This window comes from Equus przewalskii, chromosome 31 (genome assembly GCF_037783145.1).
Source record: "Equus przewalskii isolate Varuska chromosome 31, EquPr2, whole genome shotgun sequence".
Classification (NCBI taxonomy): Eukaryota; Metazoa; Chordata; class Mammalia; order Perissodactyla; family Equidae; genus Equus; species Equus przewalskii.
In genome coordinates this window covers 28,943,589-29,083,563 of record NC_091861.1, presented here as the reverse complement: position 1 = coordinate 29,083,563, position 139,975 = coordinate 28,943,589, and the positions used below count along the sequence as shown (strand labels likewise).

At 51.2% G+C, this 139,975-nt stretch overlaps 5 protein-coding genes and 1 long non-coding RNA gene across 19 annotated transcripts in view; 1 reads left to right on the top strand and 5 right to left on the bottom strand.

Annotated features, from left to right (window-relative positions):
* The window catches only part of RNPEP (arginyl aminopeptidase), a 17,068-nt gene extending 5,506 nt beyond the window's left edge, over positions 1-11,562 (bottom strand). The window contains exons 1-5 of the mRNA XM_008544136.2: positions 11,016-11,562; positions 7,491-7,631; positions 7,029-7,177; positions 2,363-2,479; positions 1,449-1,684 (exon numbers count right to left, since the gene is read on the bottom strand). Coding sequence (XP_008542358.2) covers positions 1,449-1,684; positions 2,363-2,479; positions 7,029-7,177; positions 7,491-7,631; positions 11,016-11,474 — 1,102 coding nt within the window. The 5' untranslated portion in view covers positions 11,475-11,562. The remainder of the gene's footprint in view (positions 1-1,448; positions 1,685-2,362; positions 2,480-7,028; positions 7,178-7,490; positions 7,632-11,015) is intronic.
* A 7,470-nt stretch (positions 11,563-19,032) lies between these two features.
* TIMM17A (translocase of inner mitochondrial membrane 17A) lies at positions 19,033-35,379 on the bottom strand. 10 transcript variants are annotated; one of them, XR_011535349.1, is made up of 8 exons: positions 35,273-35,379; positions 31,851-31,950; positions 31,656-31,719; positions 28,133-28,261; positions 27,248-27,358; positions 23,997-25,098; positions 22,994-23,124; positions 19,033-20,875 (listed from the first exon to the last, which is right to left on the bottom strand). XR_011535349.1 is itself a non-coding variant. In XM_008537413.2 (6 exons), the coding sequence occupies exons 1-6, from the start codon at positions 35,296-35,298 to the stop codon at positions 25,013-25,015; spliced, it is 516 nt and encodes a 171-aa protein (XP_008535635.1). In that variant the 5' UTR covers positions 35,299-35,379; the 3' UTR covers positions 19,033-25,012. The 10 variants fall into 10 exon arrangements, 4 of the variants coding, with proteins under 4 accessions (XP_008535635.1, XP_070458563.1, XP_070458562.1 ...); XR_011535350.1 differs by having other exon boundaries at positions 19,033-20,423; XR_011535351.1 differs by adding an exon at positions 25,471-25,689 and having other exon boundaries at positions 19,033-25,098.
* Positions 35,380-42,138: 6,759 nt separating this feature from the next.
* LMOD1 (leiomodin 1) lies at positions 42,139-77,345 on the top strand. Its single transcript, XM_070602378.1, has 3 exons — positions 42,139-43,549; positions 74,360-75,799; positions 76,592-77,345. Exons 1-3 carry the CDS (start codon positions 43,289-43,291, stop codon positions 76,616-76,618), a joined length of 1,728 nt encoding a protein of 575 aa, XP_070458479.1. The 5' UTR covers positions 42,139-43,288; the 3' UTR covers positions 76,619-77,345.
* On the bottom strand, positions 73,618-76,697 carry LOC139080653 (uncharacterized). Its single transcript, XR_011535330.1, has 2 exons — positions 76,054-76,697; positions 73,618-75,985 (listed from the first exon to the last, which is right to left on the bottom strand). It is a non-coding gene; the product is annotated as an uncharacterized lncRNA (long non-coding RNA).
* A 4,027-nt stretch (positions 77,346-81,372) lies between the features above and the next one.
* On the bottom strand, positions 81,373-84,569 carry SHISA4 (shisa family member 4). Its single transcript, XM_070602379.1, has 5 exons — positions 84,228-84,569; positions 83,874-84,045; positions 82,956-83,089; positions 82,062-82,229; positions 81,373-81,854 (listed from the first exon to the last, which is right to left on the bottom strand). Exons 1-5 carry the CDS (start codon positions 84,298-84,300, stop codon positions 81,808-81,810), a joined length of 594 nt encoding a protein of 197 aa, XP_070458480.1. The 5' UTR covers positions 84,301-84,569; the 3' UTR covers positions 81,373-81,807.
* Positions 84,570-93,112: 8,543 nt separating this feature from the next.
* On the bottom strand, positions 93,113-139,758 carry IPO9 (importin 9). 5 transcript variants are annotated; one of them, XM_070602377.1, is made up of 27 exons: positions 139,120-139,403; positions 137,144-137,260; positions 135,870-135,999; positions 135,227-135,336; positions 125,405-125,466; positions 125,104-125,190; positions 124,176-124,377; positions 120,319-120,407; positions 119,446-119,532; positions 118,777-118,896; positions 118,585-118,685; positions 118,333-118,391; positions 117,607-117,758; positions 116,806-116,904; positions 115,774-115,880; positions 115,271-115,410; positions 112,023-112,182; positions 100,784-101,010; positions 98,957-99,105; positions 98,357-98,485; positions 97,392-97,667; positions 97,071-97,237; positions 96,141-96,274; positions 95,370-95,492; positions 94,810-94,914; positions 94,530-94,606; positions 93,113-94,103 (listed from the first exon to the last, which is right to left on the bottom strand). In XM_070602377.1, the coding sequence occupies exons 7-27, from the start codon at positions 124,234-124,236 to the stop codon at positions 93,993-93,995; spliced, it is 2,673 nt and encodes an 890-aa protein (XP_070458478.1). In that variant the 5' UTR covers positions 124,237-124,377; positions 125,104-125,190; positions 125,405-125,466; positions 135,227-135,336; positions 135,870-135,999; positions 137,144-137,260; positions 139,120-139,403; the 3' UTR covers positions 93,113-93,992. The 5 variants fall into 5 exon arrangements, with proteins under 5 accessions (XP_070458478.1, XP_070458476.1, XP_070458474.1 ...); XM_070602375.1 differs by lacking the exons at positions 137,144-137,260; positions 139,120-139,403 and adding an exon at positions 139,514-139,745; XM_070602373.1 differs by having other exon boundaries at positions 137,144-139,403.
* Between the last annotated feature and the right edge of the window lie 217 nt (positions 139,759-139,975).

The window sequence follows — 139,975 nt, the reverse complement described above, 5'->3', positions numbered from 1 at the left end:
CAGGGTATCTTCATCTGTCTGTTCCCGTCAGACAAGAGAAACTGTCACCCACAGCTGTTCCAGGGGTCACTGAGTCTCCTCCTGGCTCTAAGGTGGCAGGGAACGGTGGAGGGGAGGGCACCAGGTCTCAAGCAGCAGCTCTGCCCCTTACGATGCTGCAACTCTGCACACCTGACTTAACCTCTCCTGGCCTGTTCCTCCGTCTGCACCCTGGGATGACAACACGGGCCTGCGGGACTCTTGGTGGCTGTTCAGGACATTCACAACTAGGCTCCTGCTTGATACACTTGGGAGGAAAGCGGAAATCTGAACAAACTTTCTGGGAGGCAACGGATGACATGAGCTAAAAAGCCTTTAACATGTTCAGGTCCAAAAACGATGTTTCTAGGAATTTGTCCTTATTGAAATCATCTGAGAGATGTATTAACATTCATACATAAAGACATTTGTCAAAATGTTATTTCATCGGAAAATTGGAAACAACCTATTGATTGAATAAATTACGAAACATCCATACTATGCAGCTGCAGAAGAAAATTCAATGACTTGGGAAAATGCGTAACTTGATTAAGGTGAAAAAAAAGGCAGCTGGAAAACCATGTGCGGTCTGATGACTCGCACACGCAGAAAAACGTCTGAAAGGACATCCATTGATTATCTCCAAACAGCGAGATTATGGATAATTTGTGTGTGGGCCCTCCATTTACACCAAAATAGATTTCAATCAGAGAAATAATAAAAATAACAAATGTTATATTTTTAAAAGCACGTGATGCATGGTGGGTTTTCAATAACGAGAGGGTTGAGAAAGCCTTTTGAAAGCACACCTGGGCTCGACTCGAGGTTGTGCCTTCCTTTGCTAGGTGGCCCGGGCACACTTGTCCACCCTCTGAGTCACAGTGAACTCATATACAAAATGGAAATAGTAATGATACCTGTTTTGTGGGGCTACCGTGAAATTGTCAAATGATGAGTGCTTTCTCGGGTGCCTGCGACAGAGCGGGTGTGCAGGTGTGCAGTGGGAGGCAAGGGCTATAACACTCTCATGATTCACGCAGGAAATCAACGAGCTCTCTGCGTGGACGACCCTGGGCAGCTGACCCCCTGAGGCTGGGCCCGGCTGTAGGGAGAGCAGAGCACCAAGTGTGGGCTCTGCTTGGAGGAGGGGTCCTTTCCCTGTCAGTTCCCCTCGGGGTTCAGTCAGTGAGATCCCTCCCCGACTGCCCTGGCAGATTCAGCAACCTGCAGTGAAGCGGGAAGCATTTACTTAAACAGCTTTTGTCCAGAGTTAGTCCTCTATGGCCTTTCACTGGAGCTTTCTGCATGACTGCCACCGCCCTTCACGCCCACTTGTATTCAGAAACCCCCAAGGGAGGCAACAGTGGCCTCACAGGCTAAGGAAGCGGGGACAGGGTCCTGCGGAGCAGGCAGGCAGAGAGCCGGCTTACCAAACAGCATGGTGGAGATCCTCCGCTGGGCATACATGGTGAAGCCTTCGTTGAGCCAGAACTCACCCCAGTTGGCATTGGTGACCAGGTTCCCAAACCAACTGTGGGAGATCTCATGGATGATGACATCGGCCAAGGAGCGGTCCCCTGCTAGCAGGCAGGGGGTGACAAAGGTCAGACAAGGGTTCTCCATTCCTCCGAACGGAAAGGATGGTGGCATGAAGAGCAGGTCGTACCTGCCAAGAAGGCGAGAGGTCATGGAACGGCTGCCCAGGGTGGACTCTTGCTCCCTTCCCAGCCATGACTCTCCCAGCCTCCTTCCAGCCCCAAGAGATGCCGCCACTGAACAGGCACCGTTCGTCCCTGGGCCAGCACCTCAAGTGACACCCAGCCTCCTCAGTCCCGCTGCCCTGTGGCCCCCCGGCTTGCTGGGACTTCCGTCTCCCAGGGGGCTCTTGCTGTCATGGAGACAGCTCTCCAAAACCTTCTGCTCTTGGTACATTTTCAGCTCTATCACACTGAGCCCACAGGTGGCCCACTTGGGGTCACAAAGACCTTAAGAAGCCTTTGGTTTAAGGTTTAAAGTCTGAAGATGTCAAAGAAGAAAACGGAGCATGGGGCTGCTTCCAGGAAAGATAAGTCAGCAAAGTCCCCTGCCAGCGTTTCTTCAAACTCAGCAACTGCGGGGCACGCGTCCCTCACTCCAACAGCCCCCCCACCCACCCACGGTCCCTCCTCCCCAACAGGGAGCAAGGCCTCACTGATCCTCCTCCTCTCCCTCTGGCCCTCACGTCTGGGGCTGGGGCACTTGGCTCCAGGAGACAGAAGGACAAGAAAGCAGCACCAGAGGGGGGACAGCAGGAAAGCGGGGTCTCCGCTGGACAAGAGACACCAGAGTCAAGGGCATACCACACCTGCCCCAAACGTAGGGTCCAAAAAGTTTCTCCCCCGTTGCCAGAAATTCTTCTATGAGCCCGTTGTACTCCTCCTTGGCGGCCTCGATCAGGCAGGGCTCGGCCCACACCCGGCTCCTGGAGATGAGGACACAGAGAGAGCAGAGTGCTGCTTAGGGACCATGGTGGTGACCGATCGTGAAAGCCCCTGCAGAAAGCTGGCCCCCGTCTCGTATCTGAGCCAAATACACGTGACAGTGTGGCAGCCACAGAGCCAGGAGATGCAAGATCAGGTCACATGCACAGACCCCAGAGACTGCTCATCACCTGGAGACACTGCACCCATGACAGTCCCGGGGAGGGCCCGGGGAGGTGGGGACTGCCCCTGGGCTCAGACCCACAGGGCTACGATTTTATGACTATGACATAGACTGCAATGTGGCAAAAGTTATCCAACCCTCTGAACCTCAGCTTCCTCATCTGTAAAATGAGTGGTGGGGATGACATCACACAGCACAGAAAGCCCCTCATCCAGTGGCTTATAGAGTAAAGACGGTTTCCTGCTCCTGGCTCTCAGAAGAGATTCTCATAATAGAATCTCTGCAATGGAAAGACACTTTAGAGATAAGCCTATTAACGGGAACGTGTTAACTGCCTCCGGTGGGTAACGGGGCGTGGCTCTGAGGGGGAAGGTGTGTGCTGGGGAGAAGCATCCTGATCTGCCGGCTTTCAGACGGTCCAGCAAGACCAAAACCAAACCTACACACAAAGAAGACATACGGCAGAAGGCGTGGACATACAGGTGCTCAACGCATCATCCTTTCCATTTTCTGTAGGAATTTTTCATGATAAAAAGATGGGGAAACAGAGGTGAAAAGTGGGTAGAAGTTAAGCAGATCCAACCCAACGAAGGTCAAGGCCGAGAGGGACGTGACCGGCCCAGGCCGATGGCTGAACTCCAGGGTGACCGGACCCCGAACCCAAGGATCCTGTAGCCAAGAGCACCTGCTGCTCCACGGAGCCGCTCTCCCACCCGACACGCTGAGTCGACAGCGGCGCACCGGGTTCGAGGCAAGGAGGAGGAAGGGCCTCTTCCCACCCCTGCAGAACCTCAGGAGCCGCTCCAGGAGGAGTGGGGCAGAGACACAGTGCCGGGCGCTTCCCAAGCAGCAGATGCAAAGGCCTGGCCGGGAAAACTGCTCGTGCAGGTGCGATGGCTGAGCGTCTGGGCCCTCCTGAGAGCTCACACTCAGATCAAGGCAGGGGGTGGGGGGGGCACAGGTGGGAGGGGCCCGCAAGGCTCAGAGGCTCAGGTCACGAGGGCCTCAGGGGCTTCATCACACAGCTGGACCTGCAGAGCTTCAGGGTGTTCAAAGCCAACGAGTGACATATGTTATCAGACTGACGGAGATCAGAAGAGCTCACTCGGACAGCCGAGCACAGAAAACACGTTAACCTACAAAAGTGCGTGAGCTTCCCAAGCAAAACACACAGGAGGGAAGAGTGGGTCCAGGACGGAAGCCGGGGCCACCACACACGAGGCGCTGGGCAGAGAAGAGTGCACAAAGGACCCCAGAACCAGGACAGTCGTGTCACGAAGCCAGAGGAAGGTCAACAGAGGCCGATGATGAAGAGCAGGATGCTAAGACGAGGGCCGGAAAGTACCCGTGTGTCGTTCGTGTTGAGGCCAATGGGCTCTCTCACGACAGGGGTGTCAACGCATGATGGGGACTGGATCCCAGCCCAGTGCACAGGGCGCGTGTGTCCCCTCCTCTGTAAGGAACGCGGCAGGAAGGGAAGGCGGGAGCTGGGGGAGACTGTGGAGTCAGTGCATCTGGGGTTCAAGCTTATTTTCTGCTTTGTTTTGGAGAGCCTGGAACAGGGCTGGGGCTGGAAGGAGGTGGGGCTGCGATCTGAAGGGAGGGGTGGGCGAGGGAGCAAAGAGCCGAGGATACAGGGAGGGAGTGAATCTCGGCCCGGACTGGCTTTAAACAGAAGGAAGGACCCTCGTCAGGGTCCAGAGGGCCGAGGGAAAGATGAGAGCCCATGAGGATGGCTTTGTCCCTGGAGGATGGGACGCTGACGTAATCCTATCTGACTGACGGATCCAATATTCTCAGTGAGGGAGGAGATGAGGTCATCCTCCTGGAGTGAGGCTCAGCAAGATACACAAAAGGACAGTTGAGTGACGCTGAAAGCACAGCTGGGGCTGAAGACTACGTTTGTTACAGTTTTCTTGAAAACCACCCAAACATCTATTTCAACTTTTCTTTAATTCCAACTTTTCACCAAAAACCCAGCACTGTGTAGCGGTACCAGTGCAGTTTCGTTATTTTCTCCATCTCTTGAAGACCCATAGAAGAGGGGGAGGGGAATTGCAGGACCCAGAGCTGTGTGTCACAGCAGCAGGACACACACAGCAAGGTGGCCTGGGGTGTTGAGGCAGATGTGATCGACACACGCCTGGGCCAAGGAGAGAAGTCGGGCCGGAGAGCTGACCGCCCAGGAGGAGAGGCTCAGCATGCCAAACGGAGGCCTCCAGGAGCTGGAGGAGCAGAAACAGTGGGAGCAAGGCCACCAGAGGGCTGGAAGGTCAGCAGGGTGGGGTCAGAGAATGAGCGAGCTCAAGGTGTCTGAGATTTCCAACTCAGTACAGTTCACAATAACCCTAAGTCCAGCCCTCGGGCCTTGAGTGTGGCCCGGAGTGTGGGAACCCAGGGTGTTAGATGTGTCATCACGCAGAGAAAAAAGTCACCAAAGATGACGCGACAGGGTACCCGGCTGAGAAAGGACCACAGCACAGGAGTCAGTCTTCAAGGAATGAGTCTGTGAACTGTCCCCTCCCCAGCGTGGGCATCATAATTAACAACGTCCTTCCACCCACGGCACCTCAGCTTGCTACAACCAGAAGGTGCAGGCGGGGCTGGATAGCGGACATCCAGGATATTTCCGCTAGTACTGAGATTTCTGTCAGAAGAAACCAGGATGCTCTCAGTCAGGCTGGAATCTCATCGCCAGGATTGCAGTGCACGGAGCACCGGATCTGCAATAGAAATACTTGGACGGGAATTCCAGCTCTGCCAACCATGCGACTTTGCACAAGCCATTTCATGAAACCCTCACTATGCTTACATGTGAGATGGAGACAGCACTGATGCCCTCACTGAGTCTGTCAAGGATCAGAAGACAGTATGCATCAGAGGGACTGCTGCGAGATACCCATTACTCTCTTCTGCCCAGGATTTCCTGCTGGGGTCACAGGCACTGGGACTGGAGCCACACTCTGCTAGGGGCCCTCCCAGTCAACAAACCCCGACAAGACCCTAAGATGTGACCCAGGAGGCCAGGACTGTCCATCTGACGGGGGAAGGAATACACCAGCACCACCAGTTAAATGGATCCTGTCACCTGGACTGAAGTACCGTGTTGTCATTTGACTACATCATTCTCTTTTCTTTTTTCTTTTTTTTTTTTTTTTTTTGCTTTTTCTCCCTAAATACCCCCAGTACATAGTCGTGGATTTTTTAGTTGTCGGTCCTTCTAGTTGTGGCATGTGGGAGGCTGCCTCAGCACGGCCTGGTGAGCGGTGCCATGTCCATGCCCAGGATCCGAACCAGCGAAACCCCAGGCTGCCGAAGCAGAGCACGTGAACTTAACCAATTGGCCACAGCGCCGGCCCCTGACTACATCATTCTCCAGTGTATTCAGGAAACAGGTTCTCTCATCTCCCACTCCTAGTGCGTCTCTCACTAACCCACCGCAGTCAGTTCTCTCCAGGGACATTCTATACTTATCTATTTTCCTGTCAACTGCAAAGTGGACCCTTGTTTGGTTACCCGCTACCCTCTCCGCCAGGAAGGCAGCGCTCCATGAAAGGAGGCACTGGTCTAGCAGGACTGGCCTCGTTTGGAGAGGGCGTGCTGGCAGCAGATGCCGATGGGATCCCAGCCACTCCCTCTGATAGCGAGGAAGCAAGATTCATCGTCCTGGCAGTGCCACTGAGCCTGGTTAGGGGGTCTGAGGCTTGTAACTAGTCCTGGCAAGGACACCACCACCTCCAGGAATGGAGAGCAGGGCCAGAGAGGAAGCACACGGCGGAGCCAGGAAAAGGGTCATGGTGCCACTGTGCAGCCTCTGATCCTCTAGTGTCAGGATTAAGCCATCCTGGCAGATCATATGACAGCCAGCAAGAACCCAGCTAACTGCATGCTCTCTCTGTCACACAGGTTCAGATTTATGCATCTGGAGCAGACAAAAAAAGGAGCTCCCATTGTCCTCCCTACAGAAAAACAATGGGATCAAAGGCGTACTTTCCAGGAATTAAGCACGAGAGAAAATAGGGAGATTTAGTAAAAAAGATAAAAAAGTGAGTATAGTTGCCAGAAGGGAATTTAGACTTAAAGATACTAATAAAGATCAGTCCTCTACAACCGCTGCCTATGCTGCAGTGTCACCCTGCAAGGTGGCCCAGGACCGAGGGGGTCGGGTCGCATTCCCGACAGCAGGGCTAGAACTGGGGGAGGGAGGGAGAGAGGCAGGGAGGGAGAGAGCACAGCCACCAGCTGCAGGAAGACGCAGAGAGGGTCCGAGACCACCCCCAGGACCACCCCCCCAGCAGGTCCTCCAGTCAGAGGCCTCCTGCCTCAGCGGTCAAGCCATCCTTGTCCGCAGGGTCTCGGTCTCCTACCTGGGTCCAACTTCAGCCGAAACCAGGTCTCCAACGGCCAAGGCTATCAGATAGGAGGGGATGGGGTGACTCATCTGGAAGAAGAACTTATTTGGACCTCTCTTCTCCCAGGTGTCAGCGCTCATCACGGCTGTGAAGCCATCCGAGACCTGCCAACAGGGAAAGCTCAGGAGGTCTCCCCTGGAGAGACTCTCCCTCTGAGTAGCTGGGAGCACAGCATGGCCAGCAGCCTGCGTGGTGGTGATCACAACCTGGAGCCCATCTTGGGGAGCACCAGGGTTCCAAGAAACCAAACTTGTGCTAAATGGATGGGATTTAGCACAAATAAGATTTCCGTAGGTGGAGGAATTTTTCAGAGGTGCCACTGGAGGGAGGTAATTATTTACCAGTAGAATGTGACCTGAGAGATCTGAAACTGTCTTTCCAACCCCAACGCAGGTACCCTCGGCCCTACCCTCTTACCTCAATAAGAGCTGAATATTTAGATTTCACGGCAGGGGTGTCGAAGCAAGGGAAGAAGGCCCGGTTTAGGACAGCCTGACCCTGGGTATAGAGGAAGGGCTTCTTCTTTCCTGCCGTCTGCTCAGGAGCCAACCAGCAAACCTAAAAGAACAGAACATTTCAGAACCGACACCCCACAGAGGAGTTCAGCAAACCCAAAAGAACGGAACATTTCAGAACTGACACCCCGCACAGGAGCTCAGCCCAGCCACAGAAAAGGAGTCGGCCAGCAGGAAGAATTTTAGAGAATCCTTAGATCTTGCGGCCGGCCAGTTTGGCTCCGTCTAGGAAGTTCTCTCCTACTGTGTGTTTAATCCATCTGGGAGCCATGCCAAGGCGTGGCAGCCACTTCACAGGGCAGAGACACCTCAATGGGTCCCTTCCTCTCTGAACCCCATGGGTCGTCTCAAGAAGTCCAGACCCGGCCTCTGACCCTGTCATCCCATCTTCTTCCTCCGTGTCCTCCCTGGGGTAGTTTCTCACCAAAAAATAAATACGGAAGCAGTTGTATTTGAATTTGTGATTAATATCACTCGCCTGGAAGGAGTCCATGATGAATACATATTCTCCACCCCCAGAATTTACCCTTTCGGAATAAACATATTTTACATTATAGGCACTGGCTATGATTCTAATTTGTTTTCTGTTAGCCCCGCAGCAATGGCAAATCTGAATAATTATTATAAACCCAATTTTTACCAACAGCAAAAAGAAGTTCACTTATAAGGGATGTGACTGTGGAGGTATGTCAGCATCAAATGCCGTTTGGAATTTAGAGAAGGACTGGATGATTCCAGGAAGGTTTCACAGGGGGAGAAAACTTGCTGGTTGAGCCCTCAAAAGCAGGTAGGACTCAGCTGGCTGGAAGGAATGCCAAGGACCTTCTCAAGGAGCTGGACAGCAGCATGAGGAAGGGCCTGGACAGAGGTGGGCTCTGGGAAGTGGTGGCGGCTTCCTCGTACAGGGGCAGGAGGCACACCTGTGCAGGTGTAACGAAGGGCTTTGAACACAGAGGTAGTTGAGACCTATTTCTAAGAGGCATAAGGAAGTCACATTGGGATGTTGGCTTTTTCTTTGCTTGAGTTTTCGTTTGTGTATGAAAAATTTAGCGAGTCTCCTTCCAGAGAGTACAATGCATATGGGGCAGGAGGGGAGAGCAACTCACGGTGGAGAAACCCGGTGAGCGCTGCCTCAGCCAGGTGGTCAAGGGCAATGTCAGCAGTCAGAAATCAGGCTGACACTATGTACCCTCAACATGACGCAACAAAATGGCACTTTCTCTCTGCGAACTTTTGCTCAATTTTGCTGTGAAACTAAAACTGCTCTAAAAAATAGTCCTAAAAAAACTCCCCGATAACCCCAGTCTACTCATGAGAAAAACATCAAAACAAATTCCAACAGAGGGGCATCCTACTCCTCAAAACTGTCAAGGTCATCAAAAACACAGAAAGTCTGAGCAACTGTCACAGCCAAGAGGAGCCGAAGGACAGATGAAAGCTAACTACACTGTGGTATTCTGGATGGGATTCTGGAACAGAAAAAGACACTAAGTAAAAACTAAGGAAATCTGAAAAAACTATGGATTTTAGTTAATAATAATGTATCGATATTGGCTCATTAATTGTAACAAATGTATCATACTTGTAAAATGCTAGTAACAGGGGAAATAGCGTGCATGTGGAGAGGTATACGGAAACTCTGTACTAACTGCTCAATTTTTGTTAGCCTAGACTGTTTTATTAAAAAATAAACACTTTTGGGGCCGGTTCCATGGCCGAGTGCTTAAGTTCGCACGCTCCACTGCAGCGGCCCAGGAATCGGATCCTGGGCGCGGATATGGCACCGCTCGTCAGGCCACATTGAGGCGGCATCCCACATCCCACAACTAGAAGGACCTGTAACTAAGATATACAACTGTGTACAGGAGGGGTTTGGGGAGATAAAGCAGAAAAAATAAAAAAAAAGATTGGCAACAGTTGTTAGCCCAGGTGCCAATCCTTAAAAAAAAAAAAAGAAGAAGATTGGCAACAGTTGTTAGCCTAGGTGCCAATCTGTAAAAAAAGAAACACTATTAATGAAAAAAATGTAATGAATTGATAATAAGAGCTGACACAGAGCCCTCACGAGGGATCAGGCACTGTATCAGGCACTGAGATAAAGACAGCTCATCTAGCTTCCTTCAAGCACACAGACGAGTGCCTGGCACATCTTAATAAATACTGGCCATCATCCCCTCCATCATAATTCCTTACTCATCATCTTTGCTTGAGTTTTTGCTTTTTAATGACGTGAAGGAGATTGAAGGAGTCTGGCAGTACGTACACTATAGAATCTGAAGTCAGGGAGAGGCTGTTACCCTTGGTGATTAGAGTGACAGCCCTGAATGGATGGTGGCAATGAGAAAAAGGAATAAATACAAGAGCCATTACTGTGGACCTCCTCAGTGCCAAGTGTGGATCTCTGCCATTATGTCTGAAGTGAAAGCTACTTAGTTTTCATATTCAATATGAGGTGCCACTTTCAGTAGGCAAATTAAGGAAGTGATTCATTTTTCCAGTTATCTTATTTAATTTCTAGTTCCTGCCCCAAACCAGGAACCAGAATACAGCAGAGCAGCTAGACACATTCCCAGCAGTTGCATCATCCCTAGAGGGCGCTAGGATTTTCCTTCCCTTAGAGGTCAGTGCCTACGGCTTTGGACTTTCATTTTTTAAAACGAGTTCAATCATAAGGTTCATTTATTCCCGGAATGGCGAACAATGAAAACAGAACTGCCCTTTGAGCCAGTTCTAAGAGCAGAACAGGAACTGCTGGCCTGAAAAGCAGCCTTCAAATGTGGGTGCACAGCACCTGGGAAACTGGGCCCAACCCTGTCCGGGAAATGACAAGCAATGCAGCCTAAGGCCCCTCCACCAATGACTTTCTGGCTCTCACAGAGACAGGCCACATAACCTTCATCCTCTTATTTCTCATATTTGCAACCCCAACTTAAGATTTAAGAGGCAATCAATAGTGAGAAGGTCAGGTGACTCTAAAACCCAGTACACCCTAATTCCAGTTCCCACTCTCCCTCAAATTCTCTTCTCAGTCAAATCTGGGACTTCACAGAGGAAACAACAGCAGTTTTCTGGGTTCAGAGTTGTTTCCGCCCGCGGCACCCGCAGGGCACCTAGAGCAAAGTCCGAGTCAGCATCGCGCTGACTAACCGGCACCGTCCCGGCCCCACTGTCCCGGCTCCGTAAAGCAGTTACCCAGCTGATCACAGGCGCCGAGGCCCAGAGCCCCGCGACGTTACACCCGGCGTGTGGGGCGTTCGTCACCCGGAGAGGACCCTCGGGCACAAGTGGACACTGGGAGGGACGAGGGATGCTCTGGACCGGACAGGCCGCCGGGGAGGAGGGCCGGGGCCCCGGGAACTGCGTGGCCGCCCCCTCCCCTCTCCTCCCGCCCTCCTCCCCTCCCCTCCCCGGGCCCCCCGGCGCTCACCCCCGGGCCCTCGCGCACGCTGTAGGTGAGCCGCAGCCACAGGTGCTGGCCGGCCCGGCACGGCCGCGGGAGGTCCACGCACAGCGCCTCGCCATAGCGCGCGAAGGGCCGCGTGTAGAAGGGCACGACCTGGCTGGACGGCTCGTCCGGGCTGCCCGGGGCCCGCCACTCCGGCTCCAGCTGCAGCTCCGCCGCCGTCACCCGGAGGCTGGGATGCGAGTCGAGCCGCAGCTCGGAGGAGCCCCCGGGCTCCAGGCAGCGCAGCGTCAGCACCGCCGCGCCGCTCAGCCCGCGGGCCCCCGGCGGACCCAGCTCGGCCCGCAGGTCCAGGTGCAGGTGCAGCAGCTCGAAGGCCCGGAAGCTGGACGCCGAGGCCACGTCCGCCGCCCGCGCCGAGTGCAGGGGCCTTGGGCCCGCGCCGCAGCCGCAGCCGCCGCCGGGAGACCCGTCGCTCGCCATGGTCCCGACGCGCCAATGCGCACGCGCGAGGAAGCCCAAGCCCGGGGAGAGCCGCGCAGACCCCGCCCCGGGGAGGGGCAGCAGACCCCGCCCCACAGCGCAGACCCCGCCCCCAGGGGGGAGACCCATGCAGGCCCCGCCCCGCCCCGCAGACCCCGCCCCCACGGGGAGACCCATGCAGGCCCCGCCCCAACACGCAGACCCCACCCCCAGGGAGACCAGCGCTGGCCACGCCCCCTCAGGCCCCGCCCCTCTCCCTTGCCTCCCCTCGCCCCCGCCCCCCCGCCGACTCCTCTTTCTGCAGGTGCCTCAGGACTTTGGAGCAGAGGACTGCGGGATAATTTGGTCCACACTCGCCCAATGGTCCCAGGGGCGCACCCTCCCTCCTGGCCTTTCCCTGTGCCCTCATCTTCCCCGCTGGCCCCAGGATGTAGGCACTGGCCCCTGGATTGGAAGGGTCTGGGTTCCAGTTCTCCCCCAAGAAAGGTGAATCTTTCCGAGCCTCTTTCTGCGCCTGTAAAATAGGAGCAGTGATATCTATCTCACGAGTTAATCGTGAGAACTCAGTCTGGTAACGTGTCTAAACACGTGTGGTGAACAGCCCAGAATTCCATGCAGATCGAGGTCCATCCCCGGGGGCTCCAGGATCTTTCCAGGATCTACACGTCTAATAAAAATACAAAGACGTTTGGCTTCCACTAGAGGGTGAAGGGAGCTATAAAAACCATGCACGGACTCTTTCAAAGAAAAAAGACTAGATAAGCTACAGTTACCAGCCTTTTCAAACCAGTCAGAGAACTGTTGTCCCAGAACAAGCCACTGGCCGAGACACTAAGGAGAGCCAGGAACCCGAAGGCGGAGCGCAGCAGGGTCCCTCACAGGGGTAGCTGCAACCAGACCCCGCAATGGTTCAATCAGGGTAGTTGACAATTCATGAAGGCCGGCAGTGGGCTGCTGAGCTACTGGAGGACCATCGAAATTGGAGGAGTTTGCAGCCTCTTGCAGGTTTTTTCTCTACGTCCTTGTAGAAAAGATCAGAAAGAGCCCCAGGGTTGGGGCTGCAAGGTTGTTGTGGGGCAGACCTGGGAGAAGAGAATGCAGCCAAAGCTGGAAGGGAATGAATTCCGCTGTGATGCTTCCCCAGAGAACATAGAGCTTCACGTGTGGGAGGAGGGCAGCCGCCGCCGTCGTCCTTAGGGCGCTGGTGCCAACTCAGCAGGTGGGGGAAGGGAACAGAAGGGAACTGCATCCCAGGGGAACGCGGCCGACTACAGGCAGGGGAGGGCTCCCCTCCTGAGACCCGGGGACATGATGCCCACCTAGACCACGGCTCAATCAGAAGAGCAAACACTCAACACCACCCTCCCCACACCCCCACCAAGCTAACAAACTTCCAGTAACAAGTAAGAGTGCCACACTGGTGGGAGAGGGACAGGAGAAGAAGGAGAGCCTGCAGAGGCCTACCCTCAGGTGCAGTGCGGAGAGATGAGCCAAAGCTGAGGGCAGACGTCACTCTGGCGAACAAGCACCCACCCTAAACCCCAGCATCCCTGAGGAACTTGAAGCCTGTGGTGCACTGAAGGTCACACAGCAACAGCAAACCTCAAACCCAGACAAGACCCCAACCAGATCAACTCACCCCACCCCCAGTAAAGGCCTAGCAAGAGAAAGGAGTTCCCCTTCCCAGATACAAATTTTATACACCTCAGCGTCCACTATCCTACACTAGACGTCTGGTTTTCAAAAAAATTATGAGGTACACGATAATGCCAGAACTAGACACAAATGTCACCTAGATGTTAGGATAGGGAATTTAAGATAATTATGATTGGTATGTTAAACATTCTAATGGAAAAGGTGAGTAACACATAAGACGGGTAATTTCAGCAGGGAGATGGAAACTATAAAAAAAATAAAATGAGATGCTCAAAATGCAAAACACAGTCTCGGAGATGAGAAATGCCTTCACGGAGCTCATCGGTAGACTGAACACAGCCGAGAGAGAGTCAGATACGTGAGCAGAAATCACCTGACTTAAATACAAAGGAAAAACAACACGGGGTGGGAACGAAGATAAGACATCCAAGAGCTGCTGGACAATACCAAATATTCTAATTCATGCATCATTGAAATCCCAGAAAGACCAGAGAGAGTGGAGTATGAAGAAACAGCCAAGAATCATCCAAAACTAATGACACACATGAAACCACAAAGAAGCAAAGAGACCACCAGGAAAGATAAATGCCAAATAAAACAAATAATTTATGAACACCTTAGCCCATCATATTTTTTTAAAAATCATATTTTAAAAAATACAAACAGGGGCCGGCCCCGTGGCTGAGTGGTTAAGTTCGCACACTCTGCTTTGGCAGCCCAGGGTTTCGCTGGTTCGAGTCCCGGGCCCGGACAGGGCACAGCTCGTCAAGCCACGCTGAGGCAGCGTCCCACATGCCACAACTAGAAGGACCCACAACTAAAAATACACAACTATGTACCTGGGGGTTTTGGGGAGAAAAAAGAAAAAATAAAATCTTAAAAAAAAAATACAAACAAAAAATCCTAAACAAAGCCAGAGAATTAAAGATATACAGAGGGACAAAAATAAGAATTACAGCAAACTTCTAGTCAGAAACAATGCAAACCAGACAACAATGAAGTGACCAAAGTACTAAAAGAAAAACATCTGGTGGCCTAGAGAAAGCATTTTTTAAAATGAAGAGGAAATAAAGACTTTCTCAGACAAATGAAAACTGAGTGAATTAATTGGTAGCAGACCTGCTCTATGAGAAATATTAAAGGAAGTTCTCCAGGCAGAAGGAATGTGTTTATCACATAGAAACTTGGGCCCACACACAGAAAGGAAGAGTGCTAGAAATGGAATAAATGGAGGTAAAATAAAGTCAATCTTTTTCTTATTTTTAATTGCTGTAAAACAGAGGTTGGTACATTTTTTTTCTCTAAAAGGCAAATGCTTTACTTAATTCTGCCATATGTATGAAGGTATGAAAGCAGCCGTTGACGAAACATAAAGAAATGACTATGGCTATGTTCCAGTAAAACTTGACTTGTGAACACTGAAATTTTAACTTCATGTAATTTTCATGTGTCATGAAATATTTTTCTTCTTTTGATTTTTTTCAACCATTAAAAATTTAAAATTCTTAATTCACAGGCCACACAAAAGGAGAAGGTGGGGTGGATTTGGTCCATGGGCCTCAGGTTGCTGACTCCTGCTCTAAAAGATAACCTACTGTACAAAGTAAAAGCAGCAGCAATGTCCTGTGTGTTTATAGGATACATGAAAGTAAACTGGATCACAAGAGCAAAAGGGGGAGGAGGAACTGGAACACACTGTAAAGGGGGAGGGGAGGAACTGGAATACACTGTAAAGGGGGAGGAGGAACTGGAACACACTGTAAAGGGGGAGGAACTGGAATACACTGTAAAGGGGGAGGAACTGGAACACACTGTAAAGGGGGAGGAGGAACTGGAATACACTGTAAAGGGGGAGGAGGAACTGGAACACACTGTAAAGGGGGAGGAACTGGAACACACTGTAAAGGGGGAGGAGGAACTGGAACACACTGTAAAGGGGGAGGGGAGGAACTGGAACACACTGTAAAGGGGGAGGAACTGGAACACACTGTAAAGGGGGAGGAGGAACTGGAATACACTGTAAAGGGGGAGGAGGAACTGGAACACACTGTAAAGGGGGAGGGGAGGAACTGGAATACACTGTAAAGGGGGAGGAACTGGAATACACTGTAAAGGGGGAGGAGGAACTGGAATACACTGTAAAGGGGGAGGAGGAACTGGAACACACTGTAAAGGGGGAGGAACTGGAATACACTGTAAAGGGGGAGGAGGAACTGGAACACACTGTAAAGGGGGAGGGGAGGAACTGGAATACACTGTAAAGGGGGAGGAACTGGAACACACTGTAAAGGGGGAGGAGGAACTGGAATACACTGTAAAGGGGGAGGAACTGGAACACACTGTAAAGGGGGAGGAGGAACTGGAATACACTGTAAAGGGGGAGGAACTGGAACACACTGTAAAGGGGGAGGAGGAACTGGAATACACTGTAAAGGGGGAGGAGGAACTGGAACACACTGTAAAGGGGGAGGAACTGGAATACACTGTAAAGGGGGAGGAGGAACTGGAACACACTGTAAAGGGGGAGGAGGAACTGGAATACACTGTAAAGGGGGAGGAGGAACTGGAACACACTGTAAAGGGGGAGGAACTGGAATACACTGTAAAGGGGGAGGAGGAACTGGAACACACTGTAAAGGGGGAGGAACTGGAATACACTGTAAAGGGGGAGGAGGAACTGGAACACACTGTAAAGGGGGAGGAACTGGAATACACTGTAAAGGGGGAGGAGGAACTGGAACACACTGTAAAGGGGGAGGAGGAACTGGAATACACTGTAAAGGGGGAGGAGGAACTGGAACACACTGTAAAGGGGGAGGGGAGGAACTGGAACACACTGTAAAGGGGGAGGGGAGGAACTGGAATACACTGTCATAAGGTGCTTATCCTACGTGTCAAGTGATATGTTACTATTGTAAGGTGAACTCTGATTAATTACAGATGTATATTGGAAATGCTAGGAAAACCATAAAAAATTTAATAAGTATAAATAATAAGTTAATAGAAGAGATGAAATGGGATCATTAAAAATGTTTGGTTAACCCAGATGAGGCAGAAAAAGAGGAAAAAAATAAACAGAAAAAAATGGAACAAATAGAAAACAGCTTACAAGTTAGTACATTTTAATCCAGCTATATCAATGATCACATTAAATGTGAATGGTCTAAATACACCAGTCAGAAGGAAGAGATTGTTAGAGTGACTAAAAGAGCAAGACACCAATTATATGTCATCTAAAAGAAACTCACTTTAAATATAAAGACATAGAAAGGTTAAAAGTAAAAGAATGAAGGAAAAATGATATGAAACTAAGCAAATACTAAGCAAAATAAAACTGTAGTAGCTATATTAATATCAAAGTAAACTTCAGAATAAGGAATATTATAAGAGATAAAGATGGAATTTACATAATGATAAGGGAGTCAATTCTCCAAAAATACAATCCTAAATGTGTATTTACCTTACAACAGAGCTTTGAAACATGAGGCAAAAACTGATAGAACTGAAAGAAGAAACAGACAAATCCACAATTATAGTTGGAGATTTCCACTCTTGTCTCTCAGTAATTAATACAAGTAGACATAATCAGTAAGGATAAATAAGATCTGAACGACACTGCCAACCAACTACACCTAATTGGCACTTACAGAACAAGATCATAATATATATTCTTTCCAAGTACACACAGAACATTCACCAAAGAGACCATATTCTGGGCCATAAAACAAACCTCAACATATTAAAAAGAAACAATCATAAAAAGTGTTTTAAGATGACAACAGAATTAAATTAGAACTAGAAAAAGTTATTCTAATTATACAATATGAAATTAGAAATAGTTGTATATTTTAGTTATGGGTTCTTCTAGCTGTGGCATATGAGCCACCACCTCAGCACGGCCTGATGAGCAGTGCCATGTCTGTGCCCAAGATCGGAACCAGCAAAATGCTGGGCTGCCGAAGCGGAGAGTGCGAACTTAACCACTTGGCCATGGGGCCGGCCCCTAAACATTTTTAAATAACATACTTTTAAATAACCCATGGATCAAAGAGGATGGGTCAATGGAAATTTTAAAATATTCTTAACTAAATGAAAATGAAAATAAAACATACCGAAATTTGTGGAATACAGCTAACATAGTGCTTAGGGGGAAATTTATAGCATTAAATGCTTATATTGGCAAAGGAAGTTCTAAAATCAATAATCTAAGCTTCCCTCCTAAGAAACTAGATGAGTAAACTAAACAAAGCAAGCAGAAGAAAGGAAACAATGAAGGCAGAAATCAACGATGTTGAAAATAGAAAAGCAATAGAGAAAATCATTGAAACCAAAAGGTTGTTCTTTGAAAAGATCAATAAAATTGATAAGCATTTAGCCAAATGGACCAAGAATAAGAGAGAGAAGATACATATGACCAATATCAGGAAGAAAAGAGAGGATATCAGTATAGATGCCCTAAACATTAAAGGGATAACAAAAAGGAATACTACAGACTCCTCTATGTTCATAAATTTGACAACACGGGTGAAACGGACTGAGTCTTCAAAAGACACAAACGACCAAGAAGAAACTGATAATCCCCCCGAGAAGAAACTAATAATCTAAAAAGTCCTACATTTATTAAACAACAAAGAAAACTCCAGGCCCAGATGGCTTCACTGATGAATTCTATCACACGTTGAAGGAAGAAATAATACCAGTTCCACACAATCTCTTCCAGAAAACAGAGGCAGAACACTTCCTGACTCCCTTTAAGGTTGGCATCACTCTGATGCCCAAACCAGACGAAGGCATCACGAGAGAAGGAACTACAGACCAGTATTCTTCACCAACACTGTGCTGGAAGTCCAGTGCAATAGGGCAAGAAAGAGAAATAAAAGCCACACAGATTGGAAATAAATAAATGTTTCTTTTACAGACAACAAGACTGTTTACTTTGAGATAGAAAATCTCAAAGAATCTACAAAACAGCTCTGAGAACTAGTAACTGAGTTCATTAAGGATCCAAGGGTCCATCACAGGATACGAAGTCAATCTATAAAAATCAATTGTATTTCTATTTACTAGCAATGAACAATGGAATGCGAAATTTAAAAAAACAATATCATTTACATAGCACTCCCAGAAATGAAATACCTAGGTTTAAATCTAACAAAACATATTCAGGATCTTTATGCTAAAATTATAAAACACGGATGAAATTCAATTCTCAGAAATAATCCAGCAGGCTTTTTTGTAGCTATCAACAAGCTCGTTATTAAACTTATAAGATAGGCGAAGGAGCTAGAATAGCCAAAACAATTTTAAAAAAGAGGGACAAAGCTCGAGGACCCACGCTACCCAATTTCAAAACTTACTCTAAAGCCAGTGTGATGCCGATGAAAGGCAGACACACATCAACAGAACAGAGAGAAGAACCCAGAAATAGACCCACACAACTAACTCTTGACAAAAGTGCAAAAAATACTTGCAAATCACGTCTGACAAAGGACTTGTATCCACGACATAGAAAGAACTCTCAAAACCAGACAATAAGAAAAAACAATAAAAAATAGATTGAAAGGTTTGAATAGACTACCAAAAAGATACAGATGGCAAATAAACATATGAAAAGATGCTCAATTTTGTTAGTCATGAGAGAAATGTAAATTAAAACCACAATGAGACATAACTATGCCCTTATTAGAATTGCTAAAATTAAAAGACAAGAACAAAAATTGGTCCTACCAAGTGCTGGAAGGGATGCAGAGCAGCCAGAACTCTCATACACTGCTGGTGGGAGTGCAAAACGGCAGTCAGTTTGGAAAACATTTTGGCAGTGTCTTACAAAATTAAATATACTTTATGACCCAGAAATCTTAGGTATTCACCCAAGAGAAATGAAAACATGTACACACAAAAGTCAGTAAGTGAATGCTTATAGTTTTATTTGTAATTGCCAAAACTTGGAAACAACCCCAATGTCCTTCAGCTGGTGAATGAAGGAACAATGGTACATCTGTACAATGGAATACTATTCAGCAACGAAAAGGAATAAACTGTTGATTCACACCACATCATGATTTTTTTTTTTTTTGGTGAGGAAGATTGGCCCTTAGCTAACATCTGTTGCCAATCTTCCTTTTTTTTTTTCCTCCCCAAAGCCCAGTAGATAGTTGTATATCCTAGTTGTAAGTCATTCTAGTTCTTCTATGTGGGATGCCGCCACAGCATGGTTTGATGAGCAGTGTGTAGGTCTGCACCCAGGATCTGAACTGGTGAACCCCAGGCCACCAAAGCAGAGTGTGCAAACTTAACCACTCGGCCACAGGCCAGCCCCCGTGGATGAATCTTAAATGCACTTTGCTAAATGAAAAAAACCAGACCTAAGACTACATATTGTATGTATAACACTCCTGAGAAGATAAAACCATACAGACAGAAAACATGTCAGTAGTGGCCATGGGCTGGAGGAATGGAGGGGTTGACTATAAAGGGGCAGCATGAGCAGAACCGGGGGTGTGGAACTGTTCTGTGTCACACCGTGGTAGTGGATACTGCCTCTACACACGTCAAGATCCACAGAACTGCGGGCCACGAAGAGTGACTTTTACTGAATGTACGTAGTTATCAGTCAACCAGGATGTGGAGAGAAAGATGGAGTGCACCCTGCAGCAAGCGCATCACGTGACCGCACTGAAGCAGGTGGGGAAGAAAGGAGGGACCCAAACAGCTGGGGGAAGTGTTCTGAGTAGATAAGGAAAAACTAAAAAGAATTGTGTACAAATGCTACTCTGGTTGGCAAATTTGTTTCTCACAGAGCTACTGTTTAGCAATTCTCAAGTTACCTTAAACGTAGGATTGAACAAATCAGTAAATTATTGTAGGTAATGAGGATCAGGTGTCCTGCCGTTACAAACAAGGAAGGAGAGATGGCTGGAAGGCCTCCTGGGGTACTGGCCTGGAGCTGGAGGGACTCGCGGATTCTGTTTTGGATACATATGGATAGATACACGAATACCGAAGTGTAGGCACATGGCTTAGCACATTCCATACACTTCCCAGTTTGACCCACTGCACCGAGGGACTGGCCGCAGCGACACCCAGTAGCAACGAGCATACCTCACAGCCAGCTTTTGGTTTCTAACACCCTCCTCCAATAGAAGGAGCAAGCGCTCCTCGGAGAAGAGGCGGATTTCAGGGCTTGAACAGGAAGAGCAGGTGAGCCTGGACATTGTGGTGCCAGGAAGTCATGAAGCGCTAAAAAACCAAAAGCAGAAACAAACAGCAACGTTGAAAGGGCACAGATCCAACCTGAAAGAGTCCAATGGCCGAAGTTAGAACAGCTCGAGCAAATAAAGAACAGTGTTGGATCACACCCCAAACAACATAAACACCCAGGAGTCCATGCCAATACAAACGAGTAACTGAATAAAGAGGCAAATAAATGAGAAGTGACAACTCTTCCTTACAGCGGAATTCCAATTCTATTACGTGGAAGGATGAGAAAAACAGAAGATGACCATTGGAACACCAGGCAGTGGGCAAAGCGTAAGCAAAAACATGCCATCTGCACAGTTTCGGTCTTTCCTCCCAGGCAACTCTAAGTTACAAACGGAACAGCAGGCATTTCACAGTGGGGAGAGCAGGAGACCCTGCCGTAGTCGAGTGACCAGGGTCGATGCCAGCAGTCACACAGACGCCGTCCACCCCGATGTGACGTACTGAGGGTGCCTCTCTGCGTCGTCCTTCCCAACAACGAACGACTGTATGAGAAAACATCAAACCCAAACTGAGGGCTTCTTCAAAACCCTTCAAAAGCAGCAAAGCGACAGGGGAGGACTGAGAAACCGTCACAGGCTGAAGGGGACTCACGAGACATGACAACTAACGCAACTTGGGATCGTGTACTAGGTCCTGAAACAGGAAAAGGACATTATGCACGGGAAAAACTCGTGAGAGCCAAATAGCCTGTAGTTTGGTTGATGTGAGCCATGTGAATGTCTTAGTTTTGATAACTGTTTTCTGGTCATGGAAGACGTTAACGTAAGGGGGAGCCAGGTGAAAGCTATGATGGAACTCCCTATTTTTGCAATTTTCCTTTAAAGCTAAAATTATCTCCAGCTAAAACGATGAATTACAAATACAAAGAAATACACTGGAAGGGTAAGCACCAGATTCAGGCTAACAGTTAATTCTCGTGGGGAGGCAGCTGATGAAATCAGGGAGCGGTATCACCAGCGGCTTCAAGCATGAGCCATGTTTATTTCTTGTGCTCTGGGGATGGTATGTGGACATTTATTTTGTAAATCACATTTATATGCATGAAATATCTCATAACACCTTTCTGTGAAAAGCTTCAGACTTTATAGAGATGTCTGCCTGTAACTTATTCATTCACTCAATATTATTGAGCACCTCTTAGAAAATGTGGCTCCTGTCCTAACTCAATTTCAGCATCTAGTGGGATTCAGTCCCGCTCCTGTGTCGGTTGTAGGCCATAGTCTTTGTCACAATTACTCAATTCTGCCATCGTAGCAAGAAAGCAGCCACAGACGATACATAGATCAATGGGTGTGGCTGTTCCAATAAGTTACGTACAAAAACAGCCTTCGGGTAGCTTGCTGACCCACGATGCAGCCGACTGAACAGAATTTAGCCTGAGTTTTAATTAAAACACACCACAGGGTGGAGCTCTGACCATGTTTTTACACCCGCAGACATTTCACACATGAAACAGATGTACTTCCAGTAGCAGATGCAGCTGTCCCCACGTCTTCCAAACCCTGACACAGAAATTCACCATCACATGCCAGTTTCACACACAATGTCAGCTACTGAGGAGCACAGCAGATGCGATCTTTCCCGTGGGCATTACAGCCTTCAAACCGAGGAACTGACTCCACTGTTCCAGGGGAGGCCTGGGAACATGTTCCTCTCTGCTTCTTGCTCCTTTCATTTATTTTGATTATTTTACCTTTTATTCTGGGCTCTACTGTAGTAGACCAAAATTAGTTTTAGAATATTTATTAAACATTTCAAATCAGTACTTTAAGAAGATACTTATTAGAATCTAAAACCACTTGATTGTCTACAATTTGCTAAACTTTAAAAAAGTTAATACCTGTATTAGAATCCAGGTGGCGTTCACCACTGGGGAAAAAGGGAAGAAGGGACAAAACAACAAAACCAACCTCACAAGCTCTTCCTCCTATGCGGGTAAGACAGCAGGCAAAGGGATTGGCCCCCCAAGCACCCAGAGAAGGCCGCTGAGGCGATCCTCGAAGACTATGACCGAGCCAGCAAAACCAAGGGGAGCAGGCAGAGGAAAGGGCACCGCAAAGGCTCTTGGGGTCACAGAACACCTGTGCCAGGGACACAGATGGGACTCCGGGTTTCAAGGAGCAACTTAAAGATAAGGTTTCTCCCTCCCCGCACCTTCCCTCTCTTCTTCTGGCTCCCGTCTCCAGACTGGACCCATCGAGTAAAGTCTGAACCAGGCCTTCATGCCAAGCTCTAGCACTAAGGGGAAAGCCTCTCCTAAGGGGAGAGAGCCCCCCCCCAACTGCAGGATAAAGAGCCAGGAGGTATCAACCGAGGAGGCAGAAGCCTGGGAACACACTGGAAAGCCTTTTATCTCATCTAGCGTCCCGCACATGGAGGAATAAAACTTAAAAGTTCTCCAAAAAGAACAGGTTTTCCATCTTTTTCAAGCTTCCTCTTTTCCACCCCATCCCTAATTCCAGAAAATTCATCTGTATCCCAAGGACTGCTTCGGATATGCTGAGCTGAAGACACCAGAGTTAATGAATAAAATGGCAAAAACACACCAGCATCACGCATACACAACCATCAAAGAATCAGAATTTGGAAAAGGAACTTACTTCCCAAACCGAGAGACCACTTGAGAGAAGGAATCGAGGAGACCTTAAGAAATGGAAGGCATTTTCTCTGCAGTTCAACACGTTCTCAGCTTCCAAATGCTCTTCTGACAGACAGCTCCTTGTATTTACGACTGAAAGTTAAAGAGCTATAGACTTAAAAACAGATCTCCAAAGACACACAAACGGCCAACAAGCAGTGTCATCAGTCACCAGAATGTACATCAAAACCACAATAGATACCACTCCACTCATACTAGGATGGCTATAATTTTTTAAAAAAGAAAAATTAGTGTTGGCAAGGATGTGGAAAAATTGGAACCCTGGTGCATTGCTGGTGGCAATATAAAATGGAGCAGCCGATGTGGAGAGTCTGGTGGTTCCTCGAAAAGTGAAACACAGCATTACCGTACGCCCCGGGAAACCCACTCCTAGCTACAGATCCAGGAGAACTGAAAGCTGGGGGCTGACCAGATCCCTGTACACCCACGTTCTCAGCAGCTTCTTCACAATAGGCAAGTGTGGGAACCACCCAAGTGTCCCCCAACAGATAAACGGATAAACAGAATGAGCTAGATACTATACAGAATATTAACCAGCCATCGAAAGGAATGGATGGACCTTAAAACATCGTGCTAAAGGAAATCAGAAAGGAGGACAAATATGGTATGACTCCACTTACACGAGGTACCTAAGAGGCAAATTCAGAGACAGAAAGCAGAACTGTGATTACCAGGGGCCGAGGGGAAGGGACCTGGGAAGTCACTGTTCAACAGGGACCGAGTTTATGTCAGTGAGGATGAAAAAGCTTGGAAATACACAACGGTGATGGTTACACAACATTGCGACCACGTTTAAATGCCAGTGAATTGTACACTTACAAATGGTTAAACTGATAAGCATTATTTTATGCCTATTTTACCACACACACAAAATCAAACCACAGTGAGTAATTCAATGTTTACTACACATATGGCATTGGGCCGAAAGATAAATGTGCGCTCACCATACTCACACAGATTGTATTCCATTTCACACAGACGTAGGCAAATGGGGATTAACAAAATCATGCCTTCTGGAAGGTCTCATGTCATTTCCAGCACAATCAGTAAGTAAAGCGGCCTATTGTGAAAAGCTAATCCATTCTCCAGGCCCAGCCAGACCCCAAAATACACCTCTATGATGATCAGCTCCAGGGCACTCGGAACACATTAGAAACAGCATACGTTTTATTTCAAGCACCCAATAAACATCAGACCTCCAGCGCGCCCTCTCCCTCTGTGAATTCTGCTCATGCAGAAGTGGGTCTCCTGGAAGGAAGTCGTGTCTGCTGAAGGCTCTGTCAGTCAAGAGTCAAGACACAGCAGCCTCAAAGGTACAGAGTTTTGTATCTGACATCATTAACACCAAGACATGGGACATTTTACTTTCAAAGTGAAGGGTGCGTGCTCCACCCTAGCTGTCAATCCAGAAGGAACGCATGTGGAAGGATCCACGTGGACTCGGCACCGATCTTCTCGTACATGATCTACTTCGAGTGAGATGAGAGTCTAACTACAAAACATGCCATTTTCAAAGCACTGGGCATTATTTGAAGTGTGTGAGGATGAAAAGTAGAACTCTACAACTTATCTTAAATGAAAGAGCAAGTTCCGGGAGTTTTTATTGTGTAACAGAACGCGCAAATCCAGGCAGAGAAGTCCCCAAGGAATGACGGGCATGTTTCCCTGTTGTCTGCCCTACGGTCCTTCACCTCCTAAGCACTTACTATATTTCCTTTTAAAGATAGGAGACATTTACTTTGCTCACAAATGCAATCCAAGTGTGAATAAATAAATGTATTATCTCTTAACACCCCCTTCCATGTTCCTTTATATAGAAAAATGTGCTAAATGTCTCTTCACAGCCTGCTGGGCCACAGCTGTCCCACCTATGGTTTTAAAAACAGACTGTAAGTCGATCTTCTGAGATCCTTGCTTGAACTGCAGCTCATTCTGTTGAAGAAATCCTGGGAAGGAAGTCCTATTGATATTGTCGGTAGTCTCCAAAAGGTGAGGACGGTAACTGGGCGGCAGGCAACTGGGAGGGGTCTTCAGCAAACTGAGGACCTGGGATGAGAAAGAAAGGAAGTGTGAAAACCACAGGCACATGACATAATTAGAGTAAATCAACCAACTCACGAAAAATAATGTGCTGCACTGAGCTGTGATCCAAATTTCTTTGTAGGTCTGCCTAATTCCCCTGAGAGCACCTTCAAGAGCAGAGAACAGACGACAGACTGGCTCCCTTGTGCTTCAGGAGGAACAGCTCTCAGACGCTGTGCCAGGGAGGCAGATGGACTAATTACGGCAAGAAGCAATACTCAAGCTTCTAAAGCAACTGCTGTAACAAGCAACCAAATCAAGCCTGGAAGAATCTCTCCCACCTCTTGACATATTTTTCAGTAGCTATTTAAGATTATTTTCACAAAGTTTAAGTACCTTAGTCATGTTTTAATCCATTATACAACCAATTAAGTACGGAATGAGCCATGAACGGGAAGACACCCCTTAGTTTGCCGCAGAACAAGGTCTTGTAATGTTTAGTTTTCAAAGGGTGATAGGGCCTGTGAACTCAGAAAAATGTGGCTCTTTAGTAAAAGACTTTTATGGGAATAATCACTCCTCCCTTCTTCAGGGAAACAAGCAGACTGAAAATACCTGGAAAGGAGAGAAAGAGGGCAGTGATAATATTCCCTGAAGCTTTCCAATGCCTTAATCCAATGCCATTATTTTTTTCACTATAAAAGCATTATCTGTTCATTATAGAAAACTTGAGAAAATACTGGATGAAAAAGATAAACCAAAGATAACCACTGTTACCATTTAGATACAGTTTTATCTCAGTTTTTCACTGTTTTAAGATCTTTTTCATGTATATTAATTGGAAAGACATGATTAACTTTTCAAAGATTTCCCCCCTACACAGATTTTCAGAAACACATCTCCCCTCTAAAATAAAATGACCTTCCTTTGGAGATTACCTCTGAGGAAAAAAGCTTGCAGCAAAACAAGCAAGGCTAACTTCCATTAGACAATGTAACTAAATTTTTGTTACATCAATTTCTGAATTTCTGAAAATATGGAACTTTTCTGATTATAAGTGGCTAAGACAAACTAAAAAGCAAAATTAGAAAGTGACCATCACGACAGAGTGTTATCTCAGAAGTAATGACTGAAAATCAGAGGCACGAGGCGGGCAGGTCCAGGAGGTCATCCGGGGCCCCCCTGGGCCTCGAATGAGCAGTGCGTTTGAAGACGTCAGAGACACCTGCTCTCTCGAGGTGCCTCAGGGAAATCAAACCAAACGGGAGCTACGATCTATTCCTAACTCTATGCTCAATCTTTTCCAAGCTCCAAAAACAATTCCCAACATGCCTCACTATTCTGGGCACTTCCTTCCTCAAACGCCAGGCCAGGTTTCTCTACTGTAATCCTCACGCTATCTTTCTGCTTCCTTCCGACGTCAAGGGATAGCCTCATTTAGACAACTGACGTTTTCTATAGGTCTAGGAAATTGGCTGAGCAGATATGGCATGACAACGTGATGATCACTTAGCCCACAGGTTAACTTTTCCCCTCTATACTGGACAAAGGGACAATTAGCAACAAATTATACTACCAACTTCTCGAACAAACTTTCCCCACAAGTGCTAAAGTGACCCTCTCCAACAGGAGTCACTTCCCACCACTCTGTCTCACTCTCTTCAAAGCCAGCACCACAATCAAGTAAACCCGTGTATCTGTGAATGGGTCCGTTTGTCTCCCCACCAGAATGGAAGTCCTTGCTCACCACTTTATCCCCAGCACCCAGGACAGCGCCTGGCACGTCCACAAGCAACATGAAGCCGTGGGGTGACTGCCATTAATGTTACACATCTGCAAGGACCGTGCTTCAAGCACCTCTAAAATGCCAGCAATTTCTCAGCATGAGTAAACGAGCACTGACAAAGCCTGACAGCTCTAAGGAAAGAGCAACAGCAAGTGACCTAACCAAAGCATTTGGGTTCCTGTGGTTAATTAAATACAGTAACTACCCACATCCACCTTTTCAAACAGAACCAGAGCCTATTGTAACCCTCATGAACCACAGCATATTAATACACAATGCAGAAATCACAAACTACCACATCTTAGCAGACAAACTATGTTTTCTTTAAACATCAGGAAACCATTCCAAAATGTCAGAGCTATGGTATTAGGCAGAAAGAAGACTCACCATTGGGAAACTGTGCAGAGGCAAATCTTGTCAACAAGATACCAGCTCCTTCAATTAAAGCTAGGAGAATGCCACCCACTGCGGCTGACCCGACCATGGCCACTGGTCCATCTGAAAACACAGTAACAGTGAGATGACTCTACTAGAAATCCAGTTTAATGTCAGACCCCGTAACGGCAAGAGCTGTCCATATGGCTACATGTTACCCCCATTCCCAAACCCTCTTTCCCACTGGCCAAGACCAGGGGTCAATGAACCATGGCCACCGGCAAACTTCAGCTCACTGCCCGTTCACGTGAATAAAGCTCTACTGGAACAGCCGTGCTCATTCACTGACGCACTATCTGTGGCCGCTTCCACGCTGTGACAGCAGAGCTGAGGAGTTGCGACAAAGACCTCAGGACCCACAAACCCTAAAATATTTACTATCTGGCCCTTTAGAAAAAGTTTGCCAATCCCTGGCCTAAACTGCTAAGCCCAAAGGAATTCTGGGTTGCTCCCTGTCCCAGAGATCTAGAAGATGGTTCCAAGCTCTTTATTCATAACACTGCTACGTGGCAGGTACGATGATTAACTCGAGTACTGATGAGGAAAATATGGCACAAAGAGTTTGGTGAATCGCCCAGTCACACGGCTAGTAAATGGCAGCACTGGAACTCGAGCTGCTCTTAACCACTGTGCGTGTGGGTCAGACCCTTGCTCTCGCATTCTCAAACATTCCAACTAAACAGATCCCTTACTTTCCCCCCAAATCACCATATATATTCATGTTAAACCAAATTAAGCAATTCTCGGTTTTAGATATTACAGATGTCACTAAATTAAGACAGATGAGGCTTCCCAGAAAGTCTTGCTTCTCCTGGGGCGTCTGTAGCAATCACTTACTTCTCGCGGCCAGGATGGCTCCTGTTAAGGCACCACTTGTGATGGAGTTCCAGGGGTCCTCCTTCCCTCTGACCTGAACCATACTGCAGTCGATCATGGAAAACAGACCTCCCCAAACTGCAAAGCTACCTATTGAAGTTAAAAACAAAACAATACAAATTTATTTTTATCTTACATTTAAAATGTTACAAACATAAGTTTAAACAGCAACACTCACAATGTTCTTAAAACTCTCACACTTCAAACACACACATGCAAGCACATGTCTGAATGAGCACCGAACAAGTCAGAGTGCTCGTCTTTTTAATAAAGCTCGGGCTGTGTGATACCAGTGGGGAAATCAGTGAGGACCAGAGCCTAGCAGAACCGAGCCAGGCCTGGGAGGTCAGGCTAGACACATTCAAGGCCCTTGCAGAACAATGTGTCTCTGCTGAACAAGCCACAGACAAGCCCAACCTCCTGCTCCTCCTTCAGCCTCCTTTCCTTTTCTAGCTCCACCTTACCTTAGTTTTCCTTTTCTTCACTGTCACCGAGTATCTACTCTATGAAAATCACTAAAGGGAATCCAAAAGAATCCAGCTATTCTGGATGTATTACAGGTAGAAGCCAATACATGCTAAGTGGCAAATCAATGACGCAAACATTAGCACCAGGGAACACCTAGCGACAGAAATTACCTTTTCACTCTCCTTTCTATCGTTTGCTCCTCAAGCATGAAACTAAAAACAACCCTAAATCAGATTATTTTGCACTTAAAAATAAACTCTTGCTAAACACAGTAACAATTTAAAACAGAAAACAAACACGCACACATATACATGTACAAGTACACACAAAATCTAGAAAGACAACATCAAGAGTTTAACTGTCAGCATCCCCAGGTGACATAACAGATGATTTCATTTCTCTGTGCTCTCATTTTCAAACAAGTCCTCTAAAAGGAATGCACCTGACTTGCACCGTGTGAAAAGAGCTGCTACATTTACTAAGAGGAAAGAAAGAAGAACTGCACAAAGGAGCCTGGGCCCTTACTCTCTGTCCTCTGACATCGCAGCGGGCGTGTTAATAAGGACAGTGAACTGGGTCCCACCAACGTCTGAACGAGACCATCACCAGGACCCCTTCCCAGTCCTCACATCGTCAACCGAACCCAGCGGATATCACAGCTGAAGGACAGCGTAAGCCCCCTCATTTTTGGTCCAATATTAGATACCACATGCCACATAAAAATAAACGAGCTCTTTCTTCTGACTCAGTAGTTCTATGCCCTGGGAGAGAGAGACGATGCCTAGGATCTTAGAATCACCTCACTAAATTCCTCAGACAAGACGCTCTATCTCCCTCAGAGGGTCTGAAATCTCCCCACCCCCCAAGAATGACTGCCAGAGTCAGCTACAGCTACTGAGTGTCGAGATGTGGAGTCCAAGCAGGGAGGAGGGGTCCACGCTGAAGGGTGGCCTGGTGTGGGGAGCTGGAGCTAGAGCAGGGGGAGGAGGGGTCCACGGGGAGGGCCTGCCTGGCACGGACCATCAGCGTGTTCAGGTGGAAGGGGGCCTGGCGGGGCACCACAGCCCACCAGGTGTTCATATGAAAAGGGAGAGGAGAAGGAGGAACCTGTGCGGCCAGACTGAGATTAGAGTTATCAGTGTGAACTCATGATTTTCAGTATGTAGAGACACACAGAAACATAAATCTGTGTATGTAAATGGATGCAGTCAGTTTGTGTTCATGTACAAGGACACACCCCCAAGCTCCATTACAAAGAAGGCCTGGAGACCAGCACACCCCAACAGCAATGATACACTTGTGCCCAGGTCTGGGCTTCTAAATACCCTTCTCAACTAAAAGGAAGCAGCGCTCCTTGGAGAAGTGGCTGACGCTAGGGCAGGGAAGTACGGACAAGCCTGGAATATCTTGTTCCAAAATGCAAGGAGGTGAACATGTGCACAGCATATCTTACTTCCCCTGTGAAAGCACAAGACTCTGCGGGACTCAACTATGACTCTCCAGGCCGCCTGTCCCTGGGTCTTGATTGGGAGAGCCAGAAAATGGTCAGAGTTAAACTGAAAATGTCATCCCACTATTTTTAAAATTCAGGACACTATAAGGATTTCTCAATAGTTTCCTTAAAAAGGCCAATCTCAAGGATTTGAAACAAATGATCCCAAGTGACTCGTGCTGCGACATACTCTTCTGCTATTTCACCGTGTTTTTAAAGAAACTTCAATTTTGGCATAGTTTGAGAGTCACAGAAAAGCTGTGAAAACAGTACAGAGTTTCCTCACACCCCACACCCAGCTCCCCTAATTTCTACCCTCTTGCATTAGCATGGTGCCTTGGTCACAACGCGTGGCCCAACAGTGATAGTTTATTTACTCAGGTCCACACTTAATTCCGATTTCCTTTGGTTCGATGTCCTTTCTTGGCCCCAGGACATCACATTACATCCAGTCGTTGTGTCCCTTTAAGCTCCCCCTGGCTGTGACAATTACCTGATTTTTTTTTTTTATTCACTGAAAATGCACAACATGCCAGAAGCAGCCTCTCAAGAAACCTGTGAAAACCTGTATGACTTCTGCACATACGGGGGCTCAGGGTGTGGTGTGAACTTTGATACTGCCGTCATTCCTGAACAACACGGTAGCCGTTAAAACAAAGGAAAATTAGTTACCACTTACTTTCCGGGTGTACCATTATCACAGAGGGAAGAAAAGGAAAGAGGCATAAGACCATGTCAACCACAGATCCTCGTCTTTGTTGGGACAACCGGGATAACAGTACTTAGCCCTCGTGCCGCCATGAGGAGAAGATAAAGTGATGCCGTGAACACTCGGCAAGGCCTGGCACCAAGCGAGCGCTGGGTAAGCGGGGCCCCTAGCTCCTGCCTCTGCCGAAGAACAGGCTAAAAGCAAGGGGGGACGCTTTCTCCCAACACCCACAATCTCTCAGGAATGACACTGTGAAGTCTCTCTCACCTGTTCTATCTGGCCTCGCCAACCTGACCATATCTTTGTAAGTGAATATAACCTCCAAGCTCTTCTATCACCTTGCTTCTCCCAGCTTCCAAATAACCAAGTATAAAAGCGTAAGGAACAGAATCTTCTCAAATTCTGCACAATGTGCAAAGGCGAAGCTCGGAGAGGAGCCAATCAGCTTCTCCCAGGAAGCCCCGCCCTCTCGAGCACATGCTCTTCAGTTCCCTGGACCCCAGAAGCTGTCACTCCTGACTCTCACAGACCCGAGCTTTCAACACTCTGTCCACCTTCAGGGTGAGAGGAAAAAACAAAACAAAACACCACTGAGCCTCTGAAGGACAGAGACAAGACTTTCAAATGGATGCAACAATTCCAGCTAACTTCCCGAATAAACTATAAATCAAGAACCTACAGAGATATTCATCTGCAACAAGCTGTTAGACTGAACTAAACCACCAATTGGTATAACCTAAGAGAGAAGAAAAAGAGAGCTTCGTCTTCAAACACACAGGAAGACAGTCTGGAGCACAAACGGAAACACTGCTTACCTCCCAGCTGGGGAGCTCTGGTTTTAATAGCTGTCAAACTCCCGCGCAGTCTGTGGTTCACTCCCTGTAAAGAGGCAACCAGAAATATTTTACAAGTGCAGTATTTCCAGCCCACTGATGGGGCTACCAGTGATGTTAGCAAAAAAAGTTGATATAAGTTCCACAATGATAAAAGAAGATCATTCATTCACTTACCACCGGAGAATTGCGAAAGCCTTTGATTGCTTGAAAGATACCACCACCTATGGTGCCCATCGTAAAGGCCCCACCACAGTCATCCACAATTCGCCAGGGGCTAAGAACAGAGGAAGAAAGATGAGAATGTTTCTCATTCCTAAGCCATCAAACCTCCTTTGCTAACACAGTAGAGAAGGCAAGATTCCAAAGCAGGGTCCAGTGCAACCAGTAAACATGTGGCTCATCAAACAGAGACAAAAATAAAGGGTTCTGAACATATCCGTATTTACTCAGCCCCAAGTCATCTAAGGCAGAAGGAGCGAAACTGGCTCTAACTCCCCACTGAGAACAGCACTTTATCCATTCACTTCACAATGAGCGCGTCTGTCCCAGGTCAGGCACTGTGCACAAGCGCAGAAACAAGGATGTCGGAAATTACATTACAATCCACAACTGATCCAGTCTCCTAGGGATCAAGGTAAGCTCTCCAGCTGCAGTAAAATTCAAAGCTGAGACCCGAAGAATGAAGACTCAAGAGGTACAGGGGAAAACAAATGTCTAAAATTTTAAAAAGCTCGAAATTCTTCCGGGGTTTCTTGAGTCCCAGTCGGCATCTGGAACTGCAGTCTGTACCAGACCCATTTAACGTCCTGGGATACTCTGGGACCCAAGAACTGGAAATTAAATTTGTAAACCCAGCCTCCAAACGTAGCACCCTCACTTACACGACACACTGACATCTGAGTCATCTGATCAGCAAAACAGAACCACTATTGTAGGAATCTAGCTCATGAAAACTTCTGTGAATAGTTAAATTCATTTTCAACCCACTATAAACAAAAGAATTTCTTTTATCTAGTCTCAAGGGTCAAATGCCATAATGAACCCATGGGCAATCCACCTGCTCGAGTAAACGTGTGAACGCAGCACACTGCTGCTGCTGGAGAATGTGACATAATGAGTAATTCTGACTTTGCTAAACAGAAACACAAAACCCAGGAGTCAAAAGACCACGTCCTTTTCAAGTATAATACAAATGAGCACTTCGTACAGAATGACTGTCTCATGAACCAGATACTGCAGTTGTCAGCAAGATGCTTTGGGGCCTTGCCTGTATCCAGGGCTTGCTTCTGTGGTCCTAAAAGCAATCAGCAACACCTGGGAGCTTGTTAGAAATGCAGACTCTCGGGCCCCACCCAGGACCTGCTGAATGAGAGTCGGCCGTTGCACACAATCCACAGGTGACTTGGTTTCACTTTAACAGTTTGAGAAGCAGTGCTTTGAGAGATTAAAAAGGATTAGGAAAATTTCTTTAAAATGATAGAAACATTAAAAGGAAGCAAAGAAGGACAAAGGAGAATGAATTAGTGGCTCCAAGTGGTGGGTCAGCAACTTTAAAAGATCTAGCCTAACTGAGCTTATAATTAGTTACAGCTGAAATTAATGAGTATAAAAAAATCAGTAAAGAACAGCAGGATTCAGATCATAGAGCAGCCAGAGTATTCCAAGGGAGGATGTCCAAAACTAAGGCAAGATGGAAACAGTTCCTGAACAAAGTCTGGCAAAATGTTCCAGCAGAGAAGTGATGGGCCACACAAAAGGAAGGTGGAAGCCAGACTCTAAAAGAATGTGAACGCCAGACAAATATGGGCAACAGAGAACCAGTAACTAACAGTAACAAGATTAAAAGTTATCATTTATCAAGTATCAACTATGTTTTAGGTGTATTATAACGCAAATAAAACCTATGGTTTTCAAGAAGTCTGGATTATTTTCCTATAGAATCCCTCATCTTTTAACTTTACGAAAAAGAGTACTCCTGTCTTCTCTCCATCTCACAGATGAACAGAGGCTCGGACAGAGATGAAGTAACTTGACCAAGGTCATAGAGGTAGTAACTAGCAGGACCAATTTAAATACAAAATCTAGTAGTCCAAGGCCCGCAAATTCCTTCCATACAGACTAAGGGTGTTTGAAAAGAAAACATATTGTAAAAAGAAGCACTTAGGATGATTTTGCCCATATGACAGATTAAAGGGGCATGAGGTGAGGAAAGCAATTAGGAAGCCATTGTAAAAGGCATTAAGACACCAGGTAAGATCCTGACAACAGGAACTGAGAGGCACAAGTTTTGAAAGAATTCGGATGCATACTGGGGGGGTGGGCGGGGGCAGAGGGAGGAAAAAGATGCTTACAGTTTGAGCTTGGATGACTTGAGAAAACGCTCTTACCAAACAGGGCAGTCCAGAAGATCAAAGCAGTCTGACTACAAAACTAACGGGACAACTGATCGTATTGCTTCAGAACACACCGACTAAGAGAAAGAGGAGGGACCACCTAAAGAATTAGCAGGTGAAGACGTTATTCTTAGAGCATCTTTAACTCAACCAAGTTGAATAATTTGCCAATCTGTGTCATTATACCACATCCAGCAGCAGCTGATAACCAGTCTGGAGACAGCGTGCTGAGTCCTGCACATCTGGGCACAGTCCAGGAAGGGGAGAATTGTGTTAGGAGAAGGCACTTTTAGAGAGCCAGGAGGGGCTGACATACAGACCCTGTAACCCTTTTCAGGGGGAAAAAAGGGCACAAAGCAGGCAGCAAGGCCACGGCCGGGAAGGTAAGAGTATGAAGTCCTGGGCACCTTCACGACCCGAGGACACCTTGGTTCCTGCTCTTACACAGTAAAACAGGCGATTAACCCAAGATTTGGTTTTTCACTTGTGACCCCAGAAACCGTATCCTCAGGCGACCTGAGACTGCTTTCTCTCCGACAGCAATCACACCGCTTTATATCCACCTACGTGCCTGACTTAGTCATGCTTTTATTCCTTGAACCTGACCAAACCCCGAGCACAGAGCCCTCCCTCGACAGATGCTGAACGAATGAATGAATTTCGGTTCGAGGCTTTTCGGAAAACAGACGCTACTCGATTTTCCAAATAATTTTTTGTCCCCTCCGCCCCCAAGGGAGAACCCTAAGCACGGAAACGAGGCTCCTGCCCGCAGGCGCTCGCCCAGGCCCTTTGGGGAGATCTACGTTCCTGACATCTGGGATGCTCGGCCCTTTGGACACACCTGACCATACAAACGACGCCTCGAGAGGGGCACCCCTCGGAGACCCAGCTCCCCTGCTCAACCAGAACTGAGCGGGAGGCGCAGGCAGCGCCCAAGGTCACTGGGCGGGCAGAGGGACGAGCGCGGTCCCCGCCGCAGGTCGCCGGGGCCCTGGGCGGGGCAGGCCCGCGGCCCCTCCAGCCCAGCCCTGGACCTCCTCACCCCCCACCGCAAGGTCACCGGAGCTGGGCGGGGCGGCCTCACGCGGCCCGGGGCCCGGGACGGAGGGGGCTGCGGCAGAGCCGGGCCTGCTCCTCGGGGACGGACAGGGCAGCGCGGGGCCGCGGGCAGGCCCGGAGCGGACACGGCCCGGGGAGGCTCACCACGGCTCCCGAGCGTACTCCTCCATCTTGCCTCCGGCGGCGCAAAGGGTGCTGGGAAAGCCGGCGGAGCCTGACCTCACGGCGGAAGTGATCCCGAGAGGCGGGCGTTGACGTCTACGGGGATTGGCTCCTCCCTGCCTCCCGCAGCCAATAGGAGCCGGACTCTGAGGGGGCGGGGCCGCTGGACGGATAGGCCCCGCCCAGGTCCTCGCGGGGGGCGGGTCTGGCCGCGTGGGCGGGGCGTGCGAGCTGCCGGGTGCAGGGTCCCGGCTGAGAGGCACGTGGTCGTCTTGCTCTGGGGCTCACCAGGCTTCCTTCTTTTTTATTGGTTTGGTTTCCAGCTGAACTAATGCTCCTGAGTCGTCCTCCACTACAGGTGGATCCCTAGGGCGGACAGTGTCCCCGTCGTTTATAGTCGCAGGGCCTGGAATGTAGTAGGTGGTCGCTAAATGTGACCTGGAACTACCAGGGCCATCTGGAGTGCCCTGCCGATTTGGCGACGGCGACAACACCGCCTCTCCGGGCCTCCCTCCCTCACCCAACCAGAAGACGTGAGGGGGGTCTAGCCTAGAAAAGAAGAGACCAAAAGGATGGGGACCCATCAGCCCCTTTTAGCCTACAGTCAACCAAACCTGTCATGCGATGGTTGTTAAAGGAGCTCTTCTCCGTTGTGCACTTTTGAGATTGACTTTAAAGTATGTATGTATTTATTTTATGGAACAGTTAGTGTCATAAATAATAAGAGGCTGCAGGGAGGGTGAGGTCCCCTCCCTTGGAAATCTTGGGAATAAGGTGAGTGGATAAATTCGACCCTCCAGAGAACTAAAGATTGTCAGTGAAATGTGTCTCGTGTGTGAGAAGACCAGTTCGAACTAGTCATCTGATTTGGTTGTGTAAGCCGAGAAGTCCTTTTTGAACTGTGTGACTGTAATTAAGAAGGCTTCAATCTAGCTAATTTTACAGGCTGAAGAGAGAATGTGGGAGATGGGCAACATGGAACCCAGAAAGAGTAACTCAGAGCGAGAATGTGATGTTTAGTCCACACTCCAGACCTAGTGGGATTAAATATTTCAGTAACTAGAGAGTTGCATTCTCATGGGGCAAGGATATTTCTTTCTGGTCTCACCAGGACCCAGAGAAATATCCCTTAGCTCTAGCCTTCTCCCTTTGCCCTTATTCCAGATTCATTATGCAGTCTTCTGATTATTATTGGTCTTTGAATAGATCTTCCTTTAGGAAAAAATACCCTGGCCTGTGCTCATAACTGTTCTTATCCACTTGGTAGTTAGGTTGGTTTATGCATCTGCCTCTTGTCAGCTCGGTTCTTTTGAATCAAAGCCATCACCAGGAATGGTAATGATACTGAAGGTCAGCTGTAGGCTGTGGTTACCCAGCTTGCTTCCTTCCACGGTCCCTGTGCTAAAGGAGCTCACTGTTCTGGGAGGTACTGCTCAGGGGGCCAGCAAGCTTTCTTAGACTTCTCTCCCTCTGCTTTCTTTTAACTGCAACAGAGAACAGGGTGTAACAGGACATAGTTGGCTGGGCAAGGCCTAGAACTTAGCCTTTCTGGGCCAGGAGGAAGATGTCACCCCTCCCCAGAAATATCCATTTCCATCTTGGAAGAAAAGAGCTTGGTACTCTAATCTCCTCCTATGAGCCTTTTTTTTTTTGAGTTCATAATAGTTTATATCATTGTGAAACTTCAGTTGTGTATTATTCCCTGTCTGTCACCATATAAGGGCCCCCTGCACCCCCTGTGCCCACTCCCTACCCCGCTTCCCCTGGTAACCAATGAACTGTTCTCTTTGTCCATGTGTTTGCTTATCTTCCGCATATGAATGAAGTCATACGGTGTTTGTCTTTCTCAGTCTGGCTTATTTTGCTTAGCATAATACCCTCCAGGTGCATCCATGTTATTGCAAATGGGATGATTTTGTCTTTCTTATGGCTGAGTAGTATTCCATTGTATATATATATACCACATCTTCTTTATCCGATCATCAGTCGGTGGGCACTTGGATTGCTTCCATGTCTTGGCTATTGTGAAGAGTGCTACAATGAACATAGGGGTACACAGGTCACTTTGGATTCTTGATGTCAAGTTGTTTGGATATGTTAAGACAAATTTTTTTGGTAAGGAAGATTGGCCCTGAGCTAGTATTTGTTACCAGTCTTCCTCTTTTTTTTTTCTCGCCAAAGCCCCACTATATAGTTGTATATCCCAGTTGTAAGTTATTCTACCTCTTCTATGTGGGATGCCGCCACAGCATGACCTCATGAGCAACGTAGAGGTCTGTGCCCAGGATCCGAACCTGCAAACCCCGGGCCTCTGAAGCAGAGCGTGTGAACTTAACCACTCAGCCATGGGGCCGGCCCCTCCTAGTGAGTCTTAACGAGCTGAGGAACTGCAAGGCCCTCCCTGGGGGATGGTCAACGATATGAGGGAATGATAGAAGAAAGGAGTAGGGCTCCTTCAGGGAAAACCTAGCATAAAGGAAGGGGAGTGTGAGCTGGTGGTTCGGCATGCAGGCATGTTTTGGTGAAAGTCAGCATTCTGGGCGCGGTACGAGGTGGCTGCTGCTGGAACCCCTGGGAGCCAGGTCCTCTGGGTATGGCTTTGCGGAAAACAGCTCCAGTGTGAACTGAAAGAGCTGTGACTGCCGGGGCCTGTTTTGCTGAGCGATTTCCCCAGCTGAGCAGGGTGTGGGAAGGAAGACCCTCCCTGGGGCCCCGCGAGTCCGGAGCAGGTGAGCTCTGTGAGCTGGCCGAGCCTGGCAGTGACTCTGGGGCCTTCCTCCCCACCCTAAAGTAATTACCCACCCTTGCCATCCCCCACCCCACAATTAGCTTTTATTCCTCTCCTCTTGGATAGGTAGACTGGTTCCTTTTTTCTTGGGAGAGGGCCCACTGATAGAGGCTAGGATTGGAGAAGGCCAGCCATCGGAGAGAGATTAAAGGGGCATAGGGAATGCTGAGCGGAGAAAATAACTGGAGGGATTAGAAACCCTACATCAGTGGTAAGGCCCTTCCTTTGTGCTCGGGATTGTTCTTAGTTTTAGGATTGAAGTGGAAAGAGAACAAAAACAAATTACATGGTTTCTCCCCTCGGGGTCTTCACAGTGTACTTGGGGAGAAAGAATGTGCTCTTGAGAAATAGTCGTTGGGTCAAAATTATAAAATGCCAACTTGTGTGGCATAGGACGTGATGAATGCTAGAGAGGAGAGAGCCCTGGGGGCTAGAATGTGCTCTCAAAACTTGAGTGATCGGGTTGGCAGTTAAGCTATGGCCTGAAGAATGGTGGGATGTCTGAAGGTGAGGAGGAGAGTAAGATTTTCAGGGTAGAGGGGATGACAGCAACAAAGGCACGGGGCGGGAGGGGATGTGGTGTTGTCACTGGATGGGTTGCTGATCCTGCTGGGAGAGTAGAAAACACTGGAAGCAGAGAGAATGAGGCTGTATCAAGTGATAAAGTTCTAGGCAGAAGTGGAGAATGTCAGAGGCAAGGTTGGAGGAGTCAGCTGTGAGCTGGAGGCCGTTCTCTGTGGATCTCTCGTGTTCCTACACGTCTAAGCATTAGGATCTGACATCCTTCACAGGGTGGCTTCCTCTGGGGCAGGTTTATTTTCATTACAGGATAGTAAAGGTGGAGAGGCCCCCCTTCTCTCCTCGGAGCAGATTTGTTTCCCTTCCAGGGCAATAAAGATACATTAAAGTTTCATCTACTTAGTTCAAGTAGCTGAGGGAGTTTGCTCTAGAAGGAGACGGTCTTTTCAGTAGACAGTGAGGTCATAGGGTGAAGAGCAGCCTTGAAATAGCTTCTGGGGAGGGTGTGTGAGCGCGTGAACCGCAAATGAGCATAGGAGCCAAGAATCCTCCTTTTCACCCAGGCCCAACCTCAGAGGAAGGGGCGGACATTCTTGGAGTCAGCCCCTCCTCACAGCGGTGCTTTCTGCCTTCGAGGCTCCGGGACCTGGCTGGGTTGAGCTCCACTGAGCCAGAGGCTCTGGGGGCCTAAAGAGCCCCATCCATCAGGAGGTCACAGGCCACGTATGTGGCTCCAAACCCCTCAGTCCCACGTCGTCTAATCACCGAGAAACTCAGATGGGCATAGAGAGTGGGGCTCGTTTCACAGCCAGCTCCCGGGTTTGGGGTCCCATCTGTGACTGGCCCTACTTGGTGGGCAGAGGGGTGTTGCCTGGCCGGGGCGGTGGGGGAGCAATCTCTTGTCTCTTTTCCGCCCTCTTTTCCCTCCCTCTGCTCTCCTCGTGGGTTGACAGTAGCCTGGCCTCTGCTCTGTCTCAGAGCTCTCTCTGCCCATTTCTGCCCATCCCAGAAGCGTGAAGCGAAGCCAGTGGCTCACTTCCAGAGCCACATCTGCTGCTCTGGAGAAACTTCCAGGCTCCCCAGGAGAAGAGAACCGGTGAGATTATTTACTGAGTAATGACACATTGATGCTGACCATGTGCCTGAGGCTGTTATGCCCATCCCCTGCTCTGTCTTATTGTCTTGTCTTATTCTCTTATTCACTGTATGTAATAACTCTGTAACACTGTGCATTAGGTACTTTTTTTCTTTAGGTAGCTCTTTGTAAGATCCCCATTTTCCCTTTCCTAAGACTCAGAGAGCTTAAACAACTTACCCAAGGTCGCACATCTCAGATTTGAGCCCAGGTCATTTGACTCCAGAGCCTGTGGCCTTATCTGCTACACTACGCCACCACCCCATATCCCTGAAGATGGCACTTTCCTGGGGTCATTCAGCCTGTTGAGAACCGCCCTAAGCGTTAGTGAGGTTGGTTCTGGTTCCCAATCCCCCACGTATGTTGGCTGGAGCTTGGGGTCTCTTTTCCCTCCTGACTGCCCATCCCTCTGGCACACGTGCTGCTTTTCTCTGGGGAGTCGCCCACACCAGGATCCCGTGAAACACAGGATGAATTTGTTTCCGGTGGAAGTGGATCCTGAGCTTGGATGAGCGTTGCCCCCTGCAGAGTGGGTGGGCGGCGGTCTCATTGCAGGGCCTGGAGGAGGCTGTCCTCTGGGCGCCGGGTTCCCAACTCCTCCAGCCCCGGCCGTGACGCCTTGCAGGGGAAGACTTGCAGAGTCCTTGAGCATTTGCAGGGGGCCCTGGGGACCGAGTTGTCAGAAGAGCCCGCTGTTTGGAATTGTGGGTCCCAAGTCACAGCAGACGCAGGGACTTATGTGCAGAAACCTCTGGCTAGGAGGCCACGAGGCCTGCCCTGCGAGTTTGGAAGCTGTGGGTTTATTTTTTGCGTGTGTTCCTAGAGCGGAGACTGCTGGACCCAGAAGAGAAGGCCACGGGAACCAGACGGCACAGGGCTGACCCCAGGGCGGAAGGGGGGGGTCTTCACATTCACGTCCTGACTCCTCCTTGGGAGGAGTGAACATTTTTGTCAAACAGTCTGAGAAAGCAGAGTCCTTGGAGGCTGGAAAGAGAGCTGACTGGGGTCCTAGAGGTTGACTGGGGTGGCTCCAGAGCCGGGGACCCCAGAAGATGATGCCTCCTCTAGAAAGCCTGTCTGGGCAAGCAGGAGAGTGAAGACGGGCTGACCTGAGGGGCAGGAATAGGGCAGGAGACCTGCTGGTGGGGGCAGGGAGGGCACCTTCCACCGGGCGTGTCTGACTAAGCCCACCCAGGCCAGGCCAGGCCCCCCGGATGCCCCCCTGGCTCCTCGCCGCAGAATTAATGAGTCTGCTCTTGGGCTCTTGTCAATTGCTTCGGCCTCTGCTGCTTCTCTTTCCCTTATAGTAGAGCTAGTTTCTCTCCCATAAATTATAGATTTTAAAGGGAATAACCCTGTGTAATTATTTTTGTCTCTCTCTCCCTCTAGTGCCTGGCAGGGTGTGATATATACAAAGCAGTATCTGAGTCAATGCTTAATGAATGAATGAGTCAGTGTGGGAGAACCAGATGAGAAGGCGTGTGTGTGTGTGCACGCATGCGTGTGTGCATGTGTGTATGGGTGTGTGCGCGTGCGTGTGTGTGTATTGAGGGTGTTGCTGTTGAAGGAAAGAAAGAATTGAGAGAAGAGGTCGAATGGGGAGACAAGAACCCAGAAAGACAGTAAATATAAATAATTACAATAACTGCAGATAATTACTGTGTGTCAACTAAGTGTTTCACGTGTGTGTTGGAATGGAACATTCACAGGGATCCTGCAAGGTCAGTACCCCCGCTGTCTTACGGCTGAAGAAGCCCCGTCTCGGGGGTAGGGTAACTGGCCAAGGGTGGTGTGGGCAGCATGTGGCAGCCCCCGGACCTGAGTCCTGGTGCCAGCCATGAGACCACCTTCCGTCCTCCTCCCCTCGCCCTGTGCTTCCCTTCTGAGGCATTTTGTAGACCTTTACTTTCTTAGTGAGTTATTTGGAATTGTCTGTTTGCTACCCGTCTTCCTTCAGATAGAACGTAAGTTCCAGGAGGCAGGGCCGGCTGATTCTGTATCTTGGTTCCACCTCTTGCTCCGGAACAGCGCCTGACCCCAGCGAGCGCTCAATAAAGTCGTGCTCACTACTCACCGCCAGCCTGCCCTCTGCCCCGTGGGAATGACGACCCCAGGACCCTCTAAGCCCTTCCTCTCAGGCCAACCTGCCTCCCCTCTGCACTCCCGTTCCCGCCAGGCAGCACGCCTCCCCTCCTGCCTTAACCCAAAGCTGGACTAGTGGGCGTGAAATGCAGGGCCAAGTTTTTGTCCCAGATGATCCCTGGACTCAGCAAGTGCTGATCAAGTGACTGTCTCTCTCCGGCTTAGGATGGAAAGACGCCAGGAAAGATCGAAGCACCTACCCCGATGGGTGACACCAGAGCTTCTAGAAGGGATTTTGTGGCCGGAGGGAGGGGCCGGGAGATTGAATGTCTCTGTGGCCTGTGCAGGGCGGTGTGATGGATGAGCCATGGAAAGCCCTGCTCTGAGACACGCCAGACCTGCTGCCGCCGTAGCCCTCCCCGCAGCCTGGGGTTCCAGCTCCCTGAAGACACATGGATTGTGCTCTGGGTTTATCCGAGGGGTGGCTGCCTGGGCTCCTCCTCGGTGATCCTGAAGGAGGCCTGTCTACAGAGGTCCCCCGCAGAGGAAGAAGCAGAGAGAACGAGGGAGGTTTGACCCCTCTTCCCAGGGGCCTTGGCGCTTCACGGGAATTGACAGACTTTAAGAGTTTCCTGGCTCCTACGGATCTTACTTTCTTCCCCAAACGGCCTGCCAGGTTTCAGTCTGGGTACAAAGTGAGGATTTATTTTCCCCCTCTCTCTCTTTCTCAAGAAGTGGCCCAAGGAGCCTGGGGCCTCTGATGCTCAGCTCTCAGGTTCTCCTTGGCAGAAGAGAAGGGATGGGTGGGGTGGGTGGGAGCATCTTGAATCCAGTGTCTTCCCTGGGCTTGTAAACAACTGGGAGTCCACAGCACATTACCAAATAGAGTAGAAAGGAGGCATGGACCACACACTGGCCACACGACCTCACCCCGGGGTGGGGGAGAAGTCGCATACGTGCCTGGGCAGGGCACGCCGGGGCTGGCTGTTCACGAGGCCCCGTGGCCCGGTCCCTACTCTGCTGGCTGTCTGTGGCTCCGATCTGCCTCTGCCAGCCTCTGCATTTTTGTATCTTTTTCTCATTGCGTGGCCCCCTTGTCTTTAAAAGGCTAAATGCTCTGTACTAAATTTGGTCACACAGCGCTCCAAGATTCCCTGGAATGTCCTCAAGTTTCAAACAGCTCTGACAACGAGCCCGGCCCGCCCCCTGCTTGGGGATTGGCTTCTCCCTTCTAGGCCCGGGCGGCTGTCCCGTCTTATTGGCCGCTGGTCAGACCAGCCAGGGTCCGCTGGCCCTGGGCTCCCAGTTTACACTTGAGCACCCGTGGCAGGCGGGGCCGGGAGCTGCGGTCCTCAGCCAGCGGGGGGTCTGCTCCTGAACCGCACTCTGCTCCATCCAGACCAGCTCACCGTCTGCTCCCGGCCCGCCAGGACCTGCATCGCCCGCAGCAAGAGCCGCAGCCCACTCTGCCAAGATGTCGAAGGTAGCCAAGTATCGCCGGCAGGTGAGCGAAGACCCCGATATCGACAGCCTGCTGTCCACCCTGTCTCCGGAGGAGATGGAGGAGTTGGAGAAGGAGCTGGACGTGGTGGATCCAGACGGGAGCATCCCCGTGGGGCTGCTGCAGAGAAACCAGACGGAGAAACAGTCCACGGGCGCGTACAACCGGGAAGCCATGCTCAACTTCTGTGAAAAGGAGACCAAGAAACTGATTCAGAGGGAGACGTCCATGGATGTGAGTCACCGCAGTGCCGGAGGGAGGGGGACCCCGACTCCACGGCTGGGATGCTTCTGTCCTTAGAGGAAATGTTCTTGTGGGAGAGTATGTAATGCTTCAGAGCCCTGTCATCCCCCGCGCTGGCAGGGTGGACCTCTCACCCTGACTTCTGTTTTATAAGGCAGATGCCAGCTGTGTTGGGGGAACTCGACGTCCCACAGAACCAAATAGGGCTGCCGGTGGGATGGGAGCCGAGAGTGCCCTTGAAGTGTTCATGGTCAAGTTGACTCCCTCCCGGTCCCCCAGCACCTGTTTTTTCTCCTTCACATCCATCCCATCCTGCTGTGGGGAGGGGCGGAAGGATAAAGTGATGCTTGCCATCTCTTGCCAGCCACCCAGGAAGAGAAAGCGAGGCCCTCCTCGGGGGAGAACCACGCATTTTTAGGTCCTCTGGCATCTCCTGGCACTTGGACCACTTAAGAGGCTCAGGGGCAGAGGGGCTCTCTGAGGCCATGGAACCGGGCCAGGGGTCTATGGGGCTGAAAGTGTGTCCTAACCTGGGAGCGCCGGATTCATTCCCAGGGGAGGCGAGGGCTGCACTTTCTGGAGGAGCCTCTTGCGGGAGCGTCCCCTCCTTTTGGCAGTCAGCCCTCTGACAAGCCGGCCAGGCCCTTTGCTGGGAGACGCGGATCTGTCCCAACAGGGTTTTGCCACCAGGAGGGGGCCGAGGAGCGGCAGGGCTGGCCGTTTGGGGAGCATCTGCCCACAGCTAGGATGGGCTTCAGCAAACCTGCTTTCTGTTTCCTGGGCTGACGCGGAGCAGGTCTCCGTTCGCCCGGTGTGTCGTATGCGAGATTTCTCGGGACAGGCTAGCCTGGCCTCCCCCGAGGGGGACCCTGTAACAGGCTTTGTCCGCGGTAAATAGTGTTTGGTGGCAAACTCTTCTCACTCTTCGCACCACCTCCCTTCTACTCCGCTCATACTGGCCACGTCTCTTGTACGTTGTCCATCACTTGTGAGTCCTTGCGAGAAAAAGCGTGGTCTCTGTTCTTGTGCTTTGTTTTCCTCCTGTGGAAACTGAGGCCCAGAGCTTCAAAGGACACAGAGGAAATGGCAACGGCAGTGTTTTCAGCTGAAACTTCTGTGAGTTTCGGTCTGGCTGGGTATGGGGTTGTGTCGGACACAGGTCACAGAGCACGACTGTGGATGCGCCGTGGCTCCTGGAGGGGGCGATGGGAGAGCAGCAGGAGGAGGGGAAGGGGCAGAGTGAGGTGGGGGCTGGAGCTCTGGAGTCCCTGCCCCCAGGCCCTTGTTTAAGGCTTCGCCTGGAGCTGGGAGAGTGAGGGGAGCCGGCAGGCTCAGAAACATCTCGTCCTGTGGGCAAGGTTCACTCTGAGGCTGCTCTGAAAATGATGCATAAATACTGACACGGTTACGGAACAAAGGAGCAGGTAATAGGGACTCACCGCGAGGGCCTGGTCCCTCAGGACGGCTGTCAGGAAACAGCGGGAGATGCCCCCCAGGCTTGGGCCACTCTGCAGATGCCCCCATGGACCCCAAACTTTTACTCCGGAGTCAGCTCACCTCCCCCTCGCTCCCAGCCCCAGGATCTGTGCCCTTGGCAACTTCTGTGCCCAGAAAGATACTCCTGAGGCTGAAGGCAAACACAGAACCCTCTGAACCCTGAGGCAAGATGTTTAGGCCACAGAGAGTGTGAGGGGCTCTCATGCTGCTGGAAACTTCATCCTCACAAACCTTCTTGCTCAGCCAGCTCATCCCAGGGCGCACCTCTGCTCCCGGCCCCACCACCCTCGGCCCCGCCGGCACACGCTGGTTTCTGCAAACAGCCCGAGTCGGGGAATGGAGGGGGTGGATGGGGTGTGCACGCTGGCACAGGCCACGCCCTCGGTATAACGAGACCCCTCCAGGGCCATTGTCCCCCGTGGGGATGGGTGTCTCAGGCCACTCACTCTCTCCCACCCAGACCAAGGCACATGCCGGGAAGGTCCTGGCTGGAGTTCAGGGCGCACCCTGCACCATGGGCGGAAGTCATCCGTGTAAATGTGGGCCAATGGGAATGAACCCTAAAAAGTGGCTTCTTTAGCACCCTTAGCAAAATCGTGAGCGTGTGGTGACGAACTTGGATGAAATATCAGAAAAGCCTGGTGTGAGGACCAGCATCTCTCCTGTCTGTGTAACTAGCTCACAAGTCACCAGAGTCTCGGTTTGCTGTCTACACAGTGAGGACAGCAGCACCCACCTCCAAGGGTGGAAGGGTAATCGAGTGCGGCTGGTAGCACAGAGCCCCGTGCTCACGCACGCTCAGGAAGTGGCAGCCGTGAAATCGTTGCTTCGTTTGGGTGGAGGAACTTGGAGGTTGGTGAAGTGAGCAGGAAGCAAATCTCTGTCCACCCCCTCAGTCCCCAGGGGCCGGGCCAGCCAAGCCCGTGTGTCCGTTAGTGCCCGGCGTAAACAAGCCAGCCCTGGATGCCGGGGGCGGGGCATGGATGTCACGGATACAGAGCAGCAGGTGGGGCCCTGGGCCACTGGTCTGCCTGCAGCCGTCTCTGATGGCGCCTTCCGCACATGTGAGGGACTGGAAATCGTCAAAACAGAGTCACTGTGAGCCTTTTTCTCTTGACTTGAGAAGCGCAGCAACATGGGCCTTTCCGAGAACTTTCCATGTGCTCAGCCTTGTATTTCTGCCTCACTGTTCTTGGGAGAGAGGTATTTTATCCCCATTGTGCCAATCAGGGAGTTGAGGCTCAGAGAGATTGAATAGGTGCCCCAAGGTCACACAGCTAATAAGTAGCCTGCCTGGCTGTGAGGATTGTGCTCCCTCCTGTCTGGCACAGCAGGTCTGAAAAGGGCAGTTCATGCCAGTCCTGCCCTGAAGAAGTTAGGATCTAATAGGGTTACAAGACACAGACCTACAGAACACCGCAGAGGTGTCACGGAGCAGAGGTCACAGATTCAACTGCCGTCATGGAGCGGCAGCTGGATGCTCATCCCCGGGCCCCACAACTAGGGACCGGGTGCACACTAGGGGTGAACACTGTTAACAGGAGTGTGGGCTGTTCGGGACGGTGATCCTGGCTGGGTACTGATGGTATCAGGAGTTGTTAATTCCTCTGAGGTGGGACAGTGGTGTTGTGGATATGCTTTTCAAAGGATCCTTACCTTTCACACGTGAGTTCTGAAGTATTTATGGAAAAAGCTGATAGGATTAGGGAATTTGCTTTAAAATGAGGGCAAAGGGCTGGGGAGGGCAGAGGGAGCGAGACTGTCCACGAGTTGATAACCGTTGAAGCTGGGTGATGGCTCCGCAGGGCTGTTCATTCTACTATTCTCTCTACTTTGTATGTAAGTTTGAAATTTTCCATGATAAACTTAGTTGGATTTTTTTTTTAAATAGAAACCAAGAGTGGAAGGCGGGCCTGGTGTGGGTCTTCAGCTCTGGCTCTTCCTGGGGAGGGGGAGCCCCAAGATTGACACTCTGGCCATCATGCTGGCTGGGTGGACACCGTGGCACGGCCTGGGGACAGCTTCTCCCTCACTGGACAGGATGCCCCAGGGATCTCCTGGAACGGTTTCCCGCCTCTTCCGTGAATATCCCCCCTCTCCGCTCCCCCCCGCACGTGTCTTCCAGGTCAACTCCTATTTGTCCTTGGGGTCTCAGGCGTCATTTCCTCCAGGCAGTCTTCCTGGACGCCGGGCAGGGTGAGGGTCCACGTCGGATCTGAGCACTCCAACCCCGTCCTGACATCATGTGGTCGTCACATCTGTCTCGTCTCTCTCCTCACCAGTGTGGGTGATTCTCCAGGGCCTGGCACGCAGTGGCCTCCCTCTGCTTGTTGAATGGATGTTACAGGGGTCTGGGCGAGGCAGGAGGTAGGCCTGGGCAGAGCCAACCCCCGGCTTCCCTCCCTCCCTTTAAGGGGGCCGACCTCTCAGCCAGTGGGTTCCTCCCGGTCCTCGTCCTCACGGGAACTCTCCCTCCACCTTGTGGGAGACAGAGTCCCTGGGCAGGTGTGCGGCCAGTGGGCCAGTGAAACCTTGTCCCTGGCTCGGGTGTCGGGAACCGGATCCCAGCAGGTCACTGCTTGCATTCTCTTTCCTTCCCAAGTGGGGTAGAGACTCTCCAACCTGCCTCCCCCGGCTGCTCCCTGGCCGTCCCGGGGCCGGATTAGCACTGATGCCCCGCCAGGAGCTGGGCAGCTGTGCTGGGCTGGTGGAGGCTCTTTTCGGTCCTCCCCTGGGTAAACTAGAGAAGCTCACCACAGCGCCCCACTGGCCGGTGTCTGCTGGGTCCCAGCCTCCTGACCTTCCCCTCCAGGCGCTAGCTGGGTGGGCCCCATCTCAGCCCAGTGTCCGTGGGAGCCTGGCAGCCATGGGGATGGGGATGTGGGGGCCCGGCCGGCAGCATTGACCCTGAGAAGGCCAGGCCTCTTGGGAGTGTGCTGGGCAGCACGCTCCTAGCTTAAGGAGATTACCCCTGACTGGTGCACACCCAAAATAGCCCTGGAGCCTAGGGCGGAGACGGGGTCTGGAGACCCCAGAAGCAGAAGCAGGCACCCAGCGAGGGCTCCACAAGTTTAACGTCTCTCCCGGACGTTGAGAGCTGCCTCCCAGGTGGTGGGTGCCACAGGCGTCTGTCTTAAGTATTGCTCTTCCCCGTACATTATAAGTTTCCCTCTGGACCTATAGAATACTTAACTCCACGAGCTCTAAGCAGTGCAGCGTCGGCACCTGCTCCCACCCTCAGCGCGGCCCCAGGCACGTACCTTCTCCTTATCACAACAGCAGGGTAGGGCTTGGCCGGAGAGGGAGGCAGGACAGATGGACAGGACCGAGGAGGACTTGGGGAAATGAAATGGCTCAGCAGTGAGGGGGGATGTAGGTGGTCGGAGGCGTGTATGAGTCCCACTGACCAACGGGAGGTCAGGATCCCCAGGCTGAGGCAGGAAGAGGCACCTCTGAGCAGACCCTCAGGGTGGGGACAAAGCCCCCGTCTACCTGTGTGCCCTCCCTCAGCCTCTCTCTCTACCTGAGCATCTCTGCAGCATCTGTGTCCCACGGTGTCAGCACACGGCACCCAGGATGGAGCGTGCAGGGCTGGACGAAGGGCGCTGGGAGAGGGACAAGGACAGAGGACTTGAGAGCAGCGTCCTTGGAGATGGAAGGTCTCCATGCACGTGTGCACACGTGTGCACACACGCACAGGCACACACACACGCACATGCACACTCAGGGGAAGAGAGGTTGAAATTTGAATGCCCCCCGAGTCAGATAAGCAGGACTGTCCTGGACCACAGCACACAGGCCTTTCCAGCCCCGGCTGTGCTCTTTTCATTGGATCTCTTTTGGCACAGCCAGCAAAGAAGAGGATTCTGGGTTCAGAGTGTCAGTGCCCCTCAAGCGCCTGTCAGCATGAAAGCCCGTGGGTGTTTGGAACTGGATAGGGCAGCTTCCTGCTCTGCGCCTTGTGGAGCCGGTGAACTTGAGTAAGTTACGCAAAGAAGGAGGGACGTCAACTGTATCGATACCTTCTGGTGCCGAATGCGTTATCAGTACCACCTCTCAACATGGCTTCTTGAGGCTCAGTTACTCCTCCGTCGAGGGGATCAGCAACACTGGCTTCGATCCAGTGGATCCAGGGGCCAGGATCCAGTGGATAAGGAGCTGGGAGTGTTGGCACATCCTGAGAGGCCTCCGTCTCCTGGCCCTCGAGTCGTCAGACTTCACACCCGCCTACGTGCCAGATCAACCTTTTCTGGTTCTTTATGCCTCATGAGGTTAAAACAGAATCCTGCCGGTGGGAGTGAGGGGATGACAGGAGGGGCGCAGGAGTGGGCAGGGAGCTGACCAAGGAGGAGGGCGCACGGGTGATTGCCCCGCCGCCTGGGTTCTCTGAGCCGCTGCCTAATTTATTTTGTGCCCCAGGCTCCAGGGCCCACGCTTTCCACCCAGCGGGGTAAAGGGAGACTGGGGGAGGCTTTGGGATGGGAGAAATCTCTGTGTGCGGCCTTCTGTGACTCAGACAAGCCGAGGCTGCTTCAAGTGTCTCTGGGGTCGGCTGCGGAAGGGATGAGGCGGGCCGTCAGGACGCTGTTTGTAAACAGCCAGGAATAGAAGGGGCCCCTGCTCCCCAGTCCCCAACCATCATCCCCGCGCCTGCTGTCTCTCCTGAGGACCCCGGGCTCCCTCAGGGGTGTCACTTCATCACCCTTGCTTCCCTGTCACCCTTCCTTCGCCCTGAGGCCCACTGGGGAAATGAGGAACCTCCCGGGGGCAGAGCTTGCAGGAGGCTCTGGGCGCGGTCTGTGTGGGGTCCGGTGCTTAGAACTGAGTCTCCAGAGGCCAGCTGGGCCTGACGCAGCTCCCGCCCTGCCCACCGCCGGCTCCGTGACCCCTCTGCCTCTGAGCCCGAGTTCCCCCATCTGTAAGATGGAAACAGCACTGAGTCATAGGAGAGCTGTGAGGCTGAAGGAAAATCATGCAGATAACGCACCTCCCAGAGCGCTGGGCTGGAAACCTGCTCCAGAGGGCCGGCACCTTCGGTTTCCTCCCTTCCTTTCATGCCTGTCCTTTCACGCTCCCTTCTCCTCATTCTTTTTTGGGCGGGATTCATGCATCATAGTTGGGTTTTCAAGGAGGGAGGAGGACTCCTTAAGTCGTTAATTCTCCAGCTATTTTGTGAGTTCCTGTTGTGTTGGGCCTTTGTTAACCACTGGGTAGGGTAGTGAATCACACAGACGGGTGCTGGCCCTCATGGAGTTTATATCTAACAGGTGAGAAAGACCATGCATGTACATCCATCTATAGATCACGTACAGAACACACACGTGTAACACGTAACATCCCTACGTTATAGAGAAGAATGTGGTTTCAGGAGAGGATATGTGACCGACCTTATTGGCAGGGGACAATTTCCTACAAGGCACTCAGGGAGGACGCCCCAGAGAGCTGGCATTGGAGCAGAGCCTGGAGGGGACCGAAGGAGCCTCGGGAAGGCCTGGAGAGAGAGCTTTTCAAGCAGCAGCCAGAGCTAACACAAAGGCCTGAGGTGGGAGCAGGTGTAGGATGTCAGAGGCCAGGCCAGGCCGATGTAACCGGAGCGCGGTGAGCGCTGAGCGCGGGGCAGGCGGAGCAGAGCAGGCCCAGCCGCAAGCAGGGTTCAGACAATGCAGGGCCCTCGGGGGCAGCAGAGGGAGTGTGGATCATCGCTGTTCTGGGGGTGGTGAGACATCATTGGAGGGTTTCCAGCAGGGCGGAGATATGATCTGATTCGTTTTTCAAGGGATCGATCCTCTGCCGGCTTTAAAATGAACAGACGGTAGGGGGTAAGGCTGGAGGAGAAGGGAGACAATTAGAAGGGTGTCCCTGTAGCTCAGGCAAGAGCTCAGGGATGGTTTGAGGAGAAGTGGTCAGAGTCAGGACATTCTTTAAAGGTAGCACAGGCAGGACTGGCTGAAGTATTGGGGGAAAGAGGACTGGGGGTGGCCAGTCCTGTCGGAGCTGTTGCGCGAACTGCATGCCATTGACTGAGACAGGACGCAGGAGAAGAGGTTTTGAGGAGACGAAGAATTCTGATTTGGGCAAGTGCAGCTCCTTGTACTTCTTAGGCCCCAGGAGGAATTGTTGGGCTGACGGGATGAACGAGCCTGGCACTCGGTGGGGAGGTGGGGCTGGAGATTAAATTCAGGAGCCATCAGTACGTGGGTGGTATTTAAAGCTGTGAGCCTGGAAGAGATCTCCTGGGGAGTGAACGTGGATGGAGAAGAGCAGAGGACCAAGGACCAAGCCCTCCATTCCCGCAACCTTCAGGAAGAGAAGGAGCCGAGGGCAGAGATGGAGACCCAGAGTGTCTTCCCAAAAGCAAGTGGGAAGGGATTCAAAGGAGGAGGGAGTGCCCACCGCAGCCGTTCTTGCTGAGAAGTTTAGTGAGAGAACAGAGAGTCAGCGGTAGTAACTAGAAAGATGGAAGCCATTGGGGCCTTGTCAAGAATAAGCTCACTGTCATGAAGAGGGGACTCAAGAGAGAGTGGCGGACACAGGTTGAGATAGAGAGTGGAGACCAGTCTCTTTTTTGTCTGTTTTATTCTCCTGGGAAGCAAAGAAATAGTGTGGCAGCGGGAGGTGAACATGGAATCCAGGGAGGGCTTTGTAAGACGGATATGGTAGCATGTTTATATGCTAATAGGGATAGTTCAGTAGAGGGAAGCGTTGGCCACACTGGGAAGGGAGGCAAGAAGGGATGGAATGCCCTGGAGTTGAGGGGTCAGCCTTAGCAGCAAGTGATGGCCTCCAGTGTTGGGAGGGAGGGCAGCGGAGACGGGCAAGGATGCCCATCGGGTGGGTACATATGGTGAGGGGAAGATGGAGCTAGTGACTTATGTGTTGACATGTGCTGCTCTGGGAAGACAACACTGACAGCCACGTATAGGCTGAATCGAAGGGGCGAGAAATTTAAGAGGCTGTGACAATTGTCAGAGGTTAAGCTTCAGGTCACCAGAAAAATGCCCAGTGCTCCCTGGGTGAGGTAGAGAAAACACAAAAACCCTTCCAGATCTGAAGTCTGGCCTGTGAACAGTCAGCAGATGACTGCCACAGCTGCTTCAAGGAATGTTGAAGGTTTTCACCTCCGGTGCATCCATCTTCTGTCCCCGAGGCCACACACCACACTTGATAATAATGGAGTTTTTCTCATATGGATATGTTTTACTGAAATATAAATTACATACAGAAAAGCGCGCAAAACACAAATGTCGAGTTTCATGTATTCTCACGAAGTGAACCAGAGCTAGAACGTGGCAGCACCGCAGCCCCGCCCCCAGCTTCCTCTGCATCTCCACTCCCTCTCTCCTCCCACGGGCAAGCCCTCTCCCGACTTCAACCCGCGGGGCACTCTTGCCTGTGTCTAGATTTTACACGTGGAGCATCGCGCGGTGTGTGTTCTTTTGTATCTGGCTTCTTTCACTCAAATTCATGTTTGTGAGATTCCACCGTGGTGTGGTCTGTAGCATTTTCCTTCACCTTTCACTATTATATAGTATTTCGTTGTGTGAATATGCCATACTTATTGACCCATCTCATGGTTAATGGACACTTGGGTTGTTTCCAGTGTGGGGCTGTTACAATCAGCGCTGCTCTGAACATTGGTGTCCACTTTTTGGTGTGCTTGTGACAGCATTTCCGTTGAGTATGTCCCTAGGACTGAGATTGCTGGGTCACGGGAGACGTGTAATGAACTGTTGGTTTCTGCACCTGTAAGTCGAGGTGATGACACCCAATGTGGAGAGTGTCCGTGAGAATCGAGTACAAAGTTTGAAGAAGGTCTGAGAGTTGATTTGCAAGCAGTAGGCATTTCATTGGGTGACTGCCATCGCCATCATTTCTAATGGAGTCCATTTGGAAAGCAAGGAGAATGCCGTCCTGTCCTTTGAACCCGTCCTGCCTGTGGTCTCCTGAATCTCTCTCCTAGGATTTGGAAGTTTCATGAAACCCCACTCAGATCCTCTGCCCAGGACTCCACTCTCCCAAAGATGGCGGCTTCAAGGCGTGTCCCACTCATGGCCTCCCCTCTTAGCCTTCCTTACTCCCAACATGGACAGACGTCTCCATTTTGAGGCCCTTTCCGGCTTTACTCATCTTCCTGTTTGGCTGATATCTCACTTTGGTCATTCCCAACATGATCCTCAGTTCTCCTGCTTGGCCCCCAACCTTTCGTCACCCCCAGCCGGGATGACAGTGACCATTGGGCTTATGTACTCTGCTCCCCAGCTGCTGCTCAGACCAGGAGATGATGGCACAGCTGTAGATGTTGGTGCTGCTAGGGATTAAAACCCTATAACCTCAGCCCAGCCCTGCGGTCTGCCCAGAAAACCTCTCTGTGTCCCTCTTTTATTCCAAACATGAGCCTCTCTGTAAACCCTCCTGTCCCAACGCCTCTCTTCTCTCCCGCGGCAGATGACCTCGTGTCACGTTTCACTGAGAAACTTGAGGCCATTGGATGAGAATACCTTCAAATTCTTCTGCTGCTACCTGAAAACTTGTAAGCATCCACATAGGCAGGCTTTCCTCTCTCTCTCCCCTTCAACATTCCTTTCCACTGCTTCCCTCCTCCTCTCCTTTCCGTCATAGCCAGTATGCAGGAGACAGTGCCTACACTCCCTGTCACCCCGCAGGTGTCTGCTGCTGCACTCGTGTCAGCCCCGTCTCCGAGGGCCTCCTGGTTGCTCTATCCAGAGGGCACTTTTTAGTCTTCATCCTGTTTGTTCATTTTATGGTACTGGACCCCTCTCTCATTCTTAAACCACGTCCCTCGGCACCAGGCCCCACATTCGCCTGGTTATCTTCTCCTCTCTCGCGCCATCCCTGCCCATCCGCCCTCAGAGCAGCTCTCCCTCTAACGCCCAGCGCGGTGCTTTGTCAGGCTCTGCCCTTCCCCTGCGGTCCTTGTGGGCGCCCTCCTCGAAGCCCGGCGACTCGGCTGCCGCCCCTAGGCTCTCTCTCTATCTCTGGCCTAGGTCTCTATTTTGAGTTCTAGAACATTCACTTGCCTCTTGGACTCTTCAAGAGTCTCAGATTCGATGAGTCTAAAAATAAATGAATCCCTGTCACCCCGCGCCACCCCACCCCAAGCCTGCCCTTCTCCACGTGGGTAAACAGAAGCGTACCTGGGTGGGAACTGGCACTCATCCTGCTCCAACCCCTCTCCCAGGGCCTCCAGGCTCTCCTGGTGACCGTCCCGGTGATGGGAACTCTGCGACCTCTCTTGACTCTGGGCCTCCTCTCGTCACTTCTCCTGTCACCCACGTCACATAGCAACTCAGAGGATGCCACGGCCTCCTCACTCATCCCCTGCCTCTCTCCTCGCCCCGTCGTGGTCCATCCTCTCCACAGCTGCCGGTGTCTATCTTGACACTATGCTGTGTAAAAGCCTTGAACTGCTGAAATTCACGCTCCTTAGCGCGGCCGAGAAGGCCCTTGGCGTCCAGCGTGGCCTCCAGCCGCTAGCACCCCTCTCCTTGACTTCCACCCCGAGCTGCAGCCAGACCCGACCACTGCTTCTCAAAGGTGCCGTGCCCCCTCCTGCTTCCTCTGGGCCGGAGCACATGCATCGCCTCGAGCTGGGATGCTGACCCCACCCTGCGCCTGGCTGGTCCTAGTCCTCGTCCAACGCTCAGCTCAGGTGCCAGCTTTCTGCTTCCCCCACCCATCTGGTCCGGGTCGTGTGCTCCCCTCCGTGTCCACAGAGCACCGTCTGCAGCTTCCATCACTTCGTGGACCACATACGTATAACACATTGTTCGGCATTGTCTGTTTCTGTGCTTTTCCCAAACTTTCTGAGTGCAAGGCCTGGCTCGAGTTCACCTCCTCGTCCCCAGCAGTGGGCACAGTGCCTGGCCCAGTCAATGTCTGCTGAATGAGTAAAGGATGAATAGTTTGCAAACACCATCCTTGTCATCCTTGATGGGCTCTGCGCCAGTTACGGATTCATCTATACCCTTCTGAGACTATTTGAAAATATGATTTTGAGTCCAGATCCTCAAATGAAGGGAGGTTTGGCAGTGCCTCGTTTTTTTCTGATTTCTGTAAGGAACCAATTAAATCAGTCCCCAAATCCACAGGGCGGCATCTGAATCGTAGGGGTTCGTCACTGCTGTGTCCCCCTCAGTTTGTCCTGGACTGGATGAGCCTCAGGACTCAGTTTCAGCTGCTTCCATTTCTTCTTCCTTTGCTTGTTTTCCTCCCTCCCAGCTCTCTAGGGATCTGCGATTGCAGGCTGAGACTCCCAGCCTGACCCCATCAAGTTCAAGTGACCTCTGGGGCCACCGTTCTACCCTAAAGAGGATATTAATAATCTGCTCTGTATACAGCCAGCTGAGGCCTGCAGCTCCCATCATCCGATTCTTCCCTAAGTGTCTGGAGAAGTCTGGCAGCTTTGTCTGTAGATCTAGAAAAAGTAATATGCCCCCCCCCCCCCCCCAGAGAACTTGCTCTGAGCAGCCGTCCCTTTGGCTCCCTCAAAGGAGAGCTGCCCCTACTCACAGAGCCCCCCGCTTCGGGAGGCTGGAAGGTCTGGATGTGCCAGTCCTGTGGCCATGTAGGCGCAGACTTGCCCTGCTGGAGCCAGAGTTGTGAGCCGAGCACCGGGGGAGCCGAGCTGGAGGCAGGTCTTTGTGACAATCAGCTTTTCTCAGCCGGAGTTCTGCCAGAGGATTCAGGCCGACAGAAAACAAATCCAGGGACCCTCTCAGTTCTCCTAGGATGCTAAATAACTGGTCCCATTCTCGATACAGAGGAAGGAAATTAATTCATTACGTACAGTGGATGCCTCAGAGCGTGAAGGCCTTGCTTTTGCTCCTGGACTCCCAGGAGACAAGGGCTGACATGGCGCCATCTTGCTTACTCCAAGTTTCCCCAAGATGGATCCCCTCACGGACTGCAGTCGCAGCATCTCTTCCACATGCCACTTAGTGAGAGCCTGTCTGTCCCTGGTCCTTTACTGCACTGAAAACACGACGTAATTTCTAAGTCACCAGGAAGATGCCTCACAACGACCCCAGAGGACTGAAGACTCCAGTGTTCCAGAGGTCAAGGATCTTTCAGACTGGCGAGACTTCCTGTTTCCCCTCGGCGCCCGTAATCCTTGCTGTAAAGGCTGGAGTAGGGGGTGGTACACAGAGCACAGAGGGGCTATTTCTAGATGTACTTTCTTCAAAAAGTAATTTATAATTATAGTGTAATAAGGCTCATTCTAGGCAATATACAAAACATGGGAGAAAAGAGAGAAGATGACCAATAATTCTTTGTCCTGTTAGCTAAAGATATTAGCCATCGTCAGATTGAGTGTGTGCTTCAATATGCGTTTTTTCCTTTTGTGGTTGAGGTCATTTTATGCACACACGCAAAGGTACATAGATTTTATTTCCTGCCTTTTTCTCCTACTATATTATAGTCATCTTCCCATGTCACTAAAAATGCTCCCTAAACATCATTTTCGGTGGGTGTTGTCATAGTCCATCGTATGGCTGGGGTGAGCCATTTGCCTATATTTGGACATTTAAATCGTTTCCAATAAATATACTTTCCAAGGCCCCAAACAGATCCGCAGGGCACGGGCTCCTTCCCTTGGCCTTTGGCGCCCATTCCCGGAGAGACGGAGCCAGCCAAACAAGATGATAAATAGGCCAGTTAGCACGCTGTCCCCAGCTGAGACTCACAGCCTGACGGGTGAAACCGAACGCCGAGAGGAGAGAAAAGACTCTCTGGGCCCTGGACACGAAGGGACTGACGGTCACCCCAGGACCCGTACTCCGCAGCCCGGGGAAACCGAGGCCACACGTGTTATTTTTCAGAGGATCAAGTTCCTGATGTTGGAATATCTGCCCAGCAGGGCCAACCTCACCCCCGTCTCACTGTGACCCTGGGGACTGTGTCTGTTTGCGTGCACCGTGGACACAAAGATGTGCCTGGTCCCTGTTGGGAGGAAAGAGTTATTACTACTTACAAGGAGAATCCAGCCTCCAGCCTTGGAAAATTCCAGGTGTCGGGAGGATGTCAAGAAGGGAAGGTCAATTAGTCCATCCTCCTGCTTTCAGAAGGCCCTGCCCCAAAGACATTTGAAAGTACCATAGCCAGATCCACATGATGCCGGTTATGAGGCAAAGTCAAGAAAAATACAGGAAGAGTATCTTACGCCCAGTAGCCTGTAGGCAACACTGAGTTACTGTCTTGGGACATCACTCCATATGCCCCAGCTCGTCACAGCACCATAAAAATAGGGCCTAATGCCTCGTGTCTGGGTTGAGCCTTGTGGGCTTCCCTGTACGTGGTCTCCTTTGCTCCTCCCTCAGCCTTGTGATGGAGCGAGGACAGACAGCCTTTAACCTGCTTGACAGAGGAAGAAACCGAGACTTAGAGACTTCACCCGCTGGTGACCGAGGAAGGTCTTGAACTCTTTCTTCCGACTTCAAGTTGCAACAAACCTCATAACTTAACAGAAAAAGATCTGTCTCTCCGGCCTTCTGTTTGGCCCTCCACTTGAGCGGCAGATGCATTTTTTCATTCAGCATTTATGCAACGTCCCCCACGTGCCCACTTCCAGGAGAGGTGCCGCTCCGTCCTGGTGGCTGTCCCCGCCGGCATGGCGCCTTGGAGGCCCTCTGCCCTCTGAGGAGGGCGCTGGCCTGGCTCCTCCCTGCCCTCCGAGAGAGCCTGGGGAATGGCTGTCAGGAAGCACCCCTGGCACTCTGGGCGATTCCTTCTCCCACCAGCAGGATCCTCGTGCTCCGGCTCCCTTCACCACCCTCCTCCCTAACTGTAGACCCCAGAGACTCACTCATCTCACTCACCTCCTCTTTGAATCGCCTCCTCTCCCTTGAGGCTCTTCTCCCCGAGCCTGGTGTGGCAGCAGCTGTGTTCTCTCCAGGCTGCCGCTTGCTAATGACACTGGAGCCAATCACCCAAGCCCTGTATGATTCAGGGGTTTTTAATTGCTCATCACTCATGCAGATAAAGAGAGGGAAATGAAACTGGCCCCCACGGGAAGTGACGATCCTTCTAGATCTGTGCTGTCCAGGATAGTAACCACTGGCTACACGGGCTCTCGAGCACTTGAAATGTGGCCAGTCTGAACTGAAAAATGCCGTAAGTGCGAAATTCACATCAGATTGCAAAGACTTGGCAGGCAGGAAAGAAGGTAAATATCTTATTAATAATTTTGTACAGATTACATGCTGAAATAATATTTTGTATAGGTTCAAAACATGAATTCTTATAATTAATTTAGTTTCTTTTTACTTTTTCTAATGTGGCTACTAGAACATTTAAAGTTACATATATAGGGGCCGGCCCGGTGGCGCAGCGGTTAAGTGCACACGTTCCACTTCTCAGCAGCCCGGGGTTTGCCAGTTCGGATCCCTGGTGCAGACATGGCACCACTTAGCAAGCCATGCTGTGGCAGGCGTCCCACGTATAAAGTAGAGGAAGATGGGCATGGATGTTAGCTCAGGGCCAGCCTTCCTCAGCAAAAAGTGGAGGATTGGCAGTAGTTAGCTCAGGGCTAATCTTCCATTAAAAAAAAAACATAAAGTTACATATATGGCTCGCATTGTATTTCCACGGGATAGAGCTGGTCTACAACATGGTGTGTCCAACCATGGTTTCTGGCATATAGGTTTTTGGGGTTTTTTTGTTGATCTTTTTATATTTTCAGTTCTTTATTTAATCTTTATTCTTTAGAAATTAAAGCAAGAGAAGATCAGGACAGTATGTGAAGTGAGATTTTGTTTGTTATAACCCTTCTATCATTGTGTAATTAAGTCTAGGATCTCTTAATTATCTTAAATTCTTTCTAATTGAGATATAATTCACATATCATAAAATTCACTCTTTTATTTATTTAGTTTTTTGCTGAGGAAGATTACCCCTGAGCTAACATCTGTGCCAGTCTTCCCTTACTTTGTATGTGGGGTGCCGCCACAGCATGGCTGATGAGTGGTGTAGGTCCGTACCCGGGATCCAAACCTGTGAACCCTGGGCCGCTGAGGCGGAGCATGTGAACTTAACCACTGTGCCACGGGGCCAGCCCCCAGATTCACTGTTTTAAAGTGTGCAATTCAGTGGTTTCGTAGTATATTCACAGTTATACAAGCAACACCACTACCTGATTCCAGATTAACTCATCACCCCAAAAAGAAACCCCACCCCCATTAGCTGTTACTCCCCAGTGCCCCCAGCCTTAGCCCCTGGCAGCCCCGAATTCACTTTCTGTTTCTATGCATTTGCCTATTCCAGACATGACGTATACGTGGGATCACACAGTCACGTGGTCTTTTAGGTCTGGCTTCTTTCCCTCATCACATTTTCAAGGTTCATCCATGTTGTAGCATGTACTTCATTCTTTTTAGGGCTGAGTAATATTCCTTTGCACGGACACACCACATTTCGTTTATCCGTTCAGCAGCTGGTGGCTATTTGGGTTGTTTCTGCTTTTCGGCTATCATGAATAACGCTGCTGTGAATGTTCATGTGTAAGTTTTTGGTGGACGCGTTTTCAGTTCTCTTGGGCATGTACCTCGGAGTGGAATTGCTGGGTCATGTGGCAACTGCGTGTTTAACTTCTGGAGGAGCTGCCAGGCTGTTTTTCAAAGCATCTGTGCCATTTTACCTTCCCACCAGCAGTGTATGAGGGTTCCAGTTTCTCCATGTCCTCGCCAACACTTATGATTGTCTGTCTTTTATGTTATAGCCATCCTAGTTGGCGTGAAGTGTAGCTCGTTGTGGTTTTGCTGACCTCAGAGGGTGTGGGTTTTATTTTATGAAGTGAGGTGGCAATTTCCCTGCTCCTGGTCCTCACAGCCCTTCCTCTTCCTGAGGACTCGCTTTTCCAGAGTCACTCTGTTTGCTCCCGTGGTCTTCATTGTTCCTTAGACCCCCACGCCACATCACCACATCTCAAGCCCAGATCTCTTTCCTGAGCCTCAGATCCTTATTCACGCCAACTCGTTAGGCGTTTAAACTTTGTGGTGGCCCAAACAACTCACCGTCTCAGTTCCTATCCTCCCCTCCCCCCGCATGCCTCGTCATGGTTACCAGCATCACCATCTATATGGCATCGCCATCAACCCAACTGGAAACGCGGGGTCATCTTCCACTCTCCCTCTCACTCCCCACTTCTCTGGATCTTACTAATTGTGCCCCAGAAGTGCCCGTGGAATTTGTCTCGTCTTCTTCGTGCTCACTGCCCAGCTGTGGTCCAGGCGCCCATCACTTCTTGCGTGGATTCTGTGAGAGCTTCCCAGCTGGTTTCCTTCCCTCCAGCTTCTCCCAGCCCCAACCCCATCCTCCAAACAGCTGTCAGAGCTGTCTTTCTAACGCACGAGTCTGATTGTCACTCTCTGGTTAAAAACCTGCATGCTTCTCTGTGGCGCGTTGGGTGGAGCCCACATCCCTTAGCGTGACATGTGAAGTCTGTCGTGATCTGGCTCAGGGCACAGTTCTGGTCTCGCCTCTCACCATCACTTCCTCTGCCCACCTCTGGTTACAAAGACCTTCGCAACCGTCCCTGGATGCCTGAGCTCCAGTAAACCCCCTGTTTTGCCACCTCTGAGGCTTTGCTCCCACCCGCTCCAGGCTCTCACCTCCCTTGTGTATTCACTGGATCTGTGTAGACGCCACCTGGCATCCCTGATTTAACTGACTGACATCCTTGTTGCTGCCTCTCTTCCCTCTGCATGGGGATTTCCCTTTCTTTCGCCCCAGTGGAATGAGCAGACCCACCTCCCAGCTGTCCTGGAGCTTTATTAAAGGCTCAGCTTAGGGGCTGCCTCTGTGGCATAGTGGTTGAGTTCATGTGCTTCAGCGGCCTGGGGTTCACAGGTTCGGATCCCAGGCACGGATCTACACAAGGCTCATCCAGCCATGCTGTGGCGGCATCCCACATAAAAAATAGAAGAAGATTGGCACAGATGTTAGCTCAGGGACAGTCTTCCTCAAGCAAAAAAGAGGAAGATTGGCAACAGATGTTAGCCCAGGGCCAATCTTCCTCACCAAAAGAAAAAAAGAAAGAAAAAGAAAAAAGACTCAGCTTAAGGCTCGGGCTACTCCCCAGCTCTGACGGACTCCCCAGGGCACCTCTTCTCCCACCCAGCAAGGGGAATTCCTGTCTCCGTGGCCTCGGCACATGAAGAACCCGGGCCTCCCTGGGCCTCAGCCACTGGAAGGGAGCTGCACTTGGAAGTTGGGAATGCTCTGCAGAATGAAAGGAAGAACTTTCCAGAACAACTTGCCAGTGTCTGAAACCTGGGAAGTGGTGGCTCAAGGTGGATCATTTACTGGGGTAAAAGTCCCCAGGAAGAGTCAGCAGTGGGTGGAGGTGGCGCTGAAGCCAACGGTTCCCTCTCTTCTCCGCTATCCTGCCCACTCCAGATGCTCAGGGCACTTGGGAGGAGGCCCCTTGTGGTAGCTGAGTGGCCAGGACGGGGGGTCTGGAAGGTGGTGCAGCCGGATGCTGACTGGTGCTCCCTGGGGGTCTCTGTCCTCGGCTCTGCCCTGTCCAGGGGGCATGAGGACCTGGAAGGCACACCTACCAGATTTGCAAATTATCTGAGGCTGAGGGCCAGTGAACTTTTAAATAGCAGAGGCAGGATCCGGAAAGTTCTGGTCAGACTGGAATGGTGGGCTCAGTCTAACACTCTCGTAGCTGGAGAAGGGCAGCCCCAGGGAGAGGACAGTCCGCACGGAGCACGCGTGTACAAGCAAGTCTGTGTGACCCCAGGGACGGAACCAGACCAGACGGGCTTTCTGAGTCAGCTTCCAAAAAGAGGCAAGTCCTTCTCAGGAAGCAGGGAGCTCCCTGTCACTGGAAGGATTCAAGCACAACCTACTTGGTAGGGACATTGTAGGTGGGACTGAAAGCTTTTCTTTTCATCCCAGCAAATATTTATTATGTACAAAGCACTCTGCAAGGCCAGGCGCTGGGGATGGAAATAAAGGCCTGGTCCTTGCCCTGAGGTCACTCACCATCTAGTCCAGGGCCATGCGCGTAAACCAGGACAAGCACAGAGACAGCAGCGAGCCCGCTGCAGGGGCCCAGAGGAGGGCTCCCCCGACGGGGCCCAGCTGAGGGCCGGTGAGGGGCCCGGGGCTGAGTGTCGATGGGCCATTAGGAGGCACTGCGTCTATTAATATTTTAGGTAAAAGAATGGTATTGTAGCTATCTCTTAAAAAAATGTCTGTCTTTTAGAGATACACGCTGCCGTATTTATGCATGAGATGATGTACCTGGGATTTGCGTCAAAATAATCTGAGGATGGGAGAAGCACAGGTGGGCATCCGGGTGAAGCAAGACTGGCCAGGTGTCGAGCGCCAGGGAAGCTGGGCGACGGGTCCTCGAGGCTCGTTCTGCGGTTCTCTCGAGTTCTGTGTGCAGTGGAAGTTTCCCCTAATACAGACCTGAAGAGAAGGAGGAGGAGGAGGAAAGGGAGGAGAAAGAGAAGAAGAGTTAGCCTGGCAGAGGGGAGAGGACGTTCTGGGAGGCAGGAACAGCGTCCACGAAGGCGGCCAGGCTCCAGAGAGGGCACGTCCGTCCCCTGCTGTGACAAGCATGGGCGTGGAGGAGATGGGAGGCCGAGGCGGGTCGTGGAGGGCCCTGCGGGCCCAGCTGGGAAGCTGGACTTCATCCCGGAGGCATGGGAGCCACCAGCCAGATTTACATTGTAGAAAGATCCCTCTGGCCACAGCGTGCCGGTGGCTTGAGGAGAAGAAAGACGGAGGGTGGGGAGACCCTGCTAGGAGGCAGGAGATGCTGGAGGCGCCAAGCACAGCGTGGGCAGCGGGATGGTGAGGGGCCGCTCTGAGATACCTCGGGAAGGTGGGGTGACGGGGCATGGAGACGGAGCAGGAAGAGTCAGACTGACTGAGGTCGGGTGGGGCGGCATGGATGCCATTCCCGAGATGGCGAACGCAGGAAGGCAGAGATCTGCTCGCTCTCACCATCCTCTGCTCCTGCTTTCCTGTCAGGCCCAGGACTGGCGACAGAATTTTCAGGACTCAGTGCCAAACTGAAATGTGGGGCCCCTTGTTGGAGAATGATGAAGACTTTCAAGATGGCGACAGCAGAGCCTTGGATGGAGCCCGGCGCCCTTCGGAGCAGGGGCCCGCGACTCCAGCCCTGATTGGGCTTTGGAGTCTGTCTGTTTAGAACCGGCAGGAGGGGGCTCCGTGACAGCCAGGCGCCTGCTGGCAGCCCCAGGGCTGCAAGAGGACTGCATGTTCCTCCTGCCACCCCCTGGGACCTGAGTAAGACAGGGCGGTCCTCGGGGACAAACGACTTCCACTTCAGCAGCTCTGCACAGAGTTTTGCAGACTCACTTGGGTTTTCGTCTGTGCTGCGATGAAGTGAAGGAGCGGAAAGCGGCAGCCAGCGTTTCAGAGCGCACAGCACTGCAGTGACTTGTTTGTTTCTCCAAAGAGGTTTCCCCGTTTCTCCAAAAATGGGCTTTGCTACAGGCTTCCCATTATGAGTCACCAGACTGGTTGGCTGAACTCTTAGGCCTGCAGAGAGCATGGGGTGACCCTTCACCCTGGAGAAGATCCGCCCCAAGGCCCTTGAGCCCCTGGAGATGGGTCCTCATAACCGCAAACCCAAGCCCATCGGCCCGCCGGACCCCCACAGGCCAGAATGCCATCCCCTCACCCCAACCCCCATCTTCCTTGCTGGTGCCTCTTCGTGGCTCTTCTCGGGCTCTCGGGAGGGGAGCAAGACCCACAGAGCCCCTCATTGCCAGGTCTGCTTCCCCGATTTAATATTTAAAATCCTTTCGCAGGAAATCGTTGTCTTTAAAGACTCTGAGCCGTCAAGACTCACCATACCCTTGACAGAGTTTGGTGGCACACTCAGGGCCCGGTGTGCACAGACACACCCCTGTCTGTTGCAGGATACACCTGCCCCCCCTTTCACCTAGGAGGGCAGGCAGACCCTCACACCGACGCCCCCCACTCCCCATGCAGAGCCTGACCCCAGGCTGGACGGCCTCGGAGAACGGCCTCATCTCCCAGGTTCTCAAACCCCTGGAGACCATCCTGGGAGGTGAAATGAACCGTGGAGGTGGGTTCACACGGGAGGTGGAGGTGGGGCCGGGGCTGACTCTGCAGTCGCTAGAGCAGAACCAGTGAGGGTCGGGCGCTGCGGCCGGTCCTGGCACAGCGCAGCTGGGCTGGGTGACTGGAATCACCGGGCATCCCCCTGTCCCCATTGTCCCTTCCGTCACTCTCCCCGCCACTGGCCTGAGGGGTCTTGGGTTACTTCTGTTTTTTCTTTTTTTGCTACGAAACGGAATTATTTAAGGATGATTTTTTTTTTTATAAAACAATTCTTGTTTTTTCTGATCATAAAAGCAGTTCAGACATTGGATATCTGTTTGGGAAAAAGAGATGGATTGCTACCTCCTATCATACTCCAGACTAAAATCCAGATGAATTAAAGAGCTAAGCTGAAACCTCTCTAGATTAGGAATTCGGGTAGGAATTTACCAGGAAAAGGGAGGAAGGGCTTTCCACGTAGCGAGAATATTACTGCAGAAGCCCAGAGGTCTGGCTGCCCCCAGGAACCAAGAGTAGTCAAGCAGGGCTGAGTGGAGCTGGCAAGGACAGATGCCAAGAGAGGGCACTGAGCGACGGAGGTCAGCGACACATCAGGAAGGGCCCGTGAGTCTGGACTTTGTCCCCAGGGCCCTGGGGAGCCACTGGAAGGTTGCAGGTAAGGAAGTGAGTTGAGGGCTCTGCACTTCAGCAAGGTCCCCATGGCTGCCGTGTGCAGACTGTCCTGGAGCAGGTCAGCAAAGCCCGTGAGAAGGGTGTTGTGGTAACCCCGGGGGCAGGGGACAGTGGCCTGGACTACAGTGACATCCGTGAGGATGGGAGAAAGGACTTGTTCAAGAGGTGTTAGGATGCAGCACCGTCCGTGTATAGGGAACAGAAGGGGACAGAGTGGTCTTTTATAAACAGGTCGATTTCACAGCCTGCCCCTCAGATCCCTCGGGACGGGGAGAGGGATGAGCGAGTGCAGAGGGGTCCGCACGGCTCCCCCACCTGCCCCTCCCATCCTCTTCCGTCAGGGTTTCTGAGCTGAGCCCTCGGATGTTTGGAGGAGCCAGTGGCCAGGAGAGGGCATGGAGCCAGGGCAGGCCGGCAGTGGGGAGAGAGGAGCTCAGTTTTGGGGGACATTGGGACATGCCAGCCGAGATTTTAGACAGTTGGACATGAGGGTCTGAACCTCCGTAGTGGCGTCTGGCCCAGAAATACGGCTTCCATTGACTTCAGAACATAGGACACAGTGGTGCCATCAGAGTGGATGAGGTCACCCGGCGGAGGTCTAAAGGTGAAAACAGGCTCAAATAAGACCTTGAAACCCCCATATTCAAGAGGCACATGAGGACGCCGGCCTTGCATGAGACTGGACAGGAGCTGTGGGAGGGCTGGAGGAAGCCAGGAGGCCCGATGGACACCAGGCAGGATGGTCAGGAGGGAGCCCTGGGCGACAGGGCCAAATGCTTCCCAAGCAGCCGAGCGAGATAAAGAATAAACGATGTAAATCGATCTAGCAGTGAGAGGGCCCCTGTGAGCGGGGAGAGACTAAGGTCCATGGGACACTGGGGGCCTGAGGCGAGAGCGTGTGGGATCCGGGGATGAAGAGGGATTAAGAAGGAGCTCTTTGGGGAAGTTCAGGAGTGAAAGGATAGAGACGGAGGGCAGCACCTGGCAGGCGGGGATTTGATGGACGTGGGGGGCGAGCTGTCTGCAAGGTGGTGGAGGAGCCAGGGAGCAGGGAGCGGTCAGGGCTGGGGGAGAGAGAGGAGGCTCCGTGGAGGGAGGAGGCTAGGAGCCAGCCCACGGAGCAGGAGGAGGGATGCACTTCCTCCCGAGGCCAGGAGGACGGAGACGAGCCGGAAGGGGGTTTGCAGGCTAGATGGCAAGGAGTTAGAGAGTCCGCACGGGTGAGTTTCTGTTTATTCCTGGGAGTAAGTGGAGGAGGTGTCTGCTGAGAATGGGGGTGGGGTGGGGGGAGAGGGCTGAGAAGGGAGAGAGAGTCCAACAGGTGCTTTGGAGGTTGGCAGAGAGCTGGGCGTTAGGGCACGTGGGTCGGCAGGGACCGCTGACTTTTCCTGGGCGCTCCGTGTGCTTTGCGCACTGTTGTAAACGCTTCCCACGCAGCGCCAACCCTCTGAAGGACTGTGGTTCAGAGACTGGAGCTCTGGCTTCTAGCTCTGGACTTGGTGCTCAGCATCACCATCACTCAGGAGAGACTGCGGGAGAGGCGGCGGTGGGGGCGTGGACTGGCAGCCTGGCCTCCAAGACTCAGGGCTGGGGCTTGGGTGGGGGGGTGTGCCCACGTTTGAGGATATTTGCAGGAATGTGATTGACACACTGGGTAGGCTGGAGGTGAGACACTCAAGGCAGGTGGCACAGAGAAGTCAGAATGTGGATTTGTTCCAACAATGCCCCTTCTGGGTGTACACCCCAAAGGATAGGAAGCTGGGACTCCAACAGACATTTGCACATCCATGCTCACAGCAGTGTTATTCACAAAGCAAAAAAGTGGAACCCTGGTGTGTGTCCACGGATGAATGGATAAACGAAATGTCTATACATGCAATGGAATATTATTCAGCCTTAAAGAGGAAAAAATTCTCTTGCACGTCCGCGTTCAGCAGGACTGAAGTCTCGCTGTTGCTCACACAGCTTCCTCATCAGCAACACCGTCAGTGGGGATCTGGGTGAGATCTAGTCATTAGGACTTAGCCTTGTCCTCAAAGATCGTGGTTTGAGTAGCAGCCCGGAGAGAAGCCACTAAAGAAACGAGCTGATGGATGACAGTTCTGGGGTGAGCTTCCGAGCCTGAAGCAAACAAGCCTTCTCGACCTCTCCCCGGCTGCCCAGTCCTTTGGGATAAAGTGGTGAAGATGGAGAATAAGATGGCCGTCAGGGCTCCCCCCCACCTCTGGCCCCGTGGGGCTGCGCTTCTTGTTTACCGCATTCCTTTAAGGAAAGTCACTGGGGGGCAGGCTCTGGGAGCTGGCCTGGCTTGCTAGCTGCCTCTCAGCTCCCACCTCCCTCCCCCCAGCTCTGGACATCCTCAAGGCTGTGGGCGGGCGGAGCAGGCAGCGCAGACCCAGGAGGACTTCTCAGTGTGGACTCCAGGAAGTGTCACATACACAGGGGTGTGCCCTACGGTCTAACCTGGGGTTGGGTCGGCCTCGTCTGGCCTCTTCTGGAAAGAGTGTGGGTAGCTTAGAAATGCTCTCCTGCCGATGGCAGAGCCCTGGGCCATCTTTCCAGAGGGGGATGGAGTCACACACGTCCTTTCTCCCAGCAGCCCTAGCCCTGGCCTGAGCCCTGCCTTGGCACATGTGCCAGGTGAGCCTCTCCAGCCAGGCCCGTGCCTGGAGCCCCACCAGCCTCTGTGTTATTGGGTAAAGGGTCAGGGGCGTGGCTGGGGGGCCGGTAACACGTCTGGACCAGGCAGAGAAGGTGAGGTCCGGGGTTCTCAAACCTCCGGCCAGTTTGGGCACTGAGCCCACTGCATTCCAGCCTTGGAATCTGCCCCTGACGTGGTCAGTGGCAGGTCACGCATTCATTCACTCATTGGCTCACTCACTCATTCTCTCACTCATTCCCTCACTCATTCCCTTACTCGTTCATTCATTCAACAGCTGTCTATCAAGGACCCACTGTGTGCCAGGCTCTGTGCTCTCTGCTGGGGATCCAGTGGACAATAAGCATCCTTGTGCCGTGGTCTCTGGGGGGAGATGGACAAAGGGACAGAGTGATACGAGCCAAGACAAGGGAGGGAGCTGTCGGGGAGGAAGCAGACCATGCTCGATGCATTCGTGACCCTGGATGATGGGTGGGGTTAACTGGCTGAGGAGGCACAGAGCTGTAGGACGGGGCTGGGGACGAGGCGCAGGGTGGGCAAGGCTGCGAAGGGGAGGGCCTTCCTCAGCTCACCCCGCTCTTTACCCATTTCTCCAACTCCCCCTCTTCCTTTGGGATCAGCTCCAGGGGCTCTGCCTGGGTGGACCCCCTCAGACCCTTCCCAGGGGGGCTTCCCGGCCCCGTGCTCCACAGGCATTACCACCCGCAAGGGCCTTCTCCTCTCAGAAACCCGACGGATCTCCCTGGTGTCCAGCCGGCCTCCTCCCCTGGCCCCGCTCTGTTCCTCAAACTCCATCTCATCGTCTGTTCCTCAAACTCCATCTCATCGTCTTCGGGTTTCTTCCTCCAATCCTGACTGTGGGGCGGGGCACGGTTTCGGCACCGGCATTTATTTTGTTCTGGCCCCAGAGTTAACCACACAGACCCTTTTAGTTTAAGAGCCTCGTTGCCAAATCCTGGAAAACCGGCAGGGAAACGAGCAACCTGCGAGGCCGACGGTGGAGGCCCTGGCCTGGGGACCCTCACCCTGCTGGGAGGGAAATGAGAAGCACAATGGGCCGCGGACCCCCGGATCCCCATTTCCATTCTCGCCAGGCTGTCTTCCCCTAACCCTGCCCTCGAAAGCCACAGCCCTTCCTTGCGGGATGGCCCCTCCTCCCACGTGGCCAGGAAACCCGGGAGCTGGGGCCTCTCCCAGCTCTGCAGAGCCTCCTGCCCCTCCATCTCTGCAGCCCCAGAGCTGAGCCCAGAGCCGGCACCCAGCTGTCGCTCCGTAAGCATCTGTTTGATGGAATGGTCAGACGCCCAGGTGGCAAAGGTCAGGTCTGTGTTGCGGGCTTTGACGGGAGCTCCCAGCAGGAGCGCAGACTTGTTCCTGGGGGTTTCACTGTGACAGGCGGGAGTGGAGCCTGGTGGTCAAGACCAGGTGCCTTAGAAGCCTAGAAACCTGAGCTTGAGCTCCAGTCCTCCACTCATCTGACGTGACTTGAGAATGACCTGATGCAAAATGGGGAAATGTGAACGCCCGGCGCAGAAGCCGCCACGGCTCCTGAGCGCAGTGTCCAAAGCTGGTGACCTTCCATGGTTTAATTCTAAGACGCTATGGTAACGCGGATGGTTGTTAAAACCACGATGACAGCTTATAGGACGCACGGGGAAAGGAAGACCTGAGACCCAGGCAAAGGTCACGACCGTGACCCTGCTCCTGCTTCGGTTCCTTCTTCTGTACAAAGGGCTAGGAACTGTCATTGCCCAGCGAGCCGCCACCAGGCTGCACGAGTCGTAACCCCGTGTGAAGCAGCCAAAACAGCACGTGGGTTTGCCCTGCCCATCCCTGGAAAGCCAGCGCCCTTCCCAGATGAGGCCCGATCACCTGTGGACGTGCTGCCCGGAGCTGGAGCCTGCCCCCGCCCCCGGGGGGGGTGGGTGCCTCACCCGCGCCCAGTGGGCGGCTCCTGGAGAGCACTGCACCAGCTGGGCAGGCCGGGGTGAAGGGCAGCGGGTCGTCTAGGGTGCCTGCAGGGTGGCCTGCCTCGGCTCCAGGAGGGTGTGGGCCTGGGCTTCAGCGCAGAGCTTACCAGGCACGCCGGCCCCTGGACCGTCCTGGACGCCCTCTGAAGCCCTGGACATGTGGGAAGCTTTCTTTGGGTCCGCATTTTTGGGATGAGGGGGCACAAGCCTCCAACGTCGCTTGTCGTGTGGATGGTGGCAGAATAGCTCTCACACTGTGGACCCACAGGATCTTAGACCGGGAGCTGTTACAAGACCTGAAGCTCTGTCTGATGAGCTGGCCTCGGCCCGACCGAGGACTCCTGCCCCCCCGAGACCAAGGGAATCAGGCACTGCCATCCTTACCCAGGACCACAGCCCCAGGAATACTCCTTTCCCCAAAAGGCAGTTCACCCTCCTCAAACTTCTTGGCAGGAGAGTCTAGAGTCTTTCTTTCTTTCTTTTTTTTTTTGGTGGGGAAGATTGGCCCTGAGCTAACATCCGTGCCAATCTTCCTCTGTTTTGTATATGGGACACCTCCACAGCGTGGCTTGATGAGTGGTGTGTAGGTCCGTGCCAGGGATCCAAACTCGCAAACCCTGGGCTGCCAAAGTGGAGTGCATGATCTTAACCACTACACCACCAGCCTGGCCCCTAGACTCTTTCTTCTCGGTGGAAAACAATAAAAGAGTTGGCACACCATGCAGCAGGAGGCTGGAGGAAGTGAACTCCCTTGGTCCTGTGAGCCCTGGGCCTGCTCCCTGTCCTGCCCCGACACCAGCCCTGTGAGGGAGCTGCTTTCCCAGGGGACCTGGTCAGGCCCTGCAGCCTGTGGCCAGCTCCTCCCTGTGGACAGATGGCCCAGGCAGCTGCAGTGTCTGGTATCAGGAGGTCACCAGGTGGCTGGAGGGGGTGGGGCCAGGCTGGGCTGGCTTCCTGGGAGAAACGGGGGTGCTATCTGGGGCTCGAGACGTGGTGGGGGCTGGTGGGGAGCACCAGTGCGAGACCAGAGGGAGAGGTGAGGGGTTGAGCCTTGGGGCCAGCACTGGGCGATGCCACATGGGCTCTCCTGGGTGATACAACCTGACCTCAGGAACTTCAGCTAGGGCCTGGAGGAGTCTCCTGAGTCCTGGCCCAGCCTGGAGCTTGAGCGGGTGCATTCTGGACGCCTCCCCAGGCAGCCCCGGGACAGAGCACAGACTGGCCGTGGACCCTCTGAACCAGCATTCCTCGCTCTGCTCGGGGGGAGGAACCGGCGCACCTGCGTCCCTGGCAGGGGAGTCACACCTGAGGGCGCACCCCCTGCCTATCACCTGCCCCACCCCGGCTCTGCCCCGCCCCAGGCAGGTGGCTGGGAAGTGAACTAGGTATCCTGCACCCCCACCTCTTGCTGGATGAGCTTCCCCACGCCCATTGTCCTGGTGCCTCCTCTGCGGGGGTTGCAGACTGCTGCCCGCAGACGCCTGGGACAGGGTTCCTCTGCAGAGAGGGAGGCCGTGCCTCCTCAGTGAGGGGTCATGGGGAGGAAAGAGATGGCCTGGGGGTGGTTAGGGTTAGGGCCAGTGGGCTGGGCCACGGCCTCGCCCTCAGCAAGTTCTTTCGGATGGACGGTCCATTCTGTTTCTCCCGCCTTTGGCAGTGGAGAGAGCGAGATGCTCTCCTCTCCGTTCAGTCAGGCAGGACTCCTAGAGGAAACAGCGTCAGGAGGCCCGAGGGGACGGGAAGATGCCACCCGGGCCCGTCTGAACCTATGAAAGGCGTGGAACTTGGGTCCTCGCCCAAGTGACAGACACAGAGCCACGTCGTGCGGCAGTGGGGCCAGGAGGGGACGGAGGAAGGAGCCGCTGCTTGCCTCTGAGCCTGAGCTATGTGCCTGCGACGTGTCCCAGGTTGATAGAGGCTCTCAGGGGTCATCCTGCCCATCCCTCTGCCTCCACGGAAGAGTCCCAAACCACCCCTGTGGGCTTCTCCGAACCCTAAAGCTTTTCCCAAAGGGAAAAAATGTAACTGCTGCTTAGGTCTCTCATCTAGAGGCCTGGGGACCTTTGCTCTCTGGAAGTTCTTCATTATAACTGACCTAAAGGCCTCTTGCTATGAGAGACGCATAGCGAGTGAGGCCTGGAGACAGGAACACAGGCCCAAATGACCCCCGGAGGTCACCAGGATGCACCACCAGTTCCAGAAGCAAGGAGGTTGGCCTGGCCTCCCTTCAGATAAGCAGAAGGGAGGCAGCTGTGCTGTGTGCCGAGGAGCCGGGCTCCACAGCAGCCCCAGCCCGGGGAGCACTCCGGGTTCCTTCTCCTTTTAAGGCAACGTCTGAGCTCCCAGGGCTGCCCGAGTGGAGCTGCAGCAAGCACCAGCCCACTCATTCCTGGGTATCTGGAGGAAACCCAGGGTTAGCCGGCTCTCCCCACCCCCCCGCCCCCCGGCCTGTTCTTCATCAGGTTCTTTTTAAAGGGTTGGCACACCTCCTCGAGAACAGACCATGGCAGGTCCAAGCCCGGAGGACCCCGGGTAGAGGAAGGACCCTAAGAGGGGATGGGGAGTCGCCCTGGATAAAGACTAAGGGCAGAGGTCAGGGTCTGGGGCGTCAAGGCAGAGAGAGGCTAACATGCTGAACAAGGAGTCCTGATGGGGGGCCCGGGCCTGGAAGTGGGCCGGGTCTGACTGGGGAGAGGAGGAGGCTGATGTGCGAGGGTCTGTGGGCCTCGGGGCGTCAGCAGGGATGCAGGCGGAGGCGGTGCCTTGGCCCCAGTGGAGAAGGTCAGAGGTCACACTGACTCATGGCTGCTCTGAGACAATGTGGTCTGAAACCCAGTTTTTCCCAAACTCGCTCGGTGAAGCTGGTTAAGTTCTGGTCTCTCTGGGTCCCGCGTTTCCCTGTCTACGTGAGGCCTGAGTGTGTGGGAACTCGCTCTGCAGAGGGCAGCTGGGCAGTGCCCAGGGGGCTCGGAGAAACGCTCAGGCGAGCACACTTTGGGAAGGGAGGGAGAGGGGAGGGCAGGCGTCTTTGCCTTGGGGGCCCGACCTCTGCAGCTTGGGCCCGACTCGCTGGCCAGGCTGTGGCCCCAGCTTTCACCACCAAGCTGCTGGCGCAGGTGGGGTCTGCGATGACAGTGCCCTGAACTGGGGGGCGAGGGGGGCTCCCCTGCTGAACTGGCAGAGCCTTAGGGGTGTGCTGGGGGCTGCCCGTGGGGTTTCCTCATCTACCCTCTCCCTCCCCGTTTCCAGTCAAGGAACAGCGAGGTGGCCAGCCCCGCCAGGTGATCGGAGCGTCACACCCAGGTCCCTGGGAGCCAGTGGCAGGAGAGGGGCTCCCTGCCCCTTGCTCTATCACCACAGCCCCGGCCAGTCCCCAGAGCGGCCGGACCCCGGGGGCCTGTGGGGCAGAGGAGCAAAGGGCCGCATTCCGAGGCCCTGTCTCACCAGGCCCCGTGCCCCTTGGCCGGCTCTCGTGATTCCAGCAGAGGAGCCAAGGACTTTTGCTGCTAAATAAGCCCCGGGGCTGGTCCCCAACGGCATGTGTTTGTGGAACAGGTACAAGCTGTTTCCATAGGACCAAGCTGCTCTGCGCGCCCTCTGGGAAGGGGGGCGGGGAGGAGAAGGGCCAGGAGGGCAGAGAGTCCATGGACATGGACGGCGGCTTCACCTTCCTCCTCCTCTTCCCACACCCCGTCCAGGCACAGCTGATAGACAGAAAACCCTCCTAACAATAATCAGGCCACAGTCTCTTCCTCTTAAAAACCCTTTGGGGAAGGACATCCCAGCCTCCCTTAGGTGCCCCTTGCTCTGGGGTGTCTATCACAGTTGGGTTAAATCTAACATCTCATCTTAGCCGACCCTCTTGGCTCCCCGGCTCCTCCGATGGGGGTGGGAGGCAGGCACTCTCAAAATACGGCTCAGACTTTACGCGACATCATGGAGGAAGAAATAGGGCCCCGCGGCGGTGCGGGGGTGCAGTGCTACATGGAACACTCCACCACCGCTCTGCTGACTCGCTCCCACGGCCTGTATGGTCAGCGCGGAGCCAGAATCCTAGATCCCGCATCCGGCAGAGTCCTCCTGTGGCCGGCCGTCCCAGCGGATTCCAGGGTCCTCACAAAGGGGCTGGTCCCCAGCAAAGTTTTACTAAAAAGTAAAGACAATTCTGTGGGTTTCTCAAAAAGCCATACGTATTTGATGTAAGGTACGTCCTTTATTCTGTCTCCTTTATTGTTAGGGCCTTCCTTCAATGAGATGATGATGGCAGACAGAATTGATAAATATCCCTCCTGGGTAAAATAAAATGTTAGTAGCCCACTGTTGGTCCCTCCATTTTTTTTTCCTTTGAAAAGGTATCATCTGTCAAGTCCCAGCATCTGAGGACCACTGACCTGCCCTTGGCAGCAAGGCCGGGGCTGGGCGAGGTGGGTGAGGTGCTCACCCAGACCAGGATGCAAGGGGGCACCCAAAAGCTCGGGGATTGAGATAACTGATGTTTAAAAAATTAAATGATGAACCAAACTTCAAAATGTTAAATAAAGAGAGGACCAGTATTAGTGCTTTTTCCTTTGGTCTCAGCTCCAACATGGCTCAGCAGGGTACCACTTGACAGCATCCTTTCTCACTCACCCATGACAGAAAGGGCAGTTCTGGGTCTGAGGACCCTCTGGGGACGGAGATGCCACAACCTCCTCAGGTGTTCGTTGTGGTCCTCATGACCCTGATGCTCTGAGTCTGGTGTCAGCCCGCTCTCTGCAGCTTGAACCCCAGTCCCTGTTGGGGTGTCCCCCATGGAGACTGTCCTTTGGAGGCTCCAGGGAAGTTACATAAGTGCCCCCAATGCCAGTCCCCATACTCATTCCTCTCTCTCTGAAGCCAGCTCTTCATGTTTATTTTTCTTTTCTGAATTCTTAGGAAAGCAAGCAAGCTGAGACCAAGACAGATGCCAAGAACGGAGAGGAAAGGGGCAGAGATGCCAGCAAAAAAACCCCAGGCCCCAAGCGGGACTCAGACCAGGGCAAGGAGCCAAAGAAGGGTGTCTTAAAGAAAAGTTTCTCCCGAGACAAAGAGGAAGCTGATGGCAAGGGTGGTGACAAGCCCAAGGAGGAGAAGGTCATCAGGGGCATTGACAAGGGCCGGGTCAGGGCTGCAGTGGATAAGAAAGAGGCGGGGAAGGCTGCGGGTGGAGAGGAGGGGACGGCGGCCAAAAGGAAGGGAGAGGAGAAGGTGAGTGACAGGAGCCCAGGTCTGAGCAGAGACAAGGAGAAGAGAGGGGAGGCCAAGGAGGCAAGCAAGAGGGAGGAGGACGAGAAGGCGAAAGGAGACAGGAGGAACACAGACACCAGGAAGCAGGAGGAGACGGTGAAAAGAGGAGCTGGGAACACAGATCCGAAAAAGGAGGATGAGAAGGTCAAAAAAGATGAGTCCCTAAAGGGAAAGGAACCCAAAGAGGAGAGCAGGACCCCAACAGCCGAGAAACAGGCCCCCGAGGGGCCGGCCAAGACGGAGGAGGAGGTGGCTCCCAGCATATTCGACGAGCCTCTGGAGAAAGTGAAGAACAACGACCCCGAGATGACCGAGGTGAACGTCAACAACTCAGACTGTATCACCAACGAGATCTTGGTGCGGTTCACCGAGGCCCTGGAGTTCAACACCGTGGTCAAGGTGTTCGCCTTGGCCAACACCCGCGCCGACGACCACGTGGCCTTCGCCATTGCCATCATGCTCAAGGCCAACAAGACGATCACCAGCCTGAACCTGGACTCCAACCACATCACAGGCAAAGGCATCCTGGCCATCTTCCGGGCCCTGCTCCAGAACAACACGCTGACCGAGCTCCGCTTCCACAACCAGAGACACATCTGCGGCGGCAAGACCGAGATGGAGATTGCCAAGCTGCTCAAGGAGAACACCACGCTGCTCAAGCTGGGCTACCACTTCGAGCTGGCCGGGCCCCGCATGACCGTCACCAACCTGCTCAGCCGCAACATGGACAAGCAGCGGCAGAAGCGGCTGCAGGAGCAGCGGCAGGCGCAGGAGGCCAGCGGAGAGAAGAAGGGTCTGCTGGAGGTGCCCAAGGTGGGGGCCGTGGCCAAGGGCTCCCCGACACCCTCACCCCAGCCATCTCCAAAGGCCTCTCCCAAGAACTCGCCCAAGAAAGGGGGCGCTCCAGCCGCCCCACCTCCACCTCCACCTCCCTTGGCCCCACCCCTCATCATGGAGAACCTGAAGAACTCACTCTCGCCAGCTACCCAGAGGAAGATGGGGGACAGAGTCCTCCCCGCCCAGGAGAAGAACTCCCGTGACCAGCTCCTGGCTGCCATCCGCTCCAGCAACCTCAAGCAGCTCAAGAAGGTAAGTAGCTGTGGGCCGCGGGCCAGGAGGGCGGGGGCTGGGCGGGGGGCTGGGCGGGGGGGGGGGCGAGACCCAGCAGGGAGGGAAGACGTGCAGGGGACGCTGTGTCAGGCTGCAGGTGAGAGACGGACTCCCAGGTCAAGGGCACTTCCGTCATCCTGTGCATCCTCCCGCCTCCAGGCAGCCCTCACTCCATCTTCCTTAGAGGGACTCTACCCTCCCTTTAAGGAGCTTCCTTTAGCCTCTCCCTCCGCCCTGCAGCTAAACAAAGGAGGAAAGAGACGGAGGAACAGCTCTGACCAGCGAGTCCTGCCTCAGGCCTTCCTTAGGTCTTGTCTCCTCCATTCCCAAAACAAAAGTGGTCTTTGTCTTCCTAATTCCCTCAGGACCAGCCAAGTCCTACAGGTCAGTCCATCCCAAAGGTCTTTGGGAGACTCAGCCCTCAGGAGAGTCACCTTGCGACTACGCAGTGTCACAGGCACGGGAGCCATCTCTGGAGACCCTTACTGCCCAAAGCTCCCCTCCTATGGTCATCTGCCCACCTGGCTCACCCCCCTGACGTCACCTGGGACTAGACCCCAGGAGATAAAGGACAACCTCCGTTCTGATTCCAGTGGTCATTTGGTGACATTCAGTTCTTACAGAAAAGGAAAAATGCTCCCTGTGTTGACAGCTTATTTATTCATTCCACAGGCGTGTGTTGAGGTGTCTGGTGTCCAGAAGGGAGGGCAGGAGCATTCCAGGGCCCCTTGCTGACCCCCTTCTCTAACGGTCTCTGCTTGGCCCTCACAGGTGGAGGTTCCCAAGCTGCTTCAGTAGGACCAGGCTGCCAGGCCCCGTCCGCCCACCCGGGACTGCCCAGGCCCGGCCTCCCAGGCTGCACAGACCCCGCCCACCCCACGCCGGCTGACCTGCTGTGACTGTCCTCATTCTGCCGTGGGAGAGCTCGAGGCCTGGGCCACGCTCAAGGAAGGACGCCTTATCTCCTCTCACTTTCCTTTTCTTGTCTCTGAGGCTCTCCGAAAACTTCTTTTTGTACATGGAGCTGTGGTTTCTGGACAAGGAGAGTCCTTTAGCACGTCACTGAGAAGGCGGCGTGCCCGGGGCCCGTGGAGCTGGCCAGCTGCAGAAGGCCTGGGATCCAGGAGAGATGTCCCTCAGCCTGGCCCTCAATCCCACTGCCCTCCAGGGCCAGGATCCAGGCCTCTGAGGAGCCCTCGAGGCACAGCTGCCGGGCCAGGGGCACTCTGTGTGGGGCGATGATGATTGACAGGGCATGAGGGCCCAAGGGAGAGGGAGGGGGGCTGAGGGTCCCCCCAACCCCCTCCTGGGCCAATCAGAGGACTCGGCAGGGGTGGCGGGCCTGGATGGACAGTGCCTGGCAGGGAGGGGGCTCCGGATGGGGGAGAGGGACAGACAGCAGCTGGACCTGACGGTTTGATGCCAAAGCGGAAGTTTGCCTCACATCCACCTGCTGTTGTATAAATAGCTGTGTATCTGTTTTTCCATAAGATTTTGATAATATATACAAGCCTCTAGCCGTGAACGACTGTGCCCCACTCTGTCTGACGCTCACCCTGGGCTGCCTGGAGGACGCTGGCACTCAGGTTCCCTGCCATGCCCAGCTGACCACAGAACAAGCTCCTACCCGCAGAAAGGACGGGTCGGGGAAAGCCTCAACCCGAGTAGAGGGCCCAGGGCTGACCCCAACCAGGGTCTGCTCCTGCCCGGTCTTGCTGCCTGGAGTCATCCGGCGGAGCCACTCTCGGGGTGACGGGCAGTGTGGCGCGCAGGGCCCCGCGATGGCTATATTAGGCATGTTCAGAGATGCCCATCGCATGACTCTTCCCAGTGGTGGGCCCGGGGCCAGCTCCTCACAGCAGTCACAGGCCCAGGAAGGCAGCCATCTGTGAGCAGACAGACCATCTGGGGAGCAGCACCCACACCAGCATGCCCCGTCACCCCCACCCCTCCTCTACTCATGGATTTCGCTCCCTGCCCAGCTGCAGGCTGCCCTCCGGACCTGCCAGTGCCCATGCCCTCCACCCCGCATACATCAAAGGCATCTTTCTGATTTGATGGGCTTAAAGGTGCTGGCCCCCTTGGCACTGCAGAACTGCCACCTGGGGTCTGGAGCACTTGTAGGTTTTCTGCCTCCAGGTTTTGCCTCAAGGGCAGGGAGAACAACACCATTGCTTGGGGGGAGGTGGGGTGCCCCTGCCTGGAAGCTGGACAGCTGTGCTAGGTCTGGCTGGAAACAGAGGCAGGCTAGTGCCGAGAGCAAAGATCACACTCTGCCCCCTCCTGCACCCACTGGCAGGTCCCCCAGTGCCCTAAACAGGGGATGGGTCCAGGAGAGGGGAGACAGGCCACACTCCCTCCCCGACCCCAAAGGCTGTTACAGGCTGAAGCTCAGTCCAGGCAGGGCTTCCATTCTCCCAGGTCTGCCGGGTCCTCGGGTCCCCATCTGATCCTTTAACTCCCTGAGGGGGACCCCAATATTGTCTCCATTTTGCAGACCGAGTTCGCCGCAGAGAGGTTAACTGACAGGTCCAGGATCACTCAGCTGGGAAAGGAGAGCTCAGGCTGCCCCTAGAACTACTTTTGATGAAGGGTCCCCCTATTTCTGAATTGAGGCCGGTGCTGGCCTCCTAGCCGCCCTAGACAAGCAGGCTCCAAATCCGGAGGCTCCAAGCGCACCTGTCACCTGGGGAAGCCCTTTCTACGAGACTTAGACAAGATTAGCAGAACAAAAACCCCTTTCCCGACCCAGCACCAGCGGAGTCCGCAGCCCTCCCCCGCGCCCGGGGCCCACCCGGTGACGTCATCCTCCCGGGGGGCGGGGCCGGCGCGGTGACGTCATCCTCCCCGGAGCCCGGACCAGACGCGGGGCAGCGACCCCTGGCGGCCGAGCGCGCCAGGTCCTCCCGCCGCCCAGGGATGCGCGCGATGTGCGGGGGGCGCGGGGCGGGGCGGCCTTAGCGGCGGAGGGGTGCGGGGACAGAGCGCCGGCCCACCCCACGGGGCGGATGGCCGCGGAGCCCTAGGCACCTGCTGCCGGCGGGCCCGCGTTTTGCCGCCCACCCGTCCTGCGCCGCCCTCTGCGCGGGAAGAATGAGGCTCGAGGGAGCAGACGACTTAACAAGTCCATGAATCCGGATCCAAACCCAGGTCTCCTGCCGACGGGGCGAAGGGCTCCCCCCGGGTGCCGCCCCGTGACTCGGGGTCCCCTCTGTCCCCTTCCACCTCCGCCTGGGGGCGCCGTGAGCCGGACCGGGGCCCCTCGGGGCTTCTTCTGGGTGCAGCTCACCCCTGTCCCCCTGCCCCCAGCTGCTGTGGACCCCCAGGTCACCAAGCCTGCAGAGCCATGTGCCCCCCACCCCTGTGAGCCTGTCTCCAGGCCTGAGCCCACCTGTGGGGTGGGGGCCGGCTGCTGGCCTGGGAGGGGGCCACCTTGCTGCGCGTTCCCCTGTCCCCCTGGCCTACCACCTGGTTCCCATCCCTTGGCTCCGTCCCCAGGCTTCCATCCTTTCCTCCGTCCCGCCGCCCTCCCTCACTGCTTGCCCGAAGTGACTGCCTCCCGGGCTGCTCCCTTCTGTCCCCCTCCTGGCCCCTCCCCGACAGCTCTCCCCCTTCTGCTAACCTGCCCCTCCTGGCCTCGGTGTTTTCCACCCCCCGCACCTCTGCCCTGGCTCTCTTCCTGCACCTGAACCCGGTCTTCCCCCTCTGAGCCCTGCCTCCCCCCCAGGGCTGAGCAGACCTTGCTGCCCCAAGATCAGAGGCCACTTGCTTTCGTGTAAAATGCTCCTCTTCTCCATCTCGGCCTCCCCGACCTCCCCTTCCGGTCCTCAGTGTTCCCTCTCGGCCTGGCAGGACCCCATTTACACCATTGAGACTCCAATCGTTGAGGGGGGGGGCACTGCTCTTCCCATCCTCTACCTGCCTCCCCTCGTAGGGTCCTCCCTGGTTTTCAGGGGTCCTAGCTGAGGACCAAGGTAATCGGGAGGGGCGGGTACAGCCCTATGTTCCCCTGGTGATGAGCAGATGAGATGGGGTCACAGGGAGCAGCTTTGGGAGACATATCGGGGTGTTGCCCTATTTAAGGACCTAAAGAAATGTGAGAGGGGCCTCCTCTGCTTGGAGCAGGTGAAAGCTCCCCTCTGTCACGGTTTCCTCCTTTTTCTTAGAATCCTCTCATTTTCAGGGCTTTGCAGAGGTAACTCACTGGAAATGTTGGAAGGGGGCATTCCACCCTTCTGGGAAGCAGCTATGGCTGGGATAAACTGCCTGCCCTCCCACCTCAAAGCAGTTTTTAATCGGCCCCAGGTTGTGGATTCTGGCTGGCATGGCCTCGCATTCATTGACACCTTGTTTCTTAGGGAAACCCAGAAACCTTATCCTGCAAATCTCTTGTACCTCCCAGCTTCAGACTGGGCCCCAAACCTAGAGATGACCTGGTGACCCCTCTCCTAAAGCGTGAGGCAGAACCTGCAGCCTGGAAGCCAGGACACTCGGCTGGCTCCCGCCTCCTGGCCTCACCCTCAAAGGGAAGGGGGATTTGCAGCTGGGGCCCCAGCTCTGTCCCCAGCAGCGTTAGCTTCCCGTGTGTCTGGGTCAGTCCAGGGCACACTTAGGGCCCCTGAAGATTTCGCTGGGAAGGGAGGAAACTGTGGACCACGGCAGAGCTCTGCCCACAGGGGCAGTTTCTGCCCCCGGCTCCTGCAGCAGCTGGCCCAGGAGCTCCCCCTCCGAGCTGTGTGACAAGAGCCTCCTGGATACTATAGGTGGCAGAGGGCCCTGGGGGTGTGGTTAGCACAAGGGCCACATCCAGAACCCAGCGGGAAGACAGGGCTGCAGGAGCCCAGAGGCCTGAGGAAACCTGAGAGGGCAGGCAGGAGAGAGGGCCTGTGGCAACCAAAGGGAAGGGGGGAGGGGCTGGGGGACAACGGAGGAGGAGCCAGGTGGTTGGGGGTGGCACTCTTCATACTTGAATGAAAAACCGTCAAACTTCCTTCCCTGGACCTGTCGCCAGACAAGTCCTGGGAGCTCAAGGACCGTGTCCTCATGTCCTCGTGTCCTCGGGGAGCAGGGCAAGCGGAGAGGGTCTGGCTAGATGCCCAGGCAGTTCTGGGGGGGGGGGCGGACACTGGCCTGGGGGACCTAATGCTTTAGGGTCCCCTGATGACCCAAGCAGCGGACAGAAGCCCCTGCCCCAGTCTCTCGGCGGCCCGGTCCCCACCTAGCCCTCCATCAGGAGGGAAGGAAAGACCATCAGTTTCATGGACATAGTCCACCCTCACGACAGCCCCGAGGCGTTCCCCCATTCCGTAGACGAGGAAACTGAGACTCGGGGACTCGGGGAGACGGCGGGTCCGGGAGCTTCTGTGCTGTCGGTGGCGCTGGCCCCTAGCGGGGACTGTCTGTGATGCAGACAACCATCCTCTTCCGGGGGTGGCCCAATCCAACTCGTTGGCTTTGGGAACCAGCCCCAGGAGCCATCCGGGGTGGTTCCGCTGAAGTGGGTGAGGGCGTGCTCTGCCAGTGTGGACGGGCCCAAGGATGCGACGACGGAGTGACCTCTTTACAGCTTTAATCCCGCAGGCCGAAGCCCTGGCCAGTGGGGCAGCAAGGTGGGGCTTCTGCCCACTGCTGATGGAGCCCCCTCCACCCCACCCCAGCCCACAGCAGGCCAGTCGGGGGGCCCCGGCCTTCCTGTGGGGCTCCTGGGAGTGGAGGGACTATCAGAGAGCAGGGGCTGTGACCCGGCCTTTCATGTCCTTCCCTTGCCCCAGTAAAAATAGTCCACCAATCCCAAGCGCCCCCCACCCTCCATTCACGGCCAAGGTCCAGCTCAGCTCCCGTTCTGCTTCCCGGGGCTCTGTCCCCTCTCATGTTCAGGGCTGGGCTTGGTCTGGGGCCTGGAGCATGGAGGACCCCTGCCCACCCCCAGGGCCAGCCGCAGATGCAGGAGGGTTTGACTGAGGGGCAGCAGAGACACGGCCGGGTCCTCAGGCTCCAGGGTAGGAGGGCTGTGGTGGCATATACGGGGGAGGAGCTGAAAGCCAAGGAGACAGGAAGAGGGTCAGGGGTGGCATGGGAGGCTGTGAAGTAACCCCCAACCGCGGGGCATGCAGGGTCCATGGGGAAGAGACAACTGGAGCTTTCCAGCTGGAGGCAGAGGAAGCCCACCCGGGAGAGGGCAGGGAGGTCCCAGTGCAGCAGTGGGGGCAGCAGGAGCTGGGGCTCCAGACGGCTCACTTACCTGCTGGGTTGTAGATCGGGGGCCCAGCCGGGTAGGCTGGGTACTGGGGAACAGGACCACTAGGTGGGTACATGAAGCCAGGCTCTGGGGGTGCAGGGCCAGCTTTGGGGTCCTGGGGGTACGGGTACACTGGCTGCACTGGGATGCCTGTCATGGGAATCTCCTGGCCTAGGTGGGGGACAAGGAGCAGCACTCAGAGCTCCACCTCCACGGGGAGCCCCCTCCTCCTGCCCAGGAAACACAGTAGGCACCCCTGGGCGTGGGCCTCTGGCAGGGTCCAGGCTGGCCACCTGCTGCCTTTGTTCCCAGACCTCGCTTGACAGAGCTGAGCAGGGAGCTGTGCCCGTGAGCCCAGCGGTCCAGTCTGTGTTGGGCACATTATCCCCTCAGCAGGTTTCAGAGGCCTCATGAGCCCGAGAGCACAGCCGGGGGACTGTCCCATGTGGGCAAGGGGAGGGCAGCTCCAGCGGCTGGTATCTTGTAATCTAGCAGAGCTGCCACCAAGGGGGTCCTCCCCATATCCCCCGTGTGTTACCGTTCCCATGCCCCTCAGGTTTGGGCATAGATGCAGTCACATGGCAACACTCAGGCATGCATTCCATGTGCTGGAGCACACCCCGTTACTGCTCACCACTACACACCCCCCATGTACTCACTCAGAGTCACGTGCATGCATACACCCACTGCACACACCACACGCTCACCGTGCACTTCTGAGGATCCACGTGCGTGCACGTACACGTACCCACGGTGCCATGTTCACATGTGCCCCTGGCGCATTCTTATTTCTGGGGTCTCATGCTGGCAGGTGTGTGTACACAGAAGCATATCCCTCTACAGAGCTCACACTCTTGAGGGCTCTGGTGCCCCCCTGGGGCCCAGGCCCGTGCATACCTTCAAACGGGCTTTGCAGCTGCTGGCGCCGGCGGTACAGGTAGCAGCAGGAGCAGAGGAAGCAGCAGATGGTGGTGGCGACCACAGCCACGAAGAGGATGACAGCCGAGGCGATGCCTGCTATGGTCTTGGGACTTTAGACAAAGGACAGGTCCTGTCACCTTCCAACGCTCGTGGGAGGGCGTCCTCGGGATGCTGACCATAAAGCTGTGCTCCTGCTCCTGGCCAGCAGGGGCCACAGCAGCTAAGGTTGGGGTTCCTTGTGGGGCTCTGCCCGGTCCCTGTGGAGGAGCTCTTAGGGGACCCCCACTTCCCCTGGGGCTGTGCTGCCTGGCAGGGGTGTGGGGTGCCCCCCACCCCATTCTTCCATCTGCAGCTTGATTGGTTAGACTTACAACTGAAAGGCGCCTTAGAAATAATCTATAGCTTTCTTCCACAGCCCACTGCAGTCACAGTGTCCTCATACCTGTTTTATATATTAGCGGTCCCCTTCAAAAAGAAGTTTGGAAACCACTAATTTTGGCAACCCCTCATTTTACCAAGAGGAAAGCATGACCCACGAGGGGAAGAGCCTTCCGCAGGATCGCACGGCTGGTGGGACATGGGACGTACACCTGGGAACCATGCCTGCAGCTCCAGTCCTCCTGCCAGAGCTCCTCCACAAAGCCACACTGCACTGTTGACCTTGCACCCTCCCCCCGACACGATCTGACCCCACCAGGCAGAGGCTCCAGAAAGAACCTGGACACCTCGGCCAGCTCAAGCCTATGATGGCCACCAAGATGCCTTTCCTGGAACTCCCAAGCCTCAGCACTCACGGCTGGCTTTGTCACCAAGCTGGAGTCCCCGGCTGGGCTCGGAGCCCAGTGGACAAAGGGGGGGCAGGCCCGGCAGCCCTCTGGAGTGGGGGCAGCCCACCTGAAGGCCAGGCAGTGCTTCTGCTGTCGCTCGGTGATGAGCAGGCTCAGGTCCCGGCAGCAGTACCGCTGGTGGCAGGTCCCGCAGCAGAAGGTGAAGAACTCGCAGTTGAAGCCCGGGTGCCAGGAGCCGTTGCGGTCCACGTACCACAGGCAGTCCTCGCCGGCCAGCGCTGCGGGCAGGGGGCGGGCGCCAGTGGCCACCAGGCCGGCTCCCTGGCCATCCTCCCCCGATGGTCCTCGGCCCCTTCGCCCGCGGGGCCTGAGAGCTCCCGTGTCTCCACGGTGGGGGCCTCCGTCCCTGCGCCCCGGACCCTTCCTCCTCCCCGTCCGCAGCCGCCTTCGCACCCCTTACCTGGGGGGACCCCCAGCACCAGGAGGGCGACGACAGCGAGCGGCGCGGCCCCACACAGCCCCGCGGGCCGCATGGCGGGGGACGAGGCCGGCCGCCAGGAGCGGGGGCGCAGGACCGGGAGCGGGGGCGCAGGACCGGGAGGGCTCAGGAGCAGCGGCGCAGGACGGGCTCGGCCGGCCGCCGCTGCGGCTCCTCTGCCGCCGCCTCCGAGGGCGGGACTGAGGCCGGTCCTCGGGGACCCTGCCCCCGACGCGCCGACCGCCCCGCCCCGCCCCGGCCACCCGCCGGCGACGTCCACCCGCGCGCCCCTCCGCGGCCGGCGCGGCCCTGCGCCCGGGTCCCCGCTCTACGGGGCTCCTCCCGTCCCGACCACCGGGGGCGGGCGCTGCAGGCCGCCGGCACTGCGCCGGGGAGGCCTGGCCTGGCGTGGGCCCGCCCCCCGCCTGGGCCCAATCAGCATCCCGGTCCCCAGAAGCCCTGATCCTGGTGCCATCTCCTCATGTCCAGGCACATGGGCCAACCCCGGAGGGGCAGGGCCGGCCCTTCCCCCGTGCGGGACCTCCTCTGTCCAGTGTCCAGCCCAGGACGTCCTGCGGGGGGAGGGGGTGGTGCGGGAGCACCCCGCCCCCACTCCCAGAACACAGGCGCCCATTGACGGGCAGCTCAGAGCGGCTTTGTCCCCGGCCCTGCCCACAGGCCTGGACCCTGCCAGCTGCACTGGCTCTCTGAGATGGCCACTTCCCCTCCGAGTGGACAGCGCTGGCACGCACCAGCCTATGGCCTCAGCGCTGGGGATGGCAGGCCCACCTGGGGCCCATCCAGTTAGAAATAGACCCCTTTCCCCGTGAAAACCCCTCTCCTCGCAGAGCACTCCGGCAGACTTGCTGCATTAGCCAGGAGGGCCTAGGGAGGGCGGGGTAATGGCAGTGGAGACAGTGTTTTATGGTGGGGGCAGTCACCTCTGCACATAGTGAGCCCGAGTGTCTGGGACTGTGCTCCACCCTGACGAGGACCACAGGTCAGACCAGGGGGAAATCAAAAGGCTCCCTTCCCCCCTGGCCAGGTCCAGCCCTTTCCAAAGCCCTTGGAAGCTCCCCTCACTGGAGCCCTCCTCAGTTCCGCCAGCCAAGCGAAGGTGGCAGGTGCTCTTATCAACCCCATTTTACAGACAGGGAAACTAGGACATGGGGGAGTTAAAGGACTGGCTGGAGGGAAAGGGCAGAGGTGACGGCAGGACTCGAGTGCCCTCAAGCCAGGTGGCTCCCCATCCTCAACAGCGCACAGGGAGTCCTTCTGGGGTTCTGAGGTGAGGGGACCAGGGCGGGGCACAGGAGGCCCAGCAGAATCTCAGCAGGTAAGGGAAGGTGAGGGAGGAGCTGCCCCATGCTGGGCCCTGGGGGTGCTGGCACAGCCCCCCGGCAGAGCAGGCGGAAGGGGAGGACCACTCCTGCCCAGGACAGTGCTGGCCGTCTGATGCACCCATGCAGGGCAGGGCTAACGCAGCAGCACAGCAGCATCCCTCAGGCCGCCACCCCAGACAGCGTGCTCATTCCTCCGTCGTCCCTTTCCCTGACCACAGGCTCCACGGTGCAGGACCAAGCGGCCTCGCCACAGGCACTCAGTCATGTTGGTTGACTGGCTCTCAGATGGAAGGCTGTCTCTCTTGCCACCATGGCTACGCTCCCACGCAGACCCTGGGGCCACCTGACCTCTCTTCTTCCTAACCCCTGCCCTTCAGCCCTTTACTTCCTCCTCCCTCACCAGCTTCCTCCCCACAGACAGACAAAACCTCACATCTCCCCTTTAAATTGCTACAAAACTCCATGCCTCCCAAAGCTCATCCCTTTCTGTCTACCCTCCTGCTTTTCTCCACCAGTCCCCTCAAGGCTGGTGCCCCTGGTCAACTCTTTCAGCTCGCCATGACACCTCGCTCTCACCAACATCGTCAGTGGACTTCTAATCGTAAAATCCTAGGATGACTTTTCAGCCTGCGGGATGGGAGGTGATTCGACCAGGACGGAGGGTGAGGGTGGGCTGTGGGCAGGCGGGAGAAGAGAGGCGGCAGCGCCCGGGAGCGGGCACTCCCCAGCAGGGGATGCTGGAACCTGGAGTCGGAGAGCTGGGGAGTGAGGAGGAGGCTTGGGTGGAGGGTTCGGGAGGGGCTGGGGGTCCTGAGGGTGGGTGTACACATCTTCAGGCCTGCAGGGGCTTCACTGGGCCTTCTCCGGGCCAGGGCATGCAGGAACACCCTCCCCTGATCCCGCCAGTCTCCCGGCCCCAGGGAGGGGAGAGGCATGCTCCTGGAAAAGGGGAGGCAGACAGTAATCTGTGACCAGAGAAGACACAATATGGACTCTGCCCGTGGCAGGCTCTCCCCGGAACATGGGAATGAGAACACCAGCAGCTAACACGGCAATGAGTTTGTCCCATCCTACAGATGAGGACACGGAAGTCGGAAGGAGTTAATTCTCCCAGCTCACACGGCTGGGGTTTGAAATCGGGCTTTCGGGGACTTCAGAGCCCAGTCTCTTCCACTGCACCACCTGCCTCCCCTAAACATGGTGTGTGATGCTCCGTGCCATCCGGGCATATGGAGCATCTACTCAGGAGACAGACGCCCAGCCCTTATCCCCAGCTGGAGTCTGTGTGGGACGGAGGGTAGTGGGGTTGCTGGGGTGGGGAAGGGCAGTGGGGGAGGGGGCTAGGCCCACGCTGTGACCCAGTTTGGGCTGGGCCTGGCTCTGCTGAGTCATCTCACTGCGGGGCTGAGTGACCAGCCAGGGCTCCTCCCAAACCCTTTCAGGCTCTTCAAATCCAGCGGACTGAGAGCCTGGGCACTCCTGAGGCCCCCTGCCTTCCCAGCCCAGGGCCTGGAGCCTCCATCCTCCAGAGGGAGAATTGCCCTGGGGGTTGTGTTGAGTCACTCTGAGATGAGGGTGACTCCCGACCTCTCCTCTGCTGGCTTCTTTAAGAGGGCCCTGCAGGCCACCCCGCCCACGCCCTCCCCGTAGGCCTGGGCTCCTCCAGACCAGTCCTCACACATTTCTTTCCTCCAAGGACCCTGAGTCCTTTCCTCTGTCTGATGTGATCTCGTTACACCCACTCCAGGCAGCCACGGACACACCGTTCTCCTCGCAGTCCGTGGCTGGGGAGAACAAGGCCCAGGAAGGCGCCAGGACCTGGCCCAGCTCTCATGGCTTCACTGGGGACGAAAGGACCCAGGTCTCCTGGCTCCCAATGCCCCAGAATAAACCAACATTTCTCTGGCATCAGAATGGTTTTCCTGGTGTCTAGCTTTAGTCCTTCTTGCTGTAAATCAGTGTCTCCTGTGTTTGTCCTCTGCGGGGGGGGAGGGGGGTTCCAGGGGTGGGTGAAGGCCAGTGGGACCAGCCTCACTGCTGCTCGGGCTCCTGGAAAGGAGCACTCCTCCCCAGAGGGGTCCTCCGCACTGCCTTTGAACAATTACCTACCCCGGAACGCCAGGCCTGTGCTTCTTTGCAGTCCCAGGGCAGTCTGGGCAGAACTGAGGCAGCCTGGGCCTCAGGAAAGGGGGGTGGTAACCAGGCTAGCCGGGGTGGCACCTGCAAGCAGCCTGCCCTGTGTGGCTGTGGGGGCAGCAGCAGTCCAGGCCGCCAGTGCCTGGCCTCAGGAGCCTGGCACGGCCGGCGGGGCAGACAGGGAGGGCCAGGGTATCTTTAAATGGCACCTGACGCAGGCTGCAGCTCTGCAGTGTTATTTTGGGATCTGAGGGTAAGAGGAAGAGGGCTCTGTTTACAGCTCTCCCCTCTGTCCCCACTCCCTCTCCCGGGAAGGCTGTGGGGACACAGGGCACAGCCCTCAGCAGAGCCTTTTTCCACCTGGGGGTCCCTGCCCTCGGCCATCTGCAGAGATGGGCACTGTTGGATCCAGGGCAAAGGGGCTTTCTCGGCGAGGCCAGCTTTGTGAGGGCAGTTGAGGTGGTGAGAACGGCGTCAGACGGGGGCATGGACTAATGGCAGCCAACAGCACTGCTTCCACGAGGCAGCACCTCAGTGCTCAGCACTCGTTGACCTGAACCCTCAGTCCCTCCATGGAACAGACGCTAGCACTGTACCTGTTCTGTGGATTGGGAAGTGGAGGCACAGCTGATTTACGCGGCTTGCCCAGTCACCCAGCTGATACATGGCAGAGCCAGCCTCAAACCCACGCAGCCTGGCTCCAGAGTTTACGCTCCGAACCCCTAACCAGAGTCCTGCTCTGCCACTTCTGGCTCTGCACACTTGGAGGAACCAGCTGCCCCTCTGGTCCCAGCCTCCTCACTCATCAGTGACCATGGTTCAGTGGAAACCCAGAGGCCCAGCTCAGCTGGCGGGGGTGCCTTGGTCCATTCTCTCCCTAGTCCGTGGAACAAGAATCTACGCAAGGTCCCACGGCAGGTCCCCAGCAGGAACCCAGCCCTCCTGCCTCCACACGTATCTCTGTGCTCTTCCTCGTGAACGTCCCTGAGTTAGGGATGAGGCAAGGGAGCCGAGCCGGCAAGGGACAGGAGCAGGTATGGATCTGCCATCACAAAACCGGGCGTGACGAAATGGACATCTCTCTCCTGTCTCTTCATGGAGTTAGATCAGACTGAGTCTCCCCCCACCAGCTGGGGGATTCAGTCTGTGGTTGTTATGCTTTGTTCCCCTCCAGTGTCGGGCACAGGTCCTGGGGTCTCTCACAGTGCCAGACACTCAGGGTGGGGCTGCAGGTCGCGCCCACTCTGCTGTGCTGATGAGAGCCCAGCGGTCTTGGCCTCTGGGCCCAGGCACAGGGACCTTCCCCGGGAGCCTGGACGCCAGTGTCCGGCCTCCCCAGACCCCCCACGCAGCCATTCCCCCAGGAGCTTCTCTCACCCCCAGTGCTGTGCCAGGACCAGGGCACGGCCCGCACCACTCACGGGCCCAGGGACTTCGTTCCCTTCTTGTCTTCTGGGACCTCTCCCCTTTTTCCTCTCCCTCTCTTCCGCCAAAACCCTGGGCCTCATCTCAGTTCACCCCAGCTCTCAACAGAGGACCCAGAGGCCTGGCTGTCCTTAAGCAGGCTGCGTTCCACCCTGCAAAAGCAACGAAGAGGAGGTGCAAAGAATCTGGCTACATTCTCAGGACAAGGGAGGAAGACCTAGTGGGAGCACACGGACACGTGGGTGATTGATAACGCACGCAGGGAAGTACAGGGAGACTGCTTAGCAGGTGGGAGGAGGGGCTGCAGCCACCTCCGGCTCCTGTCCTCTGCCTGCAGGCAGGGCTGCAGCCCCTCCTCACGGAGCTGTGCTCCCTAAGGCCCTAATTTAGCAGCAGCATCTGTGAAACGTGGTTGAGTCACTCTAATCCAGTGAGTCAGGGAGACTGCGCCAAACATAGCTGCCAGCTATGGAGGGCGGGGCACACGGGAGGAGACGCTGTCCCCACCTGTGTGCTTTCATGAAGTCACCTTCAATTCTAACCACAGCCCTGGGAGGAAGGTCTCAGTCCCCAGTGTCCCAAGACACTGGCCCCAGCCCCCTCGCTTTCCAGCCGTGTCATCACACCAAGTGAGAGCAACTCAAGTTAGGACCCCAGCCTCCGCCGTGTCAGCATTTCAGTCTCCTCTCCCACTCCTCCTCTCCAGTTACCACCTCGTCCAGGCGCTCGGCTCTCACCTGGACTGTGGCAGCTGCTCCAGGCTGCGCTCAGCCTCACCGAGGTCCTGGCTCACCCTCCTGGTGCTATCTGGATCGACATCAGAGTGCTTTCTAACAGGCAAACCTGGCCATGTCACGTCTCTGCTTAGTCCTTGAGTGGTCCCCCGCTCCCTGGAGAGGAAGAAGCCTGTGGCCCTTTGCCACCTGGCCCTCACTTGTTTCCAGCTGACTTGTGGCCGAGAGCCCCATGAGACATCTATTCAATCCTAACCTGCTTACAAGCTCTGAAAACGCCGCTCTGTTCCACGACAGTCTTTGAGACTTTCTCCTCTGGGCACATCCTGACCCTCCCCCCCCATCAGCCTGGCATCACAGACAGGGAAGTGGCAAAGTGCTGACTAGACTGGAATCACACACTTGTCATGTTCACAGCTCTGCGCCTCAGTCTCACCAATCTGTAAACGGGGTACACAAAATCACCTCCCTTTTAAAGTTATTAGACCATCTAAACGAGACAATCCAAGGACAACTTTAGGACAGTCATTGGCATTTACTAAGTGCTTCTGAACTCTCGGCAGGTGTGGGTGTCGTAAGGGCTCAGTTCCAGGTCGCCTTCTCCGTGCAGCCTTCCTGACTTCTTCTCTGGCTCCTGTCCCCCGTCCCTTGTCTGGGCAGCTGTGCTCACTGCTCTCACGGCACTCCCCACACGCACTATTTCTGATCCCTGCTGGACTAGCTCCGAGGGAAGGGGTGAGGCCTCGCCAGCACCTAGCACTGGCCTTGCATGTAACAGAGGTTTGATATTTGTTGAAACGGAAGAGTGACAGAGAGTAGCCAGATGCTGGCTCCGTGTTTATTACGTTTATTGGCCACCGGTCTGCCCGGCTGGAGCAGCGGAGCACGCCCTCCGCTGTGCACTGCCACCCTCCAAAGCAGCGTCCATTTCCCAAGTCTTCTCAGCTCCTTCCCGCTGCTTTCTCCGAACACGACGTGGGCCCTCCCCTTCCCAGTTTTCCTCCTGCAGATGGGCTCACCACGTAAGGGAGCCTCTGCTCGATCACCAGGATGGAGCAGAGCACTCCAGGGGAGACAACCTTACACACTACCTTGCACAATCTGTGCCCCACGCCCGCCTGGGGATACACTGGGGTTCTGTGAAGACATGAACGGTTCCTGACGTCACGAGCACTTATCACTGGCACACAGACTTCTCAGCGAGAGCCCCTCTGTGTAATCCTCGACCTTTTTCATAGATACTCGTCCATCCACATTTTTTGAAACAAACTTACACTTAGATTCTGCCCATTTTTACTGTTTGTACAGATATTTGCTTGGATCCTAACTTGTCATTCTTCCCAAGGGTTTCCTGCTATCTAAAAATTCAATCAGCATCTCCCTTATCTAGTACCATTTCTTTCGTAAATGGCCTCAAATTCTCTCCTGGAATGGGTAAGGCATAAAAACCCCTCCCCAGTCACTAATCCAGAGGAGGGGCCCAGGACAGCACCCTGGGGCACATCATAAATCAGCCCAGTGGGTTAATTTGTAGTCTGATCGTTGGTGGCCAATTACCAACTTCTCTAGCTCCCCACTGCTGACTTTACTATGTCCAGATTTTATCCAGTCTGTTAACAAATCTAGACAATGAGGCCAGTTTGGCATCACATGCTCTCAAGTTCACAATGAAAATCAGTTGAAGCCCAGTGACCACTTTATCCTTCTTAGCGCCTGCTGGGGCCATCTGTCGGTTCACACTCCCCAGTCAACCTCATTCCAGGGGCAGTGGCTCTCCATGATCAGTTTCCTTTCTTGGACTTTTACCTCTTTTCCTGTCTTCTAGTGTTTCTCCCGTTTTGCCTTTGATCCTCTCCACTAAGAGCTCAGCAGCCTCGTGGGGAAGCCCCTGGTGTCCCAGGTGCTGTTCACCAAGTCAGGAGACCTCGAGTGCTGCTATCCCTAACTTGTCTTATCGTGAACTTCAACTCCTTCCAACCAGTTAAGAGCCTAAAGCTAGCTTTCTCTGGCCAAAGAGACGGGGGGACAAAACAGCAGCTGGAGTTTGACTTCACGCCGACACCACTGGCCACCAGCTGATCTTTTCTTCCAGCTCTCATGCTGGATGTAGTCTCTGAACCCCTTTCCTCACCAACGGAATGAGAATATCCACCATGCACCTGCTGTAAAGGTTAGAGAGGACGATGTCTGTGAAAATGCTCTGGAGCACAAGAAAGGACTTGCACACCAAGGGGTCTGAGACCCTCTGCTCCCACCACAGCAGTGTGTGTGCTGGGCAAGGTGGCCCTCCTGTGACATTAGGACCCTTTTCTTCAGGACCCAAGTTCTTCCCAAAGCAAGAAGGGAGCAGGAAGAGAGGACCCTTGCCAAGAGCCCATTTTTGGCACTACAGACTATTTTCCTAATTAGCAGGCCCAAAGGGGCCCAGGTCACTCTCCGTCTGTGTGGGGCCCCAAGCCTTCCCAAACTCAGCAGTTCCATGCTGCTGGCATGATACCACTCTTTTGTGCCAAAATCAAGGGCTGATTTGGCCTCGTGGAAGCGTTGGCACTGAACCCAACTGCACTGCCTCGAGATCGCCAACTCTGGAGCGAGTCTAAGGCTCAGACTGTGGGCTCCTGAGCACCGTTAGGTCCCAGCACCAGGGCCTCCCTAACTCAAGGGGAGAACAGCAGGGGCAGAGGCAGCGCCAGCCTTGGAACCTCGCGGCACTGGCAACACACGCCCTCAGGTGTCTCCAAGATAGTAACTCTGACATCCCTCCCAACTCAGACGTGGGAGTTGAACACCAGGGACCCCTAGTGGCATGAAGTCACCATTAGCTACAAAATCCTTAGGCTTCCCTAACAGTCCTGCAGAGGAAATGCCCCAGTGAGGCTCTTTCCTGAGAATGGACATTTCCTGTCTGAGGCTGCCCACCTAGAGAAATGCTCTGAAGCTGTCAAAGGGGGCACCAGATGTGAGCTGTGGGCACCATTAGCAAAGGCCACGCTGGGCTCCCCTTCCTCCCCTGCACTGCCCATCCTGGCTCTTTCTGAACCCACAGCAGACCGAATTTCCTGTGAAGGGACCTCCCTTCAACAGGTCTCCAAGGGGCACTGCGAGCCAGGGAGCTAAGGCCACCAGGCTGTCCTACTGGGCTCGGCCTGACCCGCCCCCTTATTTCTACTTTCCTTCCACAAGCCACGGAGGCAGAGGTGCAGAGACACTGATCCCATGCGGACCAAACTCATCTGTAAAGATTACTTTACTCTCCTAGAAAAATACACGTTGCAAATTTGAGGGCTACAACTTAACCACTTCAGAGGATTCCTGAGGGAGAATATCAGGCTGGGTGGTGATATGTGGGAGAGGCATATTAAATAGAGTTGGGTCAGGTGGACTTTTAAAAAAATCTGTTTTTCCCATTTTTTTCCCCTAAAAAAGGAAAACTGGATTGCCATCTGCCTGGCTTCTCCTGTGTGTGCGCATGTGCACAGAGGAAGAGCGTGGGGAGGGGCTGTCATGCAAGGAGGCAAGGACAGGAGGACTTCCTTTGACAGACAGGGCAGCCTTAGTGTTGTGGGTGGGAACACGGAGAGGTCACTGGAGAGGGCGACAAGATAGCTGCTTCCTCTCGTTCCTGCAGAGAACCCAGAGCGTCTGCGGCGGAGGCAGAAAGCATCAGTACCTCTCAGGGGCCTTCCTATCTGAACACATCAGACGTCCTATGAAAGTAAACAGGTCTGTTTTAGAATATAAATAGTCATGACTCTCTGTGCTCCTGAGGTGGGGCGAGTGATCCATGAACACACATGATCCTAGGCAGTATGTTTCTGGACTGGCCAGCAGAGGACTCGAGGAAGGGAGGCAGGGCACAGCTGGGGAGCAAAGGGTGCTCGAGATGGGATATCTTCAGGGGGACTTTGAGAAATGTCCTTTGTTCCAGCATTCCTAAGTGACAGCACTGGTGAGCTTGGTCTGAATTGTCGTGTCACTCTGCAAAGGCCAAGGGCCAAGAGTCAGGAGGCCACTCCAGGTCGAGAAGAAAGTGCATCTCAAGGCCAGTAAGGGCTGCAACAGTCTGTGGCTGGGCCAGGAGGAGGAGCAAACGTGGAAAGACCCGCTCTTTAGATGCCGATGGTCTGCAGAACCCGCCTCTCGTTGTCATTCAGGTGGCCTGAGAACATGACGTAGCAGGGCTGCTGAGCGAACTGGCAGAGGAAGTCCGTGAGGTACGCCTGGAGGGGGAGAGCAGCACGCTGGAGGTTCCCGGGCCGCTCTCGGGAGTGCGGCAAGGACCACACGTGGACTAGGAAAGACTGGCTGTAGACAAACGCCAGCACCCTGAGAGATGGCTTTCTACATTCTTGATCCAATTTAGGTTCAACCCAGAGACCAAATTCCACAGGGAAACATTTTCCCTAGAATGTATCTCATATTCCGCCCGAGGACCTTCACAACACAGCATCAAAAAGCTGGATTACAACACTATAAACACGAAGGTGTGAAGTCCTGGCCCACCCCAAGCGCCTGACTACTCAGCAGGACAGGAACTCTCTGCCCCAGGAGGGCTCCCAGGATGAGCCATAGGGCTTGAACTCTATTCCCTTTTCCGTGGTCTGAGATACTGTCACCTGTAAGACCTCGTCTCTGGACACCCTCACCTGCAGATCAATCTGATAGAGAGGATCCTTCAGGGCGTCAGGGTCATCTTCCTCGTCATCCTCATAGTAATCCTCCTCTGTCAGACACAGCCAACACAGGAGGGGTCAGGACAGAGGCCCCTGATCAGCCCGGGGCTGAGGCATCGCACACGGCTGAGGGAGGGGGTGTGAAAGCCCAGGAACCTCCCTGCAGCCCCCTCTCCCCTTCTCTGGAACCCCCTTCTCGGTCCCAGTGCACAGGAACGGCATCACCATGCTGTCCTCTTCCCAAACTACTTACCATATTTGCTTGTAGCAAGGATGTCAGACAAAAGCTGGCCAGCCAAGCCGTCCTCCTCGTCGTCCTCCTCCTCCTCCTGGTCCTCCCACATGTCGTTGGAGTCATCTAAGAGAGATGAGGAGCGGCTGGAGCATACTCACACACCTCCTCTCCCAGACCCAGACAGGCGGGAGCAGAAGGGTGCCCAGGGCTTCTGCAACACGGCCTGCGGTTCCAGAGGGCCAACCGGGCCAACCCTCCCAGCAAGTCTGACAGGAAGAACCGAGAGTGTTCTGGGGGAGAGGGAAGGTGGAGAAGCTCCTGAAAAAAACCAAACAGGAAGGGCTGAAGCAGCTTGCCTCCCACCCCAGCCTCTGCGCGATTTCACCCACTAGGCCTGAAAAGCAGCTCTTTACAGGCCCAGCAATGCTAGCCACACAGGAGACATGCGAGAAACATTGAAAAAAAACAAAAAGAAACCCCAAACCAAAAAACAGTGACTCAACAAAGGAAATCGCTAATTTGGACATCTGTAACTTGATCTGCCAGGTTCAAGGCTCCTGGGAGGAGGCCTGGTGCACCTTGACTCCACGCGGCAGGCGCGGCCTGGCGAGCGGCATTGGCCTCCATGACACTGGAGAGCTCGTTGATGACCAGCTTTAGGATCTTGACCAGCAGAGGGATGTTCGTCCAGCGCTCAGGGTCTGGGAGGAAGGGAGCAAGGCTTCGAGTCAGACTGCTGCCGGGCTCCCTGGGGCAAGGCCCCGTCTTCCCGCAGTGCTGCTCAGCAGACAGCCCAGCACCCTCAGGCTCCCACCACCCCAGACTTGAGCCAGCTGCCAGGGCGGCCTCAAGCCAAATGACTCCACTCTGCAGGGTGTCAGAAGAGTTCAGAAGTCAGGAGAGGAGAGTGCAGGAATTACATAGGTTTTGGCCAGTAACAGCGCGGGAACCAGGTAGCCGTATGACCATAGCGCGTACAACACCCCAGGGCCCGTGGCCTACAGCTGGAGCGGCAGTGCAGGTGACTCTGGGCCTGCAGTAAAGAAGGCAGCTCGGCACTCACTACCCAGACCACAGAGCCCCAGGCCAAAGGCAGCCTGGTCACAAAGACACGCTCACAGTGGGACTCAGAGTCCCAGAGGGAGCTGGAAGCTCGGGACCCTTGGTACCTGAGACGGCTTTTAGCAACAGGAACTGAATGTTCTCCCCCGTTGTTTGTCTAGAGTTTTCTGCTTCTTTCTGCCAAGCCCATCGCTAACAAGTATGTTTTAGAAACACAGATCCCAGCGCTGCCGCCCCCACCCCAGGCGGCCCTAGTCCCGGCTGGGCACCGGAGGCGGCACACCCACTTTTGGCTGACTTGGAGCGGGTGCGGATGCCCTCCTCCATGCTGTGGATCTCCTCCCCTTTCACGCGGATATCTTGCAGCCGCTTGTCATCCGCGTTGATGCCGTGCTGGAGCAGCTTACACAGGGCCACCGAGCTGGCGAGAAGAGCCAGAGGGGGTCAATCAGCACCCTGCTAGAGCTCACGCTGGGGGTGAGCAATTACACCGCAGACTGCTGGTGGAAAGTCTGTTCACAACCAATTAGGAGAGATGAAAGTCTAGCCGAGAATGGGAGTTAGTGTGCGTGAGGATGTCTAATGAGAACTGTTCCTGAAGGAAGCTGGGGTGGGCAGGTGGCACGATGGCTGTGCCCACTGAAAGGGGCAAGGGTGTGATGAGAACTGGTTGGACAAAGCCCAGAGAGAAGTCAGAGAGCCAGGCTTGGAGGGCTGGGGTGTGGAAGGGAGAACAGGCACCAGCAGTGCGGGGCTGGGTGAAGTCCGTGGCAGAGGAGGGGCTCCAGCCGGCAGAGATCAAAAAAATACGGTCTGGCTGTGTAGCCTTTTTTTGGGGGAGTTTCAAGAAGGCAGCTATTCAAATACAGTCACGCGCTGCAAAACAACACTTTGGTCAGTGAGGGACTGCACACACGATGGAGGACCCACAGGACTCCTACCATATACAGCCTAGGCGTGGAGCAGGCTACCCCATCTAGGTCTGTGTCAATACACTCTATGATGTTTGCACAACAACAAAATCGCTTAACGACGCATTTCTCAGAACATATCCCTGCTGTTAAACTATGCATGACCATATACAGGTGAGCAATAAAGGAAGAGGGAAACGGGAGAAGGGGCCGTTTGGTATGTCGAACAAAAATCAGTGAAGCAAGTCAGGGAAAGAGGAAACGCGCAGAGAGGCAGAGCGCTCAGAGACGACAGGTGAGGCCCACCTAACTTTGCCCTCATACTGCCCATAGAACAGGTGCTGCCGGCTCGTCCACTCGGCCATCACAAACTCCAGGGCAGGTTTGCCTGTGGGTCCTGGGAGGCTGCACAGGAACTCCAAGAGGGGTTCCAGCTGCGTGTGCACCAGATGAGCGAACACCATGATCAGAGACTAGGAGGGAACAAGAAGGACAAGGGCTTCAGAGACAAGAGGTGAGGGAAGGAACGGGAGATAGGGGAGACCTCCTTGTTAACTTAGGACTAGCACGCTGACTTCCATCTCCATCACCGGGGGAGGGGGAAGCCCACCCCCACTGTCCTCTTACCTGCATGACACTGAGTGTCTCTGCCTGCTGCATTTTACTGAGGACGGCACGAAGGATCTGGTCCAGGTTCTCCCCCAGCTCCCGCCCTGCCTTGGAGATTAGGGTGGAGACGAGGCGGCCCACAAAGGCTGCGGTGAACTCCGAGGTGCGGGGGTCCAGGAGCTGGCTCACCACCTGCATCACGTACCACAGCCCACTGTGGCCCTGCTCATCGTGCCACTGGGCGACCTGTTCCAGCGTCACTGACACATAGGCCCGCAAGCACTCTCCACCATTCTGGGGAGACAAGGGTGGCAAGGTTAGCAACTGGGGACAGATGCCAGGAGGCCCTGTCTGTGTGTGCAAAGGTTATTCCCGGAGGCCTAGGCCTCGTTAAGTGCTGAGCCGACAGGGCTTGTGGTGGGCTCATACCACTGCAGGCTGTCATCACAGACACGGACTACAGAGCCCCACTTTAGCTGATCACTTATCTCAAAAACGCACACTTCTCATCACAAGGGACAATGGCCAAGCAAACTGAGTTTAAACATAAAGATCTACTCTGGTACTGAAAAACCTGCCTAAGACGTAACAATAACTGGGGTACAACAGGTCTCTATGGGAATAAAGACAGATCTTACACAAACCACCATTTGCCCAGAGATTTCTGAAGGCCTATCACTTTGCTGATGTTATAGCAGAAGAAATATCCAGGAAGGACTCCTAGGGCTCCAAGTCCATGTGTCTGTGAGCTCGTCCACGGCTGCAGTACCCAGCCACACATGGGCAAGGTGCCCTGCATGCACACTCGTTAAGATCAGAGCACACCTGGAAGGACAGCACGCTTGGCTTCTGCAGTCAGAACCCTTCCTGAGTCCTCCGGGTAAACACATATTTGAGAGACTTGCATCTCAGGAGCATGAGACGTGCCATGTTTCTCAGCCTACTCTAGGCCCTCCCTTTTCTAGCCACCATGGCTCAGATACCTGCATGGTAGCATTGTCATCTGTGTGAAGGGTGCACTGTGCCACAGCAGGGAACGCTTGGCAGATGAGGAGCTGGGAAAGCGGAGGCTTGGTGTTCCGTACTACTGTGGTCAGGATGTCGATGGCGGTCTGAAGGAGAGAAGGAAGGAGAGTCAGAGTTGCCTCTGGGGTGGGGGCAGGAGTGCCCAACAACCAAGATGCTTCTTGGGTGGATACAACATTGCAACCCAGAGAAAGCTCACTAATAAAAGGCAAGTTTCTGAAAGAAAAGGAACACTCAGATAGGAGATAGCGCTCTTGGCCCCTATGGGGCCTATGGTGGTGGGCTGGAGAGCCAGGTGACATACGTAGTGGTGGTGTTATGATGGCCCTCTGCTTAATTCACTAAGGCACCTCTGGAACAAGAATGGCCATTTCTTAAAGCCTCAAGCATGACCCACTGTCCTTGTAGGCAGAGCAGCCCAGTAAAACCACCCCATGAACCTCTAATGCTACTGGTTTCCCGCCAGCGAGGTGGGGTCTGCAGGCGGCATTTGCAGTGCGCCCTCATACCCACACCCACAGCCATACCCACAGCCACATCACTGCGCAGCCGCTTACCGCACAGAGCCCCGCGGGGATCTTGTCTGCTGGGGCCTGCATGATGCTGACTAGAGTGGGAATCAGCCTCATCTGCATTGGACCCTGACAGGCCTCGATCTGGGACAGCTCCTTGAAGATGTCCTGAGCCAGCGAGGCGACGACAGGATCTGAAGCGGACAAAGCGACATGGATCCTCCCGAGGGTCTGCATGTGCTTCTGTTGTCTGCCCTAACCTAAGTGAGCAACTTCTGCTGTGACCAGGCGCCACACTCCTGGAAGCCCACGGGGCCACGTGAACACCTGAGAGGATGGGAGATGCTGCATCTCCCAGGGACACAGTGTTGCACGGTTCCATTAAGCTGGAGACTAGTCAGTAATAGTTACTCCTAAAACAAAACTTGGCTCTTTTTCTGGGGCAAATCTTTAATGCCTTTATTCTCATCAAACCTGGACTGATTATGAAACCAAAGCTTAAGAAATAAAAAAAAGCCCACTGGTATTTTGTTAAGGAGACAAGAAAGTTTCAAAAACTGCCGAAACACTAACTTTCCCCTTGGTTTCCCTGTGTTGAGGAGGAATCATACACATCTCCCCGGGGCCGGCATCAGACACGTCATGACAGACACACGATGGACAGTTGAAGGCATTTCCAGGGCAAACAGTAAAACACCCAAAAGCAGAGCCTTGTGAAGAAAGGAACTTGAGCTCAACCCTTTTTACCTACATGAGGAAAAGACCCTCCGCCCAGATGCGACACGCCAGGGGGCCGGGCACAGGGTGTGGGCGCAGCGTGCTAGGACGTGTGGAAAGAGCAGTGCAGCATCGTCTGCAGCAGAAACACGGGCACCTCGCGGCCCACGAGCAGACGGGACAGAGGCCGGCGCAGCCATCTAACATACGATGGGGAGTCTGAGAGCACAACGTGGGGCCCTCCCCAGGACACACTTTCAAGTGAAAAAGCAAATCCAATAAAATGTTTGGCATGATACGGTATTAAAATAACCAAACCTGAACTCTAGGTATCCTTCTGAGCTTCAATACTGGGGTTCCCTCTTTAAAAACAAATATCCTCAATATTTTTTCTGAAAATAACATATTAATAATACACACTCACTACAGAAAAACTTAAAATGCAGATAAGCACCAAAGGAAAGAAAACAGCTATAATTCCACCACCTAAAAATAACCACTCCTAACATTTTGATGTATTTTCTGTGTTATTTTTTCTACATACGTATCTCTACATAATTCTTTTTCTAAAACAAAACCCAAAACTTGGGATTATATTCTATGCATTTTTGCGGAGAACTGTTCACTTATTATAATGTGAGCACTTTCTCATGGCTTTAAATATTCTTTTGAGGCTTAGCTCTTTAATGGCCGCACAGCATTCCATTTTATGGATGTAATTAATTTCACTAATCTTTTTGATCTCCAATTTTCTGTCACTATGAAACACATGTGATGCACCCCGTGTTCCTAAGCCTCTGAGGCATCTTCTTCACCGTCGCCTTTTCTGATTGTAGCTCTAGGCCTCTTCTTTCAGGAAGTTTTTGATTCAGCTGCTCCCTCTCCTGCTTTATTGTCCAAGCTCTGAATCCTCTATCATTTGTTGGCCCTGTATCATCTTTTCCCCCAGTTCTTATGAGAAACTAAGAAGTAGAGGAATAGGTATCCCACTTTTTAGCGGAACTGTGTCTGCGGCACAGCTCCACTCTAACTGGAAGCCACGTTCTTTGCTTATGATGCTTAAAACCATCAGACCTACGGAACCGTGCAGCTAACCTCCCCAGACGCCAGCTCTCCTTTGGCGCCCCCCCGTCGACACCTCCTCCCCGGGCGTACCGTTACTGTACTTCAGGAAGATGGCGATGGTGAAGGGGCAGATTTTGCTTTCCATGCTTGCGGTGAACTCTGGGTCGACTGTGCAAACGATGCACAGGGTCTCCATCACCAGGTTGAGGACCTCGGAGCTGAACTGGGCTGCCAGGTGGATGAGGCCGTCCAGGATGCTGGGGAGGAAGGGCTGGAGCACGTGGGTGCTCTCCGAGACTTTCAGCTGGTCACAGTAACTGCAGTGAGGGAGAAGCAGGGATGGTTCAGAGCGGCTCCCTCAAGTCGGGTTTTCCAGCCAGTGTCACATGTGACACCACTCATATGTGTAGCTTGAGGAAGCTACTCCCAGAGTTAGTTTTTACACCCTTCTGTGGCGTATTTTATAAACATCAGCACTACCATATCTACACTTCTAATTAATTTCTGCTTTGGTCTTTGCTATTTCCTTTAAAATTTCCTCCATTCCTCTCCCCATCTGTTTTGAAGCAAATCCCAGTCACATCATCATATCCCAATTATTAGGCTTAATTTCAGTCAAACGCTTTACCATACCTCAGATACTGTTTCAGTCCCGCTCCTCAGATTCTGACACATAGTCTGTTGTTTTCCAAATAGTTACAGTGTTTCCAACATCTTTTCCAACAGAACTGTTATTTAGGAGGAGACTATTTTCAACCTCCATGGAATAAAAATTTTGTACTTTTTGGAGTTTTTTTTGTATCCTAAAATGAGATCAATTTATATAAACATTCTATGCACACTTATAAAACGAGTGGATTATTTGTAGGGTTTAAAGTTTTCCATACATGGGTCTACCTTATTCGACTCTTATTCAGTCAGTACTTACTAGGTGCTGCTTACTATGTCCAATGGGATGCAATGTTAAAAATACATCATCAAAGTCTTTGTTTATCTTCAGAAGGGCAATGCTAAGTTAAAAGTCAATAGAAACACTGTTTCTGTATGTTAAAAGAACCTACTACAGAAACAAAGCCCTCACCAGGTGCTCCATAAATGATTTCTTACTTTTTAAGTGTCTTACAACTGTATTATTTGTGTCAGCTGCTGAGTTCAAAGGTCCATAATGACCAGTAAAACTGAGGGCTTTGATCTCAGATTTGTCCACAGACTTTGTTTTTCGGTCCATAACACCCTATTTTCAGTGTCACCTTGCTCTGGTCTAGCGTCTCCTGCACAGCTGCTCTGGGTGAGGGTCAGCTCTCGGCGTCTTAGACTGGGTGTCCCCTTGGCCTCTCCCTCCTGGCACTCAGTGGTGTCCCACCTCCCCCCTGCTTCTCCACCCAAAGGATTCACAGTCATGGTACCCCTCCAACGAACTGGAAACTACAGTCTTGCAGATCACAGACTGCACATCCGGTCAGATTATATGGGATCTTGTAGGTCAAGCAAAGGGAGCTTGGACTTTGCTCTGGAAGCCGCTGTATCACACTTTTTTACAAATGACTTCTAACAGCTAATTTCTTGTTTACTCTACCCCAAAGTCTTCAAGGAAAACTGACACCCCAGGAAGATGGTACATATTTATTCTGTGGCTTCATACCACCTGCATACCACGACTTCCTTCTAGGTTATCTGTATCTCAGAGTTTGAAGAGCACAACTGAAGCCATGAAGGTTTGAATTACGGGAGCAAAAATATCAGTTTCCTATTTTAGAAAGGTCAGTTTGACAGCTAAAATAGACAGACTGCAGTAGTGTGAGGCTAGAGGCAGAGAGATGCATTAGGACGCAACTGCAGCAACTCAGGCAGAGGAAGGTGGGAACACAAGCTCAGGGAGCAGCAGCGGGAGGGAGGAAGAGACGAGACTGAGGAACCAGGATCCAAGGGCAGAGATCTGGGATGCCCGCTTTTATTCAAACAGAAAGTATACATCTCTATCTTTAGGTACAAGACCTAAAGGTATGAGACATCACTTGTGCTAACGGGGAACACAAGTAGGGCAGGCCTGGAGGCGGTACCCTGTGAGCTCAGCAGTGGATGTGTTGCTTTTCAGGTACTGTAAGATATCCATGCTGGTATGGATAGTAAGCACAGGCACATTAATTTGGAGCTCAGGAGAAATTACATAAACATGACTTGAGAAATGTGACATGAATACACATTTGCTGATCAGTATAGTATGTTGCTTCAGAAAAGTTTGAGGCAGTTTGCCATGATACATAAACTATGAGATGGAGGAGTAAATTCAAACTGGGCAGAAGAGGAAAGAGAGGCAAAGGTGGCGTGAGGGCCACTGAAAGGCTGCTGGTGATGCTAGAAAGAGCGCCACGATGCGAGAGCCAGGAGCCAGGGTGTCAGCGGCTGGAGAGAACAGCTAAGGTCCCTCACAGGCAGTCCCTAGCCGGGAGCCACGGCCGGCGTCAAGGGATCCAGTCTGACACACTCTGCAGAACTGTGTGAGTGTCCACTTCTTTGGTGTGCATATTCATAGCTCTCATCACCTTTCCACAGAACCTGCTATACCTTTCAAGAAACCACGGCCCACATCATCAGAGACTTGAACATTATTTAAAAAAAAGTTTTCTTCACATTTTTCCTGATTATAAAAGTAATATAAACTTATTGTAAAAAAACTTTTTCTCAGCGTTATTGAGGTGAAATCGACATCTACATTGTAAGATGTTTCAAGTGTATGTTGTGGTGATTTGATATATGTACACATTGTGAAAAGACTCCCCCCATCTATCATCTCACATACTTCTTCCTTTCTTTTTTGGTGAGAATATTTAAGTTCTACTCTCAGAAAACTTCAATGACACAAGTGTTATCAACCATAGTTGGTCTGTTTTACACTGGATCCTCAGACCCCATTCATCTTACAGATGAGAGTGTGCACCATTTTACCAACCTCTCCCCATGCCCCCTGCCCCAAAACCAACACTCTACTCTTTTTCAAGGAGTTTGACTTTTTTTTTTTTTTTTTCCTTTTTCTCCCCAAAGCCCCCCGGTACATAGTTGTGTATTCTTCGTTGTGGGTTCCTCTAGTTGTGGCATGTGGGACGCTGCCTCAGCGTGGTCTGACGAGCAGTGCCATGTCCGCGCCCAGGATTCGAACCGACGAAATACTGGGCCGCCTGCAGCGGAGCGCGTGAACGTAACCACTCGGCCACGGGGCCAGCCCCTCAAGGAGTTTGACTTTTTAAAAAATTCCACATATAAGTGGTGCCATATAGTATATGTCTTTCCCTGTCTGGCTTATTTCACTTAGCATAATACCCAACAGCTCCATCTATGTTGTCATAAATGGCCGGATTTAATTACTCCTCATGGCTGAATAATATTTCACTGTACACACACACCACATCTTGATCCATTCATCCACTGGCAGACACTTAGGTTGTGTCCAGGCCTTGGCTGTTGTGAGCAGTGCTGCGATGAACTTGGGCATGCAGGCATCTCTCTGAGGTCCCGTGATCATTTCCTTTGGACCTACACCCAGGAGTGGGATTGCTGGGGGGCACAGTAGTTCTATTTTAATTTTGTGAAGAATCTCAACACTGTTTTCATAGTGGTTGCATCAATTTACATTCCCACCAACAGTGCACAAGGGTTCCCTTTTCTCCACATCCTTGCCAGCACTTGTTCTCTCTTACCTTTTTGATAACAACCATTCCATCAGGTGTGAAGTAGTATCTCCTTGTGGTTTTGATTTGCATATTTCCCTGATGATTAGAGATGTTGAGCACCCTTTCATGTACCTGTTGGCCATCTGTTTGTCTTCTCTGGAAAACTGTCTATTCAGGTCTTCTGCCTATTTTTTAATTGGATTGTTCATTTTATTTGCTATTGAGTTGTATGAGTTCTTTATATATTTTGGATATTAACCCCTTATTAGATAGGTGATTTGCAAATATTTTCTCCCATTCCGTAGGTTGTCCTTTCATTTTGCTGATGATTTTGCTGTGCAGAAGCTTTTTAGTTCAACTCGTTCATTTTTTGTTTTTGTTGCCTTTGCTTTAGATGTCAGATCCAAAAAATCACTGCCAAGACCGACGTCAAGGAGCTTACCGCCTATGTTTTCTTCCAGGAGTTTCATGGTTTCAGGTCTTACATTCAAGTCTTTACTCCACTCTGAGTTGACTTTAGTGTATGGTTTAAGATAAGGGTCCAGTTTCATTCTTTTGTATGTGGCTGTCCAGTTTTCTCAACACCATTTCAGGAGAGACTATCCTTTCCCTATTGTATATTCTTGGCTCCTTCGTCATAAATTAACTGACCATACATGCATGGGTTTATTTCTGGGCTCTCTATTCTATTCCATTGATCTGTGTGTCGGTTTTTATGCCAATACCATACTGTTTTGGTTACTACAGCTTTGTAATATAGTTTGAAATCAGGAAGTGTGATGCCTCCAGCTTTGTTCTTCTTTCTCAAGATTGCTTTGGCTATTTGGGGTGTTCCGTGGTTCCATACAAATTTTAGGATTGTTTCTTCTATTTCTGTGAAAAATGCCACTGGAATTTTGCTGCACTGAATCTGTACATTGCTTTGGGTAATACAGACATTTTAAGTATTAATTCTTTCAATCCATGAGCACAGAATATCTTTCCATTTATCTGTGTCTTCAATTTTTCCTCTCAATGTCTTACAGCTTTCAGTGTATAGATCTTTCACCTGTGTGATTAAATTTATTCCTAGATATTTTGTTTTTGATGCGACTGCAAAAATTAGTAGTTTTCCTAATTTTTCTTTCTGGTAGTTCATTATTAGTGTATAATAATACAACTGATTTTTACATATTTTTAATCCTTAAAGTTTAAATGAGTTTAGTAAACTCATTTAATAGTTCTAACACTTTTTTGGGGGGGGTCTTTAGTAAACTCATTTAATAGTTCTAACAGTTTTTTTGGGGGGGGTCTTTAGGATTTTCTATACACGAGATCACATCATTTGCAAACAGAGACAATTTTACTCCTTCCTTCCGATTTGATGCCTTTTCTTTCTTTTCTTTCCTAATTACTCTGGCAAGGACTTCCAGTACCATGCTGAATTAAAGTGGCGAGAGTGGGCACCCTTGTCTTGTTCCCGATCTTAGAGGAAAAGCTTTCAGCCTTTCACTGTTGAGTATAATGTTAGTTGTGGGCTTGTCACATATGGCCTTTATTGTGTTGAGGCATGTTCCTTCTACGCCCAGGTTGTGAGAGTTTGTATCATGAATAGATATTCAATTTTGTCAAATGCTCTTTCTGCATCTATTGACACAATCATATGACTCTCATCTTTCACTGTATTAATGTGGTGTGTCACATTTATTGACACAATCATATGACTCTCATCTTTCACTGTATTAATGTGGTGTGTCACATTTACTGACACAATCATATGACTCTCATCTTTCACTGTATTAATGTGGTGTATCACATTTATTGGCTTATGCGCGTTGAACCATCCTTGCATCCCAGGGATGAATCCCACTTGCTCGTGGTATGCGATCTTTTCAATGTGCTGTTGAATTTGGTTTGCTAGCATTTTGTTGAAAATCTTTGCATCTATATTCATCAGGGAAATTAGCCTGTAGTTTTCTTTTCTTTTCTTGTACTGTCCTTGTCTGGCTTTGGTATCAGGGAAATGCTGGCCTTGTAAAATGCATTTGGAAGTGTTCCCACCTCAACTTTTGGGAAGTGTTTCAGAAGGAATCATATTAATTCTTCTTTAAATGTTTGGTAGAATTCCCCAGTGAGACCATCTGGTCCTGGGCTTTTCTTCTATGGGGGTTTTTGATTACTAATTCAATCTCCTTACCAGTAGTTAGTCTGTTTAGATTTTCTCTTTCTTCATGATTCAGTCTTGGTAGGCTACCTGTTTCTAGGAATTTATCCATTTCTTCTAGGTCATCCAACTTGCTGGTATATAATTGTTCATAGTAGTCTCTTATAATCCTCTGTATTTCTGTTGTACCAGTTGTAAATGTCCCCTCTTTCCTTTCTGATTTTATATGTGAGTCACTCTTTTCTTCTTAGTTTAGCTAAAGTTGGTGAATTTTGTTTATCTTTTCAAGAAAACAGCTCTTAATTTCATTGCTCTTTTGTATTGTTTTTCTGGACTCTGTTTCATTTATTTCTGCTCTGATCTTTGTTATTTCCTTCCTTTTGCTAACTTTGGGCTTAGTTCGTTCTTCTTTTTCTAGTTCCTTGACTTGGAAAGTTAGGTTGTTTATTGGAGATCTTTCTTTTTCTTAATGTAGGTGTCTAGCTCTACAAACTTCCCTGTTAGGAACACTTCTGCTGCATTCCAAAAGTTGTGGTATATTGTGTCTCCACTTTCATTTGTTTCAAGATATTTTTTGATTCCTCTTTTGGCGTCTGCTCTCACTCCCTGGATGCTTAAGGGTGTGATGTTTAATTCCCACATATTTGTGAATTTCCAGTTTTCCTCCTACAATTCATTTCTAGTTTCATCCCATTGTGGTTGGAAAAGATACTTGGTATGATTTCAATCTTCTCAAATTCACTAAGACTTGTCTTGTGACCTGATGCATGATCTATTTGGAGAATGTCATCTGTACACGAGAAGAGTGGACTCTGCTGCTGTTGGATGACACACTCTGTACACGTCTGTTGGGTCCATTTGGTCGAGAGCATGGTTCAAGTCCCATGCTTTCTTGCTGATTTCCTGTTTGGATGATCTGCCTATCGTTAAAAGCGGGGTACTGAAGTCCCCTACTATTATTGTATGGTTGTCTATTTCTCCCTTCAAATCTGGTAGTATAGTCACGTCTCACTCAACGACAGGGACGTGCTCTGAGAAACACATCATTAGGTCATCTCATCATTGTGTGAACATCACAGAATGTTCTCAAAGGGAACAAAACGTGTCACCACAAAATGTGTCTCTTTAACATGAGGATTATTTTTGGCTGATTATTATTATTTTTTTTTTTGAGGAAGATTAGCCCTGAGCTAACATCTACCACCAATCCTCCTCTTTTTGCTGAGGACGACTGGCCCTGAGCTAACATCCGTGCCCATCTTCCTCTACTTTTTTTTTATTTGTGGGATGCCGGCCACAGCATGGCTTGACAAGCACTGCGTAGGTCCACACCAGGGATCCGAACAGGCAAACCCTGGGCCGCCAAACTGGAAGGTGTGAACTTAACTGCTGCATCACCAGGCTGGTCCCTAGGCTGATTATTTTTAAGAAACAAAAGACTCAGAAAGTTTTCCTTGTTACTTTCCCCTTAACAGTCTAAAAGAATTCAGATAAAAAAAATCTGTCTTTGGGGCTGGCCCCGTGGTGGAGTGGTTAAGCTTGCACACTCCGATGCAGGCGGCCCAGGGTTTCGCTGGTTCGAATCCTGGGCGTGGACATGGCACTGCTCATTAAGCCATGCTGAGGCAGCATCCCACATGCCACAACTGGAAGGACCCACAACGAAAATATTCAACTATGTACCGGGTGCTTTGGGAGAAAAAGGAAAAATAAAATCTTAAAAACATAAAAAGAAATCTATCTTAGGAAACGAGCTATCACCTTAACATGACTAAGGCGGTGGACAGGGAGGAACTCAGAAAAGCCTGTTTGTTGGGCTCCCCTCTACATTCTTCTGTTTCTGTGTGGTCAAACACTTGTTTTCCAAACATTTTCTCCTTTTCACCTACTTGTGACTTGCGTTCCTTCCCTTTGAAGTCCAACTCTCCCCACTCCCAACATCGTCTTTTGTCTTTAGCTGAGGATGGTATTTAAGGCGATGGTTTCTGCCATTTGGGTAAGTTATTCAGTTTTCCTGGGTTTCTCCCCTATACACGTTACTAAATTTTTGTTTTTCTCCTGTTACCTTGTCTCATGTCAATTTAATTCTTAGACCAGCCAGAAGAGCCTCTATAGAAGGGGAGAGGAGACTTCCTTCCTCCTCCACGGCACTTACACAAACCTAGATGGTCTAGCCTACGACACACCTAGGCTATATGGTACTAAGCTTATGAGACCCACCATCACATATGTGGTCTGTCACTGACTGAAATGTCAGTATGCAGCATACGACTGTATTTGCTCAACAGATTTAGGTGCTCCAATGTCAGGTGCATATGTATTTATAATTGCTATATCCCCTTGATAAATTGATCCCTTCATCATTATACGATGACCCTCTTTGTCTCTTGTTATAGCTTTTGACTTAACGTCTATTTTGTCTGATCTAAGTACAGTTTACTCAGCTCTCTTTGGGTTTCCACGTGCACGGAGCATCTTTTTCCGTCCCTGCACTCTGATGCTGTGTGTGTCCTTAAAGCTGAAGTGACTATCTTGTAGGTAGTATATATTTGGGTCTTTTAAAAAATCCATTCAGTGACTCTTTTGATTAGAAAATTCAATCCATTTACATTTAAAGTCATTTTTGATAGGTAAGAACTTACTAATGTCACTTATTGTTTTCTGGCTCTTTCGTAGTTTCGTTTTTTCTTCCTTTCTTGCTGTCTTCCTTTGTGAACTGATGATTTTCTGTGGCGGAATGCTTTGAATCTCTTTATCTTTTGTGTGTAGATTTTTGCTTTGTGGTTACCAGGAGGCTTACATAAAACATCTTATTGGTGCAACAATGTGTTTCACACTGATAACTTCAACTGCAGACAAAAACTGCCCTTTTATTCCCCCTCTTTTATGTCCTTAATATCACAGTTTAACTATTTTTAAATTATGTATTCATTAACAAATTATTTAGCTAGCTATTTTTTTCTAGATTGGCTCTGAGCTAACATCTGTTGCCAATTTTTCTCTTTTTTCTCCCCAAAGCCCCAGTACATAGTTGTATATCCTAGCTGTAAGTCATTCTAGATCCTCTATGTGGGATGCCACCACATGACTTGACGAACAGTGTGTAGGTCTGTGGGCAGGATCCGATCCGACGAACCCTGGGCCGCCAAGGCGGAGCATGCGACTTAACCACTCCCCACGAGGCTGGTCCCCAGCTGGTTGTTTCAGTCCTGTCGTCCTCTAGCGTCTATAACTGTGCTGAGTGGTTACCACGCCAACATATTACAGTACTAGAGTACCTAACTTGACTGTATACTTACCTTTACCAGTGTTTACTGTTTTCACGTTACTAACCGGGGTCCTTTTATTTCAGCTGAAGAACTCCTTTCAGCACTCCTTGTAAGGCACATCTAGTGGTGAAGAACTCCCCCAGCTTTGGGAAAGTCTTCATCTTGCCTTCATTTCTGAAGGACCACTTTTGCCAGGTAAAGGATTCTTGGTTGGCAGTCTTTTCTTTCAGCACTTTGAACACATCATTCCACCCTCTCCTGGTCTGCAAAGTTTCTGCTGAGAAATCTGCTAATAGCCTTAAGGGGTTCCCTTGTGTGAGGGAATTTTTTTGTCTTACTGCATTTAAAATTCTTTCTTTGTCTTTGATTTTAGATAGGTTTATTATAATGTGTCTTGGAGAAGACCACTTTGGATGGAAATTGTGGGGTGACATATTAGCTCCATGACCTGGATGTCCAAACCTCACTCCCAATTTAGGAAGTTCTCAGACATTACTTCTTCAATCAGGCTTTCTACCCTTCTCCCTCTCTTCTCCTATGGGACTCCAATAATTCAGATTGTTTCTCCAAATGGTATCCCATAGTTCATGCAGGTTTTCTTCCTTCTATATTCTTTGCCCTGCTCTGACTGGATAATTTCAAAGGTCCTATCTTCTAATGCACAGATTCTTTCCTTTGCTTGAGCCATTCCGCTGTAGAAGCTCTCTACTGCATTTTTCATTTCATTCATTGTATTCTTCAGCTCCAGAATTTCTGCTTGATTCTTTTTTATGATTTCTATCTCTTTGTTGAAATTCTTATTTGGTTTGCGTATTGTTTTCCTGAATTCACTGAACTGCCTTTCTGTGTCTTCTTGTAGCTCACTGAGCTTCCTTAACACAGCTTTTTGAATTCATCATCAGATAAATCATAAATCTCTGCCTTTGGGGTTGGTTACTGGAGGACTGCTGTGCTCCTCTGGTGGTGTTACGTGTCCTCAATTGTTCACATTCCTTGAAGTCCTTCGTTGCTGCCTTCACATCTGAAGCAGCAGTCACCTCCTCCACTCTCTATTGACTGACCTCTTCAAAGGGCGCCATTATTGGAGTTTTTGCTCCAATTCTCCACTGGACCCCTGGACTTCCATGGGTGATTGTCTAAATCAGTGTTCTCTAGGGGCTCCTGGACCACAGCTAAGACAGCTGTGAGCCAGTTCATGGGTCACTTCTGGATCCGAGCTGGGACCAAGGTCTATATTCCTGTTATCCAACACAAAAGTGGGTAAGATCTTCCTGGATCCCTTGGCACATGGTGCTGGTAACAGAACCCAAGCCACATGGGGATGCAGTCAAGTCCTCAGGGGTGTGGAGCCGTGTCTGGGGCTTTAGCCAGGACCATGACTGGTGAGTCAGCCACTGGGGTGCAGGCCTGTCTTCTCGAAACGGCTTTCCTTGTTCTTGAACTGCACCAGGGTTTCACAATTTCCTACCTGGGTCTCACAGCTCCCACAAAGGCACTTTCGTCTGTGGATGGATGTGAAATTGTTGTTGTTGAGGGAGGGATATGAGTGAGGGATGTCTTGCTGACATCACTCCTCCTCAATGCTTCCTAAAGACATACATAATAACGCATAACATCTCAATCTCTGCCTCAAAGGGTAAGAAGACACAGGCAGGTGGAAGATGAATTTTGTTTTTAGGATTTTAGGTAGTTTTAAAGATTTAATTGAAACTCTTAAGTTTGGACTTTAAAACACTCCTTAAAACAACAGTGCTCCCTCTGGTCTCAGTGGGAATATAAATAAATGACCAGATGAGCCACTAGTACACCAGCTGTGAAAAACAAAGCTAAAATTGGGAAAAAGTAAGCAGTGTTTCTAGGCTGCATTATCCCAAATTTGGTTTCTAATACAGAGATAATCAATCAACAAAATGACCTGGGCTCTAATCCTGCTTCTGTAATTTACCACTGTGCAACCCTATGCAAGTTATTTCTCTCTCAGGGCCTCAGATTTTTTTGCCTTTGTTAGAAAGGGAGTGGATCCAGATGACTGGAGAGCTGGAGTGAATTTAAAGGGAACACGATGTCTCTGGGACTCACAGAAGCCACGTTCCTGGTATGGGTTTTTCCCTGTCCTTCCAACATTCATTCTGCAGGAGGTCTTCATCAGAAACTCCATGCAGCACAACCCACTGGACAACCACTGTGGGGCTTCCACTCTGCATAACCTTCTCTTAAAGAGTTCTTATCGCCCTAAGTGGCATACTCACCCCCAGATGGCTCTCACGGCAGAAATGCGAACTGACGGGGGCTGTGTCTCATGAAGACCACTAACTGTTGCCTGTAGGAACTGCTGGATCAATTCAGGGGACATAGCAACAGTGAACCGACTGGCAGCCCAAAGTGCCCGGCCCAAGAGGAACGGAGACACTGGGAGAGAGAGCAAGCAATTAAGGGCTGGCAATAAAAGTCCCTGTTCCTTGTCTTTGCCCTTCCCCTTTCCCACCGCCATTACTCCACCTGCCACAATAACTGGACACTATGCAACATATACAACTTAACAGAGAATAGGCATGATCTTATGAGAGCAAAGTGAACCTGTTACCTATGGTACAGAATCATTTTCCCAATTTCACTTCCCACTATGTGCAGAGTAAACCTTGAATATTCTTAGACTAAAAAGCCCTACCACCCCCAGCTCTCATTATCCCTTACCTCCACGACGCGTTAGTCCCCTAAAATGTCTCTCCACTGCCATTTTTCCCTACTCTTGGACGCCTACTGAAACATTATAAATCACAGCTCTGTCCATCTTTTATTTAAAATCTGTCAATGAAGCTGACAGTCTACCAAATAAAGACCCCCTTAGTCAGCATGGCATCAAGGCTCCCTGGGACGAGCAGCTCTACCGTTACCTGCGATTTCCCTTTGTGCCTCCTAGGCTCAGCACACATCCCTCCCCAGCACCTCATGCCTTACTTTGCCATCTCTCTGCTTTGTTTATAAGCCAACTAATTCACCTCTCCTTGTACTACCCAACTGATCCCCGGGGCTGAAGTGACCCTAACTGTCTCTGTGCCACTGTAACCCTACGTCTCAGGCTTTCTTACACGTTACATATCTCGTTTGCTATTCCAGTCATCGTGTAGGGGTTACTACGCCCTGACGACTATAAGCTGCGTGAGGACAGAGACCATACTTATTCAGCTTGTTGTCAGCCTTAACTTAGTTACTTGTACAATGAACATTCAGTTGATGGAAACTCTTGAGCAGAACCTAACAAACTATGTCAGTCAAACAATTACATCCTAATTAATATAATGCAGAGCAGCGGTTCTCAAAGTGTGGTCCAGGTACTCCTCTGGGATTCCCGAAAGTTACAACTATTTTCATAGTAATACCAAGACAAAATCTGTCTTTTTCAGTCTCATTCTTTCTTGAGCTTATGGTGGAGTTTTCCAGAGGTTACGTGTTACACACCACCATGACTCTGGCCCTGCGAGGGGCCAGATGTACTGTGCCCTCTTTCCCCACGTTGTGGCCGCTGATTTCCAGAACAAGAGAGCAGCAGCCCTGAGGAACCACTGGGTCAGCTCAGGGGATCAGCAACAAGCTGTGCAGGCAGACATTTCCTCTGTGTCTCAGTTTTAATTATTTTTTTTGAGTGTCTTTTTCTTTTAAAGGTTGGCACCTGAGCTAACATCTGCTGCCAATCTTCTTTCTTTTCCTTCTTCTTCTTCTTCTCCCCAAAGCCCCCCAGCACATAGTTGTATATCCTAGTTGCAGGTCCTTCTAGTTGCGGCATGTGGGACTCCACCTCAGCATGGCCTGACGGGCTGTGCCATGTCCGCGCCCAGGATCTGAACCAGCGAAACCCTGGGTCACTGAAGAAAAGTGTACGAACTTAACCACTTGGCCACAGGGCGGTCCCTCTGTTTTAATTTCTAATGTTAAATATTGTTAGATAAAACTCACGGAACAACTATTTGGAGTCACTGAAAATGTAAATGTGTGAAGAGATCCCGATACCAAAAAGTTTGAGAATGGCTGGTGTAGAAAAGCTTTTAGCTATAGGCAGGATAAAAAATGCTATGTATTAAACTTTTTTTCTAGTCTCAATTCTAAATATTCTCAAATCTCGAATTTTTAAAGATTCTTTGCCAGGGCACACCCTACAAAAAATATGCTGGTAAGTTTGAGAAATTCCAACACTTTCATTTAACACATAATTATGGAATGCCTGTTACACGCAAGGCATTGTGGGATACAAAGATGTATTAGACTCGATCTCTATTCTCAAAGACTTGACATTCTAGTAGGAGAAAGAAAGATTGATCAACTATAATACAATGTAGCATATGGTAATACAGTTACGTGCAGAGTGAAAAAAGGATTTTCCCAATGCATCTGAGCTCTGCATGCTTAACGTTTTAATTCTGTAATTCAGAGAATGAAAATGATGGCGTGAGATAGCCTGTAACAGATTACCCATTGAGAGTCAGAATAGAATGTTTTCGAAGGGTTAAGCTGTCAAAGGGCTATCCGATGAAGGAGAGGCAGGTGAAAGGATTGAGGACGGAGCACACAATGCCAAATATCCCTGAGTTAAGCACTGAGAGACGAGGCAAACATAGCACTTTGTAACGGGGTCTGGCTCTCAGGGCGAGAACAAGGTAGGGTGCGGGCAGAAGCAATGCAGCAGCAGATGCCACCCAGAGAGACAACAGTGACTCTGAGCTGCTGTTCTGCACCGCTGGAGAGATCAGTCTAACGCAGTGAAGGCTCCTTTTTTTTTTTATTTGAGGAAGATTAGCCCTGAGCTAACTACTGCCAATCCTCCTCTCTTTGCTGAGGAAGAGTGGCCCTGAGCTAACATCTGTGCCCATCTTCCTCTACTTTATAAGTGGGATGCCTACCACAGCATGGCGTGCCAAGTGGTGCCATGTCCGCACCCGGGATCCGAACCAGCGAACCCTGGGACCCTGAGAAGCAGAATGTGCGCACTTAACCGCTCCGCCACCGAGCCGGGCCCTAAAGGCTCCTTTTTCTAAGGCAAGCAGCTAACATGGGCATGAATGGAACATTTTAATTATCTGGATACTGGCCAAGAATAAAGTTTGAGAAAAATGACGGGAAGCAAACAGGAAGAATGAGCATGACACAACTGCCTGAGGGTATTCTGGACTCAATAAGGCAGAGCTCTCAAGGTACAGCAACCAGATTTGCATTCTGTTCAAATGCCACAAACAGCCAATGAACAGGAGTGCTGATTTGGGAGGAAATTTGAACAGCACGGAAGAATTATGAAGGAGGCAATATTAGCCTCTTAGTTGGTGAAGCCTGAGCCAAGGGTTCCGGGCTGTTTTAGAGGTTCAGACGAGTCCCAGCTCTAGGGTGGAAAGAATTTCCACCCATAGAACACAGGAATACCTGGCTTACCTACCTAAGAGAACCATATAGCTGAGGTGATGACAGGTCTAAAGATCTTCCAGAAGTCTGGCACTGTGCTGACACATACCTGAGAGGTTGAGGTCTACAAGGATGACGTTGGTCAGGAACCCGTGCATGTCAAAATGGACCCTGCCGCTCTTCACACTGTCGGTGATGACGGACTTCACTGAGCCTAGGGCAAGCATGCACGCCTCGTGGATCTTCCACCTGCGAAAGGGAGGCCAGTCGGGTAAAACAAACTACACCGCCAAAAAGATAAATATTGGAGGGAAGCAGATTCAGCAAAGGGCATTCCAGCACAATCTGACCCAAAAGGACCATTTATCTGCCCTTTCCATCTAAACTTATAGCTAAAAATAGTGAAACTTAATAACAACAGATTTTTCTAATTAAAAACAAAGTGCTTCCTTTCAAGGCTTTTAAAAAAGGGGTAAAAACAAAAGCACCATAACCAATTATTTTAAGGTTGGGAAGAACTTTCTAAAACAGATAATTGAAAGCACGGGTCTGCCTGCCTCAGACCTGACGCCCAGAACACGCTCAGGTCAAGCACCTGCCGCTCACTCTTACCAGTGCTCAGTGCCGCTGCTTCTGTTTTGCTCAGCTTCCTGTAAATGCCGAGTGGCCGCGGCAGCCAGGGCTGCTGCGCTCTCGTTCTGGAAATCAGTGGCCACAGCCTAGGAAGAGAGGGGAGGGGCTGATAAATCTGTTTGCACAACTCAATCCCATTTTAATGGCAAATTGCAAATTGAATTGCAAACTCTTCCACATATATTTCCTAAGCACTGACTGGGTATATTAAAAATACGACTCCTATTAGAGTTCAGGGTCTCTAATGAAATTAAGCAGCATCTGTATTTCTGCAGTGCCCACTCCTTATAAAGCTAACAAAATGTACAGCTCCCTTTGGCTCTATTTGGCCGAGTCTAAGTGAGCAATGATAGATTCAGCTTTGGATGACAATAGACCAGATATTCATTCCCTGGGAGCCTGACTGTGGAAAAAAACACTAATCTCTTAATTGAAACTTATTGTGAGCTTTCACAGGTGCCCTAGAAATACTAGAGGACAACGAGGATATTCACCAACACTGAGAACAAACCTCCCACCCAACAGGCAGCAGGTGGCATAGAACTGTCCTTCACAGAACGTCACAGAGCTCTCCTGTCAGACAGCTCCATGCTCCACCCAGAGCCAAAGAGAACAGGAGCAGATAGCTGGGTGTTTACTTCTCAGCAATCTGATTTTTTTAAGTTTGTCCACCTCTGGTTTGTGCTACAGATTCTTGCTGAAGAGTGGATTAACTGAAATGTTCCTGCTTCGACCACCCTTACTCATCAGAACACTTTATCCTCTGCATGTTTTCACATCTACAACTTTTACATTTAATATTTACATGTAAATTAGAACCAGGAGCGATGACTTTGGAATTCCTGAGTTTCAAAACCTTCATTTGAGATGCTCTCTTGTTATCCCCCAAAAGGTCGGAGATAAAGTCACCCAACAACACTGCTCAGCTTGGGTGAGATGTCTAGAAAGGAGAGGGAGACCTCAGGTGACTGATGAGGGTTATTTGGCGGGAAGGTCAGGGAAGCCTCTTACCAGCACGAGGTCTTGAGCTGCAATCCTAACGGTGTAGGAGAAAGTGTCGTCATCTTCATCTTCCACAAACTGCTGGGGGTTGGCCGTCCATACTTTAATCTGAAAGGAAGACAAAGTTAGGGCTCTGAGTTCATATGTTCTTTTTTTTCATCAATAGACACAAAACTTCAACTTTCTGTTTTTATCTTGAACAGAACTCTTGCCTCAAACGTCGTTTCTTTTGGATGTATAGAAGCAAACGCGTCACCAAAGCAAGCAGCAGAGGCTACTGCTCTCTAGCAGACACTGTCTTAGAATTTGGCCGATTACTAGCTCTGTGCTACTGCCGATCAACTGTTCTTCCTTGACAGATCAATTTTCTGAATATATTAGGTCTGATGGGCTAGTCGGTATGGAAATTATGTCCATTCCTGCGCTGTTTCTATAAGAGAGGCATTGTCTTGTTTTCTAATGCTCTCTTCTGGTCTAATGATCCACCGACTAGGCTAACGATCTGATCTCCACATTTCACTATTGATAAAGAAGGAACAGGTTTCTTCTGGACATCAGGGTCTTTGGTTAGTGGCCCCATGAAGGTAAAAGGGCAAGCATTCGGAAAGCCCAATTACCTAACAGAGGAGTGGGCAAAAGCCCAACACCCAGGGACGTGGCAACGAAACGACATCACAGCTTTCCTAGAGCTTCCGATCACGTTACTCTAGTGTCTGTTTTTAGAAATAAATTGTCCACTCGACCTAGATCTCACTTTCAAGTTGCCCTCTCCAAAGACGAGCTGGTAACTGTCTCCCAAATATCATTTACCTGCTCCTCAGTGATTTGCATGTATAGGATAATATAGTAAATCAACTCAGGCAAGGCTTTCTTAACAGTGCTTTTGAATTTGCTATTTTCTAGCAGAGCATGGACAAATTCAAAAATGCTGAAGACGAGATTTTCAAAGCCCAGGACTTCACCTACAGGAAATACACAAGAGAAGATTTTAATGACATGGAAGCATGTATGCTAGAAATGAATTATATTATCTTTATAAATTCATGAGTATTTTAAGTACTTGCTAATTATTATTCCCAAGGCAATGGAAGAGGGGGCTGAGGAGTCAGAGAAAGGAACTTTGAGGATACTAAATACTCTTCATTTTTCAAGTAAGAGAAGCAGAAACACTGAATACATTTTCCAGTATGACTGTTTTTGATCTGCAATACTTAAAAATATTAAAACAGAAATGAAAGTACCATCATCTGGGACTCCCAAATTAAAATACACAAAATGCTGGAAGCAGCCTGGATTAGATGGCCTTTAAGGTATCTCTTCCAACTCAGAAATTTTATGATTTTATGAGATTTACGCAGATTAAAGATTTTCAATTTCTCATTTCCCCACATCCAAAATGCTGAAAGGAAACTCAATTAGAAACTCACTTCAGAGAGCGAAGCCTCTAAGTTCTGCTTTTTTCTGTCTCTCGCTTTTCGTTTCCCAGATCCCTTTTCTCTCTAGGTGGTGTCTGTTACGATCAGATAAACTACATACCATCGGAATCCACAGGGTCTTCCACTTCCTCCGTGTAATTTACTTCTGTCCTCACGTAAGTATGATGAAGAGTAAAGAAACAGAATTTGGAGTCTGCTTTATAGACATTCTAAAGGGAATGTTACACATTCCTACACTGAGAGTAGATACTTAAAAATCTCATTTAAAAACTGGGACCACACGAATGCAAGAGCCAGGGCTAGGCCCCCGCTCGGGCGGCAGCAGGTCCCTCGAGCTTTCTGGAAAGGATATAAAGCGGCGCTCTCAGTGAGGGTGTTCCACACAATGGGCAGGATCTGCTGCATGGAGGACACCATGTGCTTGGGGAAGTTTTTCACCAGGGCCGTCACTGCCTGAGACGCAAAGAGAAAAAGACCCGAGAGGAGCCAGCGATTACGACCACCCGCTCGAACCCCACGTGTCTCAACGGGAGCTCGCGTTTACCTTGAGGACTTCCATCTTGAAGCCGCTGTCGGACGTGGGGCCATCGGGTGTCTGGAGGGCCTGCACGAAGGCCTCCGTGAACTGCTGCACCACAGGGAAGATCAGCACTTTGGCTGCCCCCTGAAAACACAGCCCGGTCAGCACAGGACGCCGCTCCTCAGCGGCTGCACCGTGCACATCCCACACCAAGACCTGGGGCTCTGAAGGTCTCCTCAGGCTCAGGTTCCAAGCAGAGGGTGGAGCTACAAAGTCGCTGGAGGGCTTGTTCAGGTTTCACTTTCCTTATCTAACATCCGCGGTGCCTCACCAGGGCCTCTGAAAAGCTATTCTGTAAGACCAGCTTTTCCAAACTGCCTCTGAATCACAGGGGTCAGGTTTTCAGCTGGCTCTGTTTCCCAGGAGAGGCGACAAGAGCGTGCTAAGGTTCTGGGTGGCGACTGGTATGAAAAGGATGCACGGTAAGATGCTACAAGAAACAAGCCTCGAGCAAAAGGAAACTAAGCTATAGACAAATGAAAAATTTAATCAAAATGCTAAATGTATCCCCCACACTGGTCAGTGTACATCCTGGCAGTGCCGTAATGAAATGAGTCGCTGTTTCGTCCACAAAGGAAGGCGGCAGTGAGGACTTCAAGGCAGGAAGTGCTGCTGACCCAGAGGTTCACGTACCTTTTCCAGTTCCTCCATGTTACAGATCATATGGGCACAAGTGGTAAAAATCTCCACAGCTCGGGAACGGGTTCGAATACCATACACCTGGGGAAAGTTACAGCACAGCCATGACATGCGGTGTGCTTGCGTGTCTGTGACTAGGAGAGAAACTGTGACTACTCAGTCCTGACATGGGACTGGATTCCCGAGAGACGGGACATGCCACCCACTCCTGCCCAGGAGCCAGACCTCTTCAGTAACTCAGAGAAGGAAAGGCAGCACAGTGTTAGAACTTACTGCAAAGAGCCTTACACATAAGGCTTCTGTGGGCTGATGTGATTAAAAACATTAGGGGGGGACTGCCTGAAATCCCAATATGGCTAATGTATTTCTTTCATAACACAGACCCTTGGCTAGGATCAGACAGGAAGTCAGGAGGTGAAAACACTCCCCACCAGGCACTCACATTGTATTGTGAAAGAGTTACCATTCACATACACACTAATCAAATACGTATACAGAATATTAAGGGCCTATTCTGTGCTATGCGGTGACAGGCCGCCTCCAAATACAGAGCCGAGGTGAGAGCTTAGACGGGATGTCTCCAGGAGAGGCTGCAGGGAGCATGAGGCACTAGGTCCTTATGGCTCCAGGGCGTCAGGAAGCACGAGACATGTGAAGACAGGCTGCAGCTACTGCACTCTTATGTCAACGGCTCGCCCTTGCAGTCCTAGGTGAAAGGCCTGGGGTTCACCCAGGTTCAGCTCATCTGGCTCAGCTCTACCTTCAGTACGGGCCAGCAGCAACACGACAGCCCCCACCCTGTCAGGGGGGGCCGAGCAGAGCCCGAGCAGCCCTCACTCACTGTGACCCAGGAGCCGAGACGCATACCTCCGCCATCGTGAAGATCTTATACATCTCTGGCAGAATGACAGGGGCAACGAGTGGCATCTGTGTGTCTGTTACTTCTCGAGTGAATTCTACAAACAAAAAAGTAGTACTGTAAAATGAAATATTGCTTTATAAAGACATGAAGTGTGAAAATTTTCAAAGTGCTTTTAGGTGGCGGTTCCCAAACAAAAAGCACCCAGGTAAAGCTGGTGGCCTGGTGGCCTCGTCCCGGGGAAGAACAAGCAGCAAGAATTCCTGCTTATCTGTTAGAAGGGGAAAGAGAACAATATGCAGACGAGGAAAATACATGAGATTAAGAAAGAAAAGCTTTACAGAAATAGTGGAAGACAATCTGTAACAGAACTGTGTAAAAGTCCTTGTGAGGCCACCTTAGGAAAATTCTGTATTAATCTGGCTTGTGGCCACGTGTCAACACTGAGAGGCACTTCAAGGTCTCTCACCTCTGGTTCCACGTGCAACACTCCCCCTCAGCGAGCTGTCTTAAGGCACATAATGAAACACGTGCAGACAGACTGGGCTCCACCGCCACCCTGCACAGTGAGCGACATTTACTGACCCAGAGTTAGAGGCTGCTGCTCATTGTAACACACGGAATTTCTCCCATGTGAACGTGGCAAAAAGCAGCCTATCCATGGAATGAGACTTGAGGAAGGCAAGGGAAATATGGGTCACGCCATTTCTTCACTTCCAAAAACACGCCCACAAAGCACTGCGACAGCGTGAAGGCCCTAGAGTTTTCGTGTTACTAAGTGGGGGAATACGAGCCCTTGAGTTCCAAAGTCTGCTCATCCTCTTGGCTCTCCCACATTATCACTGTAAGCATGGAGCTAGTCAACTGGGATGTATTTCAGGAGGATATACAGCTAGAAGTACAAGGTGGCAGTTTCCAGGTTAATACATCCTGCAAATCTCAGCAGTATCAACCACCGGAAGTCAGACGAAGACCAAATAGCCAGGGCTGTCTTCTTTACTAGCTGTGGTTACTTCCCGAAGAACAAATTCTGAACTTTGAACAGTGAGTGAGTGTTCTATTTTATTTAGAAATCCAACGAAATTAGTCCAAAGAAATACAATGGGTGGCATATTAGTGAAGTTTTATGAAAAACGCAGTATAATTTAACTCTACTAATAAAGTCCTTAACCACATTTTTCACTCTCCTATATCATTCCAAACAGTCTCAATTTATTAAGACTTTACAAGCTTAAGTCCAAAATAAGTTTCCTGAGGTCACTCAGCAAGTCAGAAGCAGCCTGGGACACCAGCAACATCTGTCTCCAACTATCTTTGAGACTGAAGAAAAAGTTGTAGCTTGTGGATCAACATTTCAAGGCTTAGCTGCTGTGTTTGCATTTCCTTCACACCACCAGTCTTCACTCATTCTCTGTGATAAACAGGTAAGTTTGACAGGAAGCCTTATTAAAGGGAGACGGGTCCGGTGTCCTGACAAACCCTGAAGAGACGCCGTGCCGTCCTCCTGCAGGGCTCCTGTGCATACGCCGTGCCGTCCTCCTGCGGGGCTCCTGTGCATACGCCGTGCCGTCCTCCTGCGGGGCTCCTGCGCATACGCCAGTGCCCTGCTGTCCTCCTGCGGGGCTCCTGTGCATACGCCAGTGCCCTGCTGTCCTCCTGCGTCCGAGCGGCTGCTGTGTGAGTCCAATCTCCCCTCCCCTGAAAGCGTCTGCAGCGGCTTTCTGGGAATGGAGGTGGCGGCTAATGCTCCACGGCTGCTGACTCCACCACAAAACGAGACACATGTCCCCAGTTCTTCCCTGTGCTGACAGCAGGGATTTGCTCCGGCAGGCACAGCAAAGGCTCTTCAGCATCCCTACTACAGTAAACGTACAGCCACCTTTTCCCTCCAGGTTTTGCAAAAAGAAGCTGAACTTTGTGTTGGAAGACTGGAAGCAGTAGGCTTCCTTTCCTCGGTAGAAAACATATCTGTTAACTGACACTTGGGCACCATAAAGCTGTAAATAAAGAATCCTAGAAGGTTAATTCCACGGAGAGGAGTGTGTGAAGTCACCTGAATAATGAGTCATATAAGGGACACAAGGAAGATCTGAGCAAGGAGCATTTTGATCTTTTTGCTAAGTCTGCTCTACACCCTGAGCACCTGTCACAGAGAATCAGTAAGAATACAGTGGATACTACTGTGTATTTATCCAAAGAACTTGAAATCAATAATTCAAAGAGACTTATTCACCCCTATGTTCACTGCAGCATTATTCACAATAGCCAAGACATGGAAGCAACGCCAGTGCCCATGAACTGAAGAATGGATAAAGAAGATGTGGTATATATATATACAATGGAATACTACTCAGCTATAAACATAGGCAAAATCGTCCCATTTGCAACAACGTGGATGGACATTGTGGGTCTTATGTTAACTGAAATAAGGCAGACAGAGAAAGACAAACACTGAATGATTTTACTCATATGTGGAAGACAAACACATGGATAAAGAGAACAGATTAGTTATTACCAGAGGGGAAGGGGGCTGCGGGTGGGCATAAGGGGTAAAGGGCACATATATATGATGACAGATAAAAATTAGACCATTGGTGATGAGCATGATGCAGTCTATACAGAATACTGGTAAATAATAATGTACACCTGAAATTTCACAATGTTATAAACCATTATGATCTCAATAAAATTAAAAAAAAAAAAAAAAGAATACAGTGGGTAGTTCCAAAAGGCAGCTGGGGCATGGGAAGCGGGGTTTGAAACAAAACAAGAGGAGGCATTTGCTTCTGGACACAGAATTGATATTATCTATCATCAGTAGTACACGGACAGTAAAATTGGGCCCAGAGGCCAAGTTCAGTCAACTGAGATTCAGAAAGAGTAGAAACAGCATTCACACCTAGGTAAGAATACATTTCAGGTAAGCCAGCAGACCCTAGAGAAAGAGTAAGATGTGGGGGGCCTTCCACAAACCCACATGAACTAGGATTTCCAAAACATCAATACAAGATGGCTCATGTCCAGGTAACGATGGAGTCTTTGAAGCTGAAATACTAGTGACTTCATCTAGGGGCACAGGGACCAGGGCAGAAGTGGAAAAGACTGGGAGGCTCGGCTACCCAGAGGGATACAGGAAACAGGTCTGGGAGGGAAGGATAATGCCAAGCTTAGAAAGATGTCCACCACATCCGTGGACTGAAAGCTCAAGTACTTTTACCAACCTCTGAGAACAGAAATAAAGAAAAGACACCACAGACCACACATTCTCTAAACCGGCCAAACGAAGGCCAGGGTGATACGCAGCTATGCTGTTTTTACCTTCTTTCTTGTGCTTCTATAACAATTCTGTTTGACTATTCTTAACTTTGCCTTGGCTGAACTAAGTGGAAAAGTAACATGTAATAACGAGGACAATCACAATGGCTAAAATCTGCTGAGCGCTCACCACACATCAGTTACGTAGGCAGATTAGCTCACTTAAAGCACCAAAAGCTCCTTTGAGCAGATACTACCACTATCTTAACTTCATACACGAGGAAACTCAGGCTCAAGAGACTAGGTGACTGGGGTGAAGGCGAAGCCAGAATATGAACTGAAATCTGAGTGCGCAAGCACGATGCTATCGCTCCATCCTTAAGTGGTAAGGTGTGGTAGCAGGAGAAGCACTCTACCAACTTAACTCCCAGGAAAGGGTCAACGGAGTAGGACAGACACAGAGATAAAAAACCAGGAGGCAGGGGCAGCACCAGGGAGAGCTATAACCTTCAGTCCCTACTGCTCAGAGCTGCTCTGTTACAGAGCGTCTTCTAAGCCTTCTTGTTACTTGGGATCCAAGTAGCAACACCAGGGAAAAGGCTTCCCATACCTGTCAGCACGCGCATGGCTCCATGGACTGCATTCAAGTCTCCGCTCACCAACATCTCCATGAGCAGGTTGAAGAGCTGGGGCCAGGCGTCAGGCCAGTCCCAGTGGGCGATGGCAGACACTGCATAGGCCACGCTGGAGCGCACCTTGCTTATTGATTCTCTCAACCCGTTGGGCAAGAGCTCCCGGATAACAATTTTCGCCTGCAGAGGAAAAAGCCCACCTGCCATTACACCAGGTTACTAGTGACGGCATATCTATCAAAAACTCCAATATATAAACTTGACAAATAATTAACCCAGAGAGTTCATCTGTGATCACTGAACTTACGCTGTCCATTACATTAGCCACCAGCTACAGGTGGCTGTTTAAATTCAAATTACTTAACACGAAATAAAATTAAAAATCCAGTTCCTCAGTTTCACTAGCCACATTCTAAGCGCTCAGCACCCATATGTGGCTCGTAGCTATTGAACTGGACAGCACAGATACAGAGCATTTCCATAACCGTGCAGAGTTCCAACGGACAGCATTGCTCTAGACCATACATCTCAAAATTTCTTGGGGGCACAGAATGGTTGGACAGCACTGCTCTAAGCAGAAACAGTATTTCACTTCATCCTCAAACAACTCTTTAAAGTTGGAATTTTAATTCTAATCTTAGGTGTTTAGGAAATGAAAGCTTCGAAGTTAAAGTGCATCTCCAGTATCTCACAGCTAGTACCAGGCAGAACTAGCATTTGAACACAGATCCCCTGATACCTGAGCTCCCTTGTCTACAGCATGGTGCCCAGAATGCCAGCTACCAATCATCTCCCTTTCTGTCTAGTCTTTAGATTGCTCCACGTTGTCCAAGAATGTTGCAGCCCAATCCCTTAAGACGGCTCCTCCAGTCTCTGTAGGCAGACTCACCAGGTAACTCTCCTTACCCTTTCTGTAGTTTCCGGAGGCCTAAACTTCTCTGATTGGGCACACCAGTGCGTCTCCACATATTGCTTCAAAATGACTGATGCCAGCTGTGAAGAGAATAAGCCAAGTAGTACAGCAAGGAAAAGACTTTCTTCACATATAAAAACTATATACCCCGCCTGATACATTCATTTGAAGTATATCTAAATCTGGCACACAATCCTAACTTATTTATAAGTTGGTCTTATTCTGTCTCTTTGCCATAAGTTTCATTACCAAGTAAAGAGAAATCACGTAGAAATTGGGCTAGTCTGGACTTACCTGACGAATCGCCAGTGCCCCCTGGGGATCTACAGTCAGCTCTGCCAGGTGAACACCAAATTCTGAAAGAGAAAATTTTACTCTGAGTCTAGGAGCACTCAGGAAAGACATAGCAATTTACTGAGCTCTAACCCTGAGGCCAAGAAGAGAGACTTCAGAGAGGAGCTTGATCCACTGCTTCTAAAAGTGCTAACAGCTGCTAAGATCGACTCCTCCAAGTAAGAGAAACCGGCTGGCCGGCAGGGCACAGCTGCTTGCACCCAGCAGTCCCAGCACCCTCTTATTTTCTCCAACTACTGCAGAGCTCCTTCAGCCATCTTCTCTTCCAAGATGGCAAACGCTTCCTCTTAGACGATGTACGCAGTGTCTAACTGAAACCAGTACTCTCTCACCCCAAAGAAAAACTAAAAGCAGTGATATCAAGAGTTGCCCAGATATACACCACCAGATAAGAGATGATTAAGTGTAAGAAAATCTGGCTTTAACAGGCTTAGTCCTGAGAATATACTGCTGTTAAGTAAACAGTTTCCAATAAGCAATGTAAGCAGTAATCTTGGAATGCATACTGGGAGAGTAGAAACAACTCTTACTCCCAAATTAAAATTTAGATCCCTCAATGCAATCTCTATCAAAATCCCAATGATGTTTTCTGCAGAAACAGAAAAATCCATCCTAAAATTAATATGGAATCTCAATGGATCCTGAGTAGCCAAAATAATCTTCAAAAAGAAGAACAAAGCTGGGTGACCCACACTTGCTGATTTCAAAACTTACTACAAAGCTACAGCAATCAAAACAAGGTGCTACTGGCATAGAGAGAGACGTATAGATCAAGGGAATAGAACAGACAGCCCAGAAACAAACCGTCGCATATGTGATCAAGTGATTTTTGACAAGGGTGCCAAGACCATTCAATGGGGACAGGACAGTATTTTCAACAAGTGGCGCTGGGGAAACTGAATATCTACATGCGAAAGAATGAAGGTGGACTCTCACTCACACCATATACAGAAATTAACTCAAAATGGATCAAAGACCTAAATAATGTAAGACATAAAACAATAAAACTCTTAAAGGAAGCATAGGACAAAAGCTTCATGACAGTGGATTTGGCAATGATTTCTTGGATATGACACCAAAAGCAGAGAAAGCAACAGAAAAAACAGACAAAATGGACTTCATAAAAATTCTACAATTTTGTGCATCACAAGACACCATCAACAGGTAAAAAGGCAACCTATGGAATGGGAAAAAATATTTGCAAAGTATAAATCTGATAATGGATTAATATCCAGAACCCCTGAAATTCAACAACAAGCAACATGACTCAAAATGGGCAAAGGACTTGAATAGATATTTCTCCAAAGAAGACACATGAATGGCCAATTAGCACATGAACAGATGCACAACATCACTAACCATCAGGGAAATGCAAATCAAAGCTATGCGATAACATCTCATACCCACTAGGATGACTACTATCAAAAAAACCAGAAACCAAGTGTTGGTGAGGATATGGAGGACCTGGAAGCCTCGTGCATCGCTGGCGGGAATGTAAAATGCTACAGGTGCTGTGGAGAGCAGTACAGCGATTCCTCGAGAAATGAAAACTAGAATTACCATGCAATCCAGCAAATTCCACTTCTGGGTACATACCCCAAAGAACTGAAAGCAGGATCTCAAAGAGATAATTGTATACCCGTGTTCACAGTAGCATTACTCACAATAGCTAAATCGTGGAAGCAACCCAAGTGTCCACCGACAGACGAACGGATAAGCAAAACGTGGTACATACATACAATGAAATATTATTCAGTCTTTAAAAGGAAGGAAATTCTGCGATATGCTACAACAACTGCTACAATGGAGGAATCTTGAGGACATTATGCTAAGTGAAATAAGCCAGTCATGAAAAGACAAATACTGTATGAGTCCACTTACATGAGGTACTTAAACATAGTCAAAATTATAAAGACAGTAAGTAATGGTGGTTGCCAGGGGCCGGGGGAGAGGAAAATGGGGGGGGTTATTGTTTAATGTGTATAGAGTTTCAGTTTTACAAGATGAATTATGGGGATGGATGGTGGTGTTAGTTATACAACAACGTGAATGTCTTTAATATCACCGAGCTGTGCACTTAAACACGGTTAAGATGGTAAATTTTAGGTTAAGCGTATTTTACCACAATAAAAAAACATTTAAAAATTTAGATCTAATTTACACTTGGAAAGGAGTCACTTATCCAATACTTACTTGTGAAAAAAGGAAGAAGAATGTAAGGCCAAGAGAGCATCACAATGTTCACATCTCACATTCTAGGGCCACGCTATCCAATATGGCAGCCATGAGCCACAAGTGGCTGCTGTGCACAGAAACGTGGCTAGTGAACTGACAGGAGCTATAAATGCAACATATACACCAGACCGCAAACTTAGCGTGAAAACAAAATAGTGTAAAATATCTTAATGTTTACAAAGATTAACTACTGAAATACTTTGCATACATTAGGTTAAATGAATAAAGTATTAAAAAATTAAATTTCCCTGTTTCTTTTTACCTTTTCAATATAGCTACTTGAAAATGTAAGATTGTGCATGTGACTCTCATTGTATTCCTACGGGACAGCAGCATTCTGGCAGCTTTCACACCTGCTTGGGGTGGCAAGTGCACAGGTTACACAGGCTCATCCCTCCCATCTGGAGGGAGCCACTGAGTGTGTAGGTTCAAATCCTGGAGCTACTATGTCTGACCTTAGGCAAGTCACTTTTCCTTTCTAAACCTCAGCGTCCTCATCCACAAAAGAAGGACAATGGTATCTAGTGATAAAGCAGTCCGTGAGGACTGAAAGATACAATGCATGTCAAGTACTCAGCACAATGCCTGGCACAGTAAAAACTTTAAAAATCAGTTATTGTGCTATTATTATTTTTATTGCTACCAAGAAGACATTGTTTGGCTTCCTGTCTATGTAACAAACGCTACTTTCTATGGTAAGTCTAACTACCATGTCTGGATTCCACAGAACAGCCATCCAAAGGGCACTTATGCAACAGAAAAGTCCATATCGAGAAAAAGTTGTTCCATGCAGTTTCATGTCCAAGGCCTATCCAAGTAAACAGGTTAAAAACTACTGAAAATGACCCATGTCTGTATTTTTTAAAGTGTTTTATTTTGAAATAATTTTTGGACTTAAAGACAAGCTGATGAATACAGTACACTGAGTTCACGGATGTCCTTCACCCACGTCCCTCTGATGATGACAACTTACATAAGTGCAGCTCAACGATCCAAACCAGGAAACTCACACGGGCAGAGTGCTATTAACTGAGCTACAGACTCGAGCATCTCACAGTTCCCCTACCGTCCTGCTTCTGTCTCAGGTCCAATCCAAGAGCCCACACTTGTGCGACTGTCAGGTCTCCTCAGTTCCTCCAACGTGTACGCGCCCCTCATTCCCTCCTTGTCCTTTGTGACCAGAACACTTCTGATGAGCCATGACAGTTATTTTGTGGAATGTGTGCCTGACTGAAGGTGCCTCACAGTCAGACTGAGGTTGTTCCTTCTCGGCAAGAATATCAGAGCAGTGACGCTGTGCCCTCAGCTATCGTATCAGGGAGTACACAATGTTGACATTTTATTACTGGGAATGTTAACCACGGTCACTTGGTAACGGGGTCTCCAGGGTTTCTCCACTGCAGGGGTCCTGTTTCTCCCTTTGCAACCGATAACAATCTTGGGAGAGATATTATTAGATTATACTAAATGTCCTGTTTCTCTTCAAACTTTCACCCACTGATTTTAGCATCCATCTGTGGATCCTGCCTGCAACAACTGCTACTGTGTTGTCTGCCGAGTGGTGATTCTGTCTTCGATTCTCTTTACATTTATCAATTAATTGCAATTCTTCTACAAGGAAAAACTGTGCCTCCTCCTTTATTTATGCCAGTACAGAGTCATGACGATTTATTTTATCCTATGGGTTTTAACCTAAGGCTATCATTTATTTCGTTGCCCAAATTGTCCCACTTTGGTCGCTGGCAGTCCTGGTTGGCTCCGGTGTACTTCCACATGCTTCCATCCTTTTCCAAGCACTTCCTTATTTTCTGATATCACAAGATATTCTAGGCTCATCTTGTATTTTCTCTGCCTAAGCCCTGGAATCAACTTTTTCTCCAAGGAGCCCTGGTGCTTTATAGTGGAGAACACTATGCAGAAACCAAATCTGGGCGCTAGGTGTGCTCACTGCTACTGGGTGTCACCGGTGCTAGGCCCTCTCAGAGAACAGTGCTGGAAATACATGTACGTATACTAACCTACAGCTACACACAGGCCTGTGCACCAGTCTGCCTGTCCACCCACCCCCCACCCATCATACTGATACCTCAGATGCCAATCCAACACCTCGCAGTTCATTCTACTTTTCTTCCTTTCCTTATTTGTGATTCTTTCTCTGACAGTGAGAAATCTGCCTTTCATTATCTACAATAAATTTACTTATTTGTTCAATCTTAGTATACACATAAACTAATTACAGAACTATTAACCCATACCCTTGTGAAACACAGATATGTTAACTGGAGTACAATTTTTGTGTACAGTTCTTTTTGACATCAGTCTTACAATATGCAGTCAAAACACAATTTTCCAGTTACTTGGATTAGTTCTTTTCTTTGCCAAGACCTAGTAGTCATATTATTCACCTGTACTCCAGTTAGGTTCATTTGTTACCACGTGTGCTGCATTTTGGGTCTCCTCCATTGTCTGACTTTAATTATTCACTTATTTTTATAAAACATTACTATGATTCTCAGAGTCAAAGGTATTCAAAAGGGCATAGTCCAAGAGGCATCGATTCCTCCTGATCCCTATTAACTCCCTTCCACTCTTTCCCCACACCCTCCATGTAGGCAACCAACCAGTTTCTGGTTTAATTTTCCTGTATTTATTTATTTATTTTTTTGAGGAAGATTAGCCCTGAGCTAACATCTGCCACCAATCCTCCTCTTTTTGCTGAGGAAGAGTGGCCCTGAGCTAACATCCATGCCCATCTTCCTCTACTTTATACGTGGGACGCCTGCCACAGCATGGCTTGCCAAGTGGTGCCTAGGTCCACACCTGGGATCTGAACTGGTGAACCCTGGACCGCTTAAGCGGAACATGTGAACTTAACCACTGCGTCACGGGGCCGACCCCTCCGGTATTTCTTTTGCATGAATGAGCAGATATATGTGTATCTTCTTCCATCCTCTTGTTTATATGAAAAGTAGCATATTATAGAGACTCTTTTACACTGTTTTTTTCCCCAGTTAATATTGTATCCTGGAAGTCATTCCAAATCAATTCAGAGATTCCTCATTCTTTGACATAATGTGCCACTGTAGAGACGTACCTACTTTATCCGTCTACTCTCCCACGGATGGGCAGTTGTTCCCAATTTTGTTTTTAAAACAATGTAACGGTAAATAATACTGTGTGGTATGTATTTTTGTATTGTCCAAGGTCTATCCTCAGGGCAGAATCCCATAAGTGGGACTGAGGGGTCAAAAGGCTGGTGCCCACGTGGTGGTGTGAGGTGTGGCCAGACTTTCGTCCAGAAGGATCGTGCCAACTGCATCCCCACTGGCGATGCTGAGAACCCTCCACAGCCTCAGCAACAGACGGTGCCGCCAGACGTGAAAATCTCTGCCGCCTGACAGACGAGAAGTGGTATCTCAGCGCTGTTTTAGTTGGTATTTCTCTAATCACGAGTGACTCTAAACTTGTTTTTGTAACTCCGAGTGCCATTTTGATTTCTTTTTGGGGGGAGGAGGGGTGATTTATCTCCCTCCATTTCTCTACTGGGGTTTCGGTCCTTGGCTTCTCAACTTTTAAGAGTTCTTTATATAGTAAGGATATCATCCTTTTGTCCGTGGTATATACTGTGAAAGATTTCTCCCAGTTTGTCCCAGCTGTCTTTTGACGTTTTATATGGCGCTTTTTGTCATGCAAACAAAAAAAAAGTTTTTACCGTAGTCAAATGGATCAACCTTTTGTTTCACTGCCGCTACACATTGAGACACATTGAGGCACAGTTAGAAGGTCTTTCCTTAGGCCAAGGTTAAAGAAAAACTCACCCGTATTTTCTTCTAGAACTTGTATGGTTTTATTTTTTATTTTTTAATGTTTAGATTCCTAATCCATTTGGAGCTTACTTGTTTAATGGTGCGAGACCCTGATCTAATTCTAAACGGCTACCCAGCTGTCCCAGCACCTTTCATTAAAAAGCACATCTTCACCCCAATGCCCAGAGGCGCCACTTTTACACTAAATCCCAGAGGTACTTGTGTCGCTCTCTGGACCTGCTAGTCTGTCCCACAGCTCCATCTACCCAGCCGTGTGCCAGCGCCATGCTGCTTGCTTTAATTCCAGAGGCTTCAGATGACGTCTTCACGTCTGGTAGAACTGGTCCCCCCTCAGATCTTTCCCTTTCTGTGTTTTGGAGCGATTCCTCCACGTTTGTTTTTATATGAATGTGGGAACCGACCCGTCTGACTCATCTGCCATGCTGAGCTGTGCTGTCAAGCACACTATGTGTCTTTCCATCTGTTCAAGTCCACTTTCAAGTCCTCAGGAGGGTTTAAAGAGTTTTCCCCCGGGGCTGGCCCAGTGGCATAGTGGTTAAGTTCGCACGCTCCGCTTTGGCAGCCCAGTTTGTGAGTTCAGATCCCAGGTGCAGATCTACACACTGCTCATCAAGCCACGCTGTGGTGGCATCCCACATACAAAATAGAGGAAGACAAGAACAGATGTTAGCTCAGTGACAATCTTCCTCAAGCAAAAAGGGGAAGATTGACAACGGATGTTAGCTGAGGGCCAATCTTCTTCACTAAGAAAAAAAAAGTTTTCCCTAATAGGTTCTTGCAAAATTCCTGTTACTTTTATTTCTAAGTATTTAATCTTTTTTGTTGCTATTGTAAATGTTTTTTTTTAAACCACCATTATGTCCTCTAACCTTTCATTGTTTGTGTATATGAAAGCTATTGATTTCTGTATTTTATGTACTGCTACTTTACTGAATTCTTAGAGGCTTAACTCATTCTTATTACACCCTTATTTTAAGCTGCAGTTTTTGAAACAATCCCATAGCATCTACCATTTCACTCAGGAAAGGAGAATTTTTACAAGACCAATGCAAAAGCAGCCACATTCTCTCTAAAGCATTTACTAAGTGATTAAATCACAAGCAAGCACTTGAAACCCGCAGAATACCCTGAAGAGAGCGAAATCCACTCTCGTTCTTAGGGTTAAGACTCTGAATCTGAATCTTGGCTGACTCAGACTCTGGTAAGTCTGTAAAACCCACTCACAGCAGAAGCACACGGGAGGCCAACATCCAGTGCAGTGGAGAAGGTGCCTGATGGTGCGTGTGGAGCCCAATGGAAGGAGGAGCATGCAAGGCAGCGCGCTACCACACTCAGATGCTTGGTGTGCTGGCAGACACCAACTTCACGGCCCCAAATGTCACTGTCTCTGCAGGCGTGGCCTCCCCAGATGCTGTCAACCAATTCTGTGGGCCTTACATGACATCTTCCAGAAAGATCTATGAGTATGTTCATAAATTACACGAGCCACACAGTCTTTTATTTTAAGGCAGTATTTCAGCACTTTTTTGCATGGACCACTGGGATGTGGGTTTTAATGCTCCTGACAAGAGCACAATTTTTGGATCATCACTACAGGGACAAACTAAAATGAGATCAAGATGAACAAAATCTGTAATCATATGGTGTGAAAAAGAAACTGCGGAATAAAATGAGACTTTGTGAACTGAGACTATAAAGCTTAAACAGATCTGAATAATTACTTTTCCAAGAAAAGCACACATCCTGTCACGGTTATGGGGCAACACTGCGGCTCACGGACGGGAAAAGGAAGGCACGCATTCTCCGCAAGTCCACATGGTACCAAGCAGAAGAGCTCCTGCAGCACGGAGACCGGGCAGATGCCACACTCAGCTCCTGCCACAGTCTGGAGTCCTTTCTCCGACCTGAGAACTTCAAGTCTATTCTTTTTAAAGAAAACCTTAGTGTGAATACATTTTTTCCATACCCATGCCAGGAGAAGGTGGCACTCTGGTGACAATGACAGGAGCTGAGAGCTCTTCACTCTACACAATCTTTACAGTAATCTTGTCTAGTAACCTATCAAAGACCACTCCTCAATTTCCACTAATCACTTGGCTTCACACATCACTGAGACTGTAAGGGGTGGTGAAAGAAAGAGATCATCACACGATTAAGGTCCACGTGGGGCCTCAAACCCTAAGCCGACCAGGGTACTGGACCTACAAAGAACACTGTAAGATGGATTTTCCCTGAAAGCTTATTTTCTCCGCAGAGGAAGGAAGAAGCTGGAAAGTTTGAATGACGTGACTCTCTGCTCAAAAGCCTTAATGGGAAAGAGAATCTTCAAAGAACATCATCATCATTAACTAAAGACCAACTTCAAAAAGAGAAGGAATGAACAGAATGGATCTTCTTCTCTGCAGGCTCCCAGTTTCAAATACAGTGACCACATGACGAACTCTGCTTAGGAAACCCAAAAATGTCAAAGACAAAGAACTCATTTGCATTAGGTCACAGGGGGATAAAGGGAGGGGAAATATCAAGTATTTTATTTAAGCCAATTTATCCTGTCTAGACCATACACCCATTAGAAATACCGGGATATCAGTCCCCATAGAAGAGTTTTGTACCATAAAACGTCTAGTTTACTTAAAAGCTGTATGAAGAATTGTTTATGAGGAGTCACAGTGGTGGTGTGGTGTGGATGGTGAACTCTGTGCTGTAAAACTAATGCCCAGAAGGAAAAGCCAGAAAAAATCCTCAAGTTCTCTGACCTGTTTTAAATCTGATCAACACAGTAACTCCCAGCCATTGCTGATTTCTATTAAGTAATGAAAACCCTACTTAGAGATATTCATCTAACAGATTACACAATATTTTTTGAAGAAATAAAACTATATCTGTAAAGAAAAGAGTATTTTCACTTATTTAATGTGTGTTGGGGGATTCCCAGTTTTGCTGACTGGTGTCTAAGATAATTTCTTCAGAAAGTACTAGAAAGAACAGCTGAATAACTTACTTTGGAATGATTACGGCAGGGAAAACACGAGAGACACAGACATACATGGCTGTTTTGTTTTGCTTGGAAAGGGGACCAATTCAGATTACACTACGATGAAGTTAGGCCAAAGGGGAACAGTCCCAAGTGGGTTGTATGAGTTGGCTTTCTAAAGCCATTCTCATCAGGAAATTTACTTTCTCTAGTTCCTTCTCCCAAGGTGAAATAAGGACAGACCCATTCTATTAACCTGGGTTTTCCCCCAACCCCAGGTTCTTGATTATACCTTTAATCCAATCCAAAACAGTACCCTTGACTTCCTTCTAAAATCCTTTGCCCTCTTTCCTTAACTCACTCTGTGGTCCTTTAGTCTTCTGCTCCTCTCTCTTGTCATCCCTTGTCCCCATTCTCTCCTTTCACCCCATTAGGCAAAAGCATTACCTAAGTAAAACTTGGTTTAAAGAGAAGCTCCAAGGAGAGCATGGAGGATAAAGGGTAAGTTCAGAAATGTGCTACTCATCTGCAGGGTCTACTAGAGAGACACGAGACTCGGCAGAGGTTTCGCCGTCAGGAAGCTACCAGAAGGAAAAGTGCGAACAGGATTGCGTGGGGAAGGACGCAGACCTGAGCAGGGCGCTGGAGAAGCCCCGCTTTTCTCATGGGGGTTGGTAAGCACCACAAAATCACAGCTGAAAGGAAAAAGAAAACTCCACCACTGGCCTTTTTCCGAGCGTGGCCGCCTTCCCCTCGGCTCAGTGCCCGCCACATGCCCAGGAGTGCGTCTGGATCCTGGAGGGGCTCCCTTCGCAGGTGACAGTGCTTACGCTATACTGTAAGAGAGCCAGAAAAGTGCCCATGAGAACCAGAAAGCAAACTTCCAGCCATCAGGACCACCTCTCTAGGATCTAAGATGGGGGAATCAACACGGACATCCGGCAGCATCTGAACGCCCGGGCAACCGAGGGGGAGAAGCCCCCTCCCCTGTTGGACATCATGGTGGCGAAGGAAAGAAAAAAATGTACTTTCTGTGACATATCTGCTGTGAGCAAGACAGAAAAGGCTAAGTCAAAGCCAAATGACGGGGAAACATGTCTTCATTCCTAATAGACAAAAAGAGACAACTTAAAGAAGAAAATGACCCAGGGTCTAAATCTAGTTATCTAAGAAAGTCTGTGCTATGCTGGCCTGGAAAATTAAAGCTTGTGATGAAAGCAACTCATTTCACCACTCGAGTGCTGCTGCTCTTAGAGGAAAGTAGAGAGAGAAGGAAAAGAAGGAAAAACTGCATTCTAAGATATAAAAAAAACAGAGCAAAAATACACGAAAAATAAAGAGCTGACACTCTCAAAAGTCATGATCTTACCATACGTCAAACGAAAGCGAGTTGAAGAAGCTGAGTAGAGAACATCAGACTTTGACGGACGAGATCTTTGGCAGTTCATAACCTTTCCAGTCTTTTTAATTACTGTGTTCATAAAATGCTTGATATGACCCTATTCGATAAAATGGAATTAGAAGACTACTACAACAGACCAAAAAGCCTTTTATTTTTACTCTACTAGGCACAGCTAAGTTCCTGCAACCCCTGCTGATCAAACTCACAATCCCAGCCCTCCTAAGGAAAATGAAAGGGTACCAATCATCTCCTGGAATACTGTGTAACACGGAACCTCCACACTTTCAAGTAACGTGCTCCTCAGTTCAGGATGGGGGTGCTGTCTGAAGGAGGTGGTTAGTGGCACCATCTCCTTCTCTAATTAACCTTCTTAAACAGGCTTTCACTATCGGAAAGGTTTTCTGCGTTTCCTTCAGATTCCAACTGACTAAGGAAAATGGCAAACACACGGACTCAAGAAAATCATTGCAGGACTCCAGCTGATGAAATAACCTCTCTTGATCCTTTAGAAACTGACCGACTACACGAGTCAGGTGAACCTCTCTCACAAAGAACTTCCTTGGCTTAAGAGAACAGACTCCCATTCTGGAAAACTGATAAGTAACCATAGGCAAGTTATTTCCTGGAAAACACCAGCTGGCAGACTAAAGGACCAGGGTGTACTCTGGGCTCCAGGAACCCCAATTTTCTAAGATAACTGCTTCTCAAAATCCCCCTACCCCAGAATCTGGTCAGAACACGTCAACCTCTCATCTGTCCATCTAACAGCGAGTTGAAAATTGACTGTCCCTTCCCCCAAAATTAAATTAGAGATTCTGCGACTTAATCCTCAAGACTGGGGTCATCTCCTGGCAGCAAAGGAGGGTGGCATGCCGGTTCATCAGAGGGAACAGACTGGTTAATCTTAACGATCAGTGGGGACCAGTCTCCCATGTGAGGCAAGAATAAATGGCTCACAAACGAAGTGTGGTTATTTGAGGGGACTGAGGGACTAGAAACAACTGGATTTGGTTGTCAACTGACCTTGGGCCTGCAGAACCAAAACAGCATCAAAAGATTACCAGAATACAAATAATAATAGACACCAACCTCCAGATTTCTCATTAACTTCAAGTTTTAAGGAAGCATGTTTCCTAGGACTAGAAAGCAAAGCTTCTTTTACTGGAATACAACTAAAACGTGAAGCAGTTTCAAAGGAGTGGAAACGATTTGTTCACTCATTTGCAAGAATGGCTCCTCACCTCGGCCTGCAGGGGGTTCTAACAGCAGGGGCAACGTCCCGGCAGTTTCATCAGTCAGATGGCTAAATGCTGGCTGGGAAGCCAGGTGCTGGATTCGCACGTAAAGACAGGCAATGGCTAGTGGAGAAGAAACGCCTGACCACGTTAATGAAACCCCCGAGATTCAGACAGCGTAACAGACAGGAGGCGCTCTGGACCCAAGGGCAAAAATAACTTGTTGAAGGCCACAAGAAGAGGAAAGGAGAGCAGCAAGGTACAGTATCTGAGAAATGGGTCACCATCCTCCATCTAAAAATAGGTTACTGAAGGAGGTGAATTTCTATAGTTTTAAATAAACATAAGGAATCAGGCTATTTAAAAACACAAACGGCCTCCAAGGGGTCCAAAGCACCGCATTCAGCTTCAGACTTGATCCAACCCTGTCCACCACATCCTACAGCTGGCAAGCTGTGCGTCCTGCGCCGTCCTCCTAGACCACGGTACCGAGGCCCTTCTGTGTCTCCCAGCACGCACGCCCACAGCACCTTACCAGTAAAGTATTCCCATCAGTGGCCTAGAGCAAACACAAAATTCTGCACTTCTGCTTAATTTTTTATTTCAAGACTCAAAAAACATGAAACGAGAGACTAGAACTTTAAAAAGACCTCAAGGAGTTTCTAACTGACTTTGCTGGATGGGACCATGACAGTGTCTAGGGCTGAAGGGATTAGCACCAAAGTGGGGCTGTTGTTGCATGGTTTAAACAAGAGCCAAGGTCCACCTCTCATAGGAAGGTGCCAGACATGCATTTGGGGCACGAGAAGGTTGGGTATCATTCAGAGAAGGCACGGGACCCTCGACTTTATTCAAGTAGTAACCTGAATGTGATGGGTCCCTTTCTCACTCTTCCTCCTTGCTACCCAAGGGAGGCACAGACATTAACGTGAATCAAGGAATTCTCCTGGGAGGCTGTAATAACTCCTTCAGGTCGATCCACGCACGGGTCTCAAACAGCTTTTTCCTACCCGATGGTTGCTCCTTTCCTAGGGTCTCACCTCGTACAGAACAATGACAACTACAACCAGGCCTTCAAAATGGTCCTTAACCTTTTAGATCCCAAATCTCAATGCATTTCCAACAGACCGAAATTCATTTCCAACAGCTCTTTCACGTTGTGAGAACACAAAATTAAATTTAAGGGAGATTTGTCTTAATTCCTTTTCGTAAAAGTCCTAAGTCCAGTAGCAAGGCCAGCTCGAGGGTTCAGTGTGACTGTCAGACCACGGACAATTTCCTGAATCTCCAAGGAGGCTTTAAGAGGCGGTGGAGACGTCCTGTGGAGCTAGGGGACCCTGAGGATCCGGAGTCCTCCCAGCGAAGCCCTGACCCACCAGCTCGTTTCTTCCATAAAGACCAGGAGGCTTCTCCCTCCTCCTGCTTCAGGATCCCACTGTTCTTTGTGGAGCGGCCCCCGCCTCCCCGGGCCTGGGGAACGGCCCACTCAGCAGGAAGCTGACAGAGCACCCCAAACCCAGAGCTTATTTGCTCCTCCATCACTCTATGACTAGGACAGGAGGATGGGGACAAAGGATCAGAGACTTCCACCACTCTAAGGCCTATCACAGGAGGATGGGGACAAAGGATCAGAGACCTCCATCACCCTAAGGCTTATCACAGGAGGATGGGGACAAAGGATCAGAGACCTCCATCACCCTAAGGCTTATCACAGGAGGATGGGGACAAAGGATCAGAAACCTCCATCACCCTAAGGCTTATCACAGGAGGATGGGGACAAAGGATCAGAGACCTCCATCACCCTAAGGCTTATCACAGGAGGATGGGGACAAAGGATCAGAGACCTCCATCACCCTAAGACTTATCACAGGTGGATGGGGACAAAGGATCAGAGACCTCCACCACTGTAAGGCCTATCACAGGAGGATGGGGACAAAGGATCAGAGACAAAGAATGGTCCGTCCCTCCAAACAGACACGCACACGGAGGCCTTTCCTAAGGGCGAGTTACTGTGAGGTCCGGACGGGGAGCGGCTGCAGGTGCGTTTCCCCGATTTCTCGGAAGATCCGGGAGGAACCACCACCGGCCCGGCTCCGAACTCGGAGGCGGACGCCGGAGCGCAGGCCCGCACTCGGCACGCGCCCCCGAGGCCCTGCCCCTCCGCTTCCCTCGCCCGGGCGGGACCCCGCAGTGGGGACGGGGAACAGGGTCCCGACTCGGCCACACTCGGAGGGCCGCCCGCCCGGTCGCGGCCCCATCACCCCCCGGCTCCGCCCCGACCCTCCCCCGGCGCCTCCCTCGCGGGGCCGGAGCCTCCCGCCCGCCCTCCCTCCCGCGCGGCGCAGGGCCCTCCTCGTGACGGCCGCCCTCACTCACCCTCCGTCACCTCCAGCACCTTGATCTGCTCCTCGGCCGCCGCGCGCACCTCCTGCACGGGCGACAGGATGCCGGTGAGCGTCTCCACCAGCGCCTCCTTCAGGCCCTGCGCCACCGGGCCCGGCAGCCCCGACGCCGCGCCCGCCGCCGCCGCGGCCGCCATCTTTCCTCCTCAGCCCGCCAGCCCGCCGGGGCCCGCCGCCCGACGACGGCTCCCGCGCGCGGCCAATCCGCGAAGCCGCGCCTGCGCACGGAGGCGGCGGGAGCGGTCGGGGCGGGGCGGGCGTCCGGGCCTCCGTCGAGAGCGCCCCCTGCCGCCCGGACGAGAACTGCACCCTGCTCCGCGGGGATCGCTGGGGATTGACGAGACCGCGGGGCCCCAGAGAGGCGAGGGGGCTTCCTGAGGTCCAACAGCGCGTGCCACGTGACCTCAGATTCACGGATCTTTCGGGTGTTGGGAGA

Bases quoted from the DNA above. Each gene is read 5' to 3' on its own strand.
- SHISA4 (XM_070602379.1), bottom strand. From the start codon at position 84,300: ATGCGGCCCGCGGGGCTGTGTGGGGCCGCGCCGCTCGCTGTCGTCGCC. The intron at 84,046-84,227 runs GTAAGGGGTGCG...CCCTGCCCGCAG, and splicing joins GGTGCTGGGGGTCCCCCCAG to CGCTGGCCGGCGAGGACTGC. The intron at 81,855-82,061 runs GTAAGTGAGCCG...CTTGGCTTTCAG, and splicing joins CCCGATCTACAACCCAGCAG to CTCCTCCCCCGTATATGCCA.
- TIMM17A (XM_008537413.2), bottom strand. From the start codon at position 35,298: ATGGAGGAGTACGCTCGGGAGCCGTG. The intron at 28,262-31,655 runs GTAAGCAGTGTT...TAACTTCAATAG, and splicing joins CAGAGCTCCCCAGCTGGGAG to GTAGCTTTGCAGTTTGGGGA. The intron at 25,099-27,247 runs GTGAGTCTTCTT...TTCTCATCCCAG, and splicing joins CTCTGCACAGTTTCCCAATG to GTCCTCAGTTTGCTGAAGAC.
- IPO9 (XM_070602372.1), bottom strand. From the start codon at position 139,676: ATGGCGGCCGCGGCGGCGGCGGGCGCGGCGTCGGGGCTGCCGGGCCCG. The intron at 101,011-112,022 runs GTGAGTATGCCA...CCCTCACTGCAG, and splicing joins GCCGTGAGAGCCATCTGGGG to TTACTGTGACCAGCTGAAAG. The intron at 96,275-97,070 runs GTGGGCCTCACC...TCTTCTCGCCAG, and splicing joins CAGTATGAGGGCAAAGTTAG to CTCGGTGGCCCTGTGTAAGC.
- LMOD1 (XM_070602378.1), top strand. From the start codon at position 43,289: ATGTCGAAGGTAGCCAAGTATCGCCGGCAGGTGAGCGAAGACCCCGAT. The intron at 43,550-74,359 runs GTGAGTCACCGC...CTGAATTCTTAG, and splicing joins AGAGGGAGACGTCCATGGAT to GAAAGCAAGCAAGCTGAGAC. The intron at 75,800-76,591 runs GTAAGTAGCTGT...TGGCCCTCACAG, and splicing joins ACCTCAAGCAGCTCAAGAAG to GTGGAGGTTCCCAAGCTGCT.